This window comes from Neolamprologus multifasciatus, chromosome 3, assembly GCF_963576455.1.
Source record: "Neolamprologus multifasciatus chromosome 3, fNeoMul1.2, whole genome shotgun sequence".
Taxonomy (NCBI): Eukaryota; Metazoa; Chordata; class Actinopteri; order Cichliformes; family Cichlidae; genus Neolamprologus; species Neolamprologus multifasciatus.
Window position 1 is genome coordinate 12352648 of NC_140441.1, and position 144179 is coordinate 12496826.

Sequence of the window (144179 nt, forward strand, 5' to 3'; positions counted from 1 at the left end):
GCATTTGTATGTGTAGCAGGTTGAAAAAGCTACATGTTTATTTTTGTAAGAAAACCAATTACCCCCTTATTTTTTGTTTATTATTGTGACTTATTTTGACATTGTTATGTGTTGCCAGACCATGGTTATATTTCATTATGCCAGTAGATGGTGCTCTTGCACTGCTGTGGAACTACCAGAGAGACTCTAGCCTATAGGCTCTGCGCATGCGCAGCTCAGAAATAAATGAGCTCCGGCCTGAGCAAGACGCTAACTTCGGTGTCCTCTCTATTAATCCACAGGTACTGACAAACAAACTTTTATGTTACCGAACTGGTTCTAAATGTCATGTAAGTTCAGTAACAACTGTTCGGCTATATTTTGAGATGATTGTGATGATGTTGTTTTGTGGTATTTTGTTGTAATGAGTATTAGTGTATCATCGGCATAATGCTATAATGCTACGTAGCACTATAAGTATATGCTATGACAGTGGCAACCTGTGACTTCAGAAAATGTGTTGTAGTGTTTGTTTTAGTGTTAGCCAAGCAGTACTGAGTACATGTATTAAGGGGAAAGCTTTTCGTTGGTGAAACAACGTTTGCAGTCGCCCGCCGCCATGTTGTGTTGCGTTCAGGGGACGCCATGTTCAAAAGTAATAGCGTATATGGCGCGAATGTGGGGAAAGGTTGTGTGAATGTGAGATGGGTTATTTTGGTATGTTGTTATGCTTTAGCCGCGAGTGTTTTGTTTAAGTTGTGAGTATGTAAAGTCATTTTGAATTAGTTTGTATTTATTTTGCTTTTGAGAGAATGCTTTTTGTAACTTTATTTTTGTTTATGAACTCTGTTATTTTATGGGAAGAATGCATGGTCTAGTGTGATTTGTATTGTGTATATGTGAGAAATAAATGAGCTCCGGCCTGAGCAAGACGCTAACTTCGGTGTCCTCTCTATTAATCCACAGTTTGCTCATATTTGGCTACGCAGTGCTCTCTAGCCTGTGTGCCGCTTGCTGCTGGTCCAGATTCCCCTAGGTCTGGTGCCGGTAACATATGCTATAGATTTTCAGTGTCGTTTTAAATACAAGGATTTACAAGAACATTCGAGCTGTAACCAGTGGCGTTCCTAGCCTGTTTGGCGCCCTGGGCGAGCACTCGCTCTGACCCCCCCCCCCCCACCCCACCCCACACACACACCACCACCACCACCACCACCACACACACCCACATAAAACATATTAAGGATTGTACATTAACATAGAACTGTTGTCGAAACCATACTGAATTTCGCCAGAGAAACACACACAGACACATATGAAGCGAGAAAGAGTGTGATTTGAATGCAAACGGCTACCAAACTGCCATCATAATTCATCATACAATGAGAACAAATCAACAACTGACAATGACTAATTAATATTAAAATCTGTAACATAATGTATAATGTATGTGTTTGGAGTTTAGTCTGTTACTGTTACTATTTTTTTACCATTTCTTCTTGGAGCAACTGTAACCCACATAATTTCCTTAGGGATTAATAAAGTATTCTGATTCTGATTGGTTCAGGATGACCTGTTATCATCCAATCACACATCTGCTTACCTGCATCTTTGCTCGTTTCTCTTATTTTCTCTTTTTCTAAACTGAGGACCTGATGGCTTTGAACTTTTCTTGTCCATCTTCCATTGGTTTTAATTTCTCACTCCAGTATGAACACAAATCCCCCAAATCAAGGGTCACCACAACATGATCTAACAGACCTACACCTTAGTTCACAGATTCACTTTGTCTAAGGTGCATTTCTAGGATTTCACACAACCCAGGATTCAAATCATGAATACATAATTTATATTATATTTATTGTTTGTTTACTTGCGCTGCTGTAACTGGAGCCTCGTCGTCTCGTCTCTATATACTGGACTGTATGTGGCGGAGATGACAATAAAGTTTACTTTGACTTCAGCAGCGAGCAGGCGCACCGAGGGGTCTCGCTCACTTTTCGTGTACAGAATTTAGAAAAAATATCGGTGCAAATTATAAGTCTGTATCATATTATTGTTGGTTATTAGACGCTGCTCCAGCCGGCCAGTGAATCCCCCGCCGCCCCGCCCTCTCCTCCCTGTGCCGCAAGCAGCAGGCGCACCTCGCAAACGGAGGGAGCTCTTACTCCCAGCAAATGGGCGATAGAAATCCGATTGGTGCCTGTGCCATTCCCAATATGCGCTGGCTGATGTCGGGGCAGCATGAGTACGAGCGATTTTTTTATTTTTTATTTATTGCTGATGCCCGTGATGCCGCCCCCCACCACGATGCCGCCCCGGGCAACCGCCCGTGTCACCCGTATCTAAAACCGCTACTGGCTGTAACACTCAAGAACGGGAAGGCCAGAAAACAGATGAAACCAAGACGAACTTGTATCAGGATGATGGGAGGAGGAACGTGTGGAGAAGGAAAGAAACAGTTGATGATCAGAAGCATGTGGTGAGACCAGTGTTATGGCATGGACATGTACAGTCACTAGTGTTTATTGATGATGTGACAGCTGATAGAAGTAAAAGGATGAATTCTCTAGTATACAAGCCAGAAGACAATATATCCTTTATGTAGAAATCATTATTTTACAGTTGCTAAGCAAAGCAAGTAGAGTTTGAGGTATTTATTGAGAAAGGAGTATTTATTTATGAACAGTTTCATTCAAAAATTTAATACTAACTTTACAATTTGCATGCAGTTTTTAAATGTTTAAAAATATCTTCATGCATTACAAAACAGGAAACAGTTTAATGCAAAAAAACCCAAAAACAAACCCAGACCGACGTACATCATATAGTGATGTCATCTAAGTCCTTGCCTTCATCAATTCCACTGACTTGGCGGATGATGAGTGGTGATTTGTTGCTGCCGTTGTCACTCATGTCAGGGTTAAAAAAGGGAAGCATGGCGTCTGTGAATCGGACGCATTTGAAAGAATAGATGTGTGACTGGGTCTCTGCGTCGTAAAATGACACCCTGCCTTCCTCATAGTCCAAAAACACCCCGACGACATGTGGTCTCTGAGCGAGGCACAACAGCTCTGCCTGTCCAGCACATGCCCGGTACTCACTGCCCTTCCTCAAACAGATAGTCCAATAACCATCTTCTGGACACAGTGTGACCAAACCTTTCCTGTTGACTGATTCTTTAGCTACACCTATATCCCACGCTGTCTTGTCTCCGACATCCACCTCCCAGTAGTGCCTTCCTGTGGTGAATCCCTGTTTAAGGAGAGAGCTACACGTCACTGACTGCCCATTTTTCCGTGTATCACAGAGAGCAATAAAAAGACCCGCTACATCTTTAATTACCTTGAGGGCGAGGACACATGGCGCCGTGTCAAAACGCTCTGGTATGTCAGCCATGTTTTGTTCAGCCTCTCCATCCCAGACCTGCCTCCCATCCTCTGATAAAACCAGCCAAGGGTTGGCTGTCCTTGGGTCGAGCTGAACATCAGCTGGTAGGAAGACACAGTTTATGCGGGACTTTATTAGCCTCTTATTTCTAATAAGAAAATATTTTTGTGTGGTTTTTTTGTTTTGTCAAAGCAGGAAATATAAATGTTCCCTTTCATGACAGTGGACACTCTTACCTGCATACTGCTGAATCTTCTCATGCTCTGCAAAAAGATCAGAACATACGGTCAAAAACACTCCACCCATGTGTGATCTTTGATTGCGATGTTGTTTGAAAGCAGCAGTTCAGTCATTTAATGTAATGATGTTGACAAAAAATAAAAAACATAAAAAAATCAGAATAGATATGAACCTTGAATGGAAAGTTTTTTCAGCTCCGATTGCAGCTGCTGTCCAATGCTGACCACTGCTCTGTGTAATATCCCCAAACTGGTGTCTGCATGGACGATGGTTTCAGAGCAGGATTTGGCCGATGGAGGAGAACTCAGAGCTGGAAACCTCTGACACAAAGAAGAGAAAACTTACTTTAAAAGCAATGATTTAAAATACAAAGTAGGATGACTTAAAAAAAAATCCTGCTTTTTGTAACTGGATACATTAACAACAAAACAATGACAAATGATCCGTCTCCCACTGAATTGGAGCCACTTCCCATGTGTTTGCTCCAACACGTTCTCACTCCCAAAGCGTCACATTTTACGCTAGGTGACAAATCGTCAACATATTACGTTTTCGGCTACCCACCACGTTCCTAAATGACAACCTCGGAAAAATGAGGAAATATGAGAACCGTATGGACTCAATCTACACATGTTCGCTCTTTTTCTTCAAATCGCTTAGAAACACGCTATTTAACATCATTAAAGTCCTGGTTAAGATCAGGAAAAAGGTTATGGTTAGGGCTAGGGATAAGGTTAGGTTTAGGGCTGCAATACAGGGTTGGAACGTCTATTACCGCGGGAGCATCATTACACTGGATTTCGGCCATAACCCGCCGCGTACCATAACAATGCCGAAGGTCTCCTTTCGCGTTCCTCAGGAACGCCCCAGGACGTGACAAAACGTCGGCATGTTACGCCTCGGGAGTGAGAACGGGCGTTTTTTCTGTCTACCTCCCCACCTTCTGGAAAATAAACTAAATTCCTAACCTGTATGAGATGGAGGTGGTCATCTGTGTGAAAAAGCTGCTCCATTTCACTTCTTCTCCTCTGCAGTTCAGTGATTTCCAGCTCAAGTTCTGCAACGAGTCTGTTTGCCCTCTGCTCTGCTGCCGCCTGCCTCCTCTGGATCATCTCCACCAGCTCGGCTTGATTTCTCTCCATGGTACAAATGAGAGCGGAGAAAACCTGCACGCTTTTCTCTATGTCTTTCTTTGAATTTACCTATAGAGGGCATTAAGCAAATACAAACAAGGGCAGCAAAAGGTTCAGCAGTAGATCAATTTGAACACATGTGGCTTCCAAGCAGAACAATACAGAACCCAGACAGTTGATTGTGTCCATCTGAACATTGTGTTTTCAGGGAGAGAAATATGTTGTCACTCATTTAAGCGAGTTCATCAGTCTCAGGGAACTTACATAATGACCAAAACCAGCACCATTGCCTAACAATGTCCAGGAGATTTCGCACTGGACCAGGGTTTTAATAGTTTTGCAATTTTCATTAGTCTTTATTTTTATTTAGTTTTGACTTCAGATTTTCAATTTTATATCAGTTTTAATTCGTTTTTACCAATTGTTTGCTAGTTTAGTTTTTATTTTTTTGAAAATCCTTAGTTTCAGTTTAGTTTTGATTAGTTTCAGTTATAGTTTTAGTTGTGTTTGCAATAATTAAGTGTAACAAAATCCCAGTTTCATCATATCAGTCATTCTGCTCATCCTTGGGTATGTTGCTATTCCAGCTACCATACTGCACCCTGGACAGGTCGCCTGTCTGTCGCAGGGCTAACACGCAGAGACAGACAACTCACATTCCCACCTATGGGTTCTTCAAATAAATAAATAAATAAAGGCAGATGAACAACCATTGATACCAGGCAACTATAAAATGTATATCTTGGCCCCAATGAGACTAGTAACTCTCGCAGCACCGGGTGTTCGTAATTTTGGTTCAAGTGAATTGATAAACTTTTTGAAGGTAATTGACTCACACAGTTGTGTAGATATCCCCGTCCTGTTGTCTCGGGATGCATCACGCTGCCTTGCCTGGGGTTAGCTTCTGTTTTCTGGGGATGAGGGTTGAGTGTGCTCCCTTACCTTCTCAAGCTAAGCTAGGTTAGCCTTCTTGTGTGAGCTTTTCAAGTGCACTTTAAGGTTTGTGGGATTTTTTTCCCTTTAGAAATGTCCCTCATAATTTGTCTGTTTCCACTACAAGACACTTGCTTTATCCAAAACACAGTCATATTCAAAGTAATCCCAAATTGGACTCTGGCTCCCGACTTTTCCTGACATGATTCTCCGCGTGGACGGAGCAGCAACACAGACGACTCGACTAACGTACTGCCACCTGCTGGCATAATGAGACACAGCAAGAAAAAAATCTGGAAACTAAACTTCATTTTCACCCTTGACTCTTGTATGACACGCACACATCAATGAAAACTAAACACATTTTTGCTATAAATTCAGTTAATTTTAGTTAGTTTTGTGAACACTCATTACAGTTTTAGTTAGTTTTCCTTTTTTTGTTTTTATTTTTATTTCCGTTAACGAAAATGTTTTTTCACTTCTAGTTTTCGTTATTTCGTTAGTTTTCGTTAACGATAATAACCTTGCACTGGACAGGGAGGAATGCCTGTTTAAGCGGGAGACAAGGAGGCCATTTATGTAAAAAAGGAAATTTGATCTGAGAACTGAACTGAGAAAGGGCCTAACTGTCTTACAATGTGCTGATTGATCAGTGGTCACAACAATTTGCATATTAATGATGATGAAACTGAGCTCACGGTCCATTGTTATGGAATGGTGCCAGTTTCTAGGTGCTTTAATCACAGCCTGAGAGGCTTAAACCCCCAGATATTCTATGCTCTTATGTTAACTCACTTCGCTGAGCTCCACACATCGTTTAATCTCCTCCACTTTCTGCAGTCTGTCCTGGATCATTTGCTGAACATCACCCTCGATCCTCTTCATCTGCGCCTAAACGTCAAAACGAGGACAGAACCTTTAAATAGTTAGAGTCTTATTCCAGAGTTTAGTTTAGCATTTCTTTTAACAAGAGTTCAGTGCTGCAGAGGAGTTCACACCTTCCTCTCTTGGCTTTCTCGTTCCACTGGGACCGTTTTGTGTGAGCGGTGGTCGGTTTCGGTGCACAGCACACAAACACACCTCTGGTCACTTCTGCAGAACAGCTCCAAAAGCCTTTGGTGCTTTTTACACATCCTGTTCTGCAGCATTGCCACGGGTTCAATCAGCTTGTGAATCCTCAAGGTGGCAACTCTCAGGTGAGGCTCCAGGTGCATCTCGCAGTACGAAGTCAGACACGTGAGGCATGATTTCAGTGCCTTAGTTTTCGTTCCTGTGCACACATCGCAATAGATGACTTTTTCTGTCACTGCAATCACGCCGTTCTGCCTTCTCGCTCGGATCTGCTCTGAAATTTCCTTCGCAAAAGAGTTTTCACAAAGCTCAGGGCGGCCTTCAAAGACCGTGTGACATTTGGGGCAGCTAATTGCACGGCTAACGTCCCAGTGTGTTGTGATGCAGGTGAAGCAGAAGCTGTGACCGCAGGGGATGGAGACGGGCTCTGAGAAAACATCTTGGCAGATGGAACACTGAAACTGCACCTCTGACAGACGGAAACTATTGGAAGCCATCGCCTCAGAGCTAAAGAGAGAACATTAGAGAGGAGAGAGCTTAGAAAACATTAATCATTTACTTTCTGAGTCACTGAGAAAGTCACTATTGGTAACACTGGGACATTTACAAGGCTAACAAATGACCTCAAACGTAGATCAAGGTCATTTTTCAAGGCATTTCCCTTATTGTCGGCTCTGTAAGTACTTGGAATAGAGCCAGATGCACAAACCTCCTTATCAATGGTTTGAAACAATTCAAAGCAGTTCACTGGACAAAGTCCAGCTGCATGGTGACATAGTTCAGCCTTTCACTTCCTCTTTCAGCTTAACTTTAAAAAAGGGCCTGAGATACTGAACAGACATACTAACATGCTCCCTCTTTTCCAACCATTGCAATTTGGATGTGGAAACTTTTTAGTATAACATATTCCCTTAGGGGGTTAAAACTGACAGCTTCAGATATTAGTATACAGTATGTTATCTGTCTGGTACAAAGGAAAGCAGATCAAGAGCAGAAATATCTAAAAAATAATGTTGAGTCATATCTAGTTCATCTCTCATCGTTGTTTTGCTCTTACCTTTCCTGAATGCGAAAGCTGATCTCTGAGGCAGCGAAGCATAATACTAGCACTGTGGTTGTGAAGCCAAAGTCCTCCCTATTGAGCTGTTGGCACACCCACACGACTCTCCCTCTCATTCTCTTTTTTCTCCTTTGCATTTCGTTCCTGGGTGGGAGGAGTAAAGTCTGTATCAGGTGCATTACTGGTTTTGTATTGTGTGGCAGTTCTTTGTATGGATGTATTGCTGCTGTGTTTGTATTGCACACACCTTAAATGATGATTTTAAATTAAAAAAAACCCACATAAATATTAGATTTTTGAACACGGATGATTTATCTGTTACCCATTTCTCATACTCTTGCAATAGATTCACAGCTCAACATGCTGAAAAGATCTTCAGAAAACTGCAGCACTGATCCATACTGTCTGAAGACCTACTTTTTTAAAAATGTCACCTATAAACCCAGTGAAAAAATCTTGGTGCTGCAGAAAGTTAAATGTCAGTTAAAGTGAATATTAAGAGATGTTGACACTGAAAAACAAAACAAAACAAAAGCAGAGGTTAGTCTCACCTCCTCAGAAGTATCCTCAGCATCCTTTAGATACATTGCATGCTTTAGATTCAGTGGCAATGGCTGAGTTGATTCATATAGTACATTTGCTTACATGATTACATGACTGAATTTGCTGAACACAAAAGAGAAAAAAATGATAAAACAAATCTATGTTGGCCCATTATATTTTAAAGCAATAAAAAGTACAAAACAAAATTTGAAATAAAAGACAAGTTAATACGCACATACACACACACTAAAGAGATTCAGGAAAAAAAACTTCAACTACTCAGAAACCAAACAACTGGCAGAACAACATTGTTGTCCTTTATGTTGCAAGTTCGTGGGATAAACTCAGAAGAGTGTTCTTCAAGCGTAGCATGCTGGTACTCTGCAACACGCTCGGACAAAAACTATTTCATCCTAATGACAAAACACATAAAAACAAACTGAACTGTGTGTGCTGTGCAATTGAGTGAGGAGTGCTCAGACCTTTACATCTGCAGATGCATAGTACAACATAGGAGGCCCAGCTCATCAGCACAGATGTACATATTCACATCATTCTTTAGGTAAGAAAACGCTCACGTTTTGGTTAGAAGACAAAGATGCTTTTTGACATAATGGTAAATGACTCTATATGTGTCCACCTGAAACTCACCATCACTTTTTAGAACTGAAAAAGCTTTTTGGATGAAAAATGAAATGTCTTCAAGAACTTAATAAGAAGTCCAGTTGCCTTCAACTCAGACGCTGCAGTTTCATTTCATAAAGCATCTTTCTCATTGGTCAGATTTTTGTACTCTACTAACTTCTATTTAAGAGTAGTTTGACAACAACAAAACATTGATTTCATTTACAAAAATCCAAGGTGTTCATGTCCTAAGACTGAGAGAATATTTCATTCCCTACCACCTTTGCCATGTCATGAATTTCCTAGTTCATGTTCCTTAATTTCTAGTAGTGATGGCTAAACTAAGCTTTCTGAAGCATTGAAGCTCATTACTTGAAGCTTTTGAACAGTCATCTCTGGTGACATCTGGTGGCCAAAAATATGAAGAACAGCTTTAATCTACAGACTTCTAAATGGCCACCATGGTCACCACCCATCTTGAGGAGTTTGCCCCCTCACATATACTAATGTGCCACAAACAGGACTTTAATATCACCAACCATTCCCATGTTATTACGGTGTATCCATATAAATGGCCCACCCTGTACAAATTAAAGCGTATTGCTTCATTATGACTGCCCACTCTACAGAGTGGAGTTCACAATTCTGTCTGATATTGGGTCCCCCTTGTGTTGCTTTGAACATGTAGCTTTTGGGGAGAAAAATTATGCCTATTTGTTTAATAAATAAATTTGATCAATAAACTTTCCTTATTTAAACATGTGCCATGGTGTGGTCTGTCTTTGCTTGTGACGTCTTGATGTTGGTAAAGACAATAGATGAAAAATACGTATAATATACATAATGTACAAAACATTATGGAGCATGGAGCATGCTTCTGCTATGAGGTCCTGCCTCCATGTACGTATTTTTGACCTGGAAGTGATTGTGAACTGGAAAGGGAAAATACTTATGAACCTGTAAAGTAAAAACATGATGCATTTAAGGTTATCCTGTTTGGCTTTTATTTAAGAAGAGAATTTGTTCCACTGTGCGATGGCCGAGTCTGTTTCTTTCGGAGATAATTTCTCCTGCCTTAGAGAAAATCCGCTCACATGGAACAGAAGAGGCTGGCGTGCACAGAAACTGGTAGAGATGCAGGTATACGGATAGTCTGGGTTCCACAGACTATCACCTCAACAGAATAAACAAATTCAATTGCTGCACATTTTGTAGAATAACATGTTAAGATTGTTTTAAAAATAAAATTACACCCAAAAAAGGCAAACAACAAGAACACAAAGCTGACAAACCCACCCGATTGACCAAAATCAACTCAAAATACTCCCACATGACAGAACCTCCGCTCCTCCTTGCTGGCTCCATATCTCTCAATAGAATGATCAGTGGTTTGCTATCTCTCACCATCAAAACACTCCACAAATCCCATGCATGATTTACTTCCTTATAAACCATTGAACCAGGTGCCGAAGAGTTATGTTCTAAATGAAGCCTCGACACAGTGTTTCTGACGCAGTGTGTTGTTTTTTTGTGAAAGACGCTCCAGAGCGTCAGCTTCAAGCAGGCTATCGCTAGTTTCTAGATTCAAGTGTCCAGTTTAGTTTCTTTTTTGTGAAGTTTACTTTTTACGGAAAGTCTCCCAGCAATAAACGCTTTAAGTTCATTCTGTTTCGTGAGTCCTGCACTTGGGTCCTATATCCTGCCTGTCATACAGCACACATGACATTAGGTTTTGAAATATAATGTTGTACTATAAATCCCAGAATTCTGTTTTTTTGCATCAACACAATTATAATACTTGCAAGCAAAACATCACATAGCTATTACTGAATGATCTCTTTTACTGATAAAGAACACAGAATGAAGAGCAAAAAAATTCTGCTCTTATTTATGTATTTTTTGTTAATTAAACAATTAATTTGTTTTAGTTCCTTTTTGAGGAAAGTAAGTAATAAATGTGAAAGGCACTTAAGAAACATTCTTTTCTTCTTTGCTGCATAGATCTGTTCACTTTCATTCAATCACTTCTTTTCTCTTCTCGTGTCATGGTTTAACCTTCAGGACCTTCAGGGAAAAAAACTGTGGCAATAATCCATTTTTTCTGAAGAACTAGATGGGGAAAAAACAACACATGCACACACAACAGGAAATCAGTGGATGAAGTGAAAGTAAAATAAGAATGTCTAGATGCTGAAAATCAAACAGAGGTTAGTCTGACCTCCTCCAGTGTTGCCTGAATTTCTGAGTCTGACAGCTGAAGAAATGACTTCAGTCTCACGTTCAGTCCGATGATAAAGTCTGTTGATACAAAAGCACAATTTTTACATAAAATAATAAAACGATTATTTTAAATGATAATGTACTCTTTTAAAATAACTAGAGATGGCACGATACCACTTTTTTATGTCCGATACCGATACCGATATCATAAATTTGGATATCTGCCGACACCGATATGAATTTTTTAATATCTCGCTGCATTTTGTATAAGTTTATACTCAAGTTTAAATAAATAACAACACTAAAGCTATTCTGTTATACCTGTATGTAAAAAATACACTGCGCCCAAAATATTTCATAGTTCAGCAACACTGATCAATCTAATAAACTTAAACCTGCTCCATCCTCCCTATTCTGGTATTTTAAAAAGTACTTAGCAGAAATATTAAGCAACCTAACTAATAGGGTTGCAAACTCCCAGCAAAAAAAAATCGGGAACCACCCCCCAACCTCCACCTCATGATGCTTAATCGATGTAATCAAATTTAATTTGATGCAGGGTGAAAAATGCACAGAAATAAATTCTTTTTCAAGAATAATTAAATAGATTCAACATCTTTCTTCAACAGAATTGCAGACTGCACAGATGGTACCTTCCCAAAGGAAAAAGTACTGTAGCTTACTAGGGTATATTAGACTTAACAGTTACTATATACAGTAATGGACTTCTATATATTTTACATCAGATTAAAACTTTGGGTGTACGATTCAGATAATTATTAAATAATTAAAAGCTAGAATTTTAAATGAGAATAAGAAAGAAAAGTATGTCTTTGTGCCCCCTTTTCCCTGTTCATGCCCTATCGGCCCCCCTGGCTAAACTTTGCTAGATCCGCCCCTGCACAGTTACCAGCCGTCAGCTGCATAGAAAAAGATCCTGGTGTAGAAAGTAATATTAAATAAATTCTAACAACAGCTTATCAAGCTTAATAGTGCTGCTGTTGTTCAGCCGCTGGTTTCCTCTTTCTGGTGCAAAGTGGGCCAAAAACTAAGAAGAGAGTCGGACTCACGACAGAAAAGCCGATCAGCTGATCATTAAGCAGTTTCACGATTGAAGTAGCAGCAGGAGAGAGAGAGAGGGAGAGAGGCAGTCGCTCCATATATCGGTTGTTAAGCTTAACGTGGGAACGCTTTACAGACATTCAGAGATGAACTTACACACTTGCTTTACTTCTCTCTGGGAAAACTTCCTCGGAGATGAAATGCTGGTTTGCTAGTGAGGCTACAAAAACACACAGCCGCTCTATCACGTGACCACACTGGTCCCACGTGCTACGTTATGAGCCGAGTTACGCCTTTGCAAGTTTTGTGAGGTGCTTTTTTGATATTTAATGGATCGGATTACATTTTTTATTTCTCGCTGATATCCGATCCAGTAATTTGGGTCAGTATCGGACCGATACCGATACGTAATATCGGATCGGTCCATCTCTAAAAATAACTATGTATTACTTTTCATTTCAGTACATAAAACAATACTATGATGTTCGTTATTATGATTTCATGAAATCTTTATTTATGAATTAAATTAAGCAATTATTCTTTTATTTAACTATCTGAAGTAGAGTTAACCAAGAACATATGACCTCATTACAATATTATGTTTTTATTTCATAATTTCTCAATTATATTTACATTTTTAAGTGAGTATTTTGTCTTGCTTTATCCTGACATCAGAATTATTTTCCGAGCTTCTGTTTTTAAAATTAAACGCCAATTTCAAAAATGTTGGGGCCCTATTTTATATGCAAAAAAACCAAAACCCCCCCCCCCCAGATTGCACTATTTTCCAAATCTCATAAACCCATATTTTATCCACAATAGAATGTTAAAAATAACTTCTTCTACCTGGAAAAAAAACAACAACATACGATTTAAAAAAAGATATTAAATTGAATTTTTTTGAATTTGATGGTTAACAACGTGTAACATCCCCTCTACCTTTCACAAGAGTCTGTCAATATGTCCTAGGCACTAGTGTACCAAAGCACCCATACCATCAAAGATACGGACTTTTGAACCAAGCACTGATCACGGAACAGTTTTCACATTGCCTCAGTCCATTTTAAATAAGCTTTGGCCAATAGAAGGCAGTGGCATTTTGTGTTTACCTATGTCTTTGCATGATAGAGCTTTAACCTGCATTTGTGGATGGCAGAGTAGAATATCTTCACAACAATTTCTGAAAGTTAGACATGAAATATGGCCATCCATTGCTGATATTGGAGAGATTTCTCCAAATTGCGCAAAGTTTTCAAAGACATTATGTACTGTATCACAATGATGAGATATTCAAAGTCTTAGCAGTTTTATGTTCAGGAACGTTGTATTACTTAATTATTTATTTATTATTATTATTCACTTTGTTTTTGCATTTCAGACAAAATTACCAATCTTTACTCTTGAGAAACCGGGCCTCTCTAAACTGCTCTTCCTCTAACCGATCATGTAATCTGCTTAGCTGAAAATGTTCCTCCAGCAGCTCCTTTTGAGTACCACTTCTTTTTCCAGTCTTTTGATATCCCCATCCTTACTTTTTTGAGACATGTTGGTGCATGTCTCAAAAAACACTAATGCAAAATAAGTTCATATGATATAGTTTCTATGTTTGATAGTTAATAAAGTATAAAATATTTTACATAGCTTTCCAACTGGATTTCCAGATCCAAACCCATCAGACAGATATAAGTAAAAAACAAAAAACAAAAACTAAAATGACCAAATGACACAAAGAGATAATTGCAGACACAAAGAAATAATTCAGAAGTGCAGCAAATTAAAGAAATGCAAATACTTACTAGGCCCTTAAGATATAGGAAGCAGAATCAGTGGTGTTTTTACATGAAAAAAAAAAGAATTCAAATTAAATTCAAATTATGCAACTGTTTTCCTGAAAATTGAATTCTGACAAGTAAAAAAAACACTAAAAAAATTATACTGTTTAATTATTATCAGTAGTTTGTAAAAAAATTGTATTGCAGTTTAAATCAATTGATTAACTCACCAGTTACTGCAGTAATGCTGACTCCACTGCTTCTGACGTTCTCAAACACAGAGTAGAGAGTGAATATGTATTTAGTTCCAGCAGTGAGAGATGAGACTGTGTGAGTTACTGGTCCATTTCCAGCTGGTGCACTGATGTTTGTCTCTGTCCCATTAAACTGGAGAACAAAGCTGACATTGTTGTTGATTTTATTCCACTGCAGAGTGATGCTGGTTTCATTTTGTCCTGTTGATTTGAATCCTTCAGCATCTGGAGGAGCTGAGAGAAAAAATGAAGAGTGAAGTGACTTGTTTAAGAAAGTATTAAAATGTGTTTGCTTTCTCTTGTGCAAGCAGTACACATACCAGCTTTTAGTTTCAGTAGCAGGTCTTGCTAAACATCAATGGACCAATCCTTACTGCTAGTACTACAATAAAGTACTGATGTACCATGGCTGTCAGTAACTGCTCTTCATTATAAGTTATTGTTTCTAATTTGCATATGAAAATTATTTATTTATGTTTTCCATCATATGTTGCTGAGTTTAAGCTTCTAATGCCCCCAATCTTCTTGATCGATTATCAAGCGGAACCAAATTTACTGCACCTTCAGACATCATTACATATTGTCTAGAGATTAATTTAAAATGTTACATTGGTCAGTCAAAGATGTACTGCATTTAACATTTTCTATATTTGCATTTCCTTCTGTAAACAAACATTGCTGAAGTTGGTTTGTAACATATCACTAACATTCATTAACTAACCAGTGACTGCAGTAATGCTGACTCCACTGCTTCTGACGTTCTCAAACACAGAGTAGAGAGTGAATGTGTATTGAGTTCCAGCAGTGAGAGATGAGACTGTGTGATTCACTGGTCCATTTCCAGCTGGTGCACTGATGCTTGTCTCTGTCCCATTAAACTGGAGAACAAAGCTGACATTGTTGTTGACTTTATTCCACTGCAGAGTGATGCTGGTTTCATTTTGTCCTGATGATATGAGGTTTTGTGCATTTGAAGGAGCTAAATGGAAAAATGAGAAAATAAAGTAAGTTTCAAAAATTCTTCAAAATTGATTTTAAAAACAGTAAAAAAAATTTATTCTCTTGAATTATTATCAGTAGTTTGTGAAAACATCGTATTGCAGTTTAAATCAATTGATTAACTCACCAGTGACTGCAGTAATGTTTACTCCACTGCTTCTGACGTTCTCAAACACAGAGTAGAGAGTGAATGTGTATCTAGTTCCAGCAGTGAGAGATGAGACTGTTTGATTCACTGGTCCATTTCCAGCTGGTGCACTGATGCTTGTCTCTGTCCCATTAAACTGGAGAACAAAGCTGACATTGTTGTTGACTTTATTCCACTGCAGAGTGATGCTGGTTTCATTTTGTCCTGATGATATGAGGTTTTGTGCATTTGAAGGAGCTAAATGGAAAAATGAGAAAATAAAGTAAGTTTCAAAAATTCTTCAAAATTGATTTTAAAAACAGTAAAAAATGATACTATTGAATTATTATCAATAGTTTGTGAAAACATTGTATTCCATTTTAAATCAATTGATTAACTCACCAGTGACTGCAGTAATGCTGACTCCACTGCTTCTGACGTTCTCAAACACAGAGTAGAGAGTGAATGTGTATTGAGTTCCAGCAGTGAGAGATGAGACTGTTTGACTCACTGGTCCATTTCCAGCTGGTGCACTGATGTTTTTCTCTGTCCCATTAAACTGGAGAACAAAGCTGACATTGTTGTTGACTTTATTCCACTGCAGAGTGATGCTGGTTTCATTTTGTCCTGATAATATGAGGTTTTGTGCATTTGAAGGAGCTAAATGGAAAAATGAGAAAATAAAGTTAGTTTAAAAAATTCTTCAAAATTGATTTCTCACTAGTTAAAAACAGTAAAAAATTATACTATTGAATTATTATCAGGAGTTTGTGAAAACATTGTATTGCAGCTTAAATCAATCGATTAACTCACCAGTGACTGCAGTAATGCTGACTCCACTGCTTCTGACGTTCTCAAACACAGAGTAGAGAGTGAATGTGTATCTAGTTCCAGCAGTGAGAAATGAAACTGTGTGAGTTACTGGTCCATTTCCAGCTGGTGCACTGATGTTTGTCTTTGTCCCATTAAACTGGAGAACAAAGCTGACATTGTTGTTGACTTTATTCCACTGCAGAGTGATGCTGGTTTCATTTTGTCCTGATGATATGAGGTTTTGTGCATTTGAAGGAGCTAAATGGAATAATGAGAAAATAACGTAAGTTTCAAAAATTCTTCAAAATTGATTTCTCACTAGTTAAAAATAGTAAAAAATTTTATTCTTTAATTATTATCAGTAGTGTGTGAAAAATTGTATTGCAGTTTAAATCAATTGATTAACTCACCAGTGACTGCAGTAATGCTGACTCCACTGCTTCTGACGTTCTCAAACACAGAGTAGAGAGTGAATGTGTATTGAGTTCCAGCAGTGAGAGATGAGACTGTTTGATTCACTGGTCCATTTCCAGCTGGTGCACTGATGTTTTTCTCTGTCCCATTAAACTGGAGAACAAAGCTGACATTGTTGTTGACTTTATTCCACTGCAGAGTGATGCTGGTTTCATTTTGTCCTGATGATATGAGGTTTTGTGCATTTGAAGGAGCTAAATGGAAAAATGAGAAAATAAAGTAAGTTTCAAAAATTCTTCAAAATTGATTTTAAAAACAGTAAAAACCTTGATTCTTGAATTATTATCAGTAGTTTGTGAAAACACTGTATTGCAGTTTAAATCAATTGATTAACTCACCAGTGACTGCAGTAATGTTTACTCCACTGCTTCTGACGTTCTCAAACACAGAGTAGAGAGTGAATGTGTATTGAGTTCCAGCAGTGAGAGATGAGACAGTGTGATTCACTGGTCCATTTCCAGCTGGTGCACTGATACTTGTCTCTCTCCCATTAAACTGGAGAACAAAGCTGACATTGTTGTTGACTTTATTCCACTGCAGAGTGATGCTGGTTTCATTTTGTCCTGATGATATGAGGTTTTGTGCATTTGAAGGAGCTAAATGGAAAAATGAGAAAATAAAGTAAGTTTCAAAAAATTCTTCAAATTGATTTTAAAAACAGTAAAAAATTTTATTCTTGAATTATTATCAGGAGTTTGTGAAAACATTGTATTGCAGTTTAAATCAATTGATTAACTCACCAGTGACTGCAGTAATGTTGACTCCACTGCTTCTGACGTTCTCAAACACAGAGTAGAGAGTGAATGTGTATCTAGTTCCAGCAGTGAGAAATGAAACTGTGTGAGTTACTGGTCCATTTCCAGCTGGTGCACTGATGTTTGTCTTTGTCCCATTAAACTGGAGAACAAAGCTGACATTGTTGTTGACTTTATTCCACTGCAGAGTGATGCTGGTTTCATTTTGTCCTGATGATATGAGGTTTTGTGCATTTGAAGGAGCTAAATGGAAAAATGAGAAAATAAAGTAAGTTTCAAAAATTCTTCAAAATTGATTTTAAAAACAGTAAAAAATGATACTATTGAATTATTATCAGTAGTTTGTGAAAACATTGTATTGCATTTTAAATCAACTGATTAACTCACCAGTGACTGCAGTAATGTTGACTCCACTGCTTCTGACGTTCTCAAACACAGAGTAGAGAGTGAATGTGTATCTAGTTCCAGCAGTGAGAAATGAAACTGTGTGAGTTACTGGTCCATTTCCAGCTGGTGCACTGATGTTTGTCTTTGTCCCATTAAACTGGAGAACAAAGCTGACATTGTTGTTGACTTTATTCCACTGCAGAGTGATGCTGGTTTCATTTTGTCTTGATGATATGAGGTTTTGTGCATTTGAAGGAGCTAAATGGAAAAAATGAGAAAATAAAGTAAGTTTCAAAAAATTCTTCAAAATTGATTTTAAAAACAGTAAAAAATTTTATTCTTGAATTATTATCGGGAGTTTGTGAAAACATTGTATTGCAGTTTAAATCAATTTATTAACTCACCAGTGACTGCAGTAATGTTGACTCCACTGCTTCTGACGTTCTCAAACACAGAGTAGAGAGTGAATGTGTATTGAGTTCCAGCAGTGAGAGATGAGACTGTTTGATTCACTGGTCCATTTCCAGCTGGTGCACTGATGTTTTTCTCTGTCCCATTAAACTGGAGAACAAAGCTGACATTGTTGTTGACTTTATTCCACTGCAGAGTGATGCTGGTTTCATTTTGTCCTGATGATATGAGGTTTTGTGCATTTGAAGGAGCTAAATGGAAAAATGAGAAAATAAAGTAAGTTTCAAAAATTCTTCAAAATTGATTTTAAAAACAGTAAAAAATGATACTATTGAATTATTATCAGGAGTTTGTGAAAACATTGTATTGCATTTTAAATCAATTGATTAACTCACCAGTGACTGCAGTAATGCTGACTCCACTGCTTCTGACGTTCTCAAACACAGAGTAGAGAGTGAATGTGTATTGAGTTCCAGCAGTGAGAGATGAGACTGTTTGATTCACTGGTCCATTTCCAGCTGGTGCACTGATGTTTGTCTTTGTCCCATTAAACTGGAGAACAAAGCTGACATTGTTGTTGACTTTATTCCACTGCAGAGTGATGCTGGTTTCATTTTGTCCTGATGATATGAGGTTTTGTGCATTTGAAGGAGCTAAATGGAAAAATGAGAAAATAAAGTAAGTTTCAAAAATTCTTCAAAATTGATTTTAAAAACAGTAAAAACCTTGATTCTTGAATTATTATCAGTAGTTTGTGAAAACACTGTATTGCAGTTTAAATCAATTGATTAACTCACCAGTGACTGCAGTAATGTTTACTCCACTGCTTCTGACGTTCTCAAACACAGAGTAGAGAGTGAATGTGTATTGAGTTCCAGCAGTGAGAGATGAGACTGTGTGATTCACTGGTCCATTTCCAGCTGGTGCACTGATACTTGTCTCTCTCCCATTAAACTGGAGAACAAAGCTGACATTGTTGTTGACTTTATTCCACTGCAGAGTGATGCTGGTTTCATTTTGTCCTGATGATATGAGGTTTTGTGCATTTGAAGGAGCTAAATGGAAAAATGAGAAAATAAAGTAAGTTTCAAAAAATTCTTCAAAATTGATTTTAAAAACAGTAAAAAATTTTATTCTTGAATTATTATCAGGAGTTTGTGAAAACATTGTATTGCAGTTTAAATCAATTTATTAACTCACCAGTGACTGCAGTAATGTTGACTCCACTGCTTCTGACGTTCTCAAACACAGAGTAGAGAGTGAATGTGTATTTAGTTCCAGCAGTGAGAAATGAAACTGTGTGAGTTACTGGTCCATTTCCAGCTGGTGCACTGATGCTTGTCTTTGTCCCATTAAACTGGAGAACAAAGCTGACATTGTTGTTGACTTTATTCCACTGCAGAGTGATGCTGGTTTCATTTTGTCCTGATGATATGAGGTTTTGTGCATTTGAAGGAGCTAAATGGAAAAATGAGAAAATAAAGTAAGTTTCAAAAATTCTTCAAAATTGATTTTAAAAACAGTAAAAAATGATACTATTGAATTATTATCAGTAGTTTGTGAAAACATTGTATTGCATTTTAAATCAATTGATTAACTCACCAGTGACTGCAGTAATGTTGACTCCACTGCTTCTGACGTTCTCAAACACAGAGTAGAGAGTGAATGTGTATCTAGTTCCAGCAGTGAGAAATGAAACTGTGTGAGTTACTGGTCCATTTCAAGCTGGTGCACTGATGTTTGTCTTTGTCCCATTAAACTGGAGAACAAAGCTGACATTGTTGTTGACTTTATTCCACTGCAGAGTGATGCTGGTTTCATTTTGTCCTGATGATATGAGGTTTTGTGCATTTGAAGGAGCTAAATGGAAAAAATGAGAAAATAAAGTAAGTTTCAAAAAATTCTTCAAAATTGATTTTAAAAACAGTAAAACATTTTATTCTTGAATTATTATCGGGAGTTTGTGAAAACATTGTATTGCAGTTTAAATCAATTTATTAACTCACCAGTGACTGCAGTAATGTTGACTCCACTGCTTCTGACGTTCTCAAACACAGAGTAGAGAGTGAATGTGTATCTAGTTCCAGCAGTGAGAAATGAAACTGTGTGAGTTACTGGTCCATTTCCAGCTGGTGCACTGATGTTTGTCTTTGTCCCATTAAACTGGAGAACAAAGCTGACATTGTTGTTGACTTTATTCCACCGCAGAGTGATGCTGGTTTCATTTTGTCCTGATGATATGAGGTTTTGTGCATTTGAAGGAGCTAAATGGAAAAATGAGAAAATAAAGTAAGTTTCAAAAATTCTTCAAAATTGATTTTAAAAACAGTAAAAAATGATACTATTGAATTATTATCAGTAGTTTGTGAAAACATTGTATTGCAGCTTAAATCAATTGATTAACTCACCAGTGACTGCAGTAATGTTGACTCCACTGCTTCTGACGTTCTCAAACACAGAGTAGAGAGTGAATGTGTATCTAGTTCCAGCAGTGAGAAATGAAACTGTGTGAGTTACTGGTCCATTTCCAGCTGGTGCACTGATGTTTGTCTTTGTCCCATTAAACTGGAGAACAAAGCTGACATTGTTGTTGACTTTATTCCACTGCAGAGTGATGCTGGTTTCATTTTGTCTTGATGATATGAGGTTTTGTGCATTTGAAGGAGCTAAATGGAAAAAATGAGAAAATAAAGTAAGTTTCAAAAAATTCTTCAAAATTGATTTTAAAAACAGTAAAAATTTTTATTCTTGAATTATTATCGGGAGTTTGTGAAAACATTGTATTGCAGTTTAAATCAATTGATTAACTCACCAGTGACTGCAGTAATGTTGACTCCACTGCTTCTGACGTTCTCAAACACAGAGTAGAGAGTGAATGTGTATCTAGTTCCAGCAGTGAGAAATGAAACTGTGTGAGTTACTGGTCCATTTCCAGCTGGTGCACTGATGTTTGTCTTTGTCCCATTAAACTGGAGAACAAAGCTGACATTGTTGTTGACTTTATTCCACTGCAGAGTGATGCTGGTTTCATTTTGTCCTGATGATATGAGGTTTTGTGCATTTGAAGGAGCTAAATGGAAAAAATGAGAAAATAAAGTAAGTTTCAAAAAATTCTTCAAAATTGATTTTAAAAACAGTAAAACATTTTATTCTTGAATTATTATCGGGAGTTTGTGAAAACATTGTATTGCAGTTTAAATCAATTTATTAACTCACCAGTGACTGCAGTAATGTTGACTCCACTGCTTCTGACGTTCTCAAACACAGAGTAGAGAGTGAATGTGTATCTAGTTCCAGCAGTGAGAAATGAAACTGTGTGAGTTACTGGTCCATTTCCAGCTGGTGCACTGATGTTTGTCTTTGTCCCATTAAACTGGAGAACAAAGCTGACATTGTTGTTGACTTTATTCCACCGCAGAGTGATGCTGGTTTCATTTTGTCCTGATGATATGAGGTTTTGTGCATTTGAAGGAGCTAAATGGAAAAATGAGAAAATAAAGTAAGTTTCAAAAATTCTTCAAAATTGATTTTAAAAACAGTAAAAAATGATACTATTGAATTATTATCAGTAGTTTGTGAAAACATTGTATTGCAGCTTAAATCAATTGATTAACTCACCAGTGACTGCAGTAATGTTGACTCCACTGCTTCTGACGTTCTCAAACACAGAGTAGAGAGTGAATGTGTATCTAGTTCCAGCAGTGAGAAATGAAACTGTGTGAGTTACTGGTCCATTTCCAGCTGGTGCACTGATGTTTGTCTTTGTCCCATTAAACTGGAGAACAAAGCTGACATTGTTGTTGACTTTATTCCACTGCAGAGTGATGCTGGTTTCATTTTGTCTTGATGATATGAGGTTTTGTGCATTTGAAGGAGCTAAATGGAAAAAATGAGAAAATAAAGTAAGTTTCAAAAAATTCTTCAAAATTGATTTTAAAAACAGTAAAAATTTTTATTCTTGAATTATTATCGGGAGTTTGTGAAAACATTGTATTGCAGTTTAAATCAATTTATTAACTCACCAGTGACTGCAGTAATGCTGACTCCACTGCTTCTGACGTTCTCAAACACAGAGTAGAGAGTGAATGTGCATTGAGTTCCAGCAGTGAGAGATGAGACTGTTTGATTCACTGGTCCATTTCCAGCTGGTGCACTGATGTTTTTCTCTGTCCCATTAAACTGGAGAACAAAGCTGACATTGTTGTTGACTTTATTCCACTGCAGAGTGATGCTGGTTTCATTTTGTCCTGATGATATGAGGTTTTGTGCATTTGAAGGAGCTAAATGGAAAAATGAGAAAATAAAGTAAGTTTCAAAAATTCTTCAAAATTGATTTTAAAAACAGTAAAAAATGATACTATTGAATTATTATCAGTAGTTTGTGAAAACATTGTATTGCATTTTAAATCAATTGATTAACTCACCAGTGACTGCAGTAATGCTGACTCCACTGCTTCTGACGTTCTCAAACACAGAGTAGAGAGTGAATGTGTATTGAGTTCCAGCAGTGAGAGATGAGACTGTTTGATTCACTGGTCCATTTCCAGCTGGTGCACTGATGTTTGTCTTTGTCCCATTAAACTGGAGAACAAAGCTGACATTGTTGTTGACTTTATTCCACTGCAGAGTGATGCTGGTTTCATTTTGTCCTGATGATATGAGGTTTTGTGCATTTGAAGGAGCTAAATGGAAAAATGAGAAAATAAAGTAAGTTTCAAAAATTCTTCAAAATTGATTTTAAAAACAGTAAAAAATGATACTATTGAATTATTATCAGTAGTTTGTGAAAACATTGTATTGCATTTTAAATCAACTGATTAACTCACCAGTGACTGCAGTAATGTTGACTCCACTGCTTCTGACGTTCTCAAACACAGAGTAGAGAGTGATTGTGTATCTAGTTCCAGCAGTGAGAAATGAAACTGTGTGAGTTACTGGTCCATTTCCAGCTGGTGCACTGATGTTTGTCTTTGTCCCATTAAACTGGAGAACAAAGCTGACATTGTTGTTGACTTTATTCCACTGCAGAGTGATGCTGGTTTCATTTTGTCTTGATGATATGAGGTTTTGTGCATTTGAAGGAGCTAAATGGAAAAAATGAGAAAATAAAGTAAGTTTCAAAAAATTCTTCAAAATTGATTTTAAAAACAGTAAAAAATTTTATTCTTGAATTATTATCGGGAGTTTGTGAAAACATTGTATTGCAGTTTAAATCAATTTATTAACTCACCAGTGACTGCAGTAATGTTGACTCCACTGCTTCTGACGTTCTCAAACACAGAGTAGAGAGTGAATGTGTATTGAGTTCCAGCAGTGAGAGATGAGACTGTTTGATTCACTGGTCCATTTCCAGCTGGTGCACTGATGTTTTTCTCTGTCCCATTAAACTGGAGAACAAAGCTGACATTGTTGTTGACTTTATTCCACTGCAGAGTGATGCTGGTTTCATTTTGTCCTGATGATATGAGGTTTTGTGCATTTGAAGGAGCTAAATGGAAAAATGAGAAAATAAAGTAAGTTTCAAAAATTCTTCAAAATTGATTTTAAAAACAGTAAAAAATGATACTATTGAATTATTATCAGGAGTTTGTGAAAACATTGTATTGCATTTTAAATCAATTGATTAACTCACCAGTGACTGCAGTAATGCTGACTCCACTGCTTCTGACGTTCTCAAACACAGAGTAGAGAGTGAATGTGTATTGAGTTCCAGCAGTGAGAGATGAGACTGTTTGATTCACTGGTCCATTTCCAGCTGGTGCACTGATGTTTGTCTTTGTCCCATTAAACTGGAGAACAAAGCTGACATTGTTGTTGACTTTATTCCACTGCAGAGTGATGCTGGTTTCATTTTGTCCTGATGATATGAGGTTTTGTGCATTTGAAGGAGCTAAATGGAAAAATGAGAAAATAAAGTAAGTTTCAAAAATTCTTCAAAATTGATTTTAAAAACAGTAAAAACCTTGATTCTTGAATTATTATCAGTAGTTTGTGAAAACACTGTATTGCAGTTTAAATCAATTGATTAACTCACCAGTGACTGCAGTAATGTTTACTCCACTGCTTCTGACGTTCTCAAACACAGAGTAGAGAGTGAATGTGTATTGAGTTCCAGCAGTGAGAGATGAGACAGTGTGATTCACTGGTCCATTTCCAGCTGGTGCACTGATACTTGTCTCTCTCCCATTAAACTGGAGAACAAAGCTGACATTGTTGTTGACTTTATTCCACTGCAGAGTGATGCTGGTTTCATTTTGTCCTGATGATATGAGGTTTTGTGCATTTGAAGGAGCTAAATGGAAAAATGAGAAAATAAAGTAAGTTTCAAAAAATTCTTCAAAATTGATTTTAAAAACAGTAAAAAATTTTATTCTTGAATTATTATCAGGAGTTTGTGAAAACATTGTATTGCAGTTTAAATCAATTTATTAACTCACCAGTGACTGCAGTAATGTTGACTCCACTGCTTCTGACGTTCTCAAACACAGAGTAGAGAGTGAATGTGTATTTAGTTCCAGCAGTGAGAAATGAAACTGTGTGAGTTACTGGTCCATTTCCAGCTGGTGCACTGATGCTTGTCTTTGTCCCATTAAACTGGAGAACAAAGCTGACATTGTTGTTGACTTTATTCCACTGCAGAGTGATGCTGGTTTCATTTTGTCCTGATGATATGAGGTTTTGTGCATTTGAAGGAGCTAAATGGAAAAATGAGAAAATAAAGTAAGTTTCAAAAATTCTTCAAAATTGATTTTAAAAACAGTAAAAAATGATACTATTGAATTATTATCAGTAGTTTGTGAAAACATTGTATTGCATTTTAAATCAATTGATTAACTCACCAGTGACTGCAGTAATGTTGACTCCACTGCTTCTGACGTTCTCAAACACAGAGTAGAGAGTGAATGTGTATCTAGTTCCAGCAGTGAGAAATGAAACTGTGTGAGTTACTGGTCCATTTCCAGCTGGTGCACTGATGTTTGTCTTTGTCCCATTAAACTGGAGAACAAAGCTGACATTGTTGTTGACTTTATTCCACTGCAGAGTGATGCTGGTTTCATTTTGTCTTGATGATATGAGGTTTTGTGCATTTGAAGGAGCTAAATGGAAAAAATGAGAAAATAAAGTAAGTTTCAAAAAATTCTTCAAAATTGATTTTAAAAACAGTAAAACATTTTATTCTTGAATTATTATCGGGAGTTTGTGAAAACATTGTATTGCAGTTTAAATCAATTTATTAACTCACCAGTGACTGCAGTAATGTTGACTCCACTGCTTCTGACGTTCTCAAACACAGAGTAGAGAGTGAATGTGTATCTAGTTCCAGCAGTGAGAAATGAAACTGTGTGAGTTACTGGTCCATTTCCAGCTGGTGCACTGATGTTTGTCTTTGTCCCATTAAACTGGAGAACAAAGCTGACATTGTTGTTGACTTTATTCCACCGCAGAGTGATGCTGGTTTCATTTTGTCCTGATGATATGAGGTTTTGTGCATTTGAAGGAGCTAAATGGAAAAATGAGAAAATAAAGTAAGTTTCAAAAATTCTTCAAAATTGATTTTAAAAACAGTAAAAAATGATACTATTGAATTATTATCAGTAGTTTGTGAAAACATTGTATTGCAGCTTAAATCAATTGATTAACTCACCAGTGACTGCAGTAATGTTGACTCCACTGCTTCTGACGTTCTCAAACACAGAGTAGAGAGTGAATGTGTATCTAGTTCCAGCAGTGAGAAATGAAACTGTGTGAGTTACTGGTCCATTTCCAGCTGGTGCACTGATGTTTGTCTTTGTCCCATTAAACTGGAGAACAAAGCTGACATTGTTGTTGACTTTATTCCACTGCAGAGTGATGCTGGTTTCATTTTGTCTTGATGATATGAGGTTTTGTGCATTTGAAGGAGCTAAATGGAAAAAATGAGAAAATAAAGTAAGTTTCAAAAAATTCTTCAAAATTGATTTTAAAAACAGTAAAAATTTTTATTCTTGAATTATTATCGGGAGTTTGTGAAAACATTGTATTGCAGTTTAAATCAATTTATTAACTCACCAGTGACTGCAGTAATGCTGACTCCACTGCTTCTGACGTACTCAAACACAGAGTAGAGAGTGAATGTGCATTGAGTTCCAGCAGTGAGAGATGAGACTGTTTGATTCACTGGTCCATTTCCAGCTGGTGCACTGATGTTTTTCTCTGTCCCATTAAACTGGAGAACAAAGCTGACATTGTTGTTGACTTTATTCCACTGCAGAGTGATGCTGGTTTCATTTTGTCCTGATGATATGAGGTTTTGTGCATTTGAAGGAGCTAAATGGAAAAATGAGAAAATAAAGTAAGTTTCAAAAATTCTTCAAAATTGATTTTAAAAACAGTAAAAAATGATACTATTGAATTATTATCAGTAGTTTGTGAAAACATTGTATTGCATTTTAAATCAATTGATTAACTCACCAGTGACTGCAGTAATGCTGACTCCACTGCTTCTGACGTTCTCAAACACAGAGTAGAGAGTGAATGTGTATTGAGTTCCAGCAGTGAGAGATGAGACTGTTTGATTCACTGGTCCATTTCCAGCTGGTGCACTGATGTTTGTCTTTGTCCCATTAAACTGGAGAACAAAGCTGACATTGTTGTTAACTTTATTCCACTGCAGAGTGATGCTGGTTTCATTTTGTCCTGATGATATGAGGTTTTGTGCATTTGAAGGAGCTAAATGGAAAAATGAGAAAATAAAGTAAGTTTCAAAAATTCTTCAAAATTGATTTTAAAAACAGTAAAAACCTTGATTCTTGAATTATTATCAGTAGTTTGTGAAAACACTGTATTGCAGTTTAAATCAATTGATTAACTCACCAGTGACTGCAGTAATGTTTACTCCACTGCTTCTGACGTTCTCAAACACAGAGTAGAGAGTGAATGTGTATTGAGTTCCAGCAGTGAGAGATGAGACAGTGTGATTCACTGGTCCATTTCCAGCTGGTGCACTGATACTTGTCTCTCTCCCATTAAACTGGAGAACAAAGCTGACATTGTTGTTGACTTTATTCCACTGCAGAGTGATGCTGGTTTCATTTTGTCCTGATGATATGAGGTTTTGTGCATTTGAAGGAGCTAAATGGAAAAATGAGAAAATAAAGTAAGTTTCAAAAAATTCTTCAAAATTGATTTTAAAAACAGTAAAAAAAATTATTCTTGAATTATTATCAGGAGTTTGTGAAAACATTGTATTGCAGTTTAAATCAATTGATTAACTCACCAGTGACTGCAGTAATGTTGACTCCACTGCTTCTGACGTTCTCAAACACAGAGTAGAGAGTGAATGTGTATCTAGTTCCAGCAGTGAGAAATGAAACTGTGTGAGTTACTGGTCCATTTCCAGCTGGTGCACTGATGTTTGTCTTTGTCCCATTAAACTGGAGAACAAAGCTGACATTGTTGTTGACTTTATTCCACTGCAGAGTGATGCTGGTTTCATTTTGTCCTGATGATATGAGGTTTTGTGCATTTGAAGGAGCTAAATGGAAAAATGAGAAAATAAAGTAAGTATCAAAAATTCTTCAAAATTGATTTTAAAAACAGTAAAAAATGATACTATTGAATTATTATCAGTAGTTTGTGAAAACATTGTATTGCATTTTAAATCAATTGATTAACTCACCAGTGACTGCAGTAATGCTGACTCCACTGCTTCTGACGTTCTCAAACACAGAGTAGAGAGTGAATGTGTATTGAGTTCCAGCAGTGAGAGATGAGACTGTTTGATTCACTGGTCCATTTCCAGCTGGTGCACTGATGTTTGTCTTTGTCCCATTAAACTGGAGAACAAAGCTGACATTGTTGTTAACTTTATTCCACTGCAGAGTGATGCTGGTTTCATTTTGTCCTGATGATATGAGGTTTTGTGCATTTGAAGGAGCTAAATGGAAAAATGAGAAAATAAAGTAAGTTTCAAAAATTCTTCAAAATTGATTTTAAAAACAGTAAAAACCTTGATTCTTGAATTATTATCAGTAGTTTGTGAAAACACTGTATTGCAGTTTAAATCAATTGATTAACTCACCAGTGACTGCAGTAATGTTTACTCCACTGCTTCTGACGTTCTCAAACACAGAGTAGAGAGTGAATGTGTATTGAGTTCCAGCAGTGAGAGATGAGACAGTGTGATTCACTGGTCCATTTCCAGCTGGTGCACTGATACTTGTCTCTCTCCCATTAAACTGGAGAACAAAGCTGACATTGTTGTTGACTTTATTCCACTGCAGAGTGATGCTGGTTTCATTTTGTCCTGATGATATGAGGTTTTGTGCATTTGAAGGAGCTAAATGGAAAAATGAGAAAATAAAGTAAGTTTCAAAAAATTCTTCAAAATTGATTTTAAAAACAGTAAAAAATTTTATTCTTGAATTATTATCAGGAGTTTGTGAAAACATTGTATTGCAGTTTAAATCAATTGATTAACTCACCAGTGACTGCAGTAATGTTGACTCCACTGCTTCTGACGTTCTCAAACACAGAGTAGAGAGTGAATGTGTATCTAGTTCCAGCAGTGAGAAATGAAACTGTGTGAGTTACTGGTCCATTTCCAGCTGGTGCACTGATGTTTGTCTTTGTCCCATTAAACTGGAGAACAAAGCTGACATTGTTGTTGACTTTATTCCACTGCAGAGTGATGCTGGTTTCATTTTGTCCTGATGATATGAGGTTTTGTGCATTTGAAGGAGCTAAATGGAAAAATGAGAAAATAAAGTAAGTATCAAAAATTCTTCAAAATTGATTTTAAAAACAGTAAAAAATGATACTATTGAATTATTATCAGTAGTTTGTGAAAACATTGTATTGCAGCTTAAATCAATTGATTAACTCACCAGTGACTGCAGTAATGTTGACTCCACTGCTTCTGACGTTCTCAAACACAGAGTAGAGAGTGAATGTGTATCTAGTTCCAGCAGTGAGAAATGAAACTGTGTGAGTTACTGGTCCATTTCCAGCTGGTGCACTGATGTTTGTCTTTGTCCCATTAAACTGGAGAACAAAGCTGACATTGTTGTTGACTTTATTCCACTGCAGAGTGATGCTGGTTTCATTTTGTCCTGATGATATGAGGTTTTGTGCATTTGAAGGAGCTAAATGGAAAAATGAGAAAATAAAGTAAGTATCAAAAATTCTTCAAAATTGATTTTAAAAACAGTAAAAAATGATACTATTGAATTATTATCAGTAGTTTGTGAAAACATTGTATTGCAGCTTAAATCAATTGATTAACTCACCAGTGACTGCAGTAATGTTGACTCCACTGCTTCTGACGTTCTCAAACACAGAGTAGAGAGTGAATGTGTATTGAGTTCCAGCAGTGAGAGATGAGACAGTGTGATTCACTGGTCCATTTCCAGCTGGTGCACTGATGCTTGTCTCTGTCCCATTAAACTGGAGAACAAAGCTGACATTGTTGTTGACTTTATTCCACTGCAGAGTGATGCTGGTTTCATTTTGTCCTGATGATATGAGGTTTTGTGCATTTGAAGGAGCTAAATGGAAAAATGAAAAAATAAAGTAAGTTTCAAAAATTCTTCAAAATTGATTTCTCACTAGTTAAAAACAGGAAAAAATGTATTCTTGAATTATTATCAGTAGTTTGTGAAAAAATTGCATTGCAGTTTAAATCAATTGATTAACTCACCAGTGACTGCAGTAATGTTGACTCCACTGCTTCTGACGTTCTCAAACACAGAGTAGAGAGTGAATGTGTATTGAGTTCCAGCAGTGAGAGATGAGACAGTGTGATTCACTGGTCCATTTCCAGCTGGTGCACTGATGCTTGTCTCTGTCCCATTAAACTGGAGAACAAAGCTGACATTGTTGTTGACTTTATTCCACTGCAGAGTGATGCTGGTTTCATTTTGTCCTGATGATATGAGGTTTTGTGCATTTGAAGGAGCTAAATGGAAAAATGAGAAAATAAAGTAAGTTTCAAAAATTCTTCAAAATTGATTTTAAAAACAGTAAAAAATGATACTCTTGAATTATTATCAGTAGTTTGTGAAAAAATTGTAATGCAGTTTAAATAAATCTTCATTAACTCACCAGTGACTGCAGTAATGCTGACTCCACTGCTTCTGACGTTCTCAAACACAGAGTAGAGAGTGAATGTGTATTGAGTTCCAGCAGTGAGAGATGAGACTGTTTGACTCACTGGTCCATTTCCAGCTGGTGCACTGATGCTTGTCTCTCTCCCATTAAACTGGAGAACAAAGCTGACATTGTTGTTGACTTTATTCCACTGCAGAGTGATGCTGGTTTCATTTTGTCCTGATGATATGAGGTTTTGTGCATTTGAAGGAGCTAAATGGAAAAATGAGAAAATAAAGTAAGTTTCAAAAAATTCTTCAAAATTGATTTTAAAAACAGTAAAAAATTTTATTCTTGAATTATTATCAGGAGTTTGTGAAAACATTGTATTGCAGTTTAAATCAATTGATTAACTCACCAGTGACTGCAGCAATGCTGACTCCACTGCTTCTGACGTTCTCAAACACAGAGTAGAGAGTGAATGTGTATCTAGTTCCAGCAGTGAGAGATGAGACTGTTTGACTCACTGGTCCATTCCCAGCTGGTGCACTGATTTTTTTCTCTGTCCCATTAAACTGGAGAACAAAGCTGACATTGTTGTTGACTTTATTCCAGTGCAGAGTGATGCTGGTTTCATTTTGTCCTGATGATATGAGGTTTTGTGCATTTGAAGGAGCTAAATGGAAAAATGAGAAAATAAAGTTTCAAAAAATCTTCAAAATTGATTTCTCACTAGTTAAAAACAGTAAAAAATAACACTATTGAATTATTGTCAGGAGTTTGTGAAAACATTGTATTGCAGTTTAAATCCATTGATTAACTCACCAGTGACTGCAGTAATGCTGACTCCACTGCTTCTGACGTTCTCAAACACAGAGTAGAGAGTGAATGTGTATTGAGTTCCAGCAGTGAGAGATGAGACTGTTTGACTCACTGGTCCATTTCCAGCTGGTGCACTGATGTTTTTCTCTGTCCCATTAAACTGGAGAACAAAGCTGACATTGTTGTTGACTTTATTCCACTGCAGAGTGATGCTGGTTTCATTTTGTCCTGATGATATGAGGTTTTGTGCATTTGAAGGAGCTAAATGGAAAAATGAGAAAATAAAGTAAGTTTCAAAAATTCTTCAAAATTGATTTTAAAAACAGTAAAAATTGATACTATTGAATTATTATCAGTAGTTTGTGAAAACATTGTATTGCATTTTAAATCAATTGATTAACTCACCAGTGACTGCAGTAATGCTGACTCCACTGCTTCTGACGTTCTCAAACACAGAGTAAAGAGTGAATGTGTATCTAGTTCCAGCAGTGAGAGATGAGACAGTGTGATTCACTGGTCCATTTCCAGCTGGTGCACTGATGCTTGTCTCTCTCCCATTAAACTGGAGAACAAAGCTGACATTGTTGTTGACTTTATTCCACTGCAGAATGATGCTGGTTTCATTTTGTCCTGATGATATGAGGTTTTGTGCATTTGAAGGAGCTAAATGGAAAAATGAGAAAATAAAGTAAGTTTCAAAAAATTCTTCAAAATTGATTTTAAAAACAGTAAAAAACTTTATTCTTGAATTATTATCAGTAGTTTGTGAAAACACTGTATTGCAGTTTAAATCAATTGATTAACTCACCAGTGACTGCAGTAATGCTGACTCCACTGCTTCTGACGTTCTCAAACACAGAGTAAAGAGTGAATGTGTATCTAGTTCCAGCAGTGAGAAATGAAACTGTGTGAGTTACTGGTCCATTTCCAGCTGGTGCACTGATGTTTGTCTTTCTCCCATTAAACTGGAGAACAAAGCTGACATTGTTGTTGACTTTATTCCACTGCAGAGTGATGCTGGTTTCATTTTGTCCTGATGATATAAGGTTTTGTGCATTTGAAGGAGCTAAATGGAAAAATGAGAAAATAAAGTTAATTTCAAAAATTCTTCAAAATTGATTTCTCACTAGTTAAAAACAGGAAAAAATGTATTCTTGAATTATTATCAGTAGTTTGTGAAAAAATTGCATTGCAGTTTAAATCAATTGATTAACTCACCAGTGACTGCAGTAATGTTGACTCCACTGCTTCTGACGTTCTCAAACACAGAGTAGAGAGTGAATGTGTATTGAGTTCCAGCAGTGAGAGATGAGACAGTGTGATTCACTGGTCCATTTCCAGCTGGTGCACTGATGCTTGTCTCTGTCCCATTAAACTGGAGAACAAAGCTGACATTGTTGTTGACTTTATTCCACTGCAGAGTGATGCTGGTTTCATTTTGTCCTGATGATATGAGGTTTTGTGCATTTGAAGGAGCTAAATGGAAAAATGAGAAAATAAAGTAAGTTTCAAAAATTCTTCAAAATTGATTTTAAAAACAGTAAAAAATGATACTCTTGAATTATTATCAGGAGTTTGTGAAAACATTGTATTGCAGTTTAAATCAATTGATTAACTCACCAGTGACTGCAGCAATGCTGACTCCACTGCTTCTGACGTTCTCAAACACAGAGTAGAGAGTGAATGTGTATCTAGTTCCAGCAGTGAGAGATGAGACTGTGTGATTCACTGGTCCATTTCCAGCTGGTGCATTGATGCTTGTCTCTGTCCCATTAAAGTGAAGAACAAAGCTGACATTGTTGTTGACTTTATTCCACTGCAGAGTGATGCTGGTTTCATTTTGTCCTGATGATATGAGGTTTTGTGCATTTGAAGGAGCTAAATGGAAAAATGAGAAAATAAAGTTTCAAAAAATCTTCAAAATTGATTTCTCACTAGTTAAAAACAGTAAAAAATGTATTCTTGAATTATTATCAGTAGTTTGTGAAAAAATTGCATTGCAGTTTAAATCAATTGATTAACTCACCAGTGACTGCAGTAATGTTGACTCCACTGCTTCTGACGTTCTCAAACACAGAGTAGAGAGTGAATGTGTATTGAGTTCCAGCAGTGAGAGATGAGACAGTGTGATTCACTGGTCCATTTCCAGCTGGTGCACTGATGCTTGTCTCTGTCCCATTAAACTGGAGAACAAAGCTGACATTGTTGTTGACTTTATTCCACTGCAGAGTGATGCTGGTTTCATTTTGTCCTGATGATATGAGGTTTTGTGCATTTGAAGGAGCTAAATGGAAAAATGAGAAAATAAAGTAAGTTTCAAAAATTCTTCAAAATTGATTTTAAAAACAGTAAAAAATGATACTCTTGAATTATTATCAGGAGTTTGTGAAAACATTGTATTGCAGTTTAAATCAATTGATTAACTCACCAGTGACTGCAGCAATGCTGACTCCACTGCTTCTGACGTTCTCAAACACAGAGTAGAGAGTGAATGTGTATCTAGTTCCAGCAGTGAGAGATGAGACTGTGTGATTCACTGGTCCATTTCCAGCTGGTGCATTGATGCTTGTCTCTGTCCCATTAAAGTGAAGAACAAAGCTGACATTGTTGTTGACTTTATTCCACTGCAGAGTGATGCTGGTTTCATTTTGTCCTGATGATATGAGGTTTTGTGCATTTGAAGGAGCTAAATGGAAAAATGAGAAAATAAAGTTTCAAAAAATCTTCAAAATTGATTTCTCACTAGTTAAAAACAGTAAAAAATAACACTATTGAATTATTGTCAGGAGTTTGTGAAAACATTGTATTGCAGTTTAAATCCATTGATTAACTCACCAGTGACTGCAGTAATGCTGACTCCACTGCTTCTGACGTTCTCAAACACAGAGTAGAGAGTGAATGTGTATTGAGTTCCAGCAGTGAGAGATGAGACTGTTTGACTCACTGGTCCATTTCCAGCTGGTGCACTGATGTTTTTCTCTGTCCCATTAAACTGGAGAACAAAGCTGACATTGTTGTTGACTTTATTCCACTGCAGAGTGATGCTGGTTTCATTTTGTCCTGATGATATGAGGTTTTGTGCATTTGAAGGAGCTAAATGGAAAAATGAGAAAATAACGTAAGTTTCAAAAATTCTTCAAAATTGATTTTAAAAACAGTAAAAAATTATACTATTGAATTATTATCAGTAGTTTGTGAAAATATTGTATTGCAGCTTAAATCAATTGATTAACTCACCAGTGACTGCAGTAATGCTGACTCCACTGCTTCTGACGTTCTCAAACACAGAGTAGAGAGTGAATGTGTATCTAGTTCCAGCAGTGAGAGATGAGACTGTGTGATTCACTGGTCCATTTCCAGCTGGTGCATTGATGCTTGTCTCTGTCCCATTAAAGTGAAGAACAAAGCTGACATTGTTGTTGACTTTATTCCACTGCAGAGTGATGCTGGTTTCATTTTGTCCTGATGATATGAGGTTTTGTGCATTTGAAGGAGCTAAATGGAAAAATGAGAAAATAAAGTTTCAAAAAATCTTCAAAATTGATTTCTCACTAGTTAAAAACAGTAAAAAATAACACTATTGAATTATTGTCAGGAGTTTGTGAAAACATTGTATTGCAGTTTAAATCCATTGATTAACTCACCAGTGACTGCAGTAATGCTGACTCCACTGCTTCTGACGTTCTCAAACACAGAGTAGAGAGTGAATGTGTATTGAGTTCCAGCAGTGAGAGATGAGACTGTTTGACTCACTGGTCCATTTCCAGCTGGTGCACTGATGTTTTTCTCTGTCCCATTAAACTGGAGAACAAAGCTGACATTGTTGTTGACTTTATTCCACTGCAGAGTGATGCTGGTTTCATTTTGTCCTGATGATATGAGGTTTTGTGCATTTGAAGGAGCTAAATGGAAAAATGAGAAAATAAAGTAAGTTTCAAAAATTCTTCAAAATTGATTTCTCACTTGTTAAAAATAGTAAAAAAAATTATTCTTGAATTATTATCAGGAGTTTGTGAAAACATTGTATTGAAGTTTAAATCAATTGATTAACTTACCAGTGACTGCAGTAATGCTGACTCCACTGCTTCTGACGTTCTCAAACACAGAGTAGAGAGTGAATGTGTATTGAGTTCCAGCAGTGAGAGCTGAGACTGTTTGACTCACTGGTCCATTTCCAGCTGGTGCACTGATGTTTGTCTCTGTCCCATTAAACTGGAGAACAAAGCTGACATTGTTGTTGACTTTATTCCACTGCAGAGTGATGCTGGTTTCATTTTGTCCTGATGATATGAGGTTTTGTGCATTTGAAGGAGCTAAATGGAAAAATTAGAAAATAAAGTAAGTTTCAAAAATTCTTCAAAATTGATTTTAAAAACAGTAAAAAATGATACTCTTGAATTATTATCAGTAGTTTGTGAAAACATTGTAATGCAGTTTAAATAAATCTTCATTAACTCACCAGTGACTGCAGTAATGCTGACTCCACTGCTTCTGACGTTCTCAAACACAGAGTAGAGAGTGAATGTGTATTGAGTTCCAGCAGTGAGAGATGAGACTGTTTGACTCACTGGTCCATTTCCAGCTGGTGCACTGATGTTTTTCTCTGTCCCATTAAACTGGAGAACAAAGCTGACATTGTTGTTGACTTTATTCCACTGCAGAGTGATGCTGGTTTCATTTTGTCCTGATGATATGAGGTTTTGTGCATTTGAAGGAGCTAAATGGAAAAATGAGAAAATAAAGTAAGTTTCAAAAATTCTTCAAAATTGATTTCTCACTTGTTAAAAACAGTAAAAAAAATTATTCTTGAATTATTATCAGGAGTTTGTGAAAACATTGTATTGCAGTTTAAATCAATTGATTAACTTACCAGTGACTGCAGTAATGCTGACTCCACTGCTTCTGACGTTCTCAAACACAGAGTAGAGAGTGAATGTGTATTGAGTTCCAGCAGTGAGAGATGAGACTGTTTGACTCACTGGTCCATTTCCAGCTGGTGCACTGATGTTTGTCTCTGTCCCATTAAACTGGAGAACAAAGCTGACATTGTTGTTGACTTTATTCCACTGCAGAGTGATGCTGGTTTCATTTTGTCCTGATGATATGAGGTTTTCTGCATTTGAAGGAGCTAAATGGAATAATGAGAAAATAAAGTAAGTTTCAAAAATTCTTTAAAATTGATTTCTCACTAGTTAAATAGTAAAAAATTATACTCTTGAATTACTATCAGCAGTTTGTGAAAACATTGTATTGCAGTTTAAATAATTTCATTAACTCACCAGTGACTGCAGTAATGCTGACTCCATTGCTTCTGACGTTCTCAAACACAGAGTAGAGAGTGAATGAGTATTGTGTTCCAGCAGTGAGAGATGAGACTGTGTGAGTTACTGGTCCATTTCCAGCTGGTGCACTGATGCTTGTCTCTGTACCATTAAACTGGAGAACAAAGATGACATTGTTGTTGACTTTATTCCACTGCAGAGTGATGCTGGTTTCATTTTGTCCTGATGATACGAGGTTTTGTACATTTGAAGGAGCTAAATGGAAAAATGAGAAAAATAAAGTAAGTTCAAAAATTCTTTAGAATTGATTTCTTGCTACTTAACAACACAAATAATGTTATTGTTGATTTTGATCAAAAATATGTGATTACATTGTGATGCAGTTTAAATAATTTCATTAACTCACCAGTGACTGCAGTAATGTTGACTCCACTGCTTCTGACGTTCTCAAACACAGAGTAGAGAGTGAATGAGTTTTGAGTTCCAGCAGTGAGAGATGAGACTGTGTGAGTTACTGGTCCATTTCCAGCTGGTGCACTGATGCTTGTCTCTGTACCATTAAACTGGAGAACAAAGCTGACATGGTTGTTGAATTTATTCCACTGCAGAGTGATGCTGGTTTCATTTTGTCCTGAGGATATGAGGTTTTCTGCATTTGAAGGAGCTAAATGGAAAAATGAGAAAATAAAGTAAGTTTCAAAAATTCTTTAAAATTGATTTCTCACTAGTTAAACAGTAAAAAATTATACTCTTGAATTACTATCAGCAGTTTGTGAAAACATTGTATTGCAATTTAAATAATTTTATTAACTCACCAGTGACTGCAGTAATGCTGACTCCACTGCTTCTGACGTTCTCAAACACAGAGTAGAGAGTGAATGTGTATTGAGTTCCAGCAGTGAGAGATGAGACTGTTTGATTCACTGGTCCATTTCCAGCTGGTGCACTGATGCTTGTCTCTGTACCATTAAACTGGAGAACAAAGCTGACATTGTTGTTGACTTTATTCCACTGCAGAGTGATGCTGGTTTCATTTTGTCCTGATGATCTGAAGGTTTCTGCCTTTGGAGGAACTGAGACCAAAAAAAAACAAAACCCCCAAATAAGCATTTATTTTAAATCACTTAACTTCTCATTAGAACTCGGAATACTAGAATATTAGAATACAAAAATTACAAGATATCCATGATGTTTATTCCAAATTTTTTTCCTTTCTCTGTGTTTGCCCTTTCCCATATGTGCGTAACATTAACTTTAAGTGCCCTTTGAGAGATGAGTGGAAATTTGGATGAATGTTGCATTGCTGTAGATGAAACGAATCAAATAGTCCTTGATATGAGCTTAGCAACAGTGATGTAGATGAATAAACACTTTGGAACATTTTTCTGCAGTAGGCAGATTTTCTTTGATGGTTTAAGAACAATTTTTCAATAATATAGTTTTATGTGTAGTGAGTTATCTCTAGATTGTAGTATCGCTTCTTTCTATTAACGAAATATTTCATAAAATAAAAATATAAAAAATCCGGCACCACTCAATATTATTAGATGTTTATCTTTCTTTCACCATCCTTGAGCTTTACTATTTTTAAATTTAAAAGTAAAAGAGAATGCAGTTGCGAGAGAAAATTCAAGAAAAATAAAGAACTGACCAATGAGCAGAAAACAATAGCAGTTTTGTAATTTAAATAAAAGTTACTGGTCTGAGTGACTTCTGTTATGAAGACAATACTGCAAGCCTCTTTTTTAAAAATAAATAGGCTTTAGAGCAGTTTACAAAACAGTGTAGTACAATATTTAAACAGATTTGGAGGAGCTAAATGTATCCTTAGTTGCATTGGGTCTATTATCTATTTCAGATAAATGAATCAAAACATCTGGACACAAAAATTGCCAAAGAAGAATTAGGAGGACCAATTGCGAAACTATGTTTTAAGTAGTTGAGAGGAAATGCGTCCACAGCAGATGACTCTGCATGTTTTACAGCAGATGCCAATTGTGACAGGGACTATTACTGCCATCTTGTGGCCATAGTCAGCTTTTGTCCCTGGAAGCTGAATTAATTCCACTTGATAAGGGAACCACTAAAACAGGGGTGTCAAACTCAAATACACAGTGGGCCAAAATTCAAAACTGGAACAAAGTCGCGGGCTAATGTTAATATTTATTGAAAAAAAAATCTTCCTCCAGATATAAGAATGAATCTTTTCTTATGGACTCAAACAAGTTTTGCTGAAAAACTGAATATGGAACAAGCAAAGCTTGTTCTAAACAATATATATATTAGCTGTATAATACCAGTAGGCCAGCTCTAATAGTAATTTGGTATGGCTTCGCGGGCCAAATGTAATTAGGCTGCGGGCCAAATTTGGCCCACGGGCCAGAGTTTGACACCTATGCACTAAAACAAGGCAGGTAGGCATTCTCATATCTGTGTTTGTATTAGCAATAGCTTGAGCTTCTCAAGCTGCTTGTAGCTGATTTTTTGCAGATTATGACAAAATTTTATGCAATATACATTCTGAAACACATAGATTTGGAATCTCCCCAGAAATTCCTTATCAGCTGTCTCAGACAGATCCTCCACATTCGCTGGCACACACACTCAGAAATATCATCTTATGGGAAAGAACCTGTCAACTTCCAGTAGAGGAAGAAATCAGGAAGAAAAGATGGTGCTGGGTAGGGCATACTTTACATAAACCGCCAACCAACATTCCAGGCAGGCTCTCAGGTGGATCCCTGAAGGCAAGGAAAAGAGAGGCCGCCCAAGAAACACCTGGCGACGAGACCTCGAGGCAGAAGTAAATAAGATGGACTACACCCGGAGCCAACTAGAAAGAATGGCTCAGGAGAGAAATCTCTGGAGATGGACCTTACCCTGGGAGGGGTGACGGGCAGTAGTTATACAGTGAGGAAAATATTTGTTATCTTACTGGTAAATGCACTAATGCTGACTCCACTGCTTTTGATACTCTCCAACACAGAGTAGAGAGTGAATATGTATTGAGTTCCAGCAGTGAGAGATGAGACGGTGTGATTTACTGGTCCATTTCCAGCTGGTGCACTGATGTTTGCCTCTGTACTATTAAACTGGAGAACAAAGTTGACATTGTTGTTGACTTTATTCCACTGCAGAGTGATGCTGCTCTCATTATGGGCCGTTGATCTTAAGTTTACTGTAAATGACAGAAATGACAAAAAACCCCTGAAATGTCTTTTATATAGTTTTGTGATCAGTAGGTTTGAATTGCATTTAGCTGGGCTGAAAACAACATGTACTCTCACTTTGATCTTAAAGGACTACTCATACACTACTAATTCCTAAACCAAAGTGCTGTTTTTAGTATTAATATTCAGTAACAAACAAATTGCCTTAATAGAAATATGTTTATTCAATGCAGGCTTTTCCATCTGTTAAGTATATGAGAGTAGAAATGAGATCTATTACTTGTAGTAAAACAGATGGATGGAAAGTTCTTGGAACACAATTCATCCGACCATCGTCCTGAGTCACTGAAATCTGCAGCAACACACTGCTCATTTCCAGAGTCTGGTTGCCCATTGGCCCAGTATTGAAATAGATAGTCAGTCCCATCAGACCACACCTTTTGCCGATAGAGACCGATCCACACAAAAGCTCCATTTGCTAGGACCGCGATCTTTTGATTTTCTGTCTGATTTCTTATACTGCAAGAAGAAGAGTTGGATTTTGAATACAGAGGAAAAATATCTCTCTCTCTCTCTCTTTTTTAAAAAATTTTCAAAGACAGTGCATTGAGTGGCTATTTAAAGATTTGGCAATAACTTTCAATCAACAGAGGAATTGAAATTTTATATAAAGCAAACACTTTTAAAATTTTCTATGACTTTAAACCAATTTTCATTTAAAACATAAAAGCAAAGGCTGTTGTAAAATCAGGGAATGTGTCTTGTAATTTCAAATTTCGTTGGGAAAAAATTGCCAGAGCAGAAAAAGGTAACTTGTGTTGTGCCTTAAAGTCTTCTTTAGTGGATACTATACCTGGCTAGATCAACGTAATTCTTTCTGCAGAAACTCTGAGCATCAGTCCAATTTACAGCAATGTCAACCTTAACAAAGGATGCTTCACCATTTATTGTACCTGCAAATATACAGAAATAATGAACCAGTAGACTGATAGGTTGGACAAGCAGATAAAATAGTTTTTATAAAATGTGTGTGAAGTTCAGAAAATGAAAAGTGAGACCTAATAGTAGATTTATGATCTAGACCAGGGGTGGGGAACTCCAGGCCTCAAGGGTCAGTGTCCTGTAGGTTTTAGATGTGTCCTTTATCCAAAACTGCTCATTCAAATGGCTAAATGACCTCCTTAACATGTCTTGAAGTTCTCCAGAGGCCTGGTAATGAACTAATCATTTGATCCAGGGTAATATCTAAAACCTGCAGGACACCGGCCCTTGAGGCTGGAGCTCCCCACCCCTGATCTACACTGAGTAGGTCGAAATGATTTAGGAGAAATATTTGACACATTGTTAATTCTTACTCCATGTAAACTCACCATTATAGCACACAAAGAAGTAGTTATTGCCACAATAACGATCATCCCATCTATCACTGTATAGACTCCCACTTAAAAGTGCCACACAGTACTGTTGCTGTCCATTAAAATTGTTGGGCGAACCAGGGTACCAGTTTCTAAATGCTGCCTCTCCTACACCATAGAAGCTGCTGTCATTTAGGGACCATCTCCAACTGTTCTGCAGGTCATCATGGAGACCTATCCATGCCTTACCTGTTTAAAAAGATGCAAATTGTTGTTTTCTGTATTCCTTTAAGGTTTCTCAAGAATTTTATTATTGTCAACTTAGAATAGAATAGAATAGAATAATCCTTTAATTGTCCCACAAGGGGAAATTTGGTTGTAACAGCAGCCAGAAAGACACATATACAAACAAACAGTACACAGGACACAGAACAGAAACATACACAATTTTTTTTCTGACATATTTACATTAAGGACAATGGTTACTATAAACAGAGTGTAATTGTATATATTTTTACAGTTTGTTATGTATGATTTATATTTCCAATATTAAACACTCACCTGTGTTTGATGCAGTACTTGTGACAGCATAAAGATCAGCTGTGTTTTCTATGGTTGCCAGGTCAGTGTAGACATTTCTGCAGTGACTCTGTGCATCTGTCCATGTCTTTGAGGTGCTCACGAAGTAGTACTGACGAGTCTGACAAAAGGCAACACTAACCAGTGCTCCTGAAATAAGGCACTATTTAAATTTTGCAGCACTCATTAAAAGATAATATATTATAGATTATACTGTAAAGAGGGAATATGGATAAAATAGGTTTAGAAATATTACTGTAGGTTTCCCAAAGTGTCTAAGAATCTACCAACTTATAGGTCAACAGCGAAATTGTCACGGTCCTGGGTCAGTGACCCAGTGTTTTGAGTTTCTTGTGCCTCTGAGTTTTTTGTATTATGTTCTTAGTTCTCTTTGTTGTCCCAGCTTATTCTTTACTGTAGTGTCTTTGTTTGGTTTTCTTGTATTCTGTTTAGCTCTCTGAGTATTTAGTAGCTGCCCTCTGTGTCTCTTTGTTGTTGGTATTGTCTGTGTTTCTTAGTTGCTCTGTCTCCCCTAGTCTAGTTTGCATCTTCCTGTTTTACTTTGAAGGTCTGTGTCTCATGTGAGTGTATCCTACTTTGGTCCCTGTCTCATCAGTTCTGATTTCTCCCAGCTGTGCTCTCCTTCTGTGTCTCATTCCCCTCGTTACTTCCCAGTGTATTTAAACCCTGTGTTTCTCTGAGTCAGTGTCGCGTCGTCCCTCAAGCTGTGTGTTTCCTCGTGTACCTCTCTGCAAAGTGTGAGTTTATATTTTCCCAGTTTAGTTTTGTATGCTTTTCCCCTGCCAGCCAATAAAGCTGAGTTTTTTGAGTTCATCCCTTGAGTCTGAGTGACTGCATCTTGGGTCCTACTCCTGCCTGCCACACGGCGATTCATGACAGAAATAGATTTTTGAAAGGTCCTGTTATTGTTTTATTATTTCTTCATATACTTAAAGACATTGTTTTTCTCACATTCATTCTTACACATTTCTCTACAGCAAGAAGAAAATTCCTATTCTATCTCTTTATGTCATTGACTGGATTATACTTCCATATAGCTGTGCTGAAATGTTGAAATTCAGTGTGTTGATACGCTAATGAATGCTACACTGAACCTACCCTAAACAGCACTGAATTTAAACTCTAATACGAAGAAAATTTGTCCTTTGCAGGCTTAGCTAGCTTTTGTTTTAGTTTCAGTCTTAAAAAACAATTCAACAGGTTTACATAAATATGGTGAAGTACGCGTCAAACAGTATTCATAACAGATTAAGAATAATTTTTTCAATCATTTAGTTTCTTTTGCCATATTACAAAAATCTAAAATTATGACTTCAGCAACAAATTTAGTGCCCTACAGAAAACATTTATAGCTGATAGATACAACTTTGTTTAAGCTGACCTCTCTGTTGCATGTTATGTAGAAACACCTGTATGTAGGTAGGATTGAAAGAAGACTGCTTAAGCTGAAATTCCTTTTAAGAAAAAGTGTCACCAACCTGTTAAGGCAAAGATGATCAATCTATAGTCCATTAGTCAAAACTGTAAAAAGAGCCACAATGTTAAACAGCCTATTTTAAATGAATATCTTTAGTAAAATACATGTAGATATGTGCAGAGAAACTCATCCTTATATAACCTTTTAACAAAATACAGTAAATATAGATTGTTCTTACCAAGTCCAAGAATAGAAATACTTAAAACACCTCTCAGTATTCATTGAGTAAGATGTCAGTGTAGAAATATTAGTTCTCAGCTTCTGCTGTGACTGTTTAAAGATCGTTCTCATGGGTGTAGCTAAGACAAAAGGAAGTAAAACTTTTTCTGTAACAATGACTTATCAGATATCAGGAAGAACAGTCTAAACCTTACAGACATTTCTTGTATTCACTACTTTGATGTAATACAAATTCTTTCAAAAACCAACCTGTCTCAGTGCTTATCTCTTTTTGTCTCATATTACAGCATAACATAGTGTTATTTCATCTGTTATTTCCTTTTTCCTTCTTGGTAAAAAAATACTTTACAACACCAGTTACAACTCCAGTGAACAAAAATATTGGATGACGTGTAAAATCATTTGTGGCAGAGGGACAGCCTTCTGCTGCATATGACTGGGAGTGAGGGGAGGAAGACAGGATAAAAGACACAGTGTGGAAGAGAGCCAGAGAATAATAATAACTGATCATTAGATGCACAGTGGTGTATAAACACATGAGCGAAAAAGGTGATCAAAGAAGTAATACACAGCGCATCATGGGAAGTCTCCAGTAGCCCAAGCCTAAGGGAGGATTCAGGGTCACCTGATTCAGTCCGAAATATATATTTTATCAAAAATATTTAAACATAATCTTAAAAGTAGAGACAGTTTCTGTTCCACAGAATAGAGCCCTGAAAGCTGAAGGCTCTGCATCCCATTCTACAGGGTGGGCCATTTATATGGATACACTGTAATAAAATGGGAATGGTTGGTGATATTAAAGTCCTGTTTGTGGCACATTAGTATATGTGAGGGGGCAAACTCCTCAAGATGGGTGGTGACCATGGTGGCCATTTAGAAGTCGGCCATCTTGGATACAACTTTTGTTTTTTCACATCAAACTTATTGGTAATCTCACAAGAAAAACAATGGTGTGCTTGGTTTCAATGTAACTTTATTCTTTCATGAGTTATTTACAAGTTTCTCACCACTTATAAAATGTGTTCAATGTGCTGCCCATTGTGTTGGATTGTCAATGCAACCCTCTTCTCCCACTCTTCTCACACTGATAGCAACACCACAGGAGAAATGCCAGCACAGGCATCCAGTATCCGTAGTTTCAGGTGCTGCACATCTCGTATCTTCACACCATAGACATTTGCCTTCAGATGACCCCAAAGATAAAAGTCTAAGGGGGTCAGATCGGGAGACCTTGGGGAAGTGCTGCCTGAGATCAAAGTGTTCTATTGAAGTGATACGGTACTATGTTTTTAATATAAGATATGACCTGACTATTGAAGACCTTGTATATGAGGATAAGAGTTTTAAATTAGATTTTGGATTCAACAGAGAGCCAATGAAAAGAAATCAGTATTGAAGAAATATGCTCCCTCGTTCGAGCCAGTACTCCCTCTGCAACATTTTGGATTAGCTGAAGGCTTTTTGGTGAGTTTTTAGGACTGAAAACGATTTACAGTAGTCCAGCCTAGAAATAATAAATGCATCCACTAGTTGTTCAGTATCACGCTGTAATAAGATGTTTCTAATTTTAGAGATATTGCAAATGTATGGAAAGGTTTAAGTCAGACATGTCAAACTCAAGGGCTGTGATGCAATTATATCTGGCTTGTGAGATGATTTCACATGTCACTTATTATTTGCCCATTAGTATGTGGGCTGCATTATAGCATGTGACAATAATTAAAAGCTACACCATTCATAATGTAAATCTCATAGAGGAGATTTGTGACAGTAAATAGACTGTGTAAATTATTTGTTGTAAAACAGATAATGTGAAGATGTGAAATTCCACTGTCATGATCTTTAATATTTAACATACTAAGTGAGGCCTGTGAGTGCTTTTTTTTTTTTTTTTTTTTTTTTTTTTTTTTTAAATCCTTGTTTGTTTGTTTTGTATATTCTCACCTCAGGGGAATTTCCTTGGAAGATTGCACCAGATTGCATCAGACCAGCAAACTGCCAGAATGTGTGTTTGTGTGTGTTTGTACAAATGAGCAGATTCTCAGTGCATTTCCCTGTAAAAACATGAAACATAGGTGGGTATCAATATTTTAATCCTAAGTAATGTCTGTAAGTCAATATACAGTGCATGGTTTAATGTTTAACTGTGTTCATTATTAATGTTTAAGGTCTTAGTCATGGACTTGGATAGCATTTGGGGTAGTAAATCAGACCCTCTGTGACAAATACCTTGGTGTAGGGTATCAGGAAATAAAGTAAAAAATGTATCAGCTTTTTACTTCCTCATTGCTCTGATAGAATACAAACCCTATGAAACCGAACCCAACGTATCAGTGTACGTATTTTTGTCGGGCTGCATGGCGTAACAGCAGTCTGGCGAGGAAGGAGCGGCTAGAAGGTCCAGCGGGCATGTGGTGTGGAGTTTAGCCGGATAACTCAAAGCCAGTCAGTTAAATCAAACAACAGACCTTTATTCGTTGTCGGCAACAAAAGACCATACAAGCCAGGTCTCCACAGCTCTACTAGGTCGTACATACATCCGCAGAGATCGGTAGTCGCCGGCAGCCCGTTACAACGGTAAGGTTTCTCCTAAGAACAGAGCATGAACAGCATGGAATGGCTGCCACCACCCTAGTGGTGCTATAATACAATAAGGGCTGTTACAATGCGTAAAGGCTTGAGTTGCTTTCATGTGGTTGGATATATGTGAAAACCTGCATTTGAACACATACCTAATAAAGTGGCTGATGAGTGTATGATGGGCAGCCAGATATTCTCCTTAGGAGTATTTTTAGATCACAGTTCTGTATTTTTGGAATTATAGAACTGAATAAGTTTGATTATAAGTTTGATAATAATGACTCATTAACATGCGAGAAGGACATGTATCTCACTTAGAACCTCAACTGCTCTGTTTTCTTTTGGTTTCCATTATTTTTTTTTTGTCTTCTTTATTTCATTGTTGGTTTGTAGTCACAGAGTCTGTTTGATCAGCAGAGTAAGACATGTTATGCTAATTCATAATTTCTGTTTATGGACTGAAAATATTTGATTCTACTTTGGCTTTTAGGTTCTTCTCTCCCGTGTTTTAGATTTGCACTTTATTACAGTTTGGTTCAGTCTGATTGGTGTTTAGTCTCAGCATCAGTTGACATAGGGGCCTCTTTTCTGGGTTCATCCCTTATGTTTTGGAGAGCTTAGAGATTTGGTCTTGGCTGCTGGATTTAAGTTGATTAGAAAGTTCACAACTCTCTTTTGAATGTTAATCATCAGTGGGCATCTGCCTAATTATGTTCAACAGACATTTGTTTTTCTGTGTAAATGAGAAATATATCTAAAAAGTTTTGAATGCATATATTCTGCTGGGTGTTTATTCTAAAGCGTTTGGCTCTAATGACTGAGTGGTTTAGTTAGACTCACCACTTATTAAACTTTCTCTCTCTCTCCTATAGTTTGCCTTTTGTCCTGTTTCTCTCTGCTCTCTTTTTATTTTTACCAGTTGTGGCAGACGACTGTCCTTCCCCAAGCTTGGTTATGGCAAAAGTTTCTTTCTATTAACAGGCAGTTTTTCCTTTCCACTATCACTAAGTGCATTGTTATAGGAGGTTGTGTGATTGTTAGGGTTTCTTTCTAATATTGTAGGGTCTTTATCTTACACTGAGGTGCAGGTTGGTGCTATATGAACAGAATCTTGCCCAAGTATATTTGGCATGCAGACTGGAGTAGGCAGAGACTGAACCATCACCTTCCAACAGATTCCAGTAGATGACCTGCTCTATCTCTGGACCTAGAGCCTCCCCTTATGTTTGGTTCTGTATGTCCAGCTGCTCAATACGTGGCTATTGGCTCATTGTAAGTCAGTCTAGCGCTCTGAAGAAAAATTATAGGTAATGATAAGTATGCATCACTCACAAGCTGCCCTGGACAGTCAGGGCAGTGAATTAATGCTGTACGGCAACTCTTCCTGTTGCTACGTCACATAGGCTTACAGTTGTTGATTCTGATCCCAAAAGAATCAAAGTGGAACGCAAATAGATACTAATAAATAAATATCAATATTTTAATTTAGTTTATTGCGTACCCAGCAGCTCACTCTGGTACACTCTGGAGAGGTCATCAGTTTATTGCAGAGCTAACAAAGACAGATTGCCCTTCAGACAATGACAGGAGAACAGAGCACTCAGAAAAAAAATGCGGCAGACACCAGGAAAAAAATGATAAGAGAACTAAACACTATGTAGAAAGAAATAGCGAAAAAAAAAAAAAAAGCACACCTCTGCTGTGATCTTGACAATATTTATTGCCACAATGTGTGGCCATCAGAAATATGGCAACACTGACAAAAAAGAAGTGATAAGGAATTTGACTTTAGACATGATCTCAGCTAGATTGATTCTCCTTTTCCAGCCCTACAATAAAAGCAATACCACACCATTCCTTTTATTTCCAGCAAGGGGTGCAAGGGAGTTACATTAACACAGTATTCTGTTTGTTCAAATAGATACCATAAAAATATAACTCATCGGTTTAGAAAGATAATGATATAGCATAAATGCCCACAGTATTTCATTTAATTGCATTATCACATTTAAAACACTGATAAACAAAACTTTGCACACCTGTTACCAACTTCTGAGCAACAAAGATTACGAAAAGGTCAAGATAACATTTAACTTGTTAATGACCTCTGCTGCTGCTCAGTACACAGAATACACACAATTATGTATATGGAGATCTTCAAAAATGGTCAATCAAATTCATTTTTGTTCCAGTTTGAGGAAATTAATTGGAAATTTGTAAAGTATAAAGCACTTTTCTCATCTGGTGTCATGGTTTAACCTTCAGGTTCCTCAGGGATAAAACCTGTGGCTGTAATCCATGTTGTCTGAAGAACTAGAGGGAGAGAAAAACAGAAAAAAGGCTTCATGTTATCGCTGGACAAAGTGAATATAAGTATGAAAAAAGACAATAAAACTGAGGTTAGTCTGACCTCTTCCAGTCTCTCCTGAATGTCTGACTCTGACAGCTGAACAAATGCCCGCAGTCTTGCTTTCAGTCCAATAACATAATCTGTTTACACAAAGAAACAAATGTTACACAAATTAATAATGACATAATGATCATGAAATCTTTATTTATAAAAGAAATTAAAGGAGTATTTATTCTTGGATACTGTATTTAAATGTATATTGTTATTCAAAGCATCGAAGTGTTTGTTAATTAGGACTGTAGAGATATACACGTAATGTATTATGAAATAAATTACAGAAATGTTGTAAATGAGCAAATGATACAAACACAGGTATACAAACAATATACCTGAAGAAATGCTTTGGGAGGATACAGTAAATGAAAGAAATGCAAATACTTACTAGGCCCTTTGAATGTAGAAAGTAGAATCAGTTATGCGTTAACATGGAGAGAAAAAAAATAACTATAAACACAATATCTACATGTAAATGTATTCTTCAACACTAATAAACAAGGAAAAGGAAAAAATAACATGCACTGATGAGCAGCAAAAGGAAGATGCAACAAAAACAACAACAAAAAAAACTAAACCAAAGAAAAAAGTCAAAAACAAAACAAAACCTGTTATTCTTGCAGCTTGTACTCATCATTAATTTACTTACCAGTGAATGCAGTAATGCTGACTCCACTGCTTCTGACGTTCTCAAACACAGAGTAGAGAGTGAATGTGTATTGAGTTCCAGCAGTGAGAGATGAGACTGTGTGATTTACTGGTCCATTTCCAGCTGGTGCACTGATGTTTGTCTCTGTCCCATTAAACTGGAGAACAAAGCTGACATTGTTGTTGACTTTATTCCACTGCAGAGTGATGCTGGTTTCATTTTGTCCTGATGATATGAGGTGTTCTGCATTTGAAGGAGCTAAACAAAAGAATGAGAAAAATAAAGTAAGTTCAAAATTTCTTTAGAATTGATTTCTTGCTACTTAACAACAATAAAAAACTTTTAGTGTTGATTTTAATTAATAATATGTGATTATATTGTGATGCAGTTTAAATAAATCTTCATTAACTCACCAGTGACTGCAGTAATGCTGACTCCACTGCTTCTGATGTTCTCAAACACAGAGTAGAGAGTGAATGTGTATTGAGTTCCAGCAGTGAGAGATGAGACTGTGTGATTTACTGGTCCATTTCCAGCTGGTGCACTGATGTTTGTCTCTGTCCCATTAAACTGGAGAACAAAGCTGACATTGTTGTTGACTTTATTCCACTGCAGAGTGATGCTGGTTTCATTTTGTCCTGATGATATGAGGTTTTCTGCATTTGAAGGAGCTAAACAAAAGAATGAGAAAATAAAGTAAGTTCAAAATTTCTTTAGAATTGATTTCTTGCTACTTAACAACAATAAAAAACTTTTAGTGTTGATTTTAATTAATAATATGTGATTACATTGTGATGCAGTTTAAATAAATCTTCATTAACTCACCAGTGACTGCAGTAATGCTGACTCCACTGCTTCTGACATTCTCAAACACAGAGTAGAGAGTGAATGTGTATTGAGTTCCAGCAGTGAGAGATGAGACTGTGTGATTTACTGGTCCATTTCCAGCTGGTGCACTGATGTTTGTCTCTGTCCCATTAAACTGGAGAACAAAGCTGAAATTGTTGTTGACTTTATTCCACTGCAGAGTGATGCTGGTTTCATTTTGTCCTGCTGATATGAGGTTTTCTGCATTTGAAGGAGCTAAAGAAAAGAATGAGAAAAATAAAGTAAGTTCAAAATTTCTTTAGAATTGATTTCTCGCTACTTAATAACACTTAATAATTTCATTGTTGATTTTAATCAATAATATGTGATTACATTGTAATGCAGTTTAAATAAATCTTCATTAACTCACCAGTGACTGCAGTAATGCTGACTCCACTGCTTCTGGCATTCTCAAACACAGAGTAGAGAGTGAATGTGTATTGAGTTCCAGCAGTGAGAGATGAGACTGTGTGATTTACTGGTCCATTTCCAGCTGGTGCACCGATGTTTGTCTCTGTACCATTAAACTGGAGAACAAAGCTGACATTGTTGTTGACTTTATTCCACTGCAGAGTGATGCTGGTTTCATTTTGTCCTGATGATATGAGGTTTTCTGCATTTGAAGGAGCTAAACAAAAGAATGAGAAAAATAAAGTAAGTTCAAAATTTCTTTAGAATTGATTTCTTGCTACTTAACAACAATAAAAAACTTTTAGTGTTGATTTTAATTAATAATATGTGATTACATTGTGATGCAGTTTAAATAAATCTTCATTAACTCACCAGTGACTGCAGTAATGCTGACTCCACTGCTTCTGACATTCTCAAACACAGAGTAGAGAGTGAATGTGTATTGAGTTCCAGCAGTGAGAGATGAGACTGTGTGATTTACTGGTCCATTTCCAGCTGGTGCACTGATGTTTGTCTTTGTCCCATTAAACTGGAGAACAAAGCTGAAATTGTTGTTGACTTTATTCCACTGCAGAGTGATGCTGGTTTCATTTTGTCCTGATGATATGAGGTTTTCTGCATTTGAAGGAGCTAAATAAAAGAATGAAAAAAATAAAGTAAGTTCAAAATTTCTTTAGAATTGATTTCTCGCTACTTAATAACACTTAATAATTTCATTGTTGATTTTAATCAATAATATGTGATTACATTGTAATGCAGTTTAAATAAATCTTCATTAACTCACCAGTGACTGCAGTAATGCTGACTCCACTGCTTCTGGCATTCTCAAACACAGAGTAGAGAGTGAATGTGTATTGAGTTCCAGCAGTGAGAGATGAGACTGTGTGATTTACTGGTCCATTTCCAGCTGGTGCACCGATGTTTGTCTCTGTACCATTAAACTGGAGAACAAAGCTGACATTGTTGTTGACTTTATTCCACTGCAGAGTGATGCTGGTTTCATTTTGTCCTGATGATATGAGGTTTTCTGCATTTGAAGGAGCTAAACAAAAGAATGAGAAAAATAAGGTAAGTTCAAAATTTCTTTAGAATTGATTTCTTGCTACTTAACAACAATAAAAAACTTTTAGGGTTGATTTTAATTAATAATATGTGATTACATTGTGATGCAGTTTAAATAAATCTTCATTAACTCACCAGTGACTGCAGTAATGCTGACTCCACTGCTTCTGACATTCTCAAACACAGAGTAGAGAGTGAATGTGTATTGAGTTCCAGCAGTGAGAAATGAGACTGTGTGATTTACTGGTCCATTTCCAGCTGGTGCACTGATGTTTGTCTCTGTCCCATTAAACTGGAGAACAAAGCTGACATTGTTGTTGACTTTATTCCACTGCAGAGTGATGCTGGTTTCATTTGGTCCTGCTGATGTGAGGTTTTCTGCATTTGAAGGAGCTAAACAAAAGAATGAGAAAATAAAGTAAGTTCAAAATTTCTTTAGAATTGATTTCTTGCTATTTAACAACAATAAAAAACATTTAGTGTTGATTTTAATTAATAATATGTGATTATATTGTGATGCAGTTTAAATAAATCTTCATTAACTCACCAGTGACTGCAGTAATGCTGACTCCACTGCTTCTGACATTCTCAAACACAGAGTAGAGAGTGAATGTGTATTGAGTTCCAGCAGTGAGAGATGAGACTGTGTGATTTACTGGTCCATTTCCAGCTGGTGCACTGATGTTTGTCTCTGTCCCATTAAACTGGAGAACAAAGCTGACATTGTTGTTGACTTTATTCCACTGCAGAGTGATGCTGGTTTCATTTTGTCCTGATGATATGAGGTTTTCTGCATTTGAAGGAGCTAAACAAAAGAATGAGAAAATAAAGTAAGTTCAAAATTTCTTTAGAATTGATTTCTTGCTACTTAACAACAATAAAAAACTTTTAGTGTTGATTTTAATTAATAATATGTGATTATATTGTGATGCAGTTTAAATAAATCTTCATTAACTCACCAGTGACTGCAGTAATGCTGACTCCACTGCTTCTGATGTTCTCAAACACAGAGTAGAGAGTGAATGTGTATTGAGTTCCAGCAGTGAGAGATGAGACTGTGTGATTTACTGGTCCATTTCCAGCTGGTGCACTGATGTTTGTCTCTGTCCCATTAAACTGGAGAACAAAGCTGACATTGTTGTTGACTTTATTCCACTGCAGAGTGATGCTGGTTTCATTTTGTCCTGATGATATGAGGTTTTCTGCATTTGAAGGAGCTAAACAAAAGAATGAGAAAATAAAGTAAGTTCAAAATTTCTTTAGAATTGATTTCTTGCTACTTAACAACAATAAAAAACTTTTAGTGTTGATTTTAATTAATAATATGTGATTACATTGTGATGCAGTTTAAATAAATCTTCATTAACTCACCAGTGACTGCAGTAATGCTGACTCCACTGCTTCTGACATTCTCAAACACAGAGTAGAGAGTGAATGTGTATTGAGTTCCAGCAGTGAGAGATGAGACTGTGTGATTTACTGGTCCATTTCCAGCTGGTGCACTGATGTTTGTCTCTGTCCCATTAAACTGGAGAACAAAGCTGAAATTGTTGTTGACTTTATTCCACTGCAGAGTGATGCTGGTTTCATTTTGTCCTGCTGATATGAGGTTTTCTGCATTTGAAGGAGCTAAAGAAAAGAATGAGAAAAATAAAGTAAGTTCAAAATTTCTTTAGAATTGATTTCTTGCTACTTAACAACAATAAAAAACTTTTAGTGTTGATTTTAATTAATAATATGTGATTACATTGTGATGCAGTTTAAATAAATCTTCATTAACTCACCAGTGACTGCAGTAATGCTGACTCCACTGCTTCTGACGTTCTCAAACACAGAGTAGAGAGTGAATGTGTATTGAGTTCCAGCAGTGAGAGATGAGACAGTGTGAGTTACTGGTCCATTTCCAGCTGGTGCACTGATGTTTGTCTCTGTCCCATTAAACTGGAGAACAAAGCTGAAATTGTTGTTGACTTTATTCCACTGCAGAGTGATGCTGGTTTCATTTTGTCCTGCTGATATGAGGTTTTCTGCATTTGAAGGAGCTAAAGAAAAGAATGAGAAAAATAAAGTAAGTTCAAAATTAATTTAGAATTGATTTCTCGCTACTTAATAACACTTAATAATTTCATTGTTGATTTTAATCAATAATATGTGATTACATTGTAATGCAGTTTAAATAAATCTTCATTAACTCACCAGTGACTGCAGTAATGCTGACTCCACTGCTTCTGACATTCTCAAACACAGAGTAGAGAGTGAATGTGTATTGAGTTCCAGCAGTGAGAGATGAGACTGTGTGATTTACTGGTCCATTTCCAGCTGGTGCACCGATGTTTGTCTCTGTACCATTAAACTGGAGAACAAAGCTGACATTGTTGTTGACTTTATTCCACTGCAGAGTGATGCTGGTTTCATTTTGTCCTGATGATATGAGGTTTTCTGCATTTGAAGGAGCTAAAGAAAAGAATGAGAAAAATAAAGTAAGTTCAAAATTTCTTTAGAATTGATTTCTTGCTACTTAACAACAATAAAAAACTTTTAGTGTTGATTTTAATTAATAATATGTGATTACATTGTGATGCAGTTTAAATAAATCTTCATTAACTCACCAGTGACTGCAGTAATGCTGACTCCACTGCTTCTGACATTCTCAAACACAGAGTAGAGAGTGAATGTGTATTGAGTTCCAGCAGTGAGAAATGAGACTGTGTGATTTACTGGTCCATTTCCAGCTGGTGCACTGATGTTTGTCTCTGTCCCATTAAACTGGAGAACAAAGCTGACATTGTTGTTGACTTTATTCCACTGCAGAGTGATGCTGGTTTCATTTTGTCCTGCTGATGTGAGGTTTTCTGCATTTGAAGGAGCTAAACAAAAGAATGAGAAAATAAAGTAAGTTCAAAATTTCTTTAGAATTGATTTCTTGCTATTTAACAACAATAAAAAACTTTTAGTGTTGATTTTAATTAATAATATGTGATTATATTGTGATGCAGTTTAAATAAATCTTCATTAACTCACCAGTGACTGCAGTAATGCTGACTCCACTGCTTCTGACATTCTCAAACACAGAGTAGAGAGTGAATGTGTATTGAGTTCCAGCAGTGAGAGATGAGACTGTGTGATTTACTGGTCCATTTCCAGCTGGTGCACTGATGTTTGTCTCTGTCCCATTAAACTGGAGAACAAAGCTGACATTGTTGTTGACTTTATTCCACTGCAGAGTGATGCTGGTTTCATTTTGTCCTGATGATATGAGGTTTTCTGCATTTGAAGGAGCTAAACAAAAGAATGAGAAAATAAAGTAAGTTCAAAATTTCTTTAGAATTGATTTCTTGCTACTTAACAACAATAAAAACTTTTAGTGTTGATTTTAATTAATAATATGTGATTACATTGTGATGCAGTTTAAATAAATCTTCATTAACTCACCAGTGACTGCAGTAATGCTGACTCCACTGCTTCTGACATTCTCAAACACAGAGTAGAGAGTGAATGTGTATTGAGTTCCAGCAGTGAGAAATGAGACTGTGTGATTTACTGGTCCATTTCCAGCTGGTGCACTGATGTTTGTCTCTGTCCCATTAAACTGGAGAACAAAGCTGACATTGTTGTTGACTTTATTCCACTGCAGAGTGATGCTGGTTTCATTTTGTCCTGATGATATGAGGTTTTCTGCATTTGAAGGAGCTAAACAAAAGAATGAGAAAATAAAGTAAGTTCAAAATTTCTTTAGAATTGATTTCTTGCTACTTAACAACAATAAAAAACTTTTAGTGTTGATTTTAATTAATAATATGTGATTATATTGTGATGCAGTTTAAATAAATCTTCATTAACTCACCAGTGACTGCAGTAATGCTGACTCCACTGCTTCTGATGTTCTCAAACACAGAGTAGAGAGTGAATGTGTATTGAGTTCCAGCAGTGAGAGATGAGACTGTGTGATTTACTGGTCCATTTCCAGCTGGTGCACTGATGTTTGTCTCTGTCCCATTAAACTGGAGAACAAAGCTGACATTGTTGTTGACTTTATTCCACTGCAGAGTGATGCTGGTTTCATTTTGTCCTGATGATATGAGGTTTTCTGCATTTGAAGGAGCTAAACAAAAGAATGAGAAAAATAAAGTAAGTTCAAAATTTCTTTAGAATTGATTTCTCGCTACTTAATAACACTTAATAATTTCATTGTTGATTTTAATCAATAATATGTGATTACACTGTAATGCAGTTTAAATAAATCTTCATTAACTCACCAGTGACTGCAGTAATGCTGACTCCACTGCTTCTGACATTCTCAAACACAGAGTAGAGAGTGAATGTGCATTGAGTTCCAGCAGTGAGAGATGAGACTGTGTGATTTACTGGTCCATTTCCAGCTGGTGCACTGATGTTTGTCTCTGTCCCATTAAACTGGAGAACAAAGCTGACATTGTTGTTGACTTTATTCCACTGCAGAGTGATGCTGGTTTCATTTTGTCCTGATGATATGAGGTTTTCTGCATTTGAAGGAGCTAAACAAAAGAATGAGAAAATAAAGTAAGTTCAAAATTTCTTTAGAATTGATTTCTTGCTACTTAACAACAATAAAAACTTTTAGTGTTGATTTTAATTAATAATATGTGATTACATTGTGATGCAGTTTAAATAAATCTTCATTAACTCACCAGTGACTGCAGTAATGCTGACTCCACTGCTTCTGACATTCTCAAACACAGAGTAGAGAGTGAATGTGTATTGAGTTCCAGCAGTGAAAAATGAGACTGTGTGATTTACTGGTCCATTTCCAGCTGGTGCACTGATGTTTGTCTCTGTCCCATTAAACTGGAGAACAAAGCTGACATTGTTGTTGACTTTATTCCACTGCAGAGTGATGCTGGTTTCATTTTGTCCTGATGATATGAGGTTTTCTGCATTTGAAGGAGCTAAACAAAAGAATGAGAAAATAAAGCAAGTTCAAAATTTCTTTAGAATTGATTTCTTGCTACTTAACAACAATAAAAAACTTTTAGTGTTGATTTTAATTAATAATATGTGATTATATTGTGATGCAGTTTAAATAAATCTTCATTAACTCACCAGTGACTGCAGTAATGCTGACTCCACTGCTTCTGATGTTCTCAAACACAGAGTAGAGAGTGAATGTGTATTGAGTTCCAGCAGTGAGAGATGAGACTGTGTGATTTACTGGTTCATTTCCAGCTGGTGCACTGATGTTTGTCTCTGTACCATTAAACTGGAGAACAAAGCTGACATTGTTGTTGACTTTATTCCACTGCAGAGTGATGCTGGTTTCATTTTGTCCTGATGATATGAGGTTTTCTGCATTTGAAGGAGCTAAACAAAAGAATGAGAAAAATAAAGTAAGTTCAAAATTTCTTTAGAATTGATTTCTCGCTACTTAATAACACTTAATAATTTCATTGTTGATTTTAATCAATAATATGTGATTACATTGTAATGCAGTTTAAATAAATCTTCATTAACTCACCAGTGACTGCAGTAATGCTGACTCCACTGCTTCTGACGTTCTCAAACACAGAGTAGAGAGTGAATGTGTATTGAGTTCCAGCAGTGAGAGATGAGACTGTGTGATTTACTGGTCCATTTCCAGCTGGTGCACTGATGTTTGTCTCTGTCCCATTAAACTGGAGAACAAAGCTGACATTGTTGTTGACTTTATTCCACTGCAGAGTGATGCTGGTTTCATTTTGTCCTGATGATATGAGGTTTTCTGCATTTGAAGGAGCTAAACAAAAGAATGAGAAAATAAAGTAAGTTCAAAATTTCTTTAGAATTGATTTCTTGCTACTTAACAACAATAAAAAACTTTTAGTGTTGATTTTAATTAATAATATGTGATTACATTGTGATGCAGTTTAAATAAATCTTCATTAACTCACCAGTGACTGCAGTAATGCTGACTCCACTGCTTCTGACATTCTCAAACACAGAGTAGAGAGTGAATGTGTATTGAGTTCCAGCAGTGAGAAATGAGACTGTGTGATTTACTGGTCCATTTCCAGCTGGTGCACTGATGTTTGTCTCTGTCCCATTAAACTGGAGAACAAAGCTGACATTGTTGTTGACTTTATTCCACTGCAGAGTGATGCTGGTTTCATTTTGTTCTGATGATATGAGGTTTTCTGCATTTGAAGGAGCTAAACAAAAGAATGAGAAAAATAAAGTAAGTTCAAAATTTCTTTAGAATTGATTTCTCGCTACTTAATAACACTTAATAATTTCATTGTTGATTTTAATCAATAATATGTGATTACATTGTAATGCAGTTTAAATAAATCTTCATTAACTCACCAGTGACTGCAGTAATGCTGACTCCACTGCTTCTGACATTCTCAAACACAGAGTAGAGAGTGAATGTGTATTGAGTTCCAGCAGTGAGAGATGAGACTGTGTGATTTACTGGTCCATTTCCAGCTGGTGCACTGATGTTTGTCTCTGTACCATTAAACTGGAGAACAAAGCTGACATTGTTGTTGACTTTATTCCACTGCAGAGTGATGCTGGTTTCATTTTGTCCTGATGATAGGAGGTTTTCTGCATTTGAAGGAGCTAAAGAAAATAATGAGAAAAATAAAGTAAGTTCAAAATTTCTTTAGAATTGATTTCTTGCTACTTAACTACAATAAAAATTTTTTAGTGTTGGTTTTGATCAAAAATATGTGATAACATTGTGATGCAGTTTAAATAAATCTTCATTAACTCACCAGTGACTGCAGTAATGCTGACTCCACTGCTTCTGACGTTCTCAAACACAGAGTAGAGAGTGAATGTGTATTGAGTTCCAGCAGTGAGAGATGAGACTGTGTGATTTACTGGTCCATTTCCAGCTGGTGCACTGATGTTTGTCTCTGTCCCATTAAACTGGAGAACAAAGCTGACATTGTTGTTGACTTTATTCCACTGCAGAGTGATGCTGGTTTCATTTTGTCCTGATGATATGAGGTTTTCTGCATTTGAAGGAGCTAAATGGAAAAATGAGAAAATAAAGTAAGTTTCAAAAATTCTTCAAATTTGATTTTAAAAACAGTAAAAAAAATTATTCTCTTGAATTATTATCAGTAGTTTTTGAAAACGTTGTATTGCAGCTTAAATCAATTGATTAACTCACCAGTGACTGCAGTAATGCTGACTCCACTGCTTCTGATGTTCTCAAACACAGAGTAGAGAGTGAATGTGTATTGAGTTCCAGCAGTGAGAGATGAGACTGTGTGATTTACTGGTCCATTTCCAGCTGGTGCACTGATGCTTGTCTCTGTCCCATTAAACTGGAGAACAAAGCTGACATTGTTGTTGACTTTATTCCACTGCAGAGTGATGCTGGTTTCATTTTGTCCTGATGATATGAGGTTTTCTGCATTTGAAGGAGCTAAAGAAAAGAATGAGAAAAATAAAGTAAGTTCAAAATTTCTTTAGAATTGATTTCTTTCTACTTAACAACAATAAAAAAAATTTAGTTTTGATTTTAATTAATAATATGTGATAACATTGTGATGCAGTTTAAATAAATCTTCATTAACTCACCAGTGACTGCAGTAATGTTGACTCCACTGCTTCTGATGTTCTCAAACACAGAGTAGAGAGTGAATGTGTATTGAGTTCCAGCAGTGAGAGATGAGACTGTGTGATTTACTGGTCCATTTCCAGCTGGTGCACTGATGCTTGTCTCTGTCCCATTAAACTGGAGAACAAAGCTGACATTGTTGTTGACTTTATTCCACTGCAGAGTGATGCTGGTTTCATTTTGTCTTGATGATATGAGGTTTTCTGCATTTGAAGGAGCTAAATGGAAAAATGAGAAAATAAAGTAAGTTTTAAAAATTCCTTAGATTTGATTTCGCGTTACTTAATAACACTTAATAATTTCATTGTTGATTCGAATCAATAATATGTGATTACATTGTAATGCAGTTTAAATAAATCTTCATTAACTCACCAGTGACTGCAGTAATGCTGACTCCACTGCTTCTGACGTTCTCAAACACAGAGTAGAGAGTGAATGTGTATTGAGTTCCAGCAGTGAGAGATGAGACTGTGTGATTTACTGGTCCATTTCCAGCTGGTGCACTGATGTTTGTCTCTGTCCCATTAAACTGGAGAACAAAGCTGACATTGTTGTTGACTTTATTCCACTGCAGAGTGATGCTGGTTTCATTTTGTCCTGATGATATGAGGTTTTCTGCATTTGAAGGAGCTAAATGGAAAAATGAGAAAATAAAGTAAGTTTCAAAAATTCTTCAAAATTGATTTTAAAAACAGTAAAAAAAATTATTCTCTTGAATTATTATCAGTAGTTTTTGAAAACATTGTATTGCAGCTTAAATCAATTGATTAACTCACCAGTGACTGCAGTAATGCTGACTCCACTGCTTCTGATGTTCTCAAACACAGAGTAGAGAGTGAATGTGTATTGAGTTCCAGCAGTGAGAGATGAGACTGTGTGATTTACTGGTCCATTTCCAGCTGGTGCACTGATGCTTGTCTCTGTCCCATTAAACTGGAGAACAAAGCTGACATTGTTGTTGACTTTATTCCACTGCAGAGTGATGCTGGTTTCATTTTGTCTTGATGATATGAGGTTTTCTGCATTTGAAGGAGCTAAAGAAAAGAATGAGAAAAATAAAGTAAGTTCAAAATTTCTTTAGAATTGATTTCTTTCTACTTAACAACAATAAAAAAAATTTAGTTTTGATTTTAATTAATAATATGTGATAACATTGTGATGCAGTTTAAATAAATCTTCATTAACTCACCAGTGACTGCAGTAATGTTGACTCCACTGCTTCTGATGTTCTCAAACACAGAGTAGAGAGTGAATGTGTATTGAGTTCCAGCAGTGAGAGATGAGACTGTGTGATTTACTGGTCCATTTCCAGCTGGTGCACTGATGCTTGTCTCTGTACCATTAAACTGGAGAACAAAGCTGACATTGTTGTTGACTTTATTCCACTGCAGAGTGATGCTGGTTTCATTTTGTCTTGATGATATGAGGTTTTCTGCATTTGAAGGAGCTAAATGGAAAAATGAGAAAATAAAGTAAGTTTTAAAAATTCCTTAGATTTGATTTCGCGTTACTTAATAACACTTAATAATTTCATTGTTGATTCGAATCAATAATATGTGATTACATTGTAATGCAGTTTAAATAAATCTTCATTAACTCACCAGTGACTGCAGTAATGCTGACTCCACTGCTTCTGACGTTCTCAAACACAGAGTAGAGAGTGAATGTGTATTGAGTTCCAGCAGTGAGAGATGAGACTGTGTGATTTACTGGTCCATTTCCAGCTGGTGCACTGATGCTTGTCTCTGTACCATTAAACTGGAGAAGAAAGCTGACATTGATGTTGACTTTATTCCACTGCAGAGTGATGCTGGTTTCATTTTGTCCTGATGATATGAGGTTTTCTGCATTTGAAGGAGCTAAACAAAAGAATGAGAAAAATAAAGTAAGCTCAAAATTTCTTTAGAATTGATTTCTCGCTACTTAATAACACTTAATAATTTCATTGTTGATTTTAATTAATAATATGTGGTTACATTGTAATGCAGTTTAAATAAATCTTCATTAACTCACCAGTGACTGCAGTAATGCTGACTCCACTGCTTCTGACGTTCTCAAACACAGAGTAGAGAGTGAATGTGTATTGAGTTCCAGCAGTGAGAGATGAGACTGTGTGATTTACTGGTCCATTTCCAGCTGGTGCACTGATGTTTGTCTCTGTACCATTAAACTGGAGAAGAAAGCTGACATTGTTGTTGACTTTATTCCACTGCAGGGTGATGCTGGTTTCATTTTGTCCTGATGATTTAAAGTCTTCGGGATTTCGAAGAGCTGAAAGACAGTAGGCAAGTGAGTTGATCGGCACATTGCATCTGTTGTTTCAGTTACCGTCTAGAATGAGAACATATGATTTTAAACACTTTTTAAATGAGGGTGGACCCACCACACACCTCTTTCTTCCTGTGTAATTAGTAGCAGAGGGCCATAATGAAACTGTGCGCTATCTGTTTCTCAAGATTACTATTTTTCAGGTTGCTGCTGAATATGTCATTATAAATTTGTTTTTTTAAATCTAGATTTTTAAATCTATTTTTAAATCTTTTTTAAATCTAGATTAAAATTCCAGTTTAATCTACCCTAATTAATATTCACATTTCATAAATGATGACCACAGACAGTATAAAAAACTAAAATCCAATCAAATCGTGATCATGACAGAGTGGCCCAAGCTAATTAAAATGACTCTTGTCTTCCACCTTTTTTTGACACCAGCATCATCATGGTGGCTTCAGTTGTGAGATCCATATGCTTATTGGTAACATTCAAACAGTGCTGATTTACTGCCTGTGCATGCAACATTGGATAACCAGATGGGTGCTATTTCTTGTCCAAGTAGTGCCTTTTGTAGTGCTGAGTGTACCCAGACATCACCTGAGCATCCATCACATCCCATTAATAATCACACACTGTCCCCCTGTTACGTCCGTCTGCAGCCTCTAATCTCCTCAGTTTGTTCAGCTGGTGCTAATTGGCCACACCTAGTCAGGTGTTGATAAAAGCATACCTGAGGCAGGCTTTCAGGAAGCATCACTAGCCGTGCCTTGGTGGTACCAGCCATGTTAGCCAACCTGCTATCCATTTTAGGATTAAAACCTCTTCTCACTTACAATCTGGTATTTGTCTCCTTTTTTTATGTTGCAGCTTTTGAGCCGGGTCGTAACACCCCCACTGTCCACTGTGGAAGATCTTCACCCTATCAGAGCAGAAGCTATTTTCTCCATTAACTAGACGGATCTCTCCCTCACCTGTTGTGCTGCTGCTCATTGCTGTTGTAGCAGTGATGTTGACCTGAGTAGCTGGAGATGTTGTGGTTGAAGGAATTCCAGGGTCTGTTCCATTCACCTCTATTTACAGTTAAAAATAAATACAAGTACTGCATTCATGCTGGAGCCATTGTTGTGAACAGGTGAATTTAAGGAAAACATGATAAATAAGAATTTGATCAAGTGTAGTAATAGTTAAAAGTATAATAATACCTGCACAGTATGCAAGATAGCACGTGACTGGCTTCTGAAGTTTGTAGACATAGTAGTTTCCATAGCAGAGTTTGACTTGGATGGTGTGTGAGGTAAACAAGCAGCAGCTACCACTCCACGTATTGCACACAATGCGATTCACAATTTCACCAGCCTGTGTGGGATGAGGTTGTGTTATCCACAAAGGTGCATGGGTCCCACACCTGTTTGAGTCTATGCACCTCTCTGGAATACGAGCACTGGATTGCCCGAGAAACAGGCGATACCAGCCTTGCCAGTCAATATTACGATCGCAGTGTAGGTTCTGAATGTTTGTATTATTTGTTGACCGCCAATCATTATTCAGAGCAGTATAGTTCTGACAGGGGTCAAAGCATTGGAAATTCATGCAGTCCACACCTGCAGGACAAACAAGCACTTTGTATTACAAGCCAAATCATCTTTATTGATACAGCACTGTATTCTACGCCAGCCCGTTCTCACTCCCGAGGCGTAACATGCCGACGTTTTGTCACGTCCCGCGGCGTTCCTGAGGAACGCAAAAGGAGACCTTCGGTGTTCTTATGGTACGCGGCGGGTTATGGCTGAAATCCAGTGCAATGACGCTCCTGCAGTAATAGACGTTCCAGCCCTGTATTCCAGCCCTAAACCTAACCTTATCCCTAGCCCTAACCATAACCTTTTTCCTGATCTTAACCAAGACTTTAATGATGTTAAATAGCGTGTTTCTAAGAGATTTGAAGAAAAAGAGCGAACATGTGTAGATTGAGTCCATACGGTTCTCATATTTCCTCATTTTTCCGAGGTCGTCATTTAGGAACGTGGTGGGTAGCCGAAAACGTAATATGTTGACGATTTGTCACCTAGCGTAAAATGTTACGGTTTGGGAGTGAGAACGTGTTGCAGCCGCTTGAGGTACTTTGCTAACTATCACATAAACACTCAGACCCTGGTGGATGCATTGAAGATAAGTTTGTGGTTTTATTCAGTTGGTAATGGCTGACTTTCTGTTGGGTTAAAAGCCTGGGCACAGGAGAAAATCTTTTGCACATCTTTGATATTATACATGTGTATCAAATTCTGATATTCTTTTTCTTTGTGCAAAATGTAATTTGATTTTGAGCATTGCATTTTGTCAAATTCATTTCATAAATACAAGATGAAAGTCATATACAGACTGCTGCACCAAAAAGTGATTTTATCCCTCACTGTGCACACTAGGTGGTGTTGGAGAAAACCCAGCATCATGTGGCTGTATATCTTGTGTGGAACCCACAATGCAAATCTAGTGTATATTTGATGATGTTTAGTACCAAATAGTGATTGTCTGTTGTCGGTACATGGATATAATTCATTCTTGGGACATTACATGAAGCTAAATTTTTTTATATTTTATAGATGTGGATGAAACATACTGCGGGGGTTGCTTCATTTAAATATGGCAAGTGGGGCATTTTGCCACATGCACAAGTAAGAAATTTAATATATTTTATTGAGAGATCACTTTGAAGAACTGCTCACAATTTATTGAGACAGAGAAATTAATGTATTCAGCAATTAGACCGATGACCAATTATGGCAGAAAAGAATCCCGGTGATGATAAGATTTGGGACAAACACCCCAAGTCTAGATGGTGGTGGTGAAGAAGATGACTGAAGCTTGAATAGAGCTCCGGCTGAGATGGAGAATGGGAGGAGGTGGGTTGCATGAAAGAGAATGACAGATTTAAACCAGGACAAACTGGGTGAGAAGATGATTGGACTAGAGTAATGTCAGTATTGAGACTGACATCGTGACAAAGCAGTAGTCGTGTAAATAACAGAAAAGCAGATGAATACTGAGGAAAGAAGGTAGATGAGTGATTACAGATCTTCCTTACTGAACTTACACATAAGCTTCATAAGTTTTCATCATGACTGAGGTGAGTCTAATTTCGCAACTTTGCAAGCCCCTCAGCAACTCCCTGCAACAGCTCATGGTGAAATGAACTGTCACAGTTTTCACACAAAAGAATCATCAAGGTCTAAGTTTATTCAGACCACTTTTCATGTCAATTTGGTCAACCTGTGAGGAGGAGTATGTCAAAGTATAAAACACAACATTACCTGTTCCCACTAGGTGGTGCTCTAAGTAGCCCATACTATTGTATACAGATGTGGTCAAGTCAGGACTGTTATCAGTTTGGAGCATGCAATACATATACTTTACAAGAATTTCATGGTTCTTGGGGACACATCAATATTCACCGTGTTGACAGGGTCATCCTTTGATAAAAACTCATCGTTTTCACAGCACAGTTTCACCAACTCTGTAAGGCCTTCCTGATCAAATTTTAGACAGCTCTGGACACCCTGATTGGATGTATGTGTCTGTATGTGTATGACTATTGTTGAGCTCAGACCAGCACTCTTGTCAGTTGTGTCAGATGTTTGATTCAGAAAACAAACTGATATTATTAAAATGCGTATTCAATTCCAGTATCAGTAGATAAGAGGAAACCCATTCCTGGCATCTTAAATCAACACTGCTCCACGTTAGAAGAAAAAAAAGTGCCATTAAAAAAAATTCATTTTTTGCCATTTTAAAGAAAATTTTGACTCCATGTTACTGCTGCTAGAGCTGGTTCTAAAAGCTTTTTACGGTGTTTGTACTTTGTTTTAGTCTTTTGTGAAATAAATAATGAAACCGTGGCATGTCATGTGTTCATTTCAGGTTGTATTTAATTAGTTTAATCAAAATTTTAGACCTGCTAAGAACTGATCCTCCTGATATTATGTTTAAAACGTCTCAAATTCCAGCTTTAGTTTTAAGTTAAGGTAAAATACCTCTAACAATAACTCTCCTACTTTCAAGATATTAAAAAATATTTAAGTTCTTGTAGTCTGAATTTAATTGGAGCGTTTCCTTAAAAATAGGTAATGTCAACAGAAAAGGCATTCTGCTATTTCTAAACCACCTTTCTTGTTTTTATAAATCATATGGAATACATGAGCTGTAGTAAAAGCTTCATTTCACACTGGTATACTCAAAAGCAGAGGCATCTTTGTTAATACAATAACTCACCAATGACTGCAGTAGTGCTGACTCCACTGCTTCTGACGTTCTCAAACACAGAGTAGAGAGTGAATGTGTATTTAGTTCCAGCAGTGAGAGATGAGACTGTGTGAGTTACTGGTCCATTTCCAGCTGGTGCACTGATGCTTGTCTCTGTCCCATTAAACTGGAGAACAAAGCTGACATTGTTGTTGACTTTATTCCACTGCAGAGTGATGCTGGTTTCAGTTTGTGCAATTGGCATGAAGCTGTCTGTATTTAGAGGAGCTGAGAAAGAAAATAATTCATAGTAAGTTCAGTCAGTAACAGTTCAGCATCTTTAAGACCAAAATTGTCGCTGGCTTCATGACTCAGAAAATTGTCCTAATACCAGTCATTTATATCAAATCAACTATTTAAAGATGGAGGTTTTACATTAGTTTATCTTTTTCAAACATTTCCCAGTTGCAGCTTCAAACAGCAGATGCTACTTTTTAAGTTTGGGCTTCTTTAAGGTTTTAAAAGATTCAAAAAATGTATCTTCCAAACTCTGATTTTATCATGTCCTTTGAAAAATGAGAACTGAAAAAAAACCAACTACATTTATTTAAATATCCTCACCTCAGAAGAAAACATACTAAGATGAGTGAGTGATATGTTTTTTATTGATTAGCATTCAAATATCTCAGTGAAGACAGAACAAAGATTTACCACAAAGCAAGAAAGCATGAGACAAGGCTAATCAAAAGGTATTGGCTGAAGCATTTGCTTATTACGCCAACCCTTTTAACAAAAGATCTTTTAGCATGCAGCTCCTGTACACAGGGCTCGAAGCAAATAATAAAATTCAATTCAATTCAATTCAATTTCATTTATATAGCGCCAAATCACAACAAATGTCGCCTCAAGGCGCTTCATAGATACAGAGAAAAGCCCAACAATCATATGACCCCCTATGAGCAAGCACTTTGGCGACAGTGGGAAGGAAAAACTCCCTTTTAACAGGAAGAAACCTCCGGCAGAACCAGGCTCAGGGAGGGGCGGCCATCTGCTGCGACCGGTTGGGGTGAGAGAAGGCAAACAAAGCAAAAACAAAACAAACAAACAAACAAACAAGAAAAAAACAAAAAAACCCAAAAAACTTTCCACCTTAGTAAGTAACTACATCAAAGCAAAAGAATCAAGAGGTTTTTTTGTTTTTTGTTTTTGTTTTTTTTCTGCTCTTTTCATTCTTGATATATATATTTTTCTAATACTCTATTTTTAAACATATTTTTAAACAAGGAAAATGAACTACACCTTTTTAAATCACTGTCATAACTATTCCACAGGTTAACTCCTCTAATAGAAACACATCTCTGCTTTATATTTGTCCTTATCTTGTTTTTTTTAAAGAAATCTGTTCCCCTTAAGTCATATTGACTCTCTCTGACTTTGAACAGCTTCTGAGTACTGGGGCAAAGCAAGTTATTTTGTGCTTTATACATTATCTGTGCCATTTTATATTCAACTAAATCATAAAATTTCAGGGTATTCAGATTAATAAACAAAATGTTAGTTGGTTCTATATAGTTTGATTGGTTTATAATTCTTATAGCTCTTTTTTGCAACTTGAAAATAGGAAGAGTGTTCGTTTTATATGCATTACCCCATATCTCCAGACAGTAAGTCATATATGGAAGCAACAGAGTACAATAGAGTGTGTATAATGATTTTTTGTTCAGGACATGCTTTGTTTTATAGAGAATAGCAATGGTTTTTGACATTTTTGTTTTCACATGGTTTATATGAGACTTCCAACTCAGCTTATCATCAATTATCACTCCAAGAAATTTATTTTCGTACACTCTTTCAATTTCAATTCCATTAACCCTGATTTTAGATACATTTTTCATTTGTCTAGTGCCAAAAATAATCAATTTTGTTTTCTTTATATTTAATGATAACTTATTTACATCAAACCAGTTTTTTAATATATTTAACTCCTTTTCCGCTGTAGTCAGAAGCTGTTCTAGGTTTTTACCTGAGCAATACAGAGTGGTATCATCAGCAAACAATACACATTTTAACAGTTTGGAAATGCTACATATGTCATTTATGTATAATATAAATAATTTAGGGCCCAGCACGGAGCCCTGAGGAACACCACAAGTTACCTTCAACTGCTTAGATTTTACATTATTGAATTCGACATATTGATATCTGTCATCCAGGTAACTTTTCATCCACTTGTATGCTAACCCTCTTATGCCATATCTCTCTAGTTTATTCATTAATATAGAATGATCAATCGTATCAAACGCCTTTTTTAAGTCTATAAAAACACCAACAGTATATTCCTTATTATCTATAGCATTAGATATCCCTTCTACAAGTTCCATCACTGCCATCGAAGTGGACCTTTTCACTCTAAAGCCATATTGGTTATCACTTAGGAGATTATGCTTCTCAATATATTTATCAAGTCTATTAACAAATAACTTTTCTAAAATTTTTGAGAACTGTGGGAGCAGTGATATTGGCCTATAATTGGTAAACTGACTTCTCTCTCCGTTTTTATGGATTGGAATAACTTTTGCTATTTTCATTTGTGAGGGAAATACACCAGTTTGAAAGGACAGATTACAAATGTATGCGAAAGGTTGCACTATATATTCTATAATACTTTTAACTAATATCATGTCAATACCAAAACAGTCAGTGGACTTTTTATTTTTAAATGTCTTCACAATGTTAATTATTTCTCTATGAGTTACAACACCAATAAACATGGAGGACACATTCTGAGTAATATGTTTATTTAGGTCGTTATTATTTCTTGACTCTGGAATTTCTTTTGCTAAATTAAAGCCAACATTTACAAAGAAATCATTAAATTCATTTGCAATGTCTTTAGTTTTATCAAGCACAATATCTTTATCTTTTTTAAAATAATCTGGATAATTCTTATTTTTTGAGCCCTTTTTGATTATACTATTTAATATCCTCCATGTTTCTTGTGTGTTACTTCTACTTTGCTCCAATAATTTGTGGTAATATTCTTTCTTACTTGTTCTTATAATATTTACTAATCTATTTTTATATAACTTGTACTTTATTTCAGCATCTTTTGTCCTCTGTTTTATGAATCTCTTATATAGATTATTTTTCTTTTTACATGCATCTTCTATCCCTTTTGTGATCCATGGCTTATTTGATCTGTGATGCTTTCTAGTGATTTTCATTAAAGGACAATGTTTTTCATATAGTGAAATTACAGTTGATAAGAATGCATCATATGCACTATTTGAATCTTCATTTGCAAAAACCTCATTCCAATTGTGTTCCTTTAAGTCCACCTGGAGGGCAGCAATGGCTCTTGTTGTTCTAAGTCGTATCATATCAAATATTTGATTCTTTTGTTTAGTTTTAATCCCAAAATAATTTTGAAAAATTGCAAAAACAGGAAGATGATCGCTTATATCAGTTATAAGAAGTCCACCTACTATTTCATGGTCAATTTTATTTGTGAATATATTATCTATCAATGTAGCTGTATCAATTGTTATTCTACTTGGTTTTATAATTACAGGGAAAAGGGAGTTACTATACATTGTATTTATGAAATCTGTTGTTTTCTGATGTCCATTTGGGTTTAGCAAATCTATATTAAAATCACCACAAATTATTTGCACTTTTTTATCATTTAGGTTGCTAAACATAGCAGCAAGTTTTTCATTGAATGTCTCAAGGCATGAACCTGGTGTCCTATAGATGCAACTTATAATTATATTGTTAGCTTTTTCAACATGGATTTCAATAGTGACACATTCCAATACGTTATCTATGGTGCTTGACATACATTCAATCAGACTACATTTCAAAACTTTATCTACATATAAGGCAACACCGCCTCCTTTTTTATTCACCCTGTTCATTGTAAATAATTCGTATCCTTCCAGTCCCATTTCACTAATTTTCTCATTATCGAGCCATGTTTCTGATATTGCAATTATATTAAACTTTTTTAACTTACTTAAACATTCTGTAATTTTAGAAAATTTTTTATACAGGCTTCTACTATTGAAATGTATGACCGACAATGCATTTGCCATTTTAATATTCATATTGAATTGGTCATCTGTATAGTACTCACAAGTATTATTGGTGTTATTGTAGAAGTGGGTATCTGGGTCAATGTTACTTTCAGGGTCATGCATGTTGTGCTCTGCATAGTTAAACGTTTTGAAGTTCGTTTTCTCAGCGTGTGTGGCAAAATAACCACCTTGACAGTCCTTTTCATAATCAAATTCTTCCTCTTCAATATCTCTGAATGGAAACCTATAATCTGTGTCCAAACTTGTCATTTATGTGTTTTTGTTTTTGTTGTTGTTTTTTGAGCCGTAAGGCCAGAAACACTTTCCATACCCATTGTTCATTATCCAATCGTCACTTTTCCAATAGATTCCAGAGCAGATTCCTGATTATTTATATTGCTCTATATAAAAGCAATATATATATAAAGATAACACAATTCACTAATTTAAGTCAGTAATTTAAACTCCCACAAACACCAGTAGAAATGTTATCATCTCTATATATCCTGCTCAGCAGAGAGTGCACATTATAAAATGAATACATGGAATGAAGAGTTGGAAACTAAAATTGCAGAAGAGGACTTGAAAGCAGTCTGAGCTACACATCTTACTCTGAAGAAACACTTCACACAAACACTCTATAGTTGGTTAATCTGAACATATATAACTCCTAGCAAGTTAATAAAGATATGCCAGACACAATTTCACTGGGTATGGCAATGTACGAAGATAGAATACCTCTAGAAAAACATGATATATTGTTGGATTTGTTCTTGACAGGAAAAAAATAAAGATTTTCAGAAGTTGTTTGGATGTGAACATGAAAATAATAATGTAAAATATAGATATATATTTTTAATTTCTCTTTTCTTTCTGCTGTTTTTATTGTTTTCTTGATGAGAAGTTTGCTAAGTTGATGGATGCATTTTACCTGCACTGTCAATTAGACCCGAGCCACCAGTATTATAAGACTGTTTTGTTATAAAGTATGATCATGACTGCTGGTAAAAAAAAAGAGTACACTTCTTGACATTGATCTGTGCAATGTCACGTAAATATTTCCACATAATATCAACTGTGTAAAAATTCCCCGCTCGCCCCTGTGGGGAGTCCATTCTTCAAGCACGGGTCCTCTACCAGAGGCCTGGAAGCTTGAGGATCCTGCACAGTATCTTAGCTGTTCCTAGGACTGTGTTCTTCTGGACAGAGATGTCCAATGTTTTTCCTGGCATCTGCTGGAGCCACTGGCCTAGCTTGGGAGTCACTGCACCTAGTGCTCTGGTTACCACTGGGACCACCGTTACCTTCACTTCCACATCTTCTCAAGCTCTTCTCTGAGCCCTTAGTATTTCTCAAGCTTCCTTCTTCCTGATGTTGCTGTCATTCAGAGTCGCTACATCTATGTCTGCCTGCCTACCACCACTACGACCAGTTGGTTAGCCACCACCATTTTGTCCGTCTGTATCTGGAAGTCCCACAGGATCTTAGCTCTGTCATTCTCCACCACCCTTGGGGGCATCCTGCTGGGATCTGCTGGAGCCACTCGCTCCAGCAGATCCCGGGAACAACATCAGAGATCTCTGTCCAGAAGAGCGCAGTCTTAGGAACAGCTAAGATACTGCGCAGGACCCTCAAGCTCCCAGGCCTCTGGTAAAGGACCCGAGCTTGAAGGATTGACCGCCCACAGGGGCGAGTGGGGAATTTTTATTTATCTATATCTATGTCTATTTATATCTATATCTATATCTATATCTCAAGGGCGTAGATTTGGCATGGACGGAAGGGACGTGTCCCCACCAATATCCAGCTATTATTGAATTGCCCCCACCAATAATTTGATCTCTTCGAGTAAAGAAAAACAAACCCGATAGTAAGAAAAAAACGATCTGTCAACGTCTCATTCACCCAGCGGAGCAGAAAGAGTTAAATTACGTTCTCTACTGGAGTCCTACGTCATGTGACAAATATGGCCAATGTGATTGGTGGCTGTGCCTTCCAGGGAGCTCTGTTTAGTTTTAGCAGCGGCAAGCCTGCGCTGCGAGGAACTGCAAGGAGGAGAGGAGGATGGCAGCAAGTATTTTTCAAAGAAACCTGTAATTCACTTAAAGTCAAGTTCACTCCTAAAATGTGTCCGTCATAATAACGTTACAGACTATGCTAGGTTTTGGCCCACATCAGTCTAAAATTGTATGTAACCATGAATAAAGTGTTTTGGAAACTAACTGCACAACAGGCAGCAGTATTAGTTCTCTCAGTCTCAGAGCAGCATTTCTAATTTTGATTGAAACTGTCAGAGAAAACGGCAGCCTCGAGCAAGCCAGGATATTAGTTTACAGAGGCTGTTAGAATTATATGTCTAACGTTAAATGTTGGTGACACAGAAATTTCATCCTAATGGCACTGACATAGGTCATAGTCATGAATAGTCATGATTTTACAAATATTCCACCTTGTAGTGCAGTTTGCACAACTTGTTTTAAAAATGCACTCACCCTACAAACATTACTGACGAGTCAAGATCTGCACAAATTGACAGAAACACTGAAGCAGCTACCCATTTTATTCCTATTGTCATGTTTGTCCTATTTGTCAGGTGACAGAAGAACCAACACAAAGCTCAGAGAGCAATGGTGATACAAGATCACAGGTGAAATTGGATGATGACTTGGTGGTTTGTGACTGTATTTGAAGCACATGTGTGACTGCATGTATTTGGATTGTCTCACTGTTATTTATCAGGTGAAAGAGGCAGCTCTGCCATGTTGTAGCTCGGACAGAGGTGAAGAGGCGAGGCCACATGTGACTGACTGATGATTTGGTGCTATAGATTAACTAGTATTTATTATCATGACAATTGTTAGGCTGCTGATGTAAATTGATTCATTAGTGTATATTTGACAAAGAATCTGAATTGACATGTCTCACTTTTTATATGGAATATGGCTGAAGTAAACTAAAGCCTAAAATACTTAGTCAGTCATTTGTTTAATAGTAATTTAACATTATATAATTCACATATAAAACTATGAATTGTAATTTTAAAAAAGCATGTAGAATAGCATATGTAGGCAAGTATATTTCTCCTTTCTTTTAATCAGGAAGCAAAGACAAAAAGGAAAAAAATAAGAAACAGGGTTCGGTGGTTGAATCATCTGTCCCCACCAATTCCAAAACCAAATCTACGCCCTTGAATCTCAGGTAAATATTTTCACATACCGTCTACTGTTTCATATATATATATATATATATATATATATATATATATATATATATATATATATATATATAAACACACACATATATAAGAAGATATTATAATGGGAGATACAGTAAGCAAGAAATGTAGTATCATACCAGTGACTGCAGTAATGCTGACTCCACTGCTTCTGACGTTCTCAAACACAGAGTAGAGAGTGAATGTGTATTGAGTTCCAGCAGTGAGAGATGAGACTGTGTGATTTACTGGTCCATTTCCAGCTGGTGCACTGATGTTTGTCGTTCTACCATTAAACTGGAGAATAAAGCCGACATTGTTGCTGATCTTATTCCACTGCAGAGCGATGCTGCTCTCAGTTTGTCCTGTTAGTCTGAACATCACTGTAAATGAAAGAAACAACAAAAACTGTTTTGCCAGTGTTTGTGAAATCCTTAGCTTTGTTTGGTGCCATTTTAACAAAGCCCAATAATCACTTTACAGATACTGTTTTTAAAATTACATCAGTAGATTTGCACTGTATTTAGCTGGCATGCAAACTGTGAAGAACTGTATATTCTAATATAGTATATAATATTAAAATGATTGTGTCTGCTTTTGTTTCATGTACAAAATATAAATATAAACATCTTTTTCACTGGCAATTTTATCTTACAGGACTACTTGTTCCCAAACCAAAAGTACTGGTTTGACCATGAGAATTCAGTAGCAAACTGGTGCATGGTAAACTATGAGGTGCCGTAAAGGACATTATTCCTGGAACGCTCTCTCACACACTACTGAAACGCTCTCTCACACACTACTGAAACGCTCTCACACACACTACTGAAAAACGCTCACACACACACTACTGAAAAGCTCTCTCACACACTACTGAAATTTTAGCTCTCACACACACTACTGAAACGCTCTCACACACACTACTGAAACGCTCAGCTCTCACACACACTACTGAAACGCTCAGCTCTCACACACACTACTGAAATTTTAGCTCTCACACACACTACTGAAAAACCAAGGCATTTCAGTTGAACAGGAAGGCGTTTCAGTTTAACAGGAAGTTGTTTCCTGACAAGGAAACTGAAGGAAAAAGTGGTAGATTTCAAACAAACCACTACACAGATGTCTACTCAGCAACCTGCTAGTAGCCTAAGTGAAGCAGCTGCATTACTTAACAATATATTAGCCTCAGCATAAGTCAAAATTTCCAATAGCAGAAGACGGGCATTATCCTGGTTAATTTTTTTGGCATATGTGCTTTTTGTCTTTTTTAACAAAGAAGAAATATCTTAAAATCATTAATAAAACCAGGGAGAGAAGGCTTAGCGTTCCTCCATTTAGCACAATGGATATGATATTTACTCAAAAGTATGATGATGTTAATAATGTCTGAGACACCCATTGCTAGATGATCCATATAAAAATAAATTATGATGTAATTCAAATAGTGGCACATCATTAATATTTAGGGAAATCCAATTTTTTAAGTCACACCAAATGCATTGTGTGATAGGGCATAGAAAAAAAAAAGATGTTCTAGGGTTTCATTTTCATCAGTACAAAAAGAACACTGATCCACCTCAAAGCCAAATTTCTTTTTTTAGAAATTCTGCCACAGGATTAATTTTGTTTATTACTTTAAAGTGTGTTTCTTTTACTTTAGGTAGAATAGGCTATTTCATAAATTGTTAGCATGCTTTATCCAGTGTATATGAAATAACTAAATTGGAACCATGCAATGTAACCATTCTGTCGTAACTATGAAATACTTTGTCTTTGAAGAAACTACTAATAAATGTATTATTGCATTTTTATCAAACAGCTGACATTGCCCTAGCAATAAATTTGGGAGCACTGATGAGAAATTATTGTATATCATAAAGTTTTTAATCAAATGAAGCAGAGGCAGTGGGACCAGTTTACAAAATTTGTTATATTCTCTTTGAGAACAGTTTAGACAATATTTTTCTGAAATGTCTGTGTAACTTAGAATGACATCGTTATCATCCAACAAATCTTTTTGTTTAAACCAGTCACTCTTGAAAATTGATTTTTGATGAAGTGTTATTACCCTATTATTCCATAAGGTTGAATTATGGTGAGAAGTTGTGGGTAAATCTCATTTTGCAAAATGCAAAGTCTGTTTTGGAAAGTTTGATCGGGATTTTATTTACCTCAAAATCACACTTCAAAATAAACTCTAATCCTCCTATTTTGTTAAACAAGGATCATGGGATATGAAGTAGAGTCAGGCTGTGACAGACAAGATTTTAACCACTTAATTCTAAGGGTACCAACCATAAATTCAAATTCTGGAGTTTTGATACCACCTTTATTGTATTCCTTCACAAGCTGAGATCTTTCAATGTAATGGGTTTTATTCCTCCACAAAAATTTGAAAATAACTAGCTTTATTAATGTTTTTGGAGGAGATATATAGAGAGTGACAAGGATAAATCAATTTGGAGATGCCTTCAGCTTTAGATAGGATGTTTCTGCCAAAAATAGCGAGGTCTCTGATTAACCAGTGGCTAAGTGATTTCTTCATCTCCATGATACAGTTAGAAATATTGGTGTCTTTTCTGCTAATTGGGTTTTTTTTTTTTTTTTTAAGATATTATCAGCCCTATATATTTAACTTTAGATTCAACTCTAACCAAAGCTATTGAGGAGTCAGAGCTTGTATGAATCGGGAGTAGTTCACAGTTTTTGATACTGAGAGATAAACGAGAAGCTTTAGAGAAAATTTAGTTTTCTCTACCACATATTTATCTATCAAAAAAATAGATGTATCATCTGCAAATTGACTTATTTTGAAGGCTTTATTAAAAATGTATATTCCTTGTATGTCGTTAGAATTTTTGATTAACAGTGTTAACAACTGAGTTGCCAATATAAAAAAATTAGGGGAAACAGGACATACTTGCCGAATTCTGTGTTGCACCTTGAATCCATTCCTGGAATCAAGGGAAGGATTCAAGGGCTGCTTCACTTAGGCTACAAGCACAGCCGTCCCCAACCCGCAGGTCCTGGACCAGTACCGGTCTGTGAGTCGTTTGGTACCAGGTCGGGTTTAAAAATTTATGGTTTTCAGGGTATTTATCGTTTTTCTATTTTTATATAGTTTATATTGTTAACTATATAACATACTGGGCCTTTTCCCGTGTGTTATGAATAAATCTTCTTTTTTTGGGTAGCGGTACTGGTTTTATTTTATTGTGTTTATCAAAGACACCTTAAAGTAGTGTGTGTGAAAGCGTTCCAGTAGTGTGTGTGAGAGCTAAAGTTTCAGTAGTGTGTGTGTGTGAGAGCTAAAGTTTCAGTAGTGTGTGTGAGAGCATTTCAGTAGTGTGTGTGAGAGCTAAAGTTTCAGTTGTGTGTGTGTGTGAGAGCTAAAGTTTCAGTAGTGTGTGTGTGTGAGAGCTAAAGTTTCAGTAGTGTGTGTGTGTGAGAGCTAAAGTTTCAGTAGTGTGTGTGAGAGCGTTTCAGTAATAATGTCCCTTACAGCACCTCATAGTAAACTGCCTTAACTCAAAAATGAATATCTATTCAGTATATGAGAGTAGAAATTGGATCTATTACTTGTAGTAAAACAGATGGATGGAAAGTTGTTAGAGCACAATTCATCCGACCATCGTCCTGAGTCACTGAAATCTGCAGCAACACACTGCTCATTTCCAGAGTCTGGTTGCCTAGTGGCCCAGTATTGAAACAGAGAGTCACTCCCATCAGACCACACCTTTTGCCGATACAGACCGATCCACACAAAAACTCCATTTGCTAGGACTGTGATCTTTTGATTTTCTTTCTGATTCCGTATACTGCAAGAAGAAGAGTCGGATTTTTAAAGCAGAAGTAAAACAACCGATACTTCAACATGCAACACATTTTCCAATGTGTTATTAGAACTTATTTAAATAATTTTGAAATAAAGTGCATTTAATGGCTCTTTCAAGATTTGGTGTCAACCAGCAACAAACAGGGGAACACACATTTTTGTGTAGTATATTTTCATTATTTTCTATTACCTTAAAAAATAAAAAAAAGACTAAAACAAAAGTAGGCAACCAACTAATCAGCTAATGGCCCTGACATAATAAACAGAAAAGCCTTCTTTAGTTGATACTATACCTGGCTAGATCAACGTAATTATTCCTGCAGAAACTCTGAGCATCAGTCCAATTTACAGCAATGTCAACCTTAACAAAGGATGCTTCACCATTTATTGTACCTGCAAATATACAGAAATAATGAACCAGTAGACTGATAGGTTGGACTTGCCGATTATATATTTTCAATAAAATGTGTGTGGAGTTCAGGAAATGAAAAGGAAGAGCTAATAGTAGATTTATGATCTAGACTGAATAGGTCAAAATGTTTGAGGAGAAATATTTGACACATTGTTAATTCTTACTCCATGTAAACTCACCATTATAGCACACAAAGAAGTAGTTATTGCCACAATAACGATCATCCCATTCACCATTATATGGACTCCCACTTAAAAGTGCCACACAGTACTGTTGCTGTCCATTAAAATTGTTGGGCGAACCAGGGTACCAGTTTCTAAATGCTGCCTCTCCAACACCATAGAAGCTGCTGTCATTTAGGGACCATCTCCAACTGTTTTGCAGGTCATCATGGAGACCTATCCATGCCTTGCCTGTTTAAAAAGATGCAGTTTGCTGTTTTCTGTATTCCTCTAAGGATTCTCAAGAATTTGGTTGTTGTCAACTTATTGTGAATGTATATATATTTACAGTTTGTTATGTATTATTTTTACTTCCAATATTAAACACTCACCTGTGTTTGGTGCAATGCTTGTGACAGCATAAAGATCAGCTGTGTTTTCTATGGTTGCCAGGTCAGTGAAGACATTTCTGCAGTGACTCTGTGCATCTGCCCATGTCTTTGAGGTGCTCACAAAGTAGTACTGACGAGTCTGACAAAAGGCAACACTAACCAGTGCTCCTGAAATAAGGCATTATTAAATTATGTAGCATTATGAATTATGTAGAATTTATATGTTATTTAACAAAATTATATAAAAGGGAATATGAATCAGATATATTATTAGAAATATTACTTCATGGTTTCACAAAGTGTCTTAATCAATGATATGATTTTTGTGTTTCACCATAAATCTATATCATGAAAATACCTCCTTCAATACCGTGTCACTGACTTTACTTTTACATACCTGTGTTATATAACATTAGTGAATGCTGCACTAAACCTAGACTAAACAGCACTGAATTTAAAATCTAAAGCTGAGAAAATTTGTCCTCTGTAGGCTTAGCTAGAGCTAGCTTCAGTTTCAGGCTCATAAAAACCATCGAACAGGTTTACATAACTGTGGGGAAGTACACCTCAGACAGCATTCATAACTGATTGAAATCTGTATTGTATTTGAATCAATTTAGTTCTTTTTGTCATAGTTATAAGAAAAATCGAAAATTATGACTACAGCAACAAATCCAGATGTCCTCTAGAGCAGTGGTCCCCAACCTTTTTTGTACCATGGACCGATTTGTGTCCGACAATACTTTCATGGACCGACTTTTAAGGTGTCGTGTCTAAATAAAACATTAATAAATAAAACCAGTAGCGGTACAAAAAAAAGAACATTTATTCATAACATACGGGAAAGACCCAGGGAAACCAATTTTACGATAGAAATGATAAAAAAAAAAAGATTAAAAACCCTGAAAACCATAAATTTCACACCCGAGCCTCAACTCACAACCCAAGCCACGGCCCGGTACCAAATGACTCACGGACCAGTATCAGTCTGTGGCCCAGTGGTTGAGGACTGCTGCTCAAGAATACATTTACAACTGATGGATACAGCTTCTTTTTTTTTTTTTCAAGCTGACCACTCTGTTGCAGTAACATTTTATCTAGAAACACATGTATGTATGTAGGATTAAAGGAAGACTTTTGACCTGTAATGATTTTTTAAATAGAAAAAGAGGCACCAACCTGTGAATACCAGGATGATCAGTCTATAATCCATAAGTCCAAACTATGAAAAAAGTGATAATGTTAAACTGTTTAATGTAAAATAAATATATCTTTGCTACTATAAATATAACATATGTATGGATGTGCAGATGTGGAAAAAGATCCTTAGAAAACATTCCAGTTAAATATGTTGGATATATAAATTGTTCTTACCGATTCTTAGAAAAAAAAAATACTCCAAGTGCCCCTTAGGATACATTGAGCATGACAATGTCAGGGTTTATTAGTGCTTAACTTCTGCTGTGACTGTTTAAAGATTATCCTTGTGGGTGTAGCTAAGCCTAAAGGAAGTAAAACAGATTCTTCTGTGACAAATCATTTGACAAAACTATCAGGAAGTAAAATCTAAACTTAGCTTGAATGTGATAGCAGCAACATGTCTCAACAAAGTTTGCGTGTGAGCAACAAAAGGCTGAAAAATTAGGTGATACAAAAAAAAAGCAGGAGGAACAACGAAGCAGGATAATTGGCAACAGGTCGAAAACATGACTGGGTATAAAAAGAGCATATTAGAAATGTAGGGAAGCAAAGATGGACAGTCACGAATAGTTCACCATGCCATCCACAAATGCAGGTTAAAGCTTTATCATTCTGAAAAAAAAAAAGCCATGTGTGAATATGATGCACAAACACTGCTATCTTCTTTGAGCCTTATTTAAAATTGAAGCAAAGTGGAAAACTGCTCTGTGGTCAGACAAATAAAAATTTAAAAACATAGACTCCACATTCTCTGAACTAAAGAGGAGAGAGTCCGTTCAGCTGTTTCAGCTTTTTATCCATGCCCAGTTCAAAAGCCTGCACGTCTGACTATATGGCAGATTCAGGGCAGATTAGCTGCTTGTTGACATTGCCAGTAAACCTTGTTAACTGAGCTACTGTGGCTGTATATCAAAGACTATAATATAAGATGGCTCTATAAGAAAAAATATTCAGGACAAGTACAACAACCTGGTTGTACAGCAGAAACTACAGAATATAGAAAAGATTAGGAAAAGTCTGATGCCACAGCAGGCTATATTCACAAAAGCAAAATAAAAAAGCTGGAGTGAAAGAAAGTTTTTTTTGCTTGGCCCTAAAAAACTTAGGAACATGGTGTTTAACCAGATGCTTACTCTAAATTGCATTACCTTGGCCTCCAGTAACACTGTGAGGAATGTTGGGGTCATTTTTGACCAAGATATATCATTCAGTGTGCATATTAAACAAATACGTAGGACTGCTTCTTTGTATTTGCACAATATCTCAAAAATTAGAAACGTGTTGTATCATTCTGGTGCTGAAAAATGAATTCATTAGTTATTTATTAGTTCTAGACTGGACTAACTACCCATTATTATCCAGTTGTTCTCAAAACTCCCTGAAATATCTTTGGGTGACCGCAAAATGCTGCAGTGAGTACTGTCAGGTCATGTCTCTGTGATTTTTCATGGGCATTCTGGCAATATTTTTCTTCAGGATAAATATTTTTTTAATATACAACGTGCAGAATGGTGACGTGCAGTAACTTCAGTGGAAGGAACTACAAGGAACTGCTTAAAAAAGGATTACAGCTTATGTGGGGAAAAAGGCTTATTCTCTTAGTATTGCATTGGCCATTTTTTAAACCGAGGGCAGTTTTATAGTCAATCCTGATTAACTAAACTCAAGATCTTGGCTCAAAAAAATCTATAATCTGTAAATCATTAGTAATAATTAAATATCAACCTGCCAACGTTTCACCTCGTCACCTGCTCCTTTTAGTGTTTTGAGTGCTGTTCTTTAAGGAAATAAAGCATTTGCTGGGGTTTTCCCTAGCTAATGCTTTATGCTAGTTGCATAACTCCTCACTCCTCATAACATTTCTTTTACTTTGCCAGCTAGACATATTTACTAATTAAAACAACACAATTTGCTCAGTCACAATATTCATATCGGTTTGACGTACGTATTTTTGTATTTATAGTTTATAATCTGATGCGACGCGATAAACGTGTCTAACGTTGTGTGTTACTAGGAACAAACCGGCATGTTATATATTTTCTCTTTTGGACACCATATTGATCAAAGCGACTGCATGAAAACTAAAAACTTGACTTTTTGCCTGCAAACAGAGTTAGAGGGCATCTGCTCCTGTCAGAGTGTATCTAGAAGACTTTCTTAGATTATTACTCCTTGTTAAGTGGGAAGTCTGAGGTAAATTATTTAACTAAACGTATACTACGGTATTTATAGTCTTGGTCTTATAAGCCTGGCTACTACTGTAAACCATCTTTTCCTCAAAGAACAAACAGATCCAACAGCCAGGACAACCTATTAAATCCTTTGTAATAGTGGCTAGAGATTGATGACATACTTGCAGTGAACACAAAACCAATAAAACAGCAATAATATTTAACTCAGTTCATATTTTTAATTGTTTAAAAAGGTTTCTTTTGATAGTGAAGGCTCCTGACCCCTTGGATAAAAGAAATTATGTATTTTATATGGAAAATTACAAAAACATAATACCCATTGCTTCTAAAATGTTATTGTCTAAAATGTTAGTCATAATAAAGATAATATGGACAGCGTAGTAATTTTCACATCTACTTTAAAGTTGCTTTTCTGTCCACAGCAACTTTCAAATAGTAGTGAAAACTCATCTGAAACAGATCTGATCTTACAGCCAATTAATTGTCTTTATCTTGTCTGGCATGTTTGTACTTGTTTTGTTAACACAGCTGCAGCTTAAGTGAACATACCTGACAACTATCTGGGCAAACAACATTCTTTAGCATATTAAAAGTGGCTGTCCTGACAAATTATGGTTATCATTATGGTTATCTTAGTGTATTCATACCTTGAGAGTTTAAAAAAAAAAAAAAAAATCAGATGTTAACATTATGCTTACTGGTACAGTGCAGGGTTTGAAGATGAGCCAGGAGGCATTCAGGCCAAACAGGGAATTAATTTCTGCATGATGCATGCAAAATTAACCTGGTAAAGGGGAATAAGCTTCATCTATTTAGCAGCAAAGAATGCCATGAAGATGTTTTAAACTGCCAAGCAGTAAACAGAATAGGGTAACAGTGATTGCATGCTGGTTGTCCTCTGAGACACTTCAGCACACAATCATAAACAGATGCTTACATTAGATAGAAACATTTGGCTCTATTTTACTAATTTAGATTGAAGTACACTTGCACCTGCCATAAAAATAAGGAATAATAATAATAACACTGAGAAAAAGTCATTAGCTTTGCATGTACAGTAACTCCATAGTACTTCTCTATTCTTACCCCTACTATGGGAGCAGCACTGGTGTAATTAAATGTATTTCCAGCAAGAGGTGCTCTAAGTCAAATGTATATATTAGCTCATTTATTCACAGTATAAGCATCATACAAAACAATTTAGAAACATACTGCAGTACCAATATCACGATAGTTTTCACAACAATTTCCACACTTTTCAAGCATCTGTAGAGCAGTTAAACATCGAATATGCCACCACACCCACAAGCTTAGTAAGTCAGTAATCCAGGAAGTATTGTGCATGAGAAAAATACCACATGCGACGAATGTAACTGTGGATGTGTATTAGGTTGGTCATTGAGTTATCCACAAACACACACACACCTCATTCCCCTTTCTTATCAAGGGACCATTGCGCCTGTGCGCCCGGACACTGGAAGAGACGGCTGGGAGATGCTGCCTTCATGTTTTCGGGAAATTTGTAAACCTATTTATCCAGAGGGAGCAGAAGTACAGAAATTCTGAACTTAAGTAGAAGTACAGGTACTTGTGTTAAAAAAATATACTCAGGTTCCAAAATGAACTCAAAGTAAGAAAGTAAAGGTAGCTCCTTTAAGAAAATTCCTGCCATCTTTTTTATGCAAAGTTAACTGAACCTTCTGATACATGAATGCAATAATAAAATAATAGATTGAAAATACTAACTTTATGTTCGTCTGAATTTTAATTCCAATGAATGCACTCAGCTTTAACTGGGTAGTAGAACAGAAAAGGAAGATTAATTAAAAATATATCTCTATTTTACATTGCCTACATTGTAAATGGTGACCTTTGCCTCCAAACAGGAAAAATAGTAATGAAGAAGTTTGGATTCAGCAGGCGGGGGGTGTGGGCAAAATAATCACGTCTCACAATAATTTCTATTGAGCGCTCCAGTAGATTTTCTTAATGTACAGGCTGTGAGCAGATGACCTGTGATACTACTGCTGCTGAGGTTCACAGTTCTTTGTGGATTTACACACCTACATTTAACAGATATTTAATGACTTGTCCTGGCTGATTTCCATCCTCTTCATTCTCTTGTATTGTCAGTAAAATATCGTTGTTTCTTTTTCTTTTTTTAAACTATACCCACCGCTTTAACAGGATCATTTAAATTGTTAATGGGCTGTATGTTGTGTTAGCATTTTTCTGAAATTACTCGGCACTTTGCGGGTAAAAAAAAGTACGAGGTTCGCTTGAGCACCTGAACGCAGCACGGGAGCATCAGCGCTGTGTAGAAAAGGAAAAGAGGAGGAGGTGGAAGCAGATCGAGAAGAGGCATGAAGACTATCCCCGGGATCTAAGCTGACAGGATAGGCAGAGCATCTTGTCTGTCCTCGCTCCTTAGGGGCCGACTGGAAGCGGAGGGAGGCCAGAATGGAGGAGAAGAAGCAGTTCCTTTGTGGGGTGGTGGAAGGTAAGAGCGCCCGACTTCCAGATCGACCTGTCAGATCATGTGATTTTTTTTTCTTCGGAGGGCTGCTTACAGACCACCATTTGACCTATATTCACAACCGAACGTTTTTCTTTACCTACTCGAGACGTGTGTGAGGGGCGTATGTTTAAGAAAACGGGCCTTGGTGGGATGAAAAGGGTTTATAAAAAAGATCTAGTGGTGATCAGTCAGGCTTGAAGTGGGGATGAAAAAGAAAGCAATGAAAAACGTTCAATACGGTCTTCATTGTGTTTCCTTAGGCTCCAACCTAAGGAAACACAATGAAGAAGAAGAAGAAGAAGAAGATGATGATGATATATATATATATATATATATATATATATATATATATATATATATATATATATATATGGTAGTGTTGACAGGACAATGAAAGAAATCAACAAAGAAGAGAAGAACTGGAATGACACAAGCTACGAGGATACTGCAAAAGGACAGTGGGAATGGTGACACACCTGTCCCATCATTATATTCCATAACCACCACACTCACACAGAGCCAGCAAATTATGACATGGTATGAAATGAGTAGAACCAGAGCCAGAAAGAAGAACAGCTGTGAAAGGTGAAGTCCACAGTGGTTTCAGTCACATTAAGAATAAGAGTGCAGTCCTCACAAACGGCAAAGTGACTGCCCAGAAGAAACTCCCAGTCTGCTGGTAGAGAAGCAGACGTTCAACATTATAGGGTCATTGGTACATGACATCAAATATTTCAAAAACCTAGTTAGCAGCTTGCTTTGAAGATACTACTTGACTACATGCATTATCTGCACGGTAATGCTCCTCTAGTACATGTGCAGAGACCATTTCTAAATGATACCAAGTATATTTTTTCTGCAGCATTGTGTGAAGAGGAAACGTTCGTGTTCAACATAGAAGCCAATGACAAACTATGTGTACTGACAGACATTTATGTGATTATTTTTAATCGTCAGGGTGTAATTACTGAAAAGAAATTGACAACCTGTAATAAAAAGTTGTCTCAAGTGTTTCTTTTTAATTATTCCCTGCAAAACGGCATTAATTTATTTTGTTTTTTGGGACTCAGTGTTTGCGCAAAATACACCTCTCTGTGTCACTTTTCATGCAGTAGCTTTGATATCACACTTCAACAGTTTATTTTGTCTTTTATAGTATCACCACTCAGCAGTCACTTTATTAGCTATGTCTTGCTAGTACTGGGTTGAACTGAATTAATTGTTCATGGCATGGATTCAACAAAGTGCTGGAAACAATCCCCAGAGATTTTGGTCCATATTGACATGACAGAATCGTACGGTGGCTGTGGATTTGTTGGCAGATTGAGATCTGATGGCTGTGGAGGCTGTTTGAGTACAATGAACTCATTTTTGTTTCCAAGAAGCCAGTTAGAGATGATTTGAGCTTTTTGACATGGCGTGTTATCCTGCTGGAAGCAGTCATCAGCAGATGGGCACACTGTGGTCATAAAGGGATGGACATGCTCATCAACAACTCTCAGACAATCTGCGATATTTAAATGATGCTCAATTGGTAAGAGGTGGCCCAAAATGTGCCAGAAAAATATCCCCCACTCCATTACACCCCACAAGTAGCTTGAACTGTGGATCCATGTGCTCATGTTTTCTATACCAAATTCTGACTCTACCAGATGAATATAACAGATTCATCAGACCAGGAAACATTTTTCCAATTTTCTTTTGAAAGACTTTGGTGACCTTGTGGAAACTGTAGACTCAGTTTCCTGTTTCAGTTGTCAGGTGTAGCACCTGGTGTGGTCTTCTGCTGCTGTAGCATATCTGCTTGAATGTTTGCTGTGTGTTCAGAGATGCGCTTCTGCACACCTTGGTTGTAATGAGTGATTTGAGTTACTGATGTCTTCTTATCAGCCATTCTCCTCTAACCTCTGATATCAAAGGTATTTACTCCCAGAGAACTGCTGAATTACAGCTGGATATTTTTTTTTTCAGACCATTCTCTGTAATCCCTAGAGTTGGTTGTGTGGTGTTTTGTTTTGTTATATATTCACCCACAAATCCAAACTCCAAAAATATACAGTTCACAGGAATATAAAACAGGGAGCTGAACTGCTTTCATGTTTTTGCTTAGGGAATTTTTTTAAATGGTCACTGATTAAAATTTAAAATTGTTGCAGATTCATTTTATGTGAGTTGATTCATTGTTTCTGTACTTTTTGGTCTGTCCACCGTCTCAGCTTTATAGCTCTATAAATTTCTACCAAAGTGGTGCTGCACACACATTACTTATTCCTGTACATGCTCATCCCTGTGGTGGCATCCAGCAGAGGTAGTAATTGGGTTTGGCTTGGTGGGCAGCTTTACACAGGACACATACACATATGCAGACATGCCATACCCATGCACACAAATATAAAACCAATTCCCCAAAGGTATTTAGCAGGAGAAAGCAGTCGAAATTGTAAGTGTATCTGATTTAATTTTTACTCTGACCCATTTACTGTACACAGACACTCGCACACACACACACATTGCAGACTTATTCAAAACACAAAGGAGGAATGGAGATGCTCCCATTTCTAAGAATAGAAACTGTGATGGAGAGTGTAGTTGGAAATGAATTATGGCTGTGCCAAACGCAGCAGGCATGTGACCACATAAGCATGGGAAGATCTTGAAACATTTTGTGTAGCTGTACTTTACAGAAATGCAGCTGCTAACGGTGTCCAGTAATTTTCTGATTCGTGAATAAACGCTGCATTAATTAGGAGTTAAATGCCACAAATATATGTGTATCAAACAATATTGTTAACCAACAAGCACATTATTTTAAATTGCAATTGCATGCGGTGAACGGTTATAGTCAAAGACACTTATGGAGGTTCCACAGTATATTTCCTTTTGTGTATAAATGTGAGACTGCAGTGTAAATATTATGTTTACTGTTGAATCATGTGATAGCAAGTGAGGAAGTCATTGAAGATCTCATTTGAGTGTGCATTAACACAATCATCTTTTTATCCAAGTGAGTTAGTTATCTGCGTGCACTCAGTTCTGTATTTTCCTCATCAGGTTTTTATGGGAGGCCTTGGTCTATGGATCAGAGGAAAGTACTCTTCCAGTGGTAAGTCTCCCAACACTTCATCAAGATATTTGTGCTTTTTCTGCATCCCTGCTTTCCCTCTTTTGTATGCACAGTCTGTGAGCACAGGTGAGCATGCATATGTCTTCTATCCCTGGTCAGACGGGATGTTTCTGTGTCGCTGATCTTCTTTTCCCCAAAACAGTGTGGGCTCAGGAGCTGCTGACTTGATGCCTTTAGGCTGAAACCAGATCCAAACCTCTATTTCAGTGCCAAGCACAGCTTCAGAGAGAAATTACTGAGGCAGAATGATTCCATAGCAAAGGGCAGCTTCATCCTCAGTGCTCAGCTATGGGTGACAGGAGGGGGAAGGAGAGGCAGACACTACATCTTGTTATAGTGAAAGGATTAAGAAAGAGATTCAAAAGATCTTCTTTTACCATCTTTGATGTTAAAACTTATTTTGCAAAGTTTTTACTTGGGTGCAATGCATTTCCAACGCTGCAGTGGGGAATTTATCAAAGGTCAAGGGAGACCTTTTATGCTTCTCTTTATTTCCTGTCATACACATCAGTGTATGTCTAGTAATCCACAGAAGCACAGAAGCCCCACCTACCTTTTATCCAAACCTTTTCTTTGAAAGGGGCAGCCAATCAGAAGAAAGTTTGCTGAGAGAGGGGACGGATATTATTACAAGATGAGCTAAAAGAGCTTTTTTTAAAATGTATTTATTTTCAGAAAATGGATGAGCTGACGGGCTGCACCAAGACCCAGCATAAGTTAAATAAAGGTTAAATTTAGTCTAAGAATTAGAAATTCAAGCTTGAAATGAGCAGATTAGCTCCCCTTTAAGTGTCCGTACATAATTTTATCTGCTGAGCATGAAGCTCTGCAACGAAGAAGCTTTCAAGGACCATCACACTCTTCAGGTGGTTGGAGTGATACAGTGCAGCCCCAGCATGACAACAACTTAAAAACGGAAGACAAATGCTGTTTAAGCCAGATAAAATCAACGTTCTGGGTAATCAAATGTTCTTAAGAGTAAGGCTGCTATCAGAGGCAGGAATCTAATTTAAAGACAACACTGTTGGGGTTCAAATCTTGACTAAACGAAGGCAAAAATAGCTCCGTATTGAGTGGGCCACAGCACTTTTCATTAACAGTTTGATCAGCTCACAAAGAGAGACAAGCTCTTTCAGCATGAATCACCTCCCAGTGATTTTCATGACAGCAGAGGCAGAATACTAATAGACTATTTTTCAGCACACATTCAAAGCAGCATTTTCTTGTCAATTCAGGAAGTAGCCATCAGGAACACAACAATAAAGCAACAACAGTGAGTTAAATACAAACGACTGCACTAATTAACAATGAGGCAATCCCTTTTTATGTATGTTCACATTTGCCCACCTCATAAGACTGATTAAATCTTGATGTTAAGTACAAGCGGAGCAGCATAAATCCCTGTTGGGAGCTGTGACACAGTTGTGTTGCTCAGCAGCCAATAGTCACAGCCGTCTGCATCCCCAGAGAGGGTAGGTCCCTCTGCTTCTCTTCTTTCCTCTGCCATTGAATGATATATGCGCATGATCTCTTTCCAGTTTTTTTAAGGCTTGTTGTTTGTGCTTGTTATTGCACTGTTAAAAAAACATCTTAAAAAGACGGTAATATTCCGGCAGCTGGGGCGCCAAAATACTACCGTAAAATAACAGAAAATAACTCCCTCATAAAAATACGGTTATTTCCAGTAATGACAAAACAGTTTGTTGCGCTAATTTTACATGGGATTCTGCCTTTTCCAAGTGCGTTTAGACATTAAATTAGGAACATTTTAACGTGATCAAACAATGAAATTACCTATAAACAAGGTCAATGAATGTGGCAATATGAATCATAATACGTAAATGTACAGAAATATACAGTTAACAGTTGGTTTAAATAATAATGGAGTGCATGCCCTGGGACAGACTGACAGAGGCGAGGCTGCCATATCACACCATCGGCCTCTCTGGCCATCGCCAGTAGGCGAAGAGTCTTGACCACGGAAACAATACCTAGAGTGTCCAAGCCGGGGCTCGAACCGGCAACCTTCTGATCACAAGGTGAACTGCCAACGCTTGAGCCACGATCGCCCTGAATAGCAATGATAACAATACTTATGTGATGTAACACAAGCTTATAGGAATCATGTTATATACTTTTCCATAGCATTACATTTGAATTCAACTGTTCGATCTTTCAAATAACGGACAGATATTTGTGAAATCATGATACATTTGTGTTTGTGAATGTATTTTAACAATCTAAATATGCATATGTACAGACAGATACATTTAATAATCATGAAAATTATGTTTTATTGCATTACAGTGATTTAACGTTAATTTACATTTGAAATGTGAAATCACAGTCTATTTACATAACTTTAATGATATTCTAGAAAGACAGTACAAAACTGTAAAATATACAGTAAGATACTTTGACATTACTACTTTTTGGAACAGTGTGTGATTTAACAGGTTTTGGATTGTGAAAAAGAAAAAAAAAGACCTGATCAGCAGTTTTGTAAGTTGCTCAAATCTATCTATAAACTTGCACTGCACTGGGAGGATGCAGAAAACTGGGTAACGAGGCAGTGGATGGTTTATAAAGAGAATTAATTTATTTCCCAAAACTTCTGTGTAGCTGCAGCTGAGTGTGTGGGCTCCAGGTTTATTTATAGACAAGCTTTTTTAGACTCCAGTGTGGGGTGCAGGCAAAAATCATACGCTGAATGTTGCGTAAGATTGGCCGTGGATGCGTGTACAGTATGTAATTGTGTGTGTGACTGTGTGTGTGACTGTGTGTTTGAGGGAGGTAGGATGCAGCTTTGTGGAGGCGACTTACCATCTGTGCAGGAAGTGAAGCAGAGAGAGAGAGATCGAGAGCACAGCACACCTACAAAATGACAAGAAAGACAAGAGCCGGTCCATGTACAGAGACAAAGCAGTGTTCATGTTTGTATATTTGTGTGTGTATGAATGATGTTGGTATTGTTTCCCTCTTAGTACTATGCTCTATTTATAATTCAGGAGGTCATTTCCTGTAACTGAGACAGCCTTGGAGACTCTCGATCGATATTGTGGATCTATTTTCTTGCAGCCAGATCCACTTTTTTTGTTTGTTTTTTTCCCCTCCTGTCTTCGCTCTTAGCTCCAATTCTGTCTCTATCACTCTGTCTCGCTCCATGGGTTGGATGTTGAATGATATGTATGCTTACACAGAGCAAGTCCAGCACGATATGTTGAAGTGAAGAAATAATGCAGAAATACACCAAAGCAGCTGATTTTGCAGAGTGTGATTTCCTAATCCATTCTTTTCTGCTGGCAGACACACCTGCCTATGGTAATCTGCACAATTTGTGAAGATAGCTACAAATTCTACATTGGTCTGTTCTTGCCTCATTGTTTTGTCATTGTCCTCCAGCTTCCTTATCTTTTTTCTACATGATACCATCACTTCTTTCTTTGTCCTCCAGCATGTCTTTGCTGGGGCCTTGATTCAGATTATTTCACTATGGATGATCTGATATCCTCGTGTTGGTGTTGTTCCCAGATCATCATGAAAATGTTGTTCCAGGTTCAACATTGCAAGTGACCAATCACATTATTGTGACGTTATTCTTTTGCGCACCAACCCATTCGTGCATTTATGAAATTCCAATGTTGCAAGGACAATATCAATTCTGCTTAGCGTTTATTAAAGGGTCAGGGTTAGGGTCAGGGTTAGGGTCCGTTGATCGGCGGACAAAGGCGGTTTCTCGCAGCTTAAGTACAGTTTTTTGTTTTACGCCGGTTTTTCCCGAAGTCGCAAAAGTATGACATCACAACATTCTGATTGGTCACTTGCAATGTTGATCCTGGAACAACCTTTAGTATGATGATCTGGGAACAACACCAACACGACGATATCAGATCGTGCATTTCACTATTATTAGTTTGGGCCATTGATATATTCTTAACCATTTATCCGGTAACTTGTCATAAACTTTACTAGGATGTTTTTGTTTGAGGTTGTCTTTTCTGTGCCCAGTGCAAACATTCAAGTCACAAATTACTAGATTGCTGCTACTTTTCTTGAATTGTTTAAATTGTATGCAATACCTAAAATCATGCAAAGAAACCCAAGTCCTGCCTCATCCCTAAAACTTCTGCCTGAGCTCAACCTCTAGCTTCAAAATATATAAGATGAGTAAAGTGACTAACAGTTAAATATACAAAATATTTATGGTGGTTTAATCCATATTCAGTCATTTAGAAGTATGGATTCATGAACTGCACCAGAAAGCAGTGACTCTAATTCATACCTAAGTGTGAGCTACTCCCTGTCATGGTCCTGGGTCATGTGACCCAGTATTCTGAGTTTCTTGATGATTTTGTTATTCTTTTCAGTCTAGTTTCACTTCAGTTTATGTAGTTACATTCTGTCATGCCTAGGTTACAGTTTTAATTCATGATTTATCAAGCTCCCCATTTGTCTCATCCCTGTGTGAAGTTTTCTGTTTTAAGTCTTCATGTGTTTATCTGTCATGTTTCATGTCCAAGTTTTCTTTGTTTGTCTAGTTTGAGTCATGTCTGGGTCTCGTTATGTTTCCCGTTTTATTTTGAAGGATCCTTGTGTTTTTTGTTTATTGTATTTAGTTTCACGTCCCCTGTCCTGTCATTATGTTGTTGTCAGCTGTTTTCCCCATGTGATTCCACGTCCCCTGATCATTCCTTATGTGTATTTAATCTGTGTGTTTCTGCTCAGTCGGTGTCAGATCGTCTGTTATCCTCACCTCATCTTTTCATAGTTTCCATTATTGTGTCACTGTTTCATAGCCTGCCTAGTTACTCTGTGTTCATAGTTCTTTCACAGAGTGTCATAGTCTTTTTAGTTTACACAGTGTTCTTAGTCTCCTTAGTTTTCCCAGTTTCAGTGTTCTGTAATGTTTTTGTCATGCCATCAGCCACAATAAAGGCTCGCTTTATTTTTGGAAACCTAGTTCTGTCTCCACTGTGTCTGCATCTGAGGCTACCTCTTCTTCACACCGGCGCACCCCGCCGTGACACTCCCAAATACAAATGTGGTATATGGGAGAGTAACTGTAACTTAACTCTAAGGAGTATTATTATTAAAAAACAACCAAAAATTCAAAAACTGCAGCCCACCAGGCTGCATGATGCTGCACTGGTTAGAGCTGGCACCTCACAGCAAGAAGGTTCCTGATATGAGCCCCAACTCTGGCCTTTTTGGAATTTACTCTAATTGTCACTTGAGCCATCTTTTAATTTGTTAAGCTTTTTTTCACTCCATGGCTTCCTGAAACTAAAAGCTATTCAACCAATTGAATAACTATGCAGGTTTCCTTTGAGTATTCCAGTTTGTAGTCCAGACACATGCATGTTAGATTAACTGATTATTCTACACTGACCATAAAGTGCTTTGAGTCTATATAAGTGTGGTTAAAAAAGTGACTTGAGTGGGAAAACACTAGATAAATGCAAGTACATTACATTACCATCCTGTGGTGAGTCACAGCAGCTGTGATTTTTCAGCAGCTTTTTTGTTTCCTGGCTCTGCAAAACTCTGAGTGTGAGCATTGTGACAACATGTGACACATCTGGTCATGTCTTTCTCCATCAGGATGCAGCACTGGGGGTTGAACACCTACCTGTACGGTCCGAAAGATGACCTGAAACATAGACTGCTGTGGAGAGAAGTCTATTCTCCTGAAGAGGAGGGTAAGGACCTCTAACCATAGCAAATTTTCACTCATGCGGGCATCCAGGGTTTCCTGAAAGCTGTATTTAATCTAATTTAAAGGGGAACCACAAGGGTACAAGTACAATCAGACTACTGATTCATTGTACACTAGTATAGCAGAACTTCTCTGACACATTCTGAAATTTCCCTTTTGGCATTAAAAATGTGTTTCATTGTGATCATAAAGGCGTCTACAGTTTTTATGATGTCCGTTATATTTTTTGTTGCACCTTTTACTGCGAGAGTCAAGCTGATTTCCACAAGGATACATAAAAAGAGGGGAAGGGAAATGTCAGTACACATTATACCGCAGCTCAGGATTTAGTATGTAATCTTGTCATATAAAAAAAGTGAAAACAAAATATTCAGACATCTTTAATCAGTGTTTAAAAACATTTTTGTCCTGTTTTAAAATTCATATTTAGTATTTTTCACTTTTCTCGTCCTCTCAGGTCAGCTGCGTACTCTCATTGTAGAGGCCCAGTCAAGAGGCCTCAGGTTTGTTTATGCGCTGTCTCCTGGTCAGGACATAGTCTTCTCCTCTTCCTGTGACTTGACTCTACTTAAACGCAAGCTCAGACAGGTAGGCTACACAAGGTCATCTACTACAGAAGTTTAATTGATTTCTGTATTCTTTAAACTCAACCTCATCACTCTGTCCAGGTATCAGACCTGGGTTGCCAGGCATTTGCCATTCTGTTCGATGACATTGATCACTCCATGTGTCAAGCCGACAGCGAGGCCTTCACTTCATTTGCCCACGCTCAGGTCACAGTAACCAATGAGATTTATCGGTTCCTGGGGGAACCGCCTGCCTTCCTGTTCTGCCCTACAGGTAGGCTTGTAGATTGAGGACTTGTTACAGGACTGAAAATTATACAAAAAAATGTAACATGAGCACTTTTTATATTTGCCTCTTCATTAAATGTCACTGCTTTTCTCCCTCTCTGTGTAGAGTACTGTGGTTCTCTCTGTTCTCCCAGTGTATCCAAGTCTCCCTACCTGCAAACTGTGGGAGAGGACCTGCTGCCTAACATAACAGTAATATGGACAGGTAAGATGTATATTTGTTATATATATTTTTACTGTGACCCTGTGAACTACAATTTTATTGCTGATTTCATATTATTTTATATTTATAGTACTTGAAGCACTGTCTGTGTTCAGCCATGACAAGTTTTACTCAATCTGTGCCACTTGCATATTGCAGACATTGCTAAAAACAGTGGCTTTTGTTTCACTAGTGAGACCTGCAGCAGGTCTATAGGCCTTAGTTCATGTTGGCAATGGCACTTGTCCAATTTAAAATAATTGAATTCAATGGTTAGCTAACTTATATGGTGCTCTGACATTGTTTTATATGGACAGTATATGCATGTAGTGTACCTGTTTTTTTTCTATGCATTTCCTTAATTGCTTATCTGTTATTGGACTTTATTGGATTCTGCTTTCTAGTTGCTGAAAACTGTCACAATTTACTACTACAAAATCCTTCTAAACAGGCGGTGCTGGAAATATGGGGCAGGAAGTCCATACTGTAGTTCAAAAATAAAAATCAAAAGACCAAATAGGGCACAAAGAAACCAAACTCAGATGAAAGGCTCAAAGCATAAGTGATTAGAAACACAAGGGAGTTGCAGCAAGAGCCTGATACATTGACACCAGGGAGGGAAGGCCTGTCACGTGCAGGTGAAGTCATGTATTTAGGAAGGTGGGAGAAGAAAAACAGGAAAGAAAAAATGCAAAAACTCACATGAGAAACTAACCTTTAAAGTGAAGGAGGGAGTAAATCGAAAGAGAGACAGAATGAACTCAGACCTCACCAAAAAAGGGGGCTGAAGCAGAAGGAACACAGAGAAAAACCTTCAAAAACACAAAAGCACCGAAACGTTTAAGATTCATAATAGAATTTGTAGCTCATTACAAAGCCCATAACGTTAAATGGAACAGAAACAAGTTTGTATTCTAATGATTTAATGTGATTTGGAGCAGAGCCAGCAGCCCTTCTAGTTTGAATGAGAAACAACCAGTCCCTCCAGGAGGACCAGCTGAACAGGGTCATTACTCTGCATGCCAAACATGCATCAAAGCTTGTAGAAATATTTTAGGTGCGTCTCATTAAAACGTATTGTAAGCACCTTGTAACTCCAGTATTTCACAGTAACATTGTTATCTGATTGTAGGTTTATTTATTTAGCTGTCCTAACGTAAACCTCTTAAATGGAAAATCGTTAACAGATTTTTGAGCACTGGGCTTTCTCTTTCCACAGGCAGTAAGGTCATTTCCAGAAAACTCTCACTGGAATCCCTGGCTGAGGTGGAGTCAGTCCTCCAACGCCCCCCACTTATCTGGGACAATCTACACGCAAATGACTATGACTCCAGACGCCTGTTTTTGGGGCCCTTTAAGGGTCGAGAGCCTCAGCTTAAGAACCATCTCAGGGGCCTGCTGCTTAACCCCAACTGTGAGTTTGAAGCCAACTACATCCCGCTGCACACGCTGGGAAGCTGGCACAGAGCTGGGAAAGAGGATACGAAAGGTGAGGGATCCAACTGAGGGAAGGCAGATGTATGATGAGACAGGAGATGTCCTGAGTCAATAAACTAATATTGTCTCTGCCAGACCACATCCATGTACAGTTAGTCCCATCGCTTCAGGAGAAATGTTTAATAAGCCTGTGTTGCTTGGCAACTAGCATCATTTTGACCACCAGACAGCCATTGTGTTTGATATTACCTACCAAATAAGCAAAGTTAAAGCAAAGTTAAAGAGGATGAGTAAAAAGTGAACTTTTTACTCATCCTCCTCCTCTCTTCCCTACCACTCGCCTCTACAACATCAGGCCCTACCACAGCAAAGACAAGGTAGTCTCACCCACACACAGAAACTCTTGATATAACACAACTGGCAAAGAGGTTAAACAAAAGGGGACTTGTTCTAAAGTCACTTGTTAAGCTTTCAGCCTACACAGTTTCACCAGCCTCAATCTGCCTTTATTGTAAAAGCTGTTAAAACATTGTGACTTTAAGTCATTTCATTAGTCTTTCTCACACGGTGTATAATAAGTTATGTGTTCGAAGTGTAATGTAAGAATTCCTGTCACGCACCTGCAAAAGTGGGGTGCAGCATCACATGAATTTGATATGTTGTTCATATTCATTGCATCTCAGTTACCATGACAGTAAAATGCATTAGAGCACAAGCACAGGTTTTTTTTTTGTCGCGGGGGGAGGGGCAGGGAATTGGATGGATAATTGTCGAAACAGAGAAGCAGTGTAGCGCGTGATGTTCTGAAGACTGGGTGGGGGAGAGGTGATGATTGAGGAATAATTGCACCGTGTGATGGAGGAGGAAATGAGGAGAGAGCCCGGTCCCTCTGTGGAGGAAGAACTGAGCGGTAGGCTGGAGGACAAAAGAGGCTTTCAGAAGAGGAAATGAGAAAAACTTTAATTGTTACGGGAGGTTTTGTAATAATTTCCTTATAGTGTCGTGTAAGCCAATAACCATTACAGAACGAGTATGCAAGGTGTGGCTGTTTTTGGTTGTCAGTGCATTGCTGTGTGTCTCCCAGATGAGGAGTGTGAGTACTGTCCTGATAGAGCTCTGTCTGCTGCACTGAAAGACTGGATGGAAGAACTCAACCAACCTTTACAAGCTGGTAAAATATATATATATATAGATATATATATGTATAAACACTGATGAATTATTGCAGTTTATGTTCAGTGTAGTGTTGTTACTCAAACACACAACCTGTGCGTGTTTTTTTTTCCATGATAATTGTAGGCCGGCAGAACACAAGGACAGACCAGCGTGCCTCTGTCCCAACATCTCACTGTAAAACTCCTGACAGATCTGACTGTCCTTCCACCTTCAGAGGAACCTCTACTGTGGCCAAACTCCCAGTCTTCCCCCTGAATTCCAGCTCCCCTCCGTCCTCACCCACTAAAGTCAGTGGGGAGAGGGAAGGACGAGAGTGGGAAAAAAGGAAGTCATACCAGTCTTACCAACCGATCCAGCCACCTCCAGGAACTAAGCCTGGAGCACCTGCGGCTGGAGGACGGGGACAGAAAGCCCAGGTTCGTGGGCTCTGCGGTGGGAAAGGTCTGCTAAGTGAGTCGCAGGTGCGGCTGCTGGTTGGTCTTCATTATCTCCCTCACGAGCACGGCCCATCAGCCCAGAAGCTACTGCAGGATCTGACCTGGCTGAAAACAAACTGCCAGCTGGTCAGTGCTAACAGCAAGAAGGCAGCACCTCAAAAGGTCGGTGAGGATTATGAGGGGAGTTTTTGTTGAGGTACTTGGATTGGTTGTGTACATTACGCGTGAAAAAGAACAACATAATGTTTTTTTTTTTATTATGCCCTCAGGTTGATGAATGGCGTGGGCGGGCCTCCAGGTTTCTTTCTCTGTGTGAAGACATAGCGCAGCTCCACTGCAGTGTCGTGGGTGGGAACAACAGGGCTGTGCTCTATGACCTTTACCCTTATGTGTGGGACTTGAGGAACACAGCTCTGGTGGCAAAGGCATTTATATGCTGGCTTGGTAAGGACAGAAGCAATATACTGCTATACTATCAGTGTGACGCACTGGACTCTGCGCTGGTTTGATCTTCCCCGCTGTACGAGAATGTGCCATGAGAATGAGGCCATTTAAGTGCATTGAACTCATATTATCACATTCAAGAAACACCAAAATGGTGCGTTGTCCTGCTGGAAGCAGCTGTCAGAAGACGTATCACTGTGGCCATAAATGGATGGACATGGTTAATAACAATGCTCAGGCAGGCTGTGCCATTTAAATAGGAAAAAACTTCCCCACACTCTTACACTAAGGCTACCAGATAATGCAGGATCCTTCTTTCATTTTGTTTACACCAAATTCTGACTGTAACATTGGAATATTGTAGGAGAAATCAACTCATCAGACCAGGCAATAGTTTAACAACCTTTTATTTGTCCAAGTTTGAACTGTAGCTGTACTTTCCTGTTCTAAGCAGACAGAGTGGCATGGCACGTGAATCACTTAAAATCAGTTAAACTTAAATTTGTGAGCTGATCAGATATTTGTGTTAATGAACTGAGACAAGCTTAGCTGAAGGAAGTGGACAGGGAGTTATCTATATATAGACAGATAAATAGATAGCTATAGATAGATATAGATGTAGAATGTTCACTCCTGTTTCTTGCTTTAAGGTATTAAAGGAGGAAGTTATTTGTCGCTCACATTCAAACAAGTTTCCACTGAAATTCTGTGCTGTTACAGCTAGTGATGCACCGATACTGGTATCGGTATCGGTACCGATACTGGTATCGGTATCGGGGCCGATACTGTAAAATGTGTGTGTACTCATACTCGTAAAAGTTTACCGATACCATGAACCGATACTAATCTATTTCATTAATCAGAGGGTGGCTTGTCATTTCTGTTGTAGTTTTTTAGATTGGCCACTAGGGGGACATCCCGCGCTCTGTATCGGCAAGTACTCAGATCCAAGTATCGGTATCGTATCGGTTTGAAAAAATTGGTATCGTTGCATCCCTAGTTACAGCTATCCCACAGCAATTGTGCCACGTGTGAGGTGCAGTTATTACACAATGTATTTCACTTGAACTTGAGAAAGTACAGACGTGCCCACTTAACTGCTTGCAAAGTGCTTTGTCTGGATGTGATGATTAGGTTAAGTTAATTAAAGAATACTAGATAAATAAATATTACAGTGCTACCCTACAGTAGCAGAACAGAGCATAGTAGAAGTATACCACTTGGTCCTAGTATACTAGAAGCACGCTGCAGTATATAGTTTACCATGCTATTGAACTGATGTTATATTGAGAAACTGTGTAGTATTATAGTGCTATAGTGTAAGAGCGCCACATAATATTCTGCTGTAGAATACAATAATAGTTGCATGTAACAGATTACTATTGTTTTGTTTTGTGTATCCAATAATTTATCTACTGTCCAGTTGTATGATTACTATTTTAGTAGTATGCCCTATAGTCTCTGCACTATTATTTATAGCATTATATAATGTAGCACATACTATATACTGTACTGTATTCAGTACTTATGTTAAGAGAGGACACTGGTGGAATCAGTGGTTTTGTAGATTATTGCCAGTCATTGTCTGTGGCTCATTTTTCTCTTACGCTCTAACACATTTACTCACTCACTCAGATGGACGAGTGTTGAGTGACAGCTCTGCCCTCGGCTCCTGGAGGAACTGCTTCCAATGTGAGTAAGCCTGATCTCTGATGGTCTTTAAACTTTTTGTATCTGCGCCTGAAATAAATTACTACAAAATTCAGTCGTTACTTCTCAGCTCGAGCTCAGTGGAGCCCAGCTGATAGGGAGGACTGAATTTTTTATGACAAGTTTATTTCCGCGAGCGTCTCTTGTGGTGCTGTAATGCTGTAAAGCTCTACAGTTTTATGCTGCGCGATCATTCTCCATGTGCACTGGTAACTTTTCTGGTATTTCGCTGGCCCTGAACATGTGATGTAGCCTGTCACATATGATTGTTTTTTTCTGTGTTAGGGTGTGGGAAGACCACGGGAGCGGACCAATTGGGAGTAGAGTCTGAGCCGTGGGCGTTCAAGGGGGGCGTGTCAGGGGAGGTGCAGGTAGTGTGTTATATTTCAGATGCCATTCGTGATGGATCTCTTCTTAAATTCTTGATAATATTTTACTCTGCTCTATCAAGTCAAGCCCCCTAAAACTGCCTAATGTGTGTGCGTGTTTTTTCCCCCATGTGGTGTGCAGATGCTTCTCCCAGTAGGGAGCAGCAGTGAACTTTTTACTCATCCTCCTCCTCTCTTCCCTACCACTCGCCTCTACAACATCAGGCCCTACCACAGCAAAGACAAGGTAGTCTCACCCACACACAGAAACTCTTGATATAACACAACTGGCAAAGAGGTTAAACAAAAGGGGAATTGGAAAGTCATGTGTTAGCTTTTACAGTTGCATTAAACAACCAGGGAGCAAACCAGTAGATCATGTAGGTGCAACATTTATTGAACTTTCAGGTGGAAATTTAAATTGTTAAAAGAGGTCTGACAGTTCAGTAGATTTTTAGTTCAACATTTAAACATTGGTGTGGGAAGACACATGGTTTAATGGTTGTGTACTTAGGTGGAGCTGTATCGAATGGTCCGCCAACTTCACCTGAGGACACAGGGTGGGCCAGAGTCTAGTGCTGCTCATCCAGATGTCATAGGAGACAGGTGTGTCTGCGTGTGAGAGAGAAAAGAAACTCAATCAGGAAGTGTGCAAATACTGTATCAAATCAATAACACTTGATTTCACTCTCTTAGATGTCTTGGACCATGCCTAGCTTTGTGCCCCGAGTACAGCTTCATCTTGGAGGATGAGCTGGGCGTTTGCGGCTGCGTGTTAGGCATTTTGGATGTTCGCTCCTTTGCCAAGCGGTGCCAGGCCAGCTGGATACCCGCCATGAGGGACAAATACCCACCAAAAATGAACGGCACACATCCAAACACCCAGGTGAATACGTGGGTTTTACCCTCTCACAAGAAGTCAGTTAAACCTCTCTTTTTGGTTGACACCCTATGCTGAAACATAAATGCTCACAGAGTACACTAAACTATAAACATACCCGACAGACCAGTTTTACATTACGCACATTAACTTAAGACTTATGAGTACCTGCTGTCACACCATCTGGATTCCTCTGTGCAGGATAATAACTCGCTGGGAGTTAGGTGGAACACATAGGTAGACAAAGACAATAACACACACACACACACACACACACACAGACCGGATTTAATGATTTAATTTAGTATGTGTCTAAGGGCCACCTGCAGTATTCCTTCTGTCTTTAGTGGGCCTGTTTTCTGTATCAGCGGGTTAGTGTGTAAACTTGCGAACGGTGCATTCAGATTTACCAGCTGTTGCCATGTGAATGTGACTAACTGTTAATAAAAAGAGAAATGCAGAAATATGGCAAATATGGGGAAGGTAAGGATTTAAGTGCTTTAAAATACAGAATGGTTATTGAGAGCTGAAGTACAGTAGCGCACACGGCTGATGTTGTTTTTGCCCATCATCACTGTTCAGTGATCTCTGGCAAAGAGCCAAGCATAAATGGTGGTGAGCAGCAGGCAGAGTCAAACTCTGACATGTGTGGAGGATTCATTTAGCCGCTCTGTGCGTCACAGAGCAAACTGACAGCTATGCTGTGGATCATTCACACTTCAGCAGGCAGCCACAGGTGCAGACAAATTTAAAGTTTACCAGCTGAAAGCTTTCATCACATGCAAACTGGCTAGGGAACAAGAGTGTTCGATCTAGGAATCCATCGGTTAGTCCGCTCAATTGGGAGGGCTGGCACCTTAAGAGGCTTCCGGTGTAGCCAGTAGATGTCCACGCCAGTGCCTCCAGTGCCATCTACTGGTCAGTGTTTACAAATGCAGCAAAATGAAAACAAAGAAAAAAAGATTGTCAAAATCTTGGTTTTAAGCAAATGCAATCCATCTTTTTCTCTCCACAGGAACTGTTTACTAGCATTCAGCCATAGTATGCTCAAATTTGATTGGTCAGGAATACAAGTGGGTTACAAATGGGTTAAAGAATCTACCAAAAATGGTCTCCCTCATCGACTGATGCTACATATTCATAAGCATTTATCTGTTTAAAGAGAACATTTAATTATTTTTCCCCTGTTTTGTGTCACATAGTTACATATTACTGGTATGTTATACAAAGCTGCTTATTACATTACCTCACTTGAAATCTAGTTGCTGTTAGCTAACTCAGTTCCAAGAAAAATGCTTATCAGCTTCTGAGACAGGAAGTACATTAGACTCATCCCAGAAGTCTTTGCATATAAATATAAAAGCTGCTGATCAAGGAGTGTCTGCTGGGGTCACCAGGCAGTAATTGCACACTTAAAATGTAGCGTCAGCAAATCTTAATTTGTAATGATAATTAGTGTTTTACTGTGTGTTTGTATTCATTTTAAGGTTTTAAGGTTGCTGGGTAACTGGAAACGAGTCTGGTACCAAACGTGCCTAATTGGTAACATCTAGTGGCAGCTGGAGGAAGAACAATCTTCTGCAACATGTGAAAGTGCATCTGTGTCTCTGCTCTCCTTTCTGCAGGACCTGATTCAGCTGATGGAGGAGGATCAGGGCGAGTACCCAGACTCGCTGCTCTACCACTTTCCCTCACAGTTGCGACTGGACGCCCTGCCCGAGCTGGTGGACATCAGCATCAGCCGCACCTTGCTCACTGCCCTCCTCACTGCGCTAAAGGCCAATGGTAAGCTCCACTGTGTGTTTGCGAGTGTGTCTTTTGTTAAATAAAATTCTGCTGCATATATTAGCATGAATCCATATGCGCTTATACCCTCAAGGATAAGTAAAAGGATTAGAGGATGAGAAAAGAGCAGAAAAGACATGTGGAGGGTGGAAGAATACTCCAATAATGCAAGAAGAGTTGTTTTCACACCATTAAATATGAGTTATTAGTTGTAATTGCTGATTATGTTGCTTCTTTAGACTGTGTAAAGGGATTTTGTTATGCAATTCTGTTATTTATATGTTGCTTGTATATTTGTATGGTTTATTCTTGGAGAAAAACTGATCTGTCAATAACTGCCTCTTTGCTTTGCGATTTTTGCACGGTGCGTGTGTGTCTAGGTTCTCAGGGTGTGTTCTGTGAGGTGCAGCCAACAGACCGTCAGAGGCTGGAGTTCTTGACTAAACTGGGCTTCCTGGAGATCCTCAGGGGAGAAGCCAGAAGCAGAGAGGGGGTGGTGCTGGGACGGCTGCTGTGAACATAGAACACACAAAACACTCACATAAGCATTCACATGATCTCACACAAACACACACACACCACGACAAACAACAAAGACATTTGCACTGATGTGGTAGATACACAAAGGCACTTATGCACAGAGAGGTGTTAGAAATGCAGTGTGCACGGCACAGACATAAACAGCTGTGCTTTGCCAAGAAGTGAGGTCCATATTTTTCTCCATCAAGAGAAGAAACCTTATTTTGAGTGACAATTCTGGATTCCTTTGAGTCTGTGTGGCAGTAATGGGGATCAACCCAGAGCTTTTGGAGGGATTTACAAAATATAAAATAAGCTTAAAGTTTAAACCTTTAGCAGGGCTGTGCTAATCTTTCTCAGATTCCATCCACGACTGAGGATTAGAAGATTTCTCAAAGAAAGTGAGCAACAGAAGAGTTTGAGATTGTAGCGGAGTGCTCGATCCAAGCAGCTCTGTGGGCTGTAGGTCTTTTCATCATACATGTATGCATCTTTTTTTAAAGCTGGAATAATCAGTGTTATTGAGTTTTTTAGTACTTTTTCCTATTTGCTTATTTTTGCGGAGTTTTAAGCTGACAACACTACTAGTTTGATTTATTTGCACCGCTTTCATCAGATTAATTTCCCGAAATTGCAGCCAGGCATTGTTGACAAAAAAAGAAACTTCTTTGTACTCTACCTGCTGTCTGTCCAAAGACTAATGCGTCCAATTATTTCTTAAATATAGCCATAGTAATTTTTTGGGAGTCTTGGGCTTAGGAGTGCTGATTTCAATGCCAGACTCTTCTACACATGTAATTAGCTACAGAGGATCCTATTTAAGCTTCTATAGCTTGCCCAGAGTTGCTGTGCATACAACTTTGCACACTACCTCCACCCTAGCTCCTCCTGTCAGCTTGTGTCTGGCATAATTAGTACCATATCTGTGGTCTTGGTGATGCTTTTCCTGCCTTACATTTTCCATGTGTACACCCGAAAAAGGCAAGAAAGTCCCAGAAACAAGCCATGCTGCCCAACGTAAGTTACTGCAGATGGAAATAACTGTGTTCTTTTGTATAAAGTGGTCCCGACTGAGGTGATATTTAATGTAATGACCGAGCTTGGTGCTGGTAGGCAGATGTTGTCAGCTTTGGACTGAGCTAGACGTGCCTGTCTCCCTGCTTCCAGCGTGCTAAACTAGCCGTAGCTTCATATGAACCACTCACGGAGCGTGTTGTCAATCTTCAAACTACTTCTAAGTCAAGATGAAATAATCCTTTACAAAACCTGCCCAGGGAAAAGCTTCTGTGGCTAACCTAGCGTCCTCCTCTCTTCGCTTTGTTTATAAATGGTCGTTTTCTTTTTCCTGTTTAAATTTAGGATGTTTTCCAGTGCCTGTCCTGCTGGTTTAAAAAGTATGCTAACATCAAATCAGAACTAGGCTGGCATCACTGTTTACACTCGCTTAGATTAGATGAATGTTTACGTGCATGAAGAACAAAAAACTGTGTGGCTGTTCAGAGAATAGGGACACAAACAAATACCATTGTACTGGCATGCTTGAACATACATGATTTTTTTGTGGACAGCCATTGTAGCTGTTATGACGTAGGAACAAAACAAGAAAATGCAAACGCATGCGTGCTAAAATTCATTAGAAACACAGTAACACACACTCAGACACATACACAATCTAAAGTTTACACATATTTGAGTTAGATATAACTGATACCTCTCCCTCATTTGACAAAATGTATACAGCTGTCAGATCTTACAGACGTTGTCAGTGTGTAAAAACCGCTAAACACTGGCCTAGGTGGTGGTACGCGTGTGTATTTTGTATGAGATGTATGCATGTGTGAGTGAGTGCCAAAAAAAAAAAATACAAAGCAAGACAGCTTTGTGGTTCTGCCTCTATTCTAAACAGCAGTGAACACAGGTCTGTCTCATCATTACATAGATGTTGTTTCTACAACTTTCTATGACTATTAGTAAAATACAATTATTGCTTTTCCAGGACTGTTACTGCAACTGGCCAATCATGTTGTTGTGATGTCATAGCTTAAGGAAGGAAGTCAGACAAAAGCGCAGAGAGCCAGAAAAAGGAGAAAGATAAAGGGCACGTTATGGTGCTTCACTGTGTTAACCACAGGACTTTCACCCAGGACTCTGGGGTTTATGTTGCACATGAAACCAAAAGCCATTGATGAATCATCATCGTTTGACTAAGCGGCCCACCCTCTTCATTTTTTAAAGTTATCAAAACATTAACCAGATGTTGGAAAGCCTTTCAAAAAGCCCTGAAGGTGTCACTTCATGACACCACAAGATTGTGATTGGTCAGCAGTGGTGGGCCTGAAGCATCGTCATGTATAATGTTCCAAGTACAGTTGGTGATTTCCAGCTGTGCGATTAACACACACACACACACACACTTGCGCCCGTGTGCACATACAAACACAAACACACACACACTCATTCTAAAAAAGCACAACGACACTCACAATCAAATCTTCAACTTAAAGTATGTAGAACTATGAATGTTCTTTGTAATGCAGCTTAAGAAGACGCAACTACTGTTTGTGCAGGTATTTATATTTCTACATTTTTTAACTATTATGCTCGATCAATCACAGACTGAAAGGCACTTTTGTAAGTTTCTTCTTCTTACCAGCTTCATCAGCATTGTCTGTTAAGTACTTCATGTAGTCCCAGATCTGATAATTGTGTAGAAGAGAAAAAAAAGGCAGCAAAATATGCATGATGTAGAGGAAATCTTTAGAGAAGATGTCACATTGTTTCTTGCAGAACGCTGTTGTTTCACCTTTATGGAAATTCAGTGTTATTATTATTTTTTTCTAATTTAAAAGTGCGTGTGTGAATGTAGGCGTGTGTGTTTGGGGTGATGATGGGAAATATATGTATGTGAACAATCTACACAGGCAACATGGAGCACTGTGAAAAAAGAAAGTGTAGTAAACCACAATGTTTTTGATTTGGGAGAATTTTTAACAAGTGTCATGAGAATAATAGTAATAATAATAATGATAAAAGTAATAATAAAAGCAGTTGCCTTTAAATTCCAGGCCTACGCAGCTAACCACAGTTAAATTCAGCGTCTCATTATCCAGTTTCCTGCCTGCATTGAGCAACATGTATGGTCTGTGTTTACAGTGAGTTCCAGTGGAGTGCTGTTGTATGTCTATGCAGGGTAATGAACGAGTTGGGAAAAAAAAAAAACCCCAAAAAAACAAAAAACAAACTACAATTCAGTCTGTGTTTTTATTGACAATAACAGTAAAACTGTCATTAAAAAAAAAACAATGATTTTATTGACTTGTTGATTTTCATGCTTATTAAAAGAGGTTTTCTTTCCCTTTAAAGTGCCTGTTTCTGTCGGCTTTGTGTGTCATTTGAGGAAAATAATACAGGGGGCTAATCAGAGTGGAATATTTGACATATTTAATAGAAATGGTCAGGTTTGAATACATACATTTATGTAAAGACAACTGAACAATTCACTACTGTGCCTTAATTGCCACACTGTGGGCAAAATATAGAATTAACTCCTCCTTAAAGTGTTCAGTAAAGTGTTCACCATCTTTAACAAGCCTATGCTGACATGAGAATGTTTACCTAAAACTTTTATGGTCTACTCCATCCAGCTAACAACATGACGCTCCAGATACAGTGCTGCGTACACAGGTGCACGTCTATCCTCACGCTACACATCTGTGCTCTCCCTTTCTTCGGTGTTTCCAGCTTCCCATTGGCTTCGCAACTGCAGGTTGTGTTCAGGAGCTCTCACTTGACCAATCGGGATGCGGTACGCTGCTAAACTGCCGGTCAACAGCAACATCAGTGTGGCCACCAGAGTAGCTGCCCAGCTGCATGCTGGCAGAGCAACCTTGGCAGAAAAAAGAGAGAGGATCTTTAATAATGAACAAGACTGAAGTGAGACAAAATTTCATGTCCACTGCTTTTGGAAATCCTCCTTCTATATATATGCAAGCTTTTAGGACACTGAATCCATAATTTTTTAGATTGTAACTACTTATTTGAAAGTTATAGTTATTTTAGTTACATTTGAAGGCTCCTGTAAACACATCTAAGGCTAAAGAAAGTGATTTAAATTTCACAATCGAGTTCCAATCAATTTGAAAGCTATATCCTACTTTGGAAGAATAGGTTCTACAGACTATAAAACATAAGAAGCCAAGCTTGCAAGCTTGGGATCAGAAATGTGAAAAGGTTTGTGAAAGGCCTCTGTGTGTACTCACAGTTCCCATCAAATTGCTCAAAGCAATGTCAGCATATGCAGAGAAGAAGGCTGCGGACGGGAGAAAAACAAAAGATTAGGTCAAATATATCCTCCACATATTCACTCCCTATCACTCTCCAGGTTTCTGTCTCACATACTGCTCTGTGGTATTTAGTTGCACTTTCTCCTGACAGTAGACACAGTACCAGCTCCACGTAAGGCCAATTTACCTAATGTGAGCAGATTAGGTCCCTTTTCAGAGGGGTCAGTACCGCTTTTTGCCTGAGCTGCAATTCTATTCTGTATTTATGTGTTAAAGGTTTTGAAAAGGAAACACATTCTGAATAGAAAGATAATCTGTCTATTCAGAATGCCTTTCCAGCTTATAACTGACACAATTAGAAATAATTGTTCAGTGTAATTACAGCTATTCAGCATGAAGGAGAGGAAAAAGGGAGAGAAGCAGTAATAAGTAGAGGGATAATGTAGAAAAGGGGGAAATAAACTGAATTAATGACAGGAAAGTGGAAGTAGTGTAAATGGAGTGACTGCGGGTTAAATAAGCTGCTTATTTCATATGTATGTGGTCATTAATGGAGACATGCCATATTCTTCTTAAGGAGGGATGATTCAACATCAGAATGATCAACAATAGAATTCATTTAGTGATGATTCACTGAGAAGAGCTGTGATGGAGTAAGTGACATTTTGATGAGTCAAAGGATATCAGCACATTGAGCAAATTACATAAATGCACAAAAAGGAGGCCTTTCATTCAAACGGGTGAATATCTCAGAGCCATGTAAATGGTTTTATTGTGTTGGGCATGAAAAAAAAACTGTCTTGTTTGTTTGACCTCGAATTCTTCTCAAAGTAAGTTGGTTGCTGTATTACATATTACTATCAGGTTTTTGACACATAAAAACTTTTCACCCACATTCCCGAGATGAATAAAAAAAATAAATACATTTGACTGCTTTAACCCAGGGGTGGGCAACTCCAGGCCACAAGGGCCGGTGTCCTGCACGTTTTAAATATCACCCTGGGTCAACACACCTGAATCAAATGATTATTTCATTACCAGGCCTCTGGAGAACTCAATTCAAGACATGTTGAGGAGGTCATTTAGCCATTTAAATCAGCTGTGTTGGGTCAAGGATACATCTAAAACCTACAGGACACCGGCCCTTGAGGCCTGGAGTTGCCCACATCTGGTTTAAAGGGTTAAAGCTAAGTGACAGCCCGCTTTAATGCTTCAGCACCATGGACAGAGGCAACGGGAAGCTTACATTTGGACCAGTAATAAAACCTTTGTTGCCCTCCAGTGGCATATTTAAGTACTGAGACTCACAATTACACAAGCAAAAAGATTGTTTTGCTGTTTTATTAATTCTGTAAGACAAATACAAGGAAGGTCACTTCATTTCAAGCACATATTATTTTAAAAACAGGAAACAATATGGTTGTATTGTTGTTGAAAGCCATTTTAAACTGTTCTCTTATTTAAAAGGCGTCACCACAGCAGGTAACTCCACATATTCCATTTGTCAAATTTCTTGCATCACATTCCTGATACCCAAGGTACTTGTTTGGTAGCTATTGTGCACATTAGAGTATACACAATGGCTAGAGAAGAGCATCCCCCAGAATAAATTTGTACTTAAATGCCATCTTACATCATTTGTTATGTAACTACAGCATCATTTAACTGCCATTGGATACTTGAGACAACAGATAATAACTGTGCCTGTGTGTGTCTGTGTGTTTGTGTTACCACTGGCGATAGCAAAGAGGTGCGTCCACAAGCTGAAGATGAAGAATCCTCCAACAGCCATGCAGCCCAGAGCTCCATTAAACCCTGACAGACCTGAGTACAGAGATTCATGACGCACTGCCACGGACAAACCTGCCACACACATACACACAATAAGAGCCAATGAATGAGTCACACTTGTTCACAGATATGGTAATAACACAAGTGGAAATACACAAATAACAATTAATTACTGTATCCATCACTGACAAACTGAAGTACTAAATAACTGTCCATGTGGTGGTGCTACATGCACACTATTGTGTGGCTGCTCTCAGTGCAACGTGTAATTTGCGTGTAACCTAATAAGGACATTTTAATGTTTCCTGACTGCTACTTCAAATCGACACACAGGAAGAGACAAAAACTGGTCCAGAGTAGAATAGAATAGAATTGGCCTTTATTGTCATTGTACATGTATAATGAAATTGTGGGTGCTCCACCGCAATAAAATATAAATAGTGGACAGCAAGAATATATATACAGTCAAGATACAAAAATAAGAGAAAAGCACAGATTAGAGAACAAATGTCACTAAATATCAACATTTCACTGAAGCTCCTAGAAGAGCAGTTAGTATTTTAAAGTCTTGTGTAACTGGGTTTACAGAATATGATGCATCACTAAGGTAACCGCTGCCAATTTGCCTGCTTTGTCTATTGTATTCCAGAATATTGCAGGTTGAATTGAGCCACTGTGTGTCAAACGGGGCCACACCAAAGGGAATCTGCCTATTACATTTTCTTAACACTTAACATATCAGTGACATTCACTTTTAGATTTGAAACAGAGAATAACATTCAAATCTTCATCACAAGAGATTAATTCATTCTGAGTTTGATGTCAAAGAGGCAGGTGGATTAAGACAAGGTCAATGCCTTGCCTCTGACTCACGTGCACACGAGATATCCACAACAGTGTGACGCTGAAACTAAAAGCAAACTGCACAGGGGGCATGCTGACCCAGATAAATCTCTGCAGGGCCAAAAGCACTGACATTTTTTCTCCCTGCCCTCCGGCAACCAGCTGCACAATGTCTCTCAACCTTCACGAGGGAGAATAACAATTTCAATACAAAGAAGTAAGAACACGTAGAGCCACTGAGTTCATCTGCAAAGGCCAACAAGTTTTTTTTTTCCAGAATCAGTGAGCATGACAGTTAACATTTCTCTGAAATATTTAACCTTTGTTGAAATGTAAAAAAAAAAAGAAAAAAGTATTGCAACACAGTGATGTGGCGCACAATCCACTGACAGGTTGAGGCTTGTCAAGGTTCAAGGTTCAAGGTTCTTTATTTGTCACATGCATAGTTATACAAGTATAACACAGTGAAATGTAGCCTGACACGCTCCTCGTCATGTGCAAAAATGGGGGGGGGGGGGGGGGGGGGGGGTAGAGGAAGAACATTATATATATATACATTGTATATACATTGGGTGAATGTGCAGTAGTAGCAGCAAGCAGGTGAATTCTGTACATTAATATGAATAGACATCTGACTATTTTACAGAATAGACAATATAAACATATTTAAAATTAAAGGAATTTGAAATGTACATTGTGCCTGGGTTTAGAGTGTCTGGAAGAGAGTCCTGTCTCAGTCAATTACAGATGATGTGAGAGGGTGGGTGTGCGTGTTTAGGGCCCGGATGGCTTGGGGATAGAAGCTGATGATGAATGATGCGGAACCTTCTACCAGATTGCAGAAGTTGGAACAGTTTGTTGCCAGGATGGGACGGGTCCTTCAGTATCTGCGCTGCTCTAGTCCGGCATCTCCTGGTGCAGGTTTTCTATGTGGAGTTTGATTGTTCCCTCTCTGTGGGTGTGGGTTCTCTTCGTGTACCCCGGAATATGAGTGTGAATAGTTGCCTGTTTGTGTTAGTTCTGCAATAGCTTGGTCACCTGTACATGGTGTACCCCACCTCTCGCCCTGGGATAACCTCAGCCCACCTGTAACCCTGAATCAGATAAGAGGAAGGCAACAGATGGAGCTGGATGGATGCATCTTCAACCTTACATTTGGAGCAGATCTGACCTTTTGGAAAAGTTTTTGTTTTAGATTGTTTCCTGATTGATTATTTAAACTTTGCTCCATTGTCATACACCTAATTTGCAATGGCTGCATCTTCACTTCCCTCATGTAGGGAAACACCTTTTAATGTAATGCATCCCAATCCATCAGCAGAATGCCAGCAATTGCTAATTAGTATGTCAGGAGATATTCTAATTACAGTATTGGACATATTCAAATGTTGACCTGTTGTAGATTGCAGATTAATAGTTAGGACACAATCGAAATAATTAATATTCTTTTCAAGGACGTACCAATATCAGCTTTCATTACAATCTATCGTGTACTTGTTAACAACAAGTATATTCTATATAACAACAAGCTTAACCTGTAAGTCATTAGGACACATTATGCCCAAATTATGTTCATCAATGTGAAAAATAGCGTGATAATCCATCCAGCTTCTGAAATATTTCCATTCCAAGAGCCGCATCAATATTGTGTCTAATCCCCACTGCCTTCACTCAGATCTAATGCAAGTGACTATATAAGCTGGATAAAAAGAGTGCATATTGCAAAGTTGTTAGTAAATGGGCACCACGTAGCTCGTAAGATTCAGCACGAGCCCTGTAGTAGGAGTGATGGGTTTTTAACTGTCTGGATATGTCGAATATTATAAAATAAATAACTGAACACGGTCTGGTTGTGAGGAGTGATCGTTTAATCCTCCATTTGCTCTTCTTATAAATCATTTACACACATGTGCACTAAGTTGGATGAGCTCCACTTTGCTTTGATGCTGGTTTCACAGACTGTATTTTACAAGGAACTATCCATTTCGGTGGCTCGTCTGTGGATTAATGACCCTCAGGCAGTGCTGTGATTGATTTCCTTATTACGAGGCATTGGCAGCAGCAGTTTGACAGTCTGGACCTGAAGCAGACTGACCACACCCCTGTGGTGCTTCCTTACTCTGTGTCTGCTAGACTACTGGCTTCCACTCCCGTTTGCTTTGTCTCTTTTTACGGCCACCTCCTTCAGCAGCTGCTCGTTAAACGCTTCACTCCCCTCTTGTCTCTGCTTCCTTTCACACTCTCCATCTTTTATTCCAACCATTTTCTTTTGTTTCTCGCACGCAGTACTTTTCCCTTCATTGTTTCCTACATCACTCCTCCTTTTCCCACTTGGTCTCTTTCTACACCATTAAAGACTAATAGCTTTGATGGAGAAAGTCCCTGGAGGATACTAAATTTTATTTTTTTTTTACTGTTTTTACGTCTTTATTCTTGTGTGTTTCTGGTTGTGAAACTCTCTTTCTGATGTCATCTGTGCTATCAGAATGAGTCGGAATGAGCATTCATATCATATAAAATCCAGTATGTCCTCTCCTTTTTTCTCCTCTCCTCCCATTTCTTTTTTCACATTCCTCCATTAACAATGACTTGCAAAAAGAGTAAATGGTGGAGAAATTAATTGCAATGAACTCATACGAACTTTGCATAATGTCTAACTTGGTATTTTGGTATTTGCCTCCTAAATTTTCTTTCCCACCCAGTGGACCCTCCTGACAAGACCGCCCTATGTTGGTAATAATTCTAATAAACTTGAGCACAAGATAGAGGAAGACATCCTACAATAAGCTGAAACATTAACTTGTTCACTCTAATAGCAGGAAATTAACAAGGAAATTATTTCTCTCTCTCTTCTCTTGCCATATCTTTCAAGCAACCTATATTTGACAACAGGATAATATCCATCCATTCATGCTCTTCCTTGTCAAGGGGGCGGGGGGGGGGTGCTGCTACCGCAGGGTGAGAGGCAGGAACAGCATAATAAAGCTGGAAATTCTGTTTCAGGTGTGCCACCCCAATATTTTTAGTGGCTATACCCATGAAAGTAATTCTGGAGGCGCTGATCCTCTGGGCTTCATGCAACTAGTGACGCATCCTTTGATGTTTTTAAGGAGAGGATTGTGGACTCGAATGTTAATACTCTCTAGGGTTCAACAGTCTAAGCATCAGATGGAATTTTTTATCTTAGCTTTAGTAGTACTGTGGTATCAATAATATCACTATGAAATATAGTAGAAATGGGCGGTTTTTCTTTTTGCTGGCCTGAGTCATGGTTATTGCTACAGTTATTTACTGGAAATCATTATACCTTTGGAAATTTCCATTATTCTATGATTACTATGAAATTTAATAGAAACATGCTTTGACTTTATAAACAGCAATTTCAGACTATTCAGCTCAGCCATTCACAGAAAATACTTCATTTATGTCGTTAAGCTTCTTATGTAATACCCGAAGGTCTGACTCAAGACCACTGGTGTACAGTTTGACCATAATTCTGCCAAGAGCCTAAATAAAATCACAAAAGCAGGTGTTGCCGTTTACTTTACACTCTAATTTGATATATTTTAAACATCCCTATGCATTACAACATTATACTTCATGTCACAAATAAACATCCTTCTCCTTCTTCCTCCTTTCTTTTGTTCTCCTGATGCTACGCTGTGCAAAATCACAAATGCAGATGTGAGATTTGATGAAAAGTCATTTGATGAAAGAACCCAGAGTTAAGAGTGAACCGTAGTTGACTTCTCTGATGCTTCACTTTTTCTTTCCTCCTGCACCTGATACACAATATGAATGCAGCAGAAGGTAGACAGCCTATGGCCTACATACAGCCCCTGATCTCCTCCTCCTGAAATCCCTCATGGGACTAGTTTACAGCACAATCCTTTGAATGACAGCTCTAAAAATGTCCTCACACTCTCTCCTCTCCAAGTCTGACCCATGCTTCTGTATCTTTCTGCCTCCTTCTGAAGACATTAAAAGGCGATGAAGCTGTTAAGCTGAGACAGCCTCAATGATTTCATCGGCCTGTCAATAAATTACACATTTCTGAACATCTGCCACCTGCCTGCCTTTTGATCTTTACACATTTAGCACTACAGTCATTTTTTTTGTTTTTATTTATGTTTTTGTCACTGATTTCATACTTTGTAGGTACAAAACAAAACCTAAACAAACAAACAAAGAAATAAACTGGTGACATTTAGTCCATAGATGATATATATATATATTTATACAGGTTTTGTTTTGTTTTTTACTTTTACTTGTATGTCACAAAAGTGAGTACACCCCTCACATTTTTGTAAATATTTTATTCTATCCTTTCATGGGACAACACTGAAGATATGAAAGTTTGAGACAATGTAAAGTAGTCAGTGTACAGCTTGTATAACAGTGTAAATTTGCTGTCACCTCAAAATTACTCAACATAAAGCCATTAATGTCTAAATGCTGGCAACAAAACATATTTGCAAAAATGTGAGGGGTGTACTCACTGAGATACTGTATATTTAAAAAACAAACATAATTTCAGGGTATAAGTAGTAAGCCTTAGTATAATAATAAAAATATTTAAAATGTTTTCTTTTCAAAACATTTTGGGTTTTTTGTTTGTTTGTTCTTGTTTGTTTGTATTGGTTTTATTATTTACTTTTTTATTTGTAGCCAGAAATCTAAATGTACAATCCACCTTTACGTTCCAATTTTTTATTTGATTTTGTTTGTTTGTTTTGTGTGTTTATTTTGGTTTGTCTGGGTCTTTGTATAGCAAATCAAAAAAAAATGTTTCATTTACTCAGGTCAGGCCTTATCCTTACTTTCCCTTCAAAACTTATTATACCCTTTCTCATTTCTCCATCTCCATGTTTTGTCTCCTGACACTGATCCTTCTATTCTTGTTCTAATTCTCTGCTGAACAGGATTCAGTTGTAAGTTTAACCTTGTAGCACTTATTCACACTCTTAACTGTCTCAATTGTTGCCGCTGTGGCTTCTTTTCTTTCGTTGTGTGTGGGTGTCCACTTTACATTTATTCAGAGCTTCTGGTTCACCAAACAATACCAAGAGGTTAAATGATGCTTATAATTACACAGTAAATGTTATGAACTTTTCTCATGACTGCATATACAGTATAGTGCAACATGTCATTTATTTAGTAGTTAAGAACAACTGTGGAGACCTGTGATGCAGAGGAATCTGATACATCAGACTTTTGTAGACAAAAAGTACAAAAACAATAAATGAAGTTTAGTTTTATTCTTTTTTGAGAGATTTGTTGCCTGGCAGATGTATAGTAAGCCAATTGCAGTAACAACAGCATTTAAAATTAGGAACAGGATTGTTTGCTGGATAAGAGCATATTTTTGGATATGCTATATAAATTTTGGATTTTGCAGCAGCTAAAATCTTTCTGATGGAGCCCTAAACTACAGGTGTCTAAATGACAGAGACAAAAGTGAGTGACTTTCATGTTAATAAAATACTTCAAATAGCTTAATATGGCTAAAATATGACTAAAATTCTAAAATCACTAAGAGCAAAAGCCGCATAACAAAGAAATGAAGGAAAGAAGAATGGATGCACAAATAGCAGTGAGAGAGACTTTGGCATTTTGTCTGTCTGCGTTTAGCTGCTACGCTACATCAGGCTGCTTCCTCTTGGCTCTGTCTCCTACACAATCTCATTATAGTCACATCCCTTTGATTACTTTCCCATCACACTGTTGTTTTTATTGCAGCAGTCTGTGTGGTTGTTTGTGTTTGTGTGTTTCTGCACTCCTGTGTGTATGTCCCTGCCACTGTTAGCATGTGTCCACAGGTTTGTGTGAGTGTGTAGCTGTACCAGCTCACTCCCACTCTTCTTTTTTGTATTCTGTATGACTCATAGCTACAAACACACATGATGTAGACACACACATACAAACACAGTATTTTAGGACACTAAAGTTACATAGATGTGGCTGGAATCAGTGCTGAACGTCCAGCATTTCTCATTCTTTTGTGTAAACAGAGTCAAAGTGAAGCAGATATGAGAAGAACACTGTGCCACAGTGGGTTTGTATATAAGCCAGCAGTATTAGTGCTCTGCATGGCTAATTGCTTTGCGTTTTATTTAGCTTAGTGCGCACAAGCTGCTGCTGCTAACAGTTTCTTATTTATATATCTGCTGCTGACATGTCTTAATTTCAGAGAGATGCATGAACCTAACCTGAAACTGACCTCATTACCTCATACATTTGTGAAGGTAAATTGGATCCTTCTACCCCCCATAACACAAACATAACTACCTTGTGATGTTTACTCAGTAAGCATAAATGTCTTTCTTATAGTTTGAACTGCTGGCTTTCTATCATAAATATTGTCTCATGCTTGGAAATGGTACCCCAGAGCCACTGAGGACATTGTTACACAACTATTTTCACACAGTAATACTCACCTCCTCACATTTTCCTGTGAAGTTTAGGAGTTCCCTGTAAGTGGTGAGCTCTGAGGTGATGTATCATACAATGAACTGCTGACAAGTTGATCCCAGTATCACTGACGACTGTGTTAAATTGGGATTTATTGTGAGTGGTGCATTTCTATGATGCACAAACAAATGCAATAACACTTTTTTCTCTCCCACTCCTCCCACGCAGCCACATGAGCACACAGATTGAAACCAACCGGTCAGCGTTCCTACTGTGGATCCCAGCAGAGCATGGACGGCGAGCAAGGGGGAGTAGAGGAAAACAGCTCCCAAGATGAGAAGGGACGGTCCCAGGTCCCCACAGGCAAAGATCTGACCCACTCCAAGAGGGATGCCACGTATTACCTGGACAAAGAGAGGACTTATTTGCTTTGCTTTTATTACCTAGCATACTGAAGTGCATTACACAGAATTTATATAAGTTGCAAGAGCAGAAACACTCTCACAAAAACATAATAACACAATGGTTGTTTTTTTTTTTTTTTTTTTACCACCATTCACACACACCCATGCTGCATCCAAACCAGTTAAATGAAGAGTTGCCATGGTGACGTGCTGGTGCACCTGCCTGTCGCGGATATTTACAAGTCATAAACGGGCTTTCATTATATTGCTGTAACTCTTGCATGCGTGCCTGTGTATGCGCGTGTGTTTGTGCAAGATTAAATACACTGTCAGTGAAGTGCAGCCAGAGCACCATCCTCAGCAGACTGACTGAAGCTGAAGACATCAAATATAAATAGGATCGACATCATCACCATCTCTGGAGAGAACCAGAGGAAACATGAGTGAAAGAAAGAATGGAGGAGGAATTGGAGACTGATGGAAGAAAAGTAAAACAGAGAGCAACAGAAAATAAATACTGGATAAAAATGGGGAAATTAGGAAGAGGAAAGAAGAAGTAGCAAGGAATATGAGGATGGGACAGGATCACAGGGACCTTGTTCGTTGTAAACTAAAGGGAAGGAGAGAGATAAAGAAGGAAGAAAGGAGGAAGGAGATTTGCACAGCAGAGCAGGGAAACAGACTGGAAGGAAGAGAGGCACAGAGAAGAAAGGAAGGATTTAGAGGTTTTAAATCTCATAAGTAACAGACAAAAAGGGAATCTATTAAGTTAAAGGAACAGCTTTTTATGCGACGAAAGAGACAGATGGAGTGAATCAGTCTGTGAATATGTCTGAAGGAGGGAAAGATGGAGAAACTTTGATATGTGGGGGAAAAAACAGAAAAAAAGAATCTGAGGTGAAAGTTGTGGAAAGTAATTATTTAGTGTGAGGGACAAACTGTGCCACGGGGTGTGATGCTTGTTAATGGAATCGTGTGTAAATCTTGACTCCATATTCAGGACACCTTACAGCGCTGACGGCTGGCAGCATGGCTAATCTAGTTTATACAACTTTGCAGTTACTTTGCATATCGTCGTGTACAGAAATGCACTTTAGGCAATGTGCTAAAAGAAGAAGAAACAACTTCAGTCTGTAGTCTCTGTCAGATAGCTTCATACCAGGAAGCCTGCTTACAGGTCTTGTAAGGTCATGTCCCTGCCATCAGTGTTTTGTTATTTTCTTAAAGAAATAATGAAGCAAAGTCATGCACAAAAACTGAAAGAATGTCTCTCGGCTCCAGTGGATGAAAGCTGAAGTCAAAGCACAGGAGCCAAAGACTGAAGTTCCCTAAATGGACACTTGAGGCTGATTCCAAAGGCTATTCAATTCCAGCTGACTCCCATGTTAAAATGCTCAAATTTACATATGCATTAAGCTGGTTTAATAAATCCACGGCAGACCTGACCATACGTTCATGCTTTCCAGCATACTTTATTCACGGTTGCTGTTTTAACAATACTTGGGTGCAGTTTTCCAGATCACCACCAAACACATCACCAACCACAACACACACTCAGGACCCAGTGCTATTTATGCAGCTCCGGTGCGTCGGCTTCTCCTGCAGCTGCTCCTCACCTGACTACTGCCTAATGCGTTTGGGATCTATGTGACATTTTCTCTTTTGTGGCAACAACACATGGGATAAAATCAATCCCTTTTCTTCTGATTATCTGGGTCATGGGTAGGGATGGGTACCGGTATCCGGTGCCATGATGGCACCGGTTCTGACATAAACGGTAGTAACCAGACCGAAAAGCAGCGCACATTTCGGTGCTTTTTTTTCCTGAGCTGTGACACACTTTAGATTCTAGCCAATCATTTTACGTTTCCGAGGATAGTAGGCGGGTCCAGGTACGTACGTTCTTTTAGAGCAGAGCTACAGATTAAAAATGCCCAAGGCGAAGCGGTCAAAAGTCTGGCTGTACTTCACAGCAAAATATGCAAACTCAGCAGCCTGCAACAAGTGCTTTAAGCTGATACTGTGATACTGTGCAAAGGAGGTAACACCTCAAATCCGATGAAACACCTGCCGACGCATAGCGTTTTTTTAAAAAGCCGAGAAATGCAGCGTATTTGATAGCTTGCTGCGAGACCTCACACCGTGCACATCTACTGCGGGTGGGTTGCCTGTTATCGGACCCGGAGTTAGCAACAAGAACCCAAAGAGTAGAGTCCTGGCCCCTAGCCCTGCCAGTGTAGCAGAAATGATGAGGATGATGATGGCCGCAGCAGCCGTTCTTCTCTGCGTGAGTAGCTTAATGTTGTTCGTGTGTAATTTACGTTGAGTAGGCTAACCACGTTATTACATTAATGCATGTAAGGTGAACAAGCAAACATCATCATAGCTACATGCGGCTGTCTTCTTGTTTGATGGCAGATACTCCCTTCACCCTGGCCAAAAAGGCTAAAATGACCAAAGAAAAAGTGGAAAACAGCTAAACATAAGAGGTTTTTTTGGACAAAGTTTGTGTTTTTTCCATTGTTTAAGCACTGCTTCCAGCCAAGAGTGATACCATATGTGCCCCATAGCTGCAGAAAAGCCTAACATTGTTATCTTTTTACAAAAAAACAGCTGAACATGAGAGGTTTTTGGACCAATTTTGTGTTCTCCATTCTTTAAGCACCGGTTTGAGCACCGTTTAAGCACCGGCACCGTTTCAAAAGTACCGGTTTGGTACCGGTATCGGATAAAACCTAAACGATACCCATCCCTAGTCATGGGTGGCCTGTCCCATTTGCCATAAGGCGAGAGACAGACAATCATTTGCATTCACATACTCACCTATGGATAATTTACAGTCGCCAATTAACCTAACTACATGTCTCAGGCCTGTGGGGGGAAGCCAGAGTACCCAAAGAGAACCCATGCAGACACGGGGAGAAGATGCAAACTCCACACAGAAAGACCCTCGGCCTGATGGTGGATTCATTTCCCGAAATTTCTTGCTGCGAGGCAAGAGTGCCATCACGCCAGCATGTTGCCCAATATGGGATAAAATATTTACATAAACCCAAATTAAGGCTTGAGGTCATGTATGGGTTATTGGGCTTGTTAATGCATAACTCCTCTTTGTTTGTCAGGTGGGTTCAAACTATGCTCTCGGTCATCTTCTAGACATAACCTCGGCTAATTGGAGTCACTAACCTGCACCTTTTGACCATGTTTGTGGTGCTGGTTATCTGACAAACAGCATGAATTGCTGTGAGGTTAATTGTACTAACAGCCCAGGAGAGTATCTGGAGCTCCAGTTTCGTTGAGAAAGCAGTCTGTGCTGACTACGAGTGTGCTTTGGTAAAATGAAAAATAAAAATGAAAAATAATGCAAGTTAGCTGATAATTTGGCTCTCAACCTTGATGACTGTAAATTACTTCCTTTGATATAAACCCCCCTTCCACCAGTCAAGGACACTCTTGAGAAAGCAGTCGCATCACTGTCAGAATCCACAATCATGAGATGTCCTCATGAATGGCTGCAAGTGGAAATGATGTGTTTGCTGATGATGACAGAAATAACTGGATGAGTTCTCAAGTGTGCAGGGCTTTACTTTCTGCTCAGTTTCAGCCAAATGCTGCAAAACTGATCTGACAGAGTTTCACAGCGCAATGGTAATGACACAAAGCATACTGCAATGACAACACAGGAGTTTCTCAACACAAAGAAACTGGATATTCTTCCATGATCAAGTCAGTGACCTGATGTCCTGCCAGTGTATTTGGTGTTTCTCTGTGTGAGTCTATACAAAATATTTTTGTATAGACTGTATATTTTTAAACTGCCAAATTGTCATTAGAGCATAAACCTAGTTGTTAAGACATTATAATATCCACATGACCACAAAGCTTTTCTGATTTGGGTCACCTAATTGGGTCTGCCAAAGATCGAATTTAAATTCAGTCACTGTGTAAGTGCTGAGATGCCAGCTGGCTCCCTGAGATCAAAAGCCGAACACAGCAGCTGGTGAGAGTCTGGATTCTTGTCTTGTGAGAAGCAGCTCAAGGTAAGTGGCTTTCATTTGAATTCAAGAGATGAAAGGGAATAAATTCCTTACAAAGGTACACTGTTCAGCAACTTGTAGACAGTCGACTATACTTTCAGCTTCAAATTCAGGAGTAAGTTCTCACTTTGTTTTGTCTTTTTGTCCCTGACTGCTGAGCCCCAAGTTCCCAAATCCCCATGAACCCCCACCTCAGCCCACCCACCTACTCCCAAACTTACTGGGAACCTGATTAGCGCTCCTGATATTTAAACCATTCATCACAAGTCCAAGCCCTTTCTCTCCATAGAAACGGAAAAGAATACAATTAAAACCGTAACCTTCATAAAGAGCTTAACCTGTGCAATCACATTCTCCCAGCAAAAATCATCAGTTGAAACAGTTTTGACTCATTATAATTTCCAAACAGGAGCGCCACCACTGACTGTTGCTAAGTAACTGGTGAGCCATAGCTGGCTGCTCTTATGCATATAGTGCTCCCAGTTACTTGTTCACTCCGGAGACCAGGCTGCAACATGATGTGCACTCTTAGGATAACCCTGGCCTTAGTTAAGCTGGGTTTCTCTCTCTCTTTTTTCTTCATTATATATCCCACCAACGTCTAATATTTCCTTTTGTGACTGCAAATGAGCAGCACCTCTTCTTTTTAAATGAGAAGAGTCCTCATGATGTCAGCTCATCAGTAACAGAAATCCAGTTAAAAGAAGAAATCCACTTCTCAGGCAGAATTTCATAAAACCAACCAAGTGGCTAATGTGCCGGTGGGACTTAAAGTGGAGTGATTAGGCACTCCCTGTCTACTTTGTTAGGTACACCTGTTCTGCTGCTTAGTAAAAGAAATATGTAATTAGCCAATCTCATTAAAAGCTCTCAGTATATTTAGACATGAGAGAGAAGAAAGAAGAAATATCAGAGAGAGGAAAGCTGATTTAAGTGACTTTTAATGTTCCATCATTGTTTGCACCAGATGCACAGGTCTTAGGATCTGAGAAAATGCTGATCTGCTGGGATTTTCCTGGAAAATCACCTTTAGGGTTTACAGAGAATGGTCCGAGAAAGATGGCTTAAGGGAAAAAGCTTTGTTAACGCCAGATGTCAGAGGAGAATGGCCACATAGCTGCAAACCGATAGGAAGGAAAACAGTAACACTGTCCACTCTTTACAGCCAAGGTAACTCTGAAAACCTTGAACAATGTAGAGAGGCAAGAGAAAAGTGGAAAAACATTGCTTGTTTTGATGAGCCTTGATTAATGCTGCAACATTTGGATGGTAAGATCAACATTTGGTGGGGAAAAAAAATGAAGGCATGGCTCCATCCTGCATTCATGTTGTTTCCAAGTGTGGGTTAAAATTGTACAAACTGTACAACCAGTAATTGCACTTATCATTTTTTCATATATATGTGTTTGTCTATCTAGAAGAAAATGGGATCATACTAAAATTAATTAAAACTTTTCCCATGGTGCACTTCGAATGCATTCACTGCTGGACTCCAAATCTTTAAAAAAATGTCTTTGCCAGCATAATTTCACTATTTAATATTTACCCCTCTGGCACATCCTGGATAAGAATATTAGTTTCCTCTCTACTAGTCTCACAGCACCATTAACTCTCAGCAGAGAGACACATTTTAAGAAAGTGTGACTTGCTTTTATATGTGTGGGATCCTAATAAACTCCTAATGGCATCAATGAGATGTAGTGCTGTAATAAAGCTCTCCTAATGCATTGAGCGCAGCCCACCTGTGTTCTGGATCATTAAATGATCCTCGTCTCAAAGTAATGTTATTGTAAATCTGACTCTCCTGTGTGACAATTATCACTGAAGTTAACAGTATCACTCGTGCCAGTAAAATATGGCTCGCACGAAAGACAGTTATTTGGTTATGCAAGATGTTAGAGATTTTGATTTTTTCTTTATGTACTGTTGTATAGTTTATATGACACTTAACACATTTATTTCATAAACCTTTTTAATAGTTTCAATAGTTCTTTATCAATTATATCAGTGATGACAGCCAGAAAAACAGAAATTTCTCTTTTTGTAACAAAATACCCCCAATAAACAGAACCACATACTCTAGGACAGCGGTCCCCAACCCCCGGGCCTTGGACCGGTACTGGTCCGTGAGTCGTTTGGTACCGGGCCGTGAGAGTTGAGGCTCAGGTGTGAAATGTATGGTTTTCAGGGTTTTCAGCGTTATTTTGTTATCGTTAGGGATGCAACGATACCAATTTTTTCAAACCGATACGATACCAATACTTGGATCTGAGTACTTCCCGATACAGAGTACAAAAACCGATACTTCTACCACACACACACACACACACAAATGCAATGAATTGGAAGACAGGTTTTATTTTATTCTCTGCCAATAATAAATAATATCTTAATAAAAATGACCACAAAAAAATTTAAAGTGAAAAATAAGCACTTCCGTTAAATTATTGCAGAGTCTCCACATTGTAATTTAACAGAATATCACTGAACTATTGGCACTGTCTCTAGGGGATGTCCCCCTAGTGGCCAATCTAAAAAACTACAACAAAAATGACAAGCCACCCTCTGATTTATGAAATAAGTTAGTATCGGTTCATGGTATCGGTTAACTTTTACGTGTATGTGTACACGCACATTTTACAGTATCGGCCCCGATACCCGATACCAGTATCGGTATCGGTGCATCTCTAGTTATCGTTTTTATTGTTTACTCGGTTTTCCTGGGTCTTTTCACGTGTGTTATTAATAAATTTTCTTTTTTTCGGTACCGGTACTAGTTTTATTTTGTTGTATTTATCTGCGACACCCTAAAGGCCGGTCCGTGAAAATATTGTCGGGCATAAACCGGTCCATGGCGCAAAAAAGGTTGTGGACCGCTGCTCTAGGAAATGGCACCTGAGTGAATAGACAGGATATAATGGGTGATTATGCCAGTAGGACTGAGCCAACACAGTCAGACTGAAAACCAAGATGTCAACTCTAACATAAATTTGAATATGCAGAAATCAGTCTCAATAATTTTCACAGTTTCACAGAAAACATTTGGACAACTTCAGGAAGCTAAGGCCTGAGGCAAATAATGCACCTGGACATGGCTAGATGATATGAGACAAATGAATAATTCATTTTCATTGCGCTAGACTTTCTGTCCCAGTATGGAAGTAAATCAAAAATCAAAAGGGTGACAGGTATAAAAATCTGTTACAATGTAGCCTTCGGTATTTTGGTCATTCTTATTCCATATCTCAAGGTTTTAGTCGTCGATTCCAGATTATAGTTGCCTCTCTGTACCTTCACGTAATTACTTCTACAGTATTTATCAAACAGTTCAGAGGTTTTACATATTCTTTACCTGTAACGCTATGAGCTCTGTAGCATTGGGCTCCAGGGCCCCTGGTGGTTTTACTGAGTGGTGTGGAAAATAGGGGTGTTCTGGGCCAGTACACAGGAGGTAGAGGATGATAATAATGTTGAAGGGAAACACGGCAGCAGGCAAGTCCCAGCGGTCTAAAAACGATGAGAGTCCACTAAACAGAAAGACACTGAAAAAAGGAAAAGAGTAAGGAAGAAGTAATTAGAAATAGAAATCATTTCTAATTCAAATAGACAAAATTACACTGGTAACTTATTGATGCATGCTCTATCATCCAGGTAAGGAAGGAAGTGTATAATGTTTATCTGGACTTTTCAGTGGGAGACACGTTTTGCCACTGAGGCAGTCACTTCTTTTTCTTGAATATCCTGTTGACTGACTACTGTAGATCTCAGCAGAGACAACTCATGATGGGGAAGCTTTAATCCAATGTGCTTTGTTTAAAATATGCATTACTGCACTGAGAAATTTAACAACTTCATCTTTGTTCATTTTTGATAAGAAAATAATGATAATGTTAATGATGAACTACTTTTTTCTGAATGACACCAACCTTAACATTTGTTAACGTCTGGAAAACGCCTGAGGTGGTGGGTATGTGAAAATTACCCCCTAAAAAGAATCAACTAGCTAATGTATCAATAAATAACAAGATGTCTTTTAAAGAATATATAATCTCTGTAGATCAGCTGATCTAAGTGCCAGCCTGCATCACTGCTGGCTCAGCTGATACACTTTTTATGCATTCAACCGGCACTTCACATTGACAGCATGCTATTTAGGCAATATGCTTTAGCTTGCCTCTGGTTGCTGTGCATGTCCAAGCTGCTTTGCAACCTATCCCCACGTCAGCTCCTCCTTTCATGCTATATTTGGATTAATCAGTGTCATATTTGTTGACCGCGATTTTCACATGTACAGTACATATAGAAGGATGGGGAAGTTCGCAAACAGAGTCAGATATAAAAGAATGAACGACTGCAGACAGAAGGAAAAATCTTCTTTTGAATTCGGAGAATCTGACTGAAAGGACAACATGAATGACAGCCATTCCCTTACCTGAACCATTAACCTTGAGAAACCTTGAGAGTTGAGAAAGCACTCTGAGGAAATACTACTACTATACTATACTAAAATGGACACACAAGAAGGGAATATAAAACACATGAGTCCGTGTTTGTGTTTCTTACCATGTTGCCGACCCCAGGAAGACAGGCAGCAGGAGCCACCAGTACCAGTCTCCAGCTGAGCTATACACTCCCATCAGCAGAGACACCAACATGCCATTAAAACCATGATGACCTCCCGCCACCTCAACACTATACACGCAGACACAGAACAGGAATATTTACATATGACAATGACATTTTGCATGTGGAAAATAAATACATATATATAAAAAAAACCTGAAAGGTAATAAATCTGTACTGTTTTTTCTGTAATGCAACACAAAGCTTTAAATAGATTTTAATGGGTTCTCAAGAAAAATAAAATTGAGTTGAGTTAATGAGCTGAGGCCCATGGGTGACATTAAATTTTCTCTGCATGTCAAAGTTAAAAATATGAGGCTCTCCTGTTTAGCTGGAATTGTTTTATAAACCTTAAAAACATATTTCACTTTGTATGGTATAAATACCGGGAGAAGTCTTCAAAAATAAATGCAGGGTGGTGTGTATGCAGGGCTTATAGTTGTGGAGCTGAATTTTAAGTAGAAGCCCCAATCAATAGCGAACCTGAGTAGATTACAAGGTCAAAGGTTAAAGAGGATATGTTTTATTTATGTGCTTTTAGGATGACCAAAGCATTAAATATGGGCACATAAATGTTCACTGCTTTCAGCCTCTGTAGTGTTGCTTGTGTTTGTGCATTTCTATATCATCCCACCTGTCTTGTCCTGTGATGACAGCTGTTAGCGTGGAAGCCAACACTCCCAGAGTTCCCAGCAGGCCCTGCCAGGGGGAAGCCCAGTACAGGGCAGCCAGGATGAGACCACCACTCAGCGGGTTGTTGGCCAGAATTACCCTGGTCACCCCTCTCAGGCCACAGACTGCCAGCTGTAGCACAAATGACTTGTCTGAGGACACATGAGGAAAAAAAAAGGTCCCTATAAATAAACAACACTTCACAGCAAGATGCTTGCAGATGTAAAAGTGGACTGAAAGAGGCGAGTGCAACTTTTACAAAATTTCAGCCGCAGTTGGATTTCGTGTTGCTAAGTCAGGGTTTTATAGCAGAATCAAAATTGGATTTTAATGATAATTTTGTTCCAAGTTGGAGAAAAAGTGCGACAGTATTCTCTGTGGGAGTTGCATGATGATTACATCTGCGTATTTTAATGGTGATGTAAGCATTTCTGAATCATTTATTTATAATTATGGTAATTTAGCACTTCCTCTAGTGGCAAAGTTTTGCGATTAATTACATTAACCCTTTAAGACCTATCATAGAACCAAGTCCAACAGAGCTTACTTTATATTTTTACATGCTGTAGTGCCATTTTTGGGAGCATTTTAAGTTGCTATACATCAATACAACTGTTATAGCCCATATTTTTATCATATGTATGCATTAAGTCCATAGTAACTACATTAATTGCAAAAAAGTGCAATAAACTACAAAAAAATTGAAAATCTTTTTTTTTACATATATTTCTACTTGGATAAATTTAAGAGGCTTATCCCTCAAAACTTTAAATACAAAAAGTTGCAAAAAATAGTTTACAACAACAGGAAATTTATTTTGAGTGTCTTCATAGTTTTATTTTGGAGATACAGCAATTTTTATATACTGCAGGAAAAACGAAAAACAATCCTATGATGCAAATTTACAAAGAAAACACCATGTGCATCAAAATAAACTATTTAAAGCAGTGCAATTCGAGTTCTAAGCATCCCAGAAACTATTCAGAAAAGCATAATGTCAAACATGATTTATAAAAACACCAATATAGGCTTTTAAGGCGTACAAGTAAAAACTACATTTTCCACGGAAATGACGTCACTTCCGGTTTCGGGCAGGAAATTGCGGACGTGCGATCGTTCGCGCTGACATCTGTTTCAATGTGGGAAGTGTTACGAACAGCTGATCGGATCGGCAAAGCTGTTTCTGGAATATTATGTTTTTGTTCCTGAAACAGCTTTTTATGCAATTTTTGCAAAACTATATGTGGAAGGAAACTGTGACTTAGGACAAGCTGATGGCATAAGATGTAAGTACAACTCCTCCGGTTTCATATGCAAAAAAATTATTGCACTAGCTTACGTGGTTCTGCTTCTACAGGGATTTAAAAATAATTACGCAAAACGGAGCGTGCCCGCTCCGACCGGCTTTAAAGGGTTAAGATTAGTATTATAAGAAAAGGCTTCCGGATGACATGTATTGTGATTTTTTTCCTACCCTTCATGTACTTATCCAAGTGCTCCATGTCTCCACTGCACAATAGCAGGCCATTCAACACACGCCGACTGAAGCTGGCACGGGTCCTGCTGGCCTCCTCCATCTCTGTTTTGGTTTCTATCCACATCCCTGCAGCTGCTGGGCCACACCAATACAAAACGTGGCAAATGGATAATAATTATGCTGCAACACTTTAAGGTTCTTCCTATTTGCGACTCTTTTTGTTCTGCTCTCGTCTGTGTTTGTTCCTCTGTTGGTTCTTTCCTTCCGCTCCCTCTGGTTCATCTCCACTCTCCTTCGCCTCCCTTGCTCTCCCCCTTCCCTTTCCAGTGCGGTTTAAGGGGGTAACTTATAAACCAGGGGGGTAACGTATTCACACAGCTTTCGAGGAAGGAATCAGAGGAAGAAGACCCTGTCCTCTCTTTCTCCTCTCTTCAGCCAACCCCACTCTGACATCTCATTACCTATTGTTTGTTCATTTAAGCTACTCATCCACTTTTTATTGCAGCATGTGTGTGAATGTTTGCCTTTCCTTATTTGTAAAGCCATTTGTGGACCTCATGTTATCTGATGCTTTTCCAAAAGGTGTAACATATAATCCAGATCTCTGTGCTGCTGTGTCCTCTCTGAGAAAGATATAGGAGAGGAAATGTTGTTGACACCAAGTTCTGGAAGTTCTGAGCAGCACTTGCTTTGCTTTTGACTTCCTGTTGACATCATTTGCGATCATAGGGCGATCGTGGCTCAAGAGTTGGGAGTTCGCCTTGTAATCGGAAGGTTGCCGGTTCGAGCCCCGGCTCGGACAGTCTCAGTCGTTGTGTCCTTGGCGCTTCACCTGCCGCCTACTGGTATTGGTCAGAAGGGCCGATGGCGCGATATGGCAGCCTCGCTTCTGTCAGTCTGTCCCAGGGCAGCTGTGGCTACAACTGTAGCTGCCTCCACCAGTGTGTGGATGACTGAGTGTGTAAAGTGCTTTGGGGTCCCTAGGCGGGACTAGTAAAAGCGCTATACAAATACAAGCCATTTACCATCATTTTAAAGAAGATCCATACCAGAGCCATAACAAGACACTTCTGCTGCATTGAAAAGTCTTTTCCCCCACTCCAATTTTAGAGCACTCTGAGTTAAGAGAAAGGTTTGTATTACTGTTTTAAGTGTGTGTATACCTGTAAATCTTCCACTCTGTGGGGACTGCATAACAAGTTGTGCGCTTCTGTGTGTGTGCATGCATGGCAGTTGTTGCACATCCATTAGCAGGTCCAAAGTGGAGCAGGTGAAAGCAATAGCAGAATGGCACATATCATCTCCAAAAGTGAATCTTTTCACTTCATCTGAAGCAGAAAAGCAAGGATTCAAAAGCCGTGTGTTTGCAGGTGGGAATTGCTGTGCCATTCAAGAACCCCTGACAGCTCATCTCTCTCTCTCTCTCTTTCTTGCGTCCTCCCACACTCTATCCATCTTTTATTTGCTTCAATAAATACATCCACTTCCCTCTGCTTGTCGCTGCTCCTTGGCTCATTTCATCAATCACAGACGATGGAAGAGAGCTACAGATGGATACACACCCGAGTGGACTGAAATAAGAGGAAGGAAAATGCTGGACCTGGAAATGTGGTGGTTTTTATAAAGACACATGCAGCCACAGGTCTACAGCACATGAGGACAAGCCACTCGTGCACTGATATGCATATTCTTATTCTTCTTGTTAGGTTTTTCTGTTTACTTTACTACAGACTCAATTTAACAGAGGGTGAAGGTCACAGAGAGCATAAACACACTCAGAGGGTGGAGCCTCACAGTGAAGTATAAAGTATGGACTTATCTGCATTAATGTGTTACTTGTGTGTTGTCTAGTAACAGAGAACTGATCAAATGTGGAATCAACCAAAAGACTTTTGCTCTGAAGAAAAATACAGTTCCACCAGACGGGTTTTGTTAAGTAACTTGTACAGTGACACAGAGAAGTGTTTGAAGTCTGTAGAAATACACTGTGCAACATGTGTGACAGACAGAAAATCTGCACATAACATCATTGTGTCGGTTTTGTTGTACTCCTTTGTGTTTCTGTGGTTTTATTTTCCCTGCCACCGTACATGTTTTCTTGTGTTAGTTAGTTTTATAGTTTGGTTACTTCAGGTTTGACTTTGATGTTGTTGCCTTACTTTTATATTTACTTCCTGCAGTTGTTTTTATTCCCTGTTTTCGTTAATTGTTTCCACCTAGGTCTTTAACGGGCGATCGTGGCTCAAGAGTTGAGAGGTCGCCTTGTAATCAGAAGGTTGCCGGTTCGAGCCCCAGCTTGGACAGTCTTGGTCGTTGTGTCCTTGGGCAAGACACTTCACCCGTTGCCTACTGGTGGTGGTCAGAGGGCCCGGTGGTGCCAGTGTCCGGCAGCCTAACCTCTGTCAGTGTGCCCCAGGGTGGCTGTGGCTACAATGTAGCTTGCCATCACCAGTGTGTGAATGGGTGGATGACTGGACGTGTAAAGCGCTATACAAATACAGGCCATTTACCATTTTAACTAACGTTTTTACCAGTTAGCTATTCTCATGTCCTTCTGTCTTCTTTAAGATCATCTGTTCACCCACCTGTTACTCTGTGTTTTATCCTCCTATGATCTTGAGGTTCTTTGTGCCCTGTTTACTTCTTTGTATTATTTTTCGACTTGGGTTAGTATTGCCAGTTTTGTGTAGCTATTCTGGTTGTCAGTAAGTACTGGATACTGTTAAATGTAACAGTTTAAAAGACAAAATTCTAAAAATGTTCTCATCATAATCCCTAATATTTATCCCAGAGTCTGTGTCCTACATTCTACATGAATACAGCTGGATTTGTACTACCATTTTTTTATGATTCAAAAAGGAGGGGAAAAAGTGTTAAAAAATGTAGTTCCTTGACTACAATATTCAGCCCCCATACACTTCTCTGTTAAAATGCATACTTTTACAGTAGAAATAAAGAATTTTACAGCTTTGGACAAAAAAACAAACAAACAAACAAAAAAAAAAACAGTTTTGGTCCAGGGATAATTTTAGCTTTCATGGTAATGACCATGACTGACTTTAACACCTCCAACTGAACACCACGAAAACTAAATAACTTATTTTGGACTTCAGGAAGGGCAGAGCAGACCCGGCCCCACTCTACATTCACGGGAACTGTGTGGAGAGGGTACACTCCATGAGGTTTCTGGGCGTGCAGATCTCTGTTGATCTCTCCTGGACTGCAAATACCACGGCGTTGGTAAAAAAGGCCCAGCAGCGTCTCCATTTTTTGAGAGTGCTCAGGAGGAACAACCTGGAGGAGAGGCTGCTGGTGACATTCTATAGAGCCACCATAGAGAGCATCCTAACGTACGGCATAACAACATGGTATGCAGGGTGCTCAGTTGCAGACAGGAAAGGTCTGCAGAGGGTCATCAACACAGCCCAGAAGATCACTGGCTGCCCTCTGCCCAGCCTGGAGGCCATTGCGAACTCCCGATACCTCAGCAGAGCTGGCAATATCATTAAGGACTACTCTCACCCCAGTAATCAACTGTTTGAACTATTGCCGTCAGGCCGACGGTACAGGTCACATAAAACCAGGACAAACAGATTCAGGGATAGCTTCTTTCCCAGAGCTATCACCATAGTAAATAAGCACAAAACAATTAAACCTGCTTAACTATACTTGCCATTGTCACTATACTATGCTGCTATTCATACTATCATTATATTATGCTGCTATCCTGTATATATTGTACTTATTTATTGTCTGAGTACTACAGTTGTTTTATTGTACTTTTTATATTTTACATTTATATTTATTATTGCATTTTGCACCAAGGGAGTGGCACTCCAATTTCGTTGTACTTTGTACAATGACAATAAAGGCTATTCTATTATATTCTATTCTATTCAGTGTCCTCACTCAGTTAGATTCATAACATATGGGCTAACCCAATACATCTCAGCAGTTTAATGTCTCCTCAAACTAAAAGTAAACTGGATGGTCTCAGGACATTACTAAAAAACATTAATGTCACGTCAACATCCACCAAGAACAGAGCAAAACAAAAGTACCAGCAGCTGCTATACACATCGAATGGACACATGTTTTGCAAGTATTAGGGTATTAATCTGAGGTTTCAGATAAAGAAAGAACAAGCTACCAATCAGAACTAATGCAAGTGTTCGAATCAGTTTCCAGAAATGCCCTACAGCCACTTAAGTATCTAATTACTGAAGTGGCTCAAAGAATCCAATCTTCAAAGCAAATGGAGCACGAGGCCCTGATAACATCACAAATGAGGTGCAGAAATAACAGCCCATCTGGACTTCAAGATGCAGTGTTCATACTGTTCATCATGGTGCTTAGCCTCGAAGTTTTCCCAGACGCATTCACTGAAGGGCTAATTGTCTTAGAATATTCCAACATTTCCCAGGTTTGTAAACAATAAATTACTAAATGTCCACATAAGACAGTTGGGGTGTGAGGGCAGGACACACATAAAATACACTGTTAAGGAAGGACATGGGGCGATTGTGTTATCTGGAAGATTAGAGAGGAGAGCAGAGGAAAATGGGCATTTTTTCTCCTTGTTACTATGGTGATTGTCTTTTCCCCTCATCGTTCTTTATCATCTTCTCTTTTGATGTTCGATGATACACAGACTTTGTTTTGCCACTTTAGCTTAAACTGATGCTAGATAATTTAATTGGCTTCCCAGAATCCATCAGAGTCAAGGTGAGCCGCTGAAAAACATCCTGACTTCACTGTAAAACACTGAAATGGCAAAGACTGGACTTTAAAACCACCGTCTGAGCCACCGTGGGGATATACAAACAATTTCACAATTCATTTTAAAAGAAAGGCAGAACATTAAAATTATGGTTGCATAAAAGGAACGTGAACATGCTGACTATTCACTCACCCAGCCTCATTCTCTAAAGACTAAAAAAAAGGCAAAGATTCAAGTACAAAGTGAAGATGGCTCTAATACAAGCCCTGCAGAAAGAAGCATGCCATGAATCACGAAGTGAACATTTATGGCTTACTTGTGTCCCCTCACTCAATATCAGAGAAACACTGTTCCTGTTTATGAATTCAGCGCTCAAAGACTTACACTACTACAAATATTATTGCAATATTGCACACTGGAAACTATACTGTACCAAAATTATATTGTAATATAATGTTTCAAACTTTAAATCCAATGTATTTGAAGGTTTTAAATGCGGTTTTTAAAGATTTGATGCATCTTTAAAACCAAACAAAGGAAATATTTTAGCTTCTTGGTGCAAATTAAAATTTATCTGATCAGATTTTATTGATCTGGGATCCAATTGTCACCTTACCTTATACTTATTTTGAAAACAAATACATATTTTATATTTTAACAGAGTGAAAACCAGGTCAGCTCTTCAAGTGCTTGCACTGTCACACACTGCCCTAAGCTCCAGGCCTATAATCCTGACTTTACACAAAAAAAGCAGACCTGAGAATGTACTGATGTTTTTTTTCTTTGCTTATCACCCTAAAGTAGCTAATCAATCGGGTGAAGATTTTTCCTATATAGCTTTATCAGAGTACACATGCACATCAGCATTTTACACTGACTTCTCGGGCTTGAGTATCATTGCAATAGACTCGTCTTCCTTGCATTCTATTAAGAAAAGCACTGAAGAGTAAAACATTAGAGAAGGTTGGTGAATGAATGATAGACCGATCCAGTGGAGAGCCCTCTGGATGATGAGTGGAGCTCCTTTTTTCTTTCCCTTTTCTTTCTAAGTGGATCTTAATATTACTTGTGATGAAGCTGATTGGCTAAAGCGTATGCTCTCCACTATCTACTCACATTTTAATCTCGGTGCTGAGCAGCTGCTGCATATGGATTCAGAGATTGGATTCACAGAATAATTGTCTGTAATGTCATAACTCTGCTGCCTTTTTTCTTACTTGTATTTTTATCATGTTTTCTAAAAGGGAACGGGGATACAATTTGAGGGGGGAATTAAATTTAAAACATCCTCGTATCCGTACAACATTAAAACATTTTTGCATCTCTGTGTGTGGAGTGAAGCTGTGGAACAGACTAAGTAAAGATATAAAGCAATGTCCGAGCATGGCGCAGTTTAAAAAGTGGTTTAAGGAGATGGTTTTTACAGGGTACAGGGAAGAGGTACAGATTTGATAGGGTGTTCTTGTCTAATATTTTCATGTGTGTGCGGGTGCACGGGTATGTTGGTATGGGTATATATATATTTGTAGGTTGTGTATCCTTTGAGGTGTTAATGGGGTTATTGAAAATGTGTACATGTGCGTATGTGTATATACGTATGTATGGATAGATAGAAACATATATGTATATATATATATATATATAATAATAATAAAAAAAAATACACATGACATATAATGTAATTGCAAGGAGGTATTTCTGTAGTCTATAGATTACTAGATAGTGGAAAAGGGGTGGGATTAAATAAGCTTATGCTTCTTCCTGCTCCTTTTTGAACATGAAAGTTATTTGTAGTTGTGGTTGCTCGTTTTCTTTTTGTTTTGCTTTGTTTATTTGTCTCTTTTAATTCTATGTTGTTGTACTTTTTTTTAACATGCTCACAATAAAGATTCAATCAATCAATCAATCAATCATAGCTGGTTTAACAGAAGTTATTTGTGCAATGTATGAGAACAAAATGTGCTGCATTTTGGAAAGAAGAAATCATTTGCAGCCTGTTTGGACAAACATGATAACATTAGGAAAATGTTCATATGTAACACCTAAGAGCTGGAAGCCAGTAAACGACCAGTAAAAGACCTGTGGTTACTGTCTTTGTTTATATGCTTAAAATGCACATACATTTAATTCCTAAAATAAATGCTAACCCTAATTAATGCATAACCCTTTGGCTGGGTGCAGTTGATGTGTGTTAGCGCAAAAACGGGCTGGTAAATGGTCACTGATTGTGCAGCTGCTCTAAATATACTCCAGTTTGGAAGCTACGAGTAGGATTTTAAATATAGCCTTCTCTTTGTGTTCCTATCGCCATGCCTGCTACTTTGCTTGGCTCCCACAGGAATGAGGACAGCTAAAATAAATCCAATCAAATAAATACACAAGCAAAAGAGATCATGCAGGCGAAGAGTGACTGCTGAGTTTTTCTGACTCACTGCCTTAAAACTACGAGCTCCTCAGCAGAATGAAGTACACCAGCTGTGTGTTATCCAAATGACTGCAGGGACTGGCTGGGCGATTTATGTCCACATGAACATATATTTTTTTTTAATTTCTCCTTTCCAGTAGTTTTAGCAAGCAGAATCATGATGTGACCGCCCTGTGGTGCCAAAACATTTTCTTTCAAGGTTGCTAGTCAATGTATTTACTTTTATTTATTTTCTTTTATTGTTCACAATGCCAGACGTAAATGGACTAATTCTTATGTAGCGCTTTTCTATTCTCCCAGAGCACTCAAAGCACTTTATACAACATGTCTCATTCGCCTATCTACACTTTGTCATACTTGGCAAACTTGGGGTTGCTAAGTATGAATGATTGATTAATAAATGGCTTGCTCTACCTCCTGAGCTACAAGAGAATGACAAAAACCAAATGAACTATGCAGAGAACACTACAAGAGACTTGAGATATCGTCCAAGAGCCCCTCAAGAGTACTGAAGACCCAAATGTTCCAATGACATCATGTGCCCACTCCAACAGAAGAAAGAAAAGAGCCCCAGACAGAGCATCCACAGCCAAAGGGCAAGAGCTCAAGAGGCCTGCCTTCCCAGCATGAGCCAAAAGTGGCCCAGGTCTGTAGGCGTCTGGAGAACTGCCCGACATCCAGCAAAAAGGTTAACCCAGCGACTTCACAGATGATGGAATTAAATCACACTTTTAGGATTTGTCATTTATGTAGTGAATTCACAGGAAATAAATATACAACATTAGAAGACAATGTAAAACCCAAATCTTTAATTTATAGCTTGTAGTTAGATTAGATGAGTAGTTACATAAGCCCAGGTGAGAGGCAGATGAAGGCCAAATTCTAAGGAACTTTCCAGAAGGTTATACAACGTAAAACTAGACTAGAAACAGAAAAAGTTTAACAAAACAGACGATGACAACTAGAAAGAAAGAACAGAAAAAAGGAGGTTTGTACAGGTAGTGTTCTGGAAATTTTAACAATAACTTGCAACACACCCAGTGAGTTTGATTTGAAGGGGGTTTGATAAACAAATTGCAATGTGGAGAGAAACATCCCAGTCAAACACTAGGATCATATCTGAAATTTGAGTGGGGTTGCTCATCTTTATACACACACAAACACTCTCGAACAAAGAACATTACACAGCACATCACGTATACCTATACCTTCAGTCAGCTCATCCTTGACCCCCTGCCACTCTAAGGAAAGCTACGACCATCCGTCACCTTCCTTGAGCAGGATGTCTGGAGATCTTCAAGTCTACAATGAGTCCACTGTGAAGGTGCAATAAAACTTGGAGCCCATTTATGATAACATTCTACATCTATGCATACAGCTGGTGACAACAATGATCTTGCTATACTAAAGTGAGAAAGTGATATTACTATTACTAATGTGATAGGATTAAAATATGTGATTAATACATCAGAAAGGAAATGTGCCACCACAGTAAACGTGAAATACAAACCAACAGCGATAAGTCTTTATTGAACCTTCTGATAACTGAAAAACCAAAAAAATCTATTGTAATTTGCATATTTAAGTTTTAATTTGTATCTATATATATATATTCTACATCAAAATTTTCCTTTTCTTTCGTTTAAAAATATGTTTTGTGCAATATATTTTGGTTTTTCACACTGATTATGCAGAAGTCTCAAAAACTCCCCAAACCATATGCATCAAATATGATACACTTGATGTTTACAAGGTTAACACTGCAAGGTTTAAGTGCTTTAGTTTCATTAGAGAATCGTGCCAAACACAAAACTACTGTTGTCCTTAAGAGAAATCAAACCTTTTTGGGTTTTACCCAGTAAAATTCAGCGTATACATAAAAATTATGATCCAGTACACATTATAAGATTAAAATAAAGCAACTAAAATAAACCAGACTCGCCTCAAAAGCTTCAACAATAATTTCAATGAGATAGCTTAAAGTTTGCACTCCAAACTGGCTAACAGTGACATACTGGCATTTAAAGGACAGTAAGTAGCATTTCCTGGTGGTTCTTACTGTGGTCTTTTATTTTGGAATCCCAATGGTGGATTCAGTTTCCATCTCACATAACATGCCCTTGAACACAAAACCAATGAAAGGAACTCTGACCTCCCCTTTGAAAGTCATGAATGTTCAATGCTCTGTAGAAATGACTAGATCATTTCATTTCTTGGTACAGCAGTAAGAGACCTCAGCTTTTAAAACCTCTGTCTTAGATTACTTATTCAATTCTGCTTCTGCAGGCAGGTCAACTTGGGGATAATTCGATAGTCATGCTGCTATTTTGACTGGTGGTAATGCAGATATTTTCTTTCACTTTTATGTCTCATAAAAGTACTAGTTTATGAGATGAATGCAATTTTAATTTAAGTGTTTATTTAAAATGTGTTCTGGGAGCTGTTAGATTTTTGCTCAGTGTAAACTGGCCATGCTCTGTTAAAATATTAAGCAATTTTAGTTACCCTTTATTTTAGTCCTTGATCTTAAAATAGTTTGTATTGAGTTTGCGTCAGCTGTTTGATCTCTGGCTGTGAAAACAGCAGCTTTCAGTGAAAGCTTGACAGGGGCTTTTGGGATGCCTTTTCCCAAAGGCCACATGTTAGAGCAGCATTTTATCTTCTTTTCTCAGAGCTACTGCTGCAAATAAAGATGAATGGAAATACATAAATACTTTGAAGCCTGGATGGAGAGTAAACTATCAAGTTTAATTCTGATTTTGACTTCACATATTCCTCATCTTAAACCTCTTTGTTCATCTTGCAAGCATATCAAATCCTGAGGGGTGAACTGAGTTGAATGCTCCTGACTTGAAAACTGCTTCTTTTATTTCTTGCAAAATCCATCTGGGAAATAAACAAAAGCTGGAGATATTTTCATGACTGAAATGTTCTGCCAGTGGAAGAAGGGATGTCAGACCACAATCACTTTTCAACCCAGAGCCAAAGCGATGCTGAAAAGCACAAAAACTCTTGCAGCATTAAGATCCAACCCACACCAACTTGTTTCACACAAAACCAAAGTCTGTTCTATGGCAAAACTGTGAAATACTGTCTGAACAACTCCAATGTCACTATTTGTGTCGCATCTACAAATATGTTTGCCTCATTGAGTTGTACAGAATCAAGTTCATTATAGCTCCCTGATGTCAAAGAGCAGGAAAAACCCAACTGGTGCTTGATGATTGGTGAAAACCACAACTCTACCAGGTTGTGATCCCATTTAGCACTTCTCTGAGCATTTAATTGACACATTGGGTTGTTTAATAAGTTGCATTATACAAAAATAGCCATGTCTGTTTCTTAATCTTAAAGGCTAGGCACAATTTAGTCAAAATATTTAATTCATGAGCATCAATAGAATACGCAGAATGGGGGATTTAAATCAGTCATACAATAATTAGAAACTGTTCCTCTGCTGGATCAGCTTGTCCCAAATATTAAACCTATTTTCTGTCTATTTGCAAGGGATTTTTTGATGGCACACATTCTGAAATATTTCACATTTTTTTAGCCGGCTAAAGAAAAATATTTCTGATCTGAATAGGTCTTTACCCTACAATATGAAGTGGCTACTGTTGTTGTGACTTGGTGCTATATAAGTAAAATTATATGAATGCATTTGAATTAGAATTTAAATACAGGAAAATTGCAGCCTTTAGCTGCTGAAATTGGGGAAGAGGTGTGTGTGTTTCACCTGGACAGGTCACCAGTTCATCACAAGACGAACACAGAGAGAAGGATGTTCATGGTTGCATCCATACTTACGGTCAATTTAAAAGTCACCATTTAGATGTATGGACTGTGGGTGGGAACCAGAGCACCCAAAGGAAACCCATGTAGACATAGAGAGAACATCAAACTATGCACAGAAGTCTTTTTTCTGTCAGGCAACATCAGCAAAAAATATTTCTTTTGAAGCAAAGGTGATACAATGAATATTACATTAAAAAACTAATCAAAAATCAATTTGTGCAAACTTGGATTTTGCAAATATCAATAGAAGCAACATGATGTCAAAATCAACTTGATATTTGATTTCATAGCCTTCTATTCTTAGTGCTCTTTGATCTTAGCAGATGTGTAAATACATGAACACGTGTCAAAAAAGCGTTACTGTAGACATGATCATTTCTTCAGGAGGCCTCGATGAGATGTTTTAATCTCAATGTTTCCACCTTTCGTTTCCTTACATATTTGTAAGACTGAGATGAGTTCCATTATTGTGTCCAACGGTCGATAGCCTCCATGCTCTCCAGGGGAGAGCAATTAAGAAGCAGCTGTAGGTGAAGAAACTAGATAATTAGAGCACATTACAGCTCTTCTCTGTGTGTGTGTGTGTATGCATGGATGGGTGTGTGCATGTGTGTGTGTGTCTGAGTCAATAAACACAGATACAGGAAAACAAAACACAAAATCTTTAGACTCGGCCAATCCTTGGGTCTTATACTTTTCGCTCTGCACTCTACAGATACAATAAATCTGATCCAAAGTCCATCCAAAAATGAAATTAAACTAAAGCATTTAAAGTGTTTCAATTCAATTCAATTTTATTTATATAGCGCCAAATCACAACAAAAGTCACCTCAAGGCGCTTCATAGATACAGAGAAAAACCCAACAATCATATGACCCCCTATGAGCAAGCACTTTGGCGACAGTGGGAAGGAAAAACTCCCTTTTAACAGGAAGAAACCTCCAGCAGAACCAGGCTCAGGGAGGGGCGGGGCCATCTGCTGCGACCGGTTGGGGTGAGAGAAGGAAGACAGGATAAAGACATGCTGTGGAAGAGAGACAGAGGTTAATAACAGATATGATTCAATGCAGAGAGGTCTGTTAATACATAGTGAGTGAGAAAGGTGACTGGAAAGGAAAAACTCAATGCATCATGGGAATCCCCCGGCAGCCTACATCTATTGCAGCATAACTAAGGGAGGATTCAGGGTCACCTGGTCCAGCCCTAACTATATGCTTTAGCAAAAAGGAAAGTTTGAAGCCTAATCTTGAAAGTAGAGATAGTGTCTGTCTCCCGAATCCAAACTGGAAGCTGGTTCCACAGAAGAGGGGCCTGAAAACTGAAGGCTCTCCCTCCCATTCTACTTTTAAATACTCTAGGAACAACAAGTAGGCCTGCAGAGCGAGAGCGAAGTGCTCTAATAGGGTGATATGGTACTACAAGGTCATTAAGATAAGATGGGGCCTGATTATTTAAGACCTTGTATGTGAGGAGCAGGATTTTGAATTCAATTCTGGATTTAACAGGAAGCCAATGAAGGGAAGCCAAAACAGGAGAAAGATGCTCTCTCTTTCTAGTCCCTGTCAGTACTCTTGCTGCAGCATTTTGGATTAGCTGAAGGCTTTTCAGTGAGTTTTTTGGACATCCTGATAATAATGAATTGCAGTCGTCCAGCCTGGAAGTAATAAATGCATGAACTAGTTTTTCAGCGTCACTCTGAGACAGGATATTTCTAATTTTAGAGATGTTGCGCAAATGGAAGAAAGCAGTCTTACATATTTGTTTAATATGTGCGTTGAAGGACATATCCTGGTCAAAAATGACTCCAAGGTTCCTCACAGTGTTACTGGAGGCCAAGGTAATGCCATCCAGAGTAAGAATCTGGTTACATACCATATTTCTAAGCTTTTCAGGGCCGAGTACAATAACCTCAGTTTTATCTGCATTTAGAAGCAGAAAGTTAGCGGCCATCCAGGTCTTTATGTCTTTAAGACATTCCTGCAGTTTAACTAATTGGTGTGTGTTATCTGGCTTCATAGACAGATAGAGCTGCTGAGGAAGTAATTATTGAAGTTAACTCAGAAAGATCAATTGGAGAAAAAGAGTCTAACTTAATATCAATGGTACTAAGAGTAGCTGTAGATAATGTTACATCTGTGGGATGATTATTGGTGATTTTTTCTCTAATGATAAAAATTTTATTTGTGAAGAAGTTCATGAAGTCATTACTAGTTAACGTTAAAGGGATGGTTGGCTCAAAAGAGCTCTGACTTTTTGTCAGCCTGGCTACAGTGCTGAAGAGAAACCTGGGGTTGTTCTTATTTTCTTCAATCAGTGACGAATAGTAAGATGTTCTGGCTTTGCGGAGGGCTTTCTTATAAAGCAACAAAATATTTCTCCAGGCTAAATGATGATCCTCTAAATTTGTGACACGCCATTTCCTCTCCAGATTACGAGTCATTTGCTTTAGGCTACGTGTTTGAGAATTATACCACGGAGTCAGGTACTTCTGATTAGAGACCTTAGTTTTCACAGGAGCTACAGTATCCAGAGTCGTACGTAGTGAGGAGGTGAAATTATTAACAAGATAATCGACCTCTGTTGGGGTAGCGTTCAGATAGCTGCTCTGCTCTGTGTTGGTACAGGGCATTGACGATGATAGCAGTGGGTGGATTATATTCTTAAACTTAGTTACAGCGCTTTCAGAAAGACATCTACTGTGATAAAGTCTACTCTCCACTGCTGTGTAATCAATTATTGTAAATGTAAATGTTATCAGGAAATGATCAGATAACTTTAAATTTCCATACTAGATGACTGAATGTAGTAAAAAGCACTGAGTTCCCAGTTAGAGGTGAACCTGCTACATAGGTACCAGTCAATATACAGGTTATACAGTGTCCTTTATAGAGGTCTTTTTAGGTTTGGTTAAGACTAGCCCACTAGACATTGGACGTAAATGGCCTGCATTTGTATAGCGCTTTTCTAGTCCTTAAGGACCCCAAAGCGCTTTACACTACATTCAGTCATTCACACACTGGCAATGGCAAGCTACATTGTAGCCACAGCTGCCCTGGGGCGCACTGACAGAGGCGAGGCTGCCGGACACAGGCGCCACCGGGCCCTCTGACCACCACCAGTAGGCAAACATGGGGTTAGTATCTTGCCCAAGGATATTTGGCATGCAGCCAGGAGGCAGCCTGGGATCGAACCACCGACCTTCTGATTAGTGGCTGACCTGCTCTGCCACCTGAGCTACAGCCCGCCACGTCAGATAGATGTGCTGATCGTGTCTATATCTAGTCCATGAGTCCTTGATCAATTCTGGACATCTATACGACGTCCAAACCAGGTCCACCAGGAGATTGTTGTTTTTAATTTTCAATTTTTTCTTTAACTGGTTTATTTATTTAAATTAATCAACTTATTTTTTTGTAACCAGGTTAAAACTTTCATTTATTCAAATTTTTTAAATATTAAAAACTCTGAAATTCTGCTACTTTTACATGTTACAATGTAAAATAATAATGGTTAAAGTATTTAGAAAAATTTTGGAATTAATTTTAAAAGGAGTACAATGTTTTTAACAAGTTTAAAAGAGCATTTGCATTATTTATGATTCCTTTTTATTTTAGTGAAGCTGGTATCCTGTCTTATTGTGAAGAGCTTTGTAAGAGGAAGTGAGTGTGTTTGTGATCGGTAGCAGGACTAAGATAAGTTGTGATGGAAAATACGAGAAGATTTTTCAGTAGGAACTGGACTATCTGCTCATCAGTTCTTGTCTTTACCTGTAAGAAGCTGGGGACATTTCTGCTCAGAATCCACCAGCTACTTGCTTTTGTTTTAGTTCAAGACCCCAGCGCCATTTTGGAGATGTCTGCTGATCACTATGAATTCCTTCACACAAAACTGTTTCTGTACAGAAAACATTCCCTCCATCCTCTGGAAACATGTGACTACAGAACCTATACATGTAAAAGCATTATAAAAACAACATCTAAAATGAGCTTAAGTTTGACATTGAAAAGACATCCACAACGACCACTAAATAGCCCGTACACAGAAGTCGAAAAAGTACAAAAAAGTAACCCGACGTTACAAAACAACCTCTTCAGTGGGCCAAAACTGTATGTTTAAAAATGATTTATGAAATATGTCAGTCTGACATCACTTTGCACAGTGTAATGGTGTAGAGTTCAACACTTTTGCATTGCAAGTGAAAGGTTGTTTGTTCAATCCCAGATGGAGATACAAGTCCACTTTGGCATTGCAGAAAAACTCAGCTGCTCCCTTACCATGAGAGGTGACAAGGGAGCAGCTGAATGTAGCTAGGCAACAACAGGACTTCCTTAGGACTATGAAAATATGGCTTGGGTCAAAAACAAAGTTAGCCTTTTGCATATTTCTTGACAAATCTGCTAGATGACCATTAAATCTGTGTTGTGCGCTCATCCTCAGTCTGCTGAACTGTCAGTGTTTTTGTATGACTAGCCGGTCACATTGTCTTTGCTGTCAATGTCATCTGTGTTTCAGACAAACCAGCACTGACCCTCTGCTATGCCCACAGCAGCTGCCTGTCTCTGCTGTCGCTGCAGTTCTTAGCCCACACTTACCCTCTCAAATCCAGGTCGACACTTCTAAATAGAGAGAACAAGAAGCAGAGGAGGATGGATTAGTAGTGTCAGAGTGAGAGTTAATAGAATCTCAAAAGAAGTAAATTGGCTTCAGTTTGCAGGCTTGACGTCTACCCATAGAGGATTTTGTTTTGGAGTAATAGCTAACTGTAAATAGACTGAACCATCCAGCCACACAAACAATTTGTTAGAAGTGTAATATTTGTTTTACTCTGGCCTCAGCTGTTAGAGATAAAAGTCTAAAAGTGAACAGTCGTGTTCACTCTGAATCTTTGATATGCAAATAAAGCTGTGGCACAAGCAGCTATGTGCATGCAAACAGCCTCTTCAGTACCAACTGCAATGACTGCATGCTTCAGCTGCTAATCCACTGAGCCTGGCAGCCGTGAACTCCAAAGAGCCTTTCATCTCAACACAGGAAAGAAAACTCAACTCTATGACACTGAGGCAAATAATCTCATTAAGTTAAGTTATCGTAATGTGTAAAAATTGAACTTTTAAATCAAGGTAAATTGTTTTTTTATGGAATGTCACTTTAATTCAGATTTACCACTTGGAATGTTCTAGCAGACCAACATACCCCGAGTTAGCTGTCCAAGATGGTGGAACTGAGCTTTATCCATGAAAGTCTGTCAATGGAAAATTGTACTTAGTAGTCAGTATAATCTTTTAATGATATAAGCTTGTATATGGTAGAATACTGCATGTAACCATTTGTGTTTAGAAGTATATAGTTGGTGGCATATTGAGAGGATGTCTCATCCTAGGAAGTCTGTAACATTCCAGGGTGTTCTGGCATTCACCCCCACATCCTAGGAGCATGGGAAAGTTCGTACCTTGTTTTATTGTTTTACGGTAGGATTAACGTAGTTATAGTCTAAGTGCTTTTTGTTTAGATGAACTGTTGGACTTTCCAGACCAGCAGTTTTAGGGAAGTCATTTATGGGGTCACACTCTGACCCCACACACACACACACACGTACACCTCCACATTTCAATGTATGGAACAAACGCTCACTGAAGTGTATAAATAAAAGACCAGGGCAGTCCTCAGTGTCAGTCTCTGAGATTCACTCTTGGGGCTGCCCTTGCTAGCAAGAAATTCTGTGTGTTTCTCTTCTCTGATTCTCTACTGAAGAAGTGTTTTAGAATATATCTCTTGACAAAGTCTTTTTCTGTATGATTGCTAGTGATAACGGAAAGACTCTACCTGAGAACAAAATAAATCCTGTTTTTCCTGGATTTTTCTGGAACATGCTAACATGTGAGTTCCAAGATATCTAGCAAAAGTGAGGTTCAAAGACCATCCAAAAAGATATTACGCCTATTATCAGTGGTGTAGCACACTGATACAAAAACTTTCTCCATTTAGTCAAATTAATGTAATTGCATTTAATAATATGTAAATATCTCCAATTGTATTCTATGGATATGGATGCTAAAAACCCTGATCATATTGTAATTTAACAATAGGGTCTATTATGGTGTGGGTTTGTGTCAAGGACTTACTGCATCATTGACTTTTGTATTCTGTTTTATTTTTAAAACAAAAGCATTCCTCATATCTGTTGTTTACATCCACAAATACAGAAGCAGTTAATCTGAACAGCGTGACATATGTAAATATGTGGTTTAAAAGGTTTTGTGATTAACTCTCTTATGTAAGAGGGCAGAAGCTTACATCCATTTGATTTGATTAAAAATAGGAACACCAAAACATGCAGCCAAGAAGTAATGTGGTTGAATCGTTTGCATAGTATGTCTGTAGTTTCTCAGGCAGCCAAGTCACGGTCCCTTTCTGCTTTAAATGCAGTGATACAGGCTAAACAACACAGTAGAGTACAGTGAGGGATGCCCTGAGCTCTACATAGGATGAACCAAGCCGCAGCTCTACAAATGCATAGCACAACATTAGAGGAGAGGAGAAACTTCAAAAATATAAAAAAGTCCAGTTGCCTTCTTTTCAAGCTCTCAAGACCATTTACATGGTGCAACCTTTATTCTGATTGGCTCGTGAAAAGCTTTATTCCACCCCTCTGAAACCCTACATTTTTGTCCTCTGCCACGGCAAATCCAGCATGTCCAAGTTAACACTGTCAGATTTGATTTCAACACTATTAAAGTGTCTATATGGGCCCACACCAGAGAGTGGTAATTTAA

General features: G+C 38.0%; 6 protein-coding genes and 1 long non-coding RNA gene across 8 annotated transcripts; 2 read left to right on the forward strand and 5 right to left on the reverse strand.

Moving 5' to 3' along the window:
- Nucleotides 1-2088: 2088 nt before the first annotated feature.
- LOC146521634 (E3 ubiquitin-protein ligase TRIM39-like) lies at nt 2089-11346 on the reverse strand. Its single transcript, XM_085154823.1, has 9 exons — nt 11192-11346; nt 7804-11082; nt 6674-7253; nt 6471-6566; nt 4578-4811; nt 3782-3929; nt 3606-3632; nt 3325-3470; nt 2089-3234 (listed from the first exon to the last, which is right to left on the reverse strand). Exons 2-9 carry the CDS (start codon nt 7983-7985, stop codon nt 2803-2805), a joined length of 1845 nt encoding a protein of 614 aa, XP_085010949.1. The 5' UTR covers nt 7986-11082; nt 11192-11346; the 3' UTR covers nt 2089-2802.
- Nucleotides 11347-35959: 24613 nt separating this feature from the next.
- On the reverse strand, nt 35960-38437 carry LOC146521635 (uncharacterized). Its single transcript, XM_085154099.1, has 4 exons — nt 38401-38437; nt 36824-37081; nt 36415-36672; nt 35960-36263 (listed from the first exon to the last, which is right to left on the reverse strand). The coding sequence occupies exons 1-4, from the start codon at nt 38435-38437 to the stop codon at nt 35989-35991; spliced, it is 828 nt and encodes a 275-aa protein (XP_085010225.1). The 3' UTR covers nt 35960-35988.
- A 1085-nt stretch (nt 38438-39522) lies between these two features.
- On the reverse strand, nt 39523-78887 carry LOC146521636 (uncharacterized). Its single transcript, XM_085154100.1, has 19 exons — nt 78738-78887; nt 78543-78585; nt 77364-77531; nt 76990-77223; nt 76692-76791; nt 76143-76381; nt 72701-72943; nt 65301-65558; nt 62237-62635; nt 62006-62104; nt 60774-61031; nt 59096-59390; nt 52547-52848; nt 52135-52392; nt 49249-49506; nt 41504-41668; nt 40958-41191; nt 40441-40540; nt 39523-40106 (listed from the first exon to the last, which is right to left on the reverse strand). Exons 2-19 carry the CDS (start codon nt 78574-78576, stop codon nt 39812-39814), a joined length of 3939 nt encoding a protein of 1312 aa, XP_085010226.1. The 5' UTR covers nt 78577-78585; nt 78738-78887; the 3' UTR covers nt 39523-39811.
- On the reverse strand, nt 50032-51714 carry LOC146521637 (receptor-type tyrosine-protein phosphatase H-like). The gene is made up of 5 exons (XM_085147360.1): nt 51696-51714; nt 51311-51568; nt 50898-51155; nt 50486-50743; nt 50032-50330 (listed from the first exon to the last, which is right to left on the reverse strand). Exons 1-5 carry the CDS (start codon nt 51712-51714, stop codon nt 50032-50034), a joined length of 1092 nt encoding a protein of 363 aa, XP_085003486.1.
- A 4153-nt stretch (nt 78888-83040) lies between the features above and the next one.
- LOC146521638 (protein O-GlcNAcase) lies at nt 83041-105287 on the forward strand. 2 transcript variants are annotated; one of them, XR_014872620.1, is made up of 18 exons: nt 83041-83255; nt 86325-86376; nt 91999-92096; nt 92571-92701; nt 92782-92953; nt 93074-93172; nt 94389-94658; nt 95691-95777; nt 95906-96381; nt 96489-96663; nt 98299-98355; nt 98659-98744; nt 98884-98988; nt 99256-99347; nt 99438-99627; nt 101247-101406; nt 101787-103866; nt 103897-105287. XR_014872620.1 is itself a non-coding variant. In XM_085152927.1 (17 exons), the coding sequence occupies exons 1-17, from the start codon at nt 83216-83218 to the stop codon at nt 101921-101923; spliced, it is 2427 nt and encodes an 808-aa protein (XP_085009053.1). In that variant the 5' UTR covers nt 83041-83215; the 3' UTR covers nt 101924-105287. The 2 variants fall into 2 exon arrangements, 1 of the variants encoding a protein (XP_085009053.1); XM_085152927.1 differs by having other exon boundaries at nt 101787-105287.
- LOC146521639 (uncharacterized) lies at nt 94665-95500 on the forward strand. The gene is made up of 2 exons (XR_014872638.1): nt 94665-94882; nt 95047-95500. It is a non-coding gene; the product is annotated as an uncharacterized LOC146521639 (long non-coding RNA).
- On the reverse strand, nt 105249-129489 carry LOC146521640 (urea transporter 2). Its single transcript, XM_085152928.1, has 8 exons — nt 126464-129489; nt 124952-125141; nt 124258-124386; nt 123047-123236; nt 115510-115657; nt 107940-108071; nt 106185-106234; nt 105249-105811 (listed from the first exon to the last, which is right to left on the reverse strand). Exons 1-8 carry the CDS (start codon nt 126588-126590, stop codon nt 105629-105631), a joined length of 1149 nt encoding a protein of 382 aa, XP_085009054.1. The 5' UTR covers nt 126591-129489; the 3' UTR covers nt 105249-105628.
- Between the last annotated feature and the right edge of the window lie 14690 nt (nt 129490-144179).

What these genes read in the sequence shown, in the direction of transcription:
- LOC146521635 (XM_085154099.1), bottom strand. Translation starts at nt 38,437, where the DNA reads ATGGCAGTAATAGTCCCTGTCACAATTGGCATCTGCT. An exon ending in TGTCACAATTGGCATCTGCT is followed by an intron (nt 37,082 to 38,400) that starts GTAAAACATGCA and finishes TTTTCCATTTAG; the next exon opens with CTCCTTCAAATGCAGAAAAC. An exon ending in CAACATTACTGCAGTCACTG is followed by an intron (nt 36,673 to 36,823) that starts GTGAGTTAATGA and finishes TTTTCCATTTAG; the next exon opens with CTCCTTCAAATGTACAAAAC.
- LOC146521640 (XM_085152928.1), bottom strand. Translation starts at nt 126,590, where the DNA reads ATGTGGATAGAAACCAAAACAGAGATGGAGGAGGCCAGCAGGACCCGT. An exon ending in CTTGGATAAGTACATGAAGG is followed by an intron (nt 125,142 to 126,463) that starts GTAGGAAAAAAA and finishes ATGTGTCCTCAG; the next exon opens with ACAAGTCATTTGTGCTACAG. An exon ending in CACAGTAGGAACGCTGACCG is followed by an intron (nt 108,072 to 115,509) that starts GTTGGTTTCAAT and finishes TGTGTGTGGCAG; the next exon opens with GTTTGTCCGTGGCAGTGCGT.
- LOC146521634 (XM_085154823.1), bottom strand. Translation starts at nt 7,985, where the DNA reads ATGCACCTGATACAGACTTTACTCCTCCCACCCAGGAACGAAATGCAA. An exon ending in AGCTTTCGCATTCAGGAAAG is followed by an intron (nt 7,254 to 7,803) that starts GTAAGAGCAAAA and finishes TTCTCTCTTTAG; the next exon opens with CTCTGAGGCGATGGCTTCCA. An exon ending in GAAAAAACTTTCCATTCAAG is followed by an intron (nt 3,633 to 3,781) that starts GTTCATATCTAT and finishes ATCTTTTTGCAG; the next exon opens with AGCATGAGAAGATTCAGCAG.
- LOC146521637 (XM_085147360.1), bottom strand. An exon ending in CAGCATTACTGCAGTCACTG is followed by an intron (nt 51,156 to 51,310) that starts GTGAGTTAATGA and finishes TCTTTTGTTTAG; the next exon opens with CTCCTTCAAATGCAGAAAAC. An exon ending in CAGCATTACTGCAGTCACTG is followed by an intron (nt 50,744 to 50,897) that starts GTGAGTTAATGA and finishes TCTTTTATTTAG; the next exon opens with CTCCTTCAAATGCAGAAAAC.
- LOC146521638 (XM_085152927.1), top strand. Translation starts at nt 83,216, where the DNA reads ATGGAGGAGAAGAAGCAGTTCCTTTGTGGGGTGGTGGAAG. An exon ending in GGCATTTATATGCTGGCTTG is followed by an intron (nt 96,664 to 98,298) that starts GTAAGGACAGAA and finishes TCACTCACTCAG; the next exon opens with ATGGACGAGTGTTGAGTGAC. An exon ending in CTGGAGGAACTGCTTCCAAT is followed by an intron (nt 98,356 to 98,658) that starts GTGAGTAAGCCT and finishes TTTCTGTGTTAG; the next exon opens with GGTGTGGGAAGACCACGGGA.
- LOC146521636 (XM_085154100.1), bottom strand. Translation starts at nt 78,576, where the DNA reads ATGGATTATAGACTGATCATCCTGGTATTCACAG. An exon ending in CAGCATTACTGCAGTCACTG is followed by an intron (nt 65,559 to 72,700) that starts GTATGATACTAC and finishes TTTCTTTCTCAG; the next exon opens with CTCCTCTAAATACAGACAGC. An exon ending in AAGTACTGCATCAAACACAG is followed by an intron (nt 41,192 to 41,503) that starts GTGAGTGTTTAA and finishes CTTTTTAAACAG; the next exon opens with GTAAGGCATGGATAGGTCTC.